The sequence below is a fragment of the Somniosus microcephalus genome, chromosome 4 (assembly GCF_052327205.1).
Source record: "Somniosus microcephalus isolate GS21.2 chromosome 4, FLI_Smic_1.0, whole genome shotgun sequence".
Taxonomy (NCBI): domain Eukaryota; kingdom Metazoa; phylum Chordata; class Chondrichthyes; order Squaliformes; family Somniosidae; genus Somniosus; species Somniosus microcephalus.
The window spans coordinates 218,960,741-219,104,919 of record NC_140990.1 but is presented as its reverse complement, the minus strand read 5'-3'; the positions used below and the strand labels follow the sequence as shown (position 1 = coordinate 219,104,919).

The following is a 144,179-nucleotide window of genomic DNA, read 5'->3' as shown; positions in this document are numbered from 1 at the left end:
GCGGTGTGGGGTTTAAGTGGTCCTGTAGGATTTCTACTATGCTTTCAAAATTCTTGATTACCGGCTTCTCTGGGGTTATTAGATAAGAACATAAGAACATAAGAAATAGGAGCAGGAGTAGGCCAATCGGCCCCTCGAGTCTGCTCCACCATTCAATAAGATCATGGCTGATCTGATCCTAACCTCAATTCTTCTATCACTCTCCATCCACCCGAACCCATGTGATCTCCCGGGAGAGGCGAAAAACCAGATAAAAGACCCAATGGCCAATTTGGGAGAAAAAAATCTGGGAAATTCCTCTCTGACCCATCTAGGCGATCGAAATTCTTCCAGGAGATCACTCTGTCCCTATATTTTCTACAGTACTTACCTTCTGTAAAGGCGATCTCCACCCCAGCCAGGAACAGGAATAAAACCATCTCCTGAAATCTAACACAGAATTAGAACACAGTAGGAGCAGAACCAGGTTACACGGCCCCTGGGCCCACTCCACTACCCACAGGGCCATGACCGATCCGAACCTAGACTCATGTCCAATTTCCTGCCCGCTCCCCGTAACCCTTAATTCCCTTTACTTCTAGGAAACTATCTATTTCTGTTTTAAATTTATTTAATGATGTAGCTTCCACAGTTTTCTGGGGCAGCAAATTCCACAAAACTACCACCCTTTGAGTGAAGAAGTTTCTCCTCATCTCAGTTTTGAAAGAGCAGCCCCTTATTCTAAGATTATGCCCCCTAGTTCTAGTTTCACCCATCATTGGGAACATCCTCACCGCATCCACCCGATCAAGCCCCTTCATAATCTTAAATGTTTCAATAAGATCGCATCTCATTCTTCTGAACTCCAATGAGTAGAGTCCCAATCTACTCAACCTCTCCTCATATGACCACCCCCTCATCCCCGGGATTAACCGAGTGAACCTTCTTTGTACTGACTCGAGAGCAAGTATGTCTTTTCTTAAGTATGGACACCAAAACTGTATGCAGTATTCCAGGTGCGGTCTCACCAATACCTCTCTGTTTTTATATTTCATCCCCCTAGCAATAAAAGCCAACATTCCATTGGCCTTCTTGATCACTTGCTGCACCTGCATACTAACTTTTTGAGTTTCGTGCACCAGGACCCCCAGATCCCTTTGTACTACAGTACTTTCCAGTTTCTTGCCATTAAGGTAATAACTTGCTCTATGATTTTTCCTGCCAAAGTGCATAACCTCATACTTTCCAGTATTGCATTCCATCTGCCAAATCTCTGCCCACTTACTTAGCCTGTCTATGTCCCTTTGCAGGTTTTTTATGTCTTCCTCACTCACTACTTTCCATCCCATCTTTGTATCATCTGCAAACTTTGATATGTTTCACTCGGTCCCCTCCTCCAAATCGTTAATATAGATTGTAAAGAGTTGGGGACCCAGCACTGACCCCTGCGGAACACCACTAGTTACTGGTTGCCAATCTGAGAACGAACCATTTATCCCAACTCTCTGCTTTCTGCTAGAGAGCCAATCCTCCACCCACGCCAGAATATTACCCCCAATCCTGTGATTTTTTATCTTGAGCAATAATCTTTTGTGTGGCACCTTGTCAAATGCCTTTTGGAAGTCTAAATACACTACATCCACTGGTTCCCCTTTATCCACCCTGTATGTTACTTCCTCAAACAACTCAAGCAAATTTGTCAAACATGACTTCCCCTTCATGAAACCATGCTGAGTTTGTCCTATTAAATTATGTTTATCCAAATGTCCCGTTACTGTCTCCTTAATAATGGACTCTAACATTTTACCAATCACAGATGTTAGGCTAACAGGTCTATAATTTCCAGCCTTCTACCTACTACCCTTTTTAAATAAGGGTGTTACATTAGCAGTTTTCCAATCTGCCGGGACCTTTGCTGAGTCCAGGGAGTTTTGGAAAATTATTACCAATGCATCCACAATCCCTACCGCCACTTCCCTCAAGACCCTAGGATGCAAGCCATCAGGTCCAGGGGATTTATCCGCCTTGAGTCCCATTATTTTACCAAGTACCACTTCCTAAGTGATTTTAACCGTATTTAGCTCCCCCCCCCCCCTAGAGTCCCCTGTTTGTCCAGTGTTGGGATATTCTTAGTGTCCTCTACTGTAATGACTGATACAAAATAATTGTTCAGCGTTTTTGCCACCTCCATGTTTCCCAGCATTAATTTCCCGGTCTCATCCTCTAAGGGACCAACATTTACTTTAGCCACCCTTTTTCTTTTTATATAACTATAGAAACTTTTGCTGTCTGTTTTTATATTTTTTGCTAATTTACTTTCATAATCTATCTTCCCTTTGTTAATCAATCTTTTAGTTATTTTTTGCTGTCTTTTAAAGACTTCCCAATCTTCCATCCTCCCACTAGATTTGGCTACCTTATATGCCCTTGTTTTTAGTCGGATACTATCCTTAATTACTTTACTCAGCCACGGGTGGCTATCTTTTCTTTTACACCCTTTTTTCCTCAGTGGAATATATTTTTTTGGAAGTTGTATAATAACTCCTTAAATGTACACCACTGATCATGTACCGTCTTACCCTTTAATCTATTTTCCCAGTCCACTCTAATCAATTCCGCTCTCATACCTTCATAGTCGCCTTTATTCAAGCTCAGCATGCTTGTTTGAGATCCAACCTTCTCACCCTCTAATTGAATATGGAATTCAACCATGTTATGGTCACTCATTCCAAGGGGATCCTTTACTAGGACATTTTAAATTAATCCTGTCTCATTACACAGGACCAAATCTACGGTTGCTTGCCCCCTGGTCGGTTCAGTTACATACTGCTCAAGAAACCCATCCCTAATACACTCAATGAACTCATCCTCAAGGCTGCTGTGCCCAATTTGATTTGTCCAGTTAATATGATAATTAAAATCCCCCATAATTATTGCTGTTCCCTTATTACAAGCCTCAACTATTTCCTGATTAATGCTCCGTCCAACATTTCGCAGTAACCCATAAGTTTTTGCACCCATGGAATTTAACAGAACCAGTGCTTTATTAGCATCTGGCACTTCATTCGCCCTGCAGTACACCTCAATACGTTCCACATATGTCGCCCAATCTTCGACTTCATTGTCGAATGTAGAGATACTGCCACTCTTCGGCATCCTTGGGTGTGAGTTAACTGTCAAAAATGGCACCTCCCGCGCTTCCCCTTCTTCTCCACTGGCAAAAAATGGCGTCTCCCACGCTTTCCTTCCTTCCCGCGCTCGCCCTTCTTCTCCGCTGCGGCTTCTAAAAATGGCATCTCCCGCGCCCTTCCTTCTTCTCCGCGGTTCAATGGCATCTCCCGCGCTTCCCTTTCTTCGCCCCGCGGACCCTGTTCAGCCCGTGAGCCCTGGCTGTGCTCTGCGCATTCTTCTTTTTATATTTTTCGACACCGCTCAGTCTAGAACCCGGCTGTTTCTTTACCCTCTCTCTCTCCGGTTTGTTTTCTGTTTCTCGATGCCGCTCGGTGTTGAACCCCCGGCTGCGCCCTGCGCTCTTCACCCTCTGTCTTACCCCGTCGACGCTGCTTGGCTTTCTCTCCGCCGTCGGTCGGTTCCAGCCGCCGCTGCTCGGGAAGGGTCTATGCTGGACCTGTCGTCGGTCTCTTGCTGCTCATCGTGGCTGGGGAGCCAAGCCCGGCTCTCCACAGCCTCCCCTGCGAAGTTCAATCTCTGCCTGATGGCTGGGCGGTTGCTCGTGGTCGACGCCCGTGTTCCTGGCCTCGACTATTTTATTTTTTTTATGTTGCAGGTAGATTCGAATCGACACTCATCGCCACTGTTGGATCCGTGAATCAGAGGATATGCTGTTATTAAATAATCACACGGATGCTGTACATTAACAATAAACAGGTCTTTACTGGAGGAGGGTAGTCGCAAGACTGGGGGTACAGAGGCATGCGCGAAGCTTATATACCGGTGTGGTCACTGCCGGTACTACAGTATACAGGAGCTGTAAAAGTAGTTCTGACTTAAAGGCACATACACTACAGAAAGAGTAAAGGAAGGGGAAATCGCGAAACACCGATATGTGTATAGCCTCCATCCTGGTCATCTCCAATGGTGTGTGTCCTCCCTCTGCCAATGATATCCTTCATTGGAGTCAAAGTTTGCAACCTCCTGTTCTTGAAATTTCCCACCGATACTATGCTAGTTTCTCCTGCAAGGAGAATGGAAGCGACTTAATGTGTGCCTTGCTCTGACTTGGCATTTAAATGCATGCACTTCCCACCAGTGGTCACTGAGCAGCAGCAACAGTGCCTAATTCTTCCCTCCCTGGAGTTCTGAAGCCAATTGCACTGCCAAACAGCTAACTTAGCACAGTCTAGGGATCAAACCTAGGACTTTCCTGATCTGTATGGCTGAGTTCCGCAATAGCCAATATCTGTGCCTCTTGAGCCATCAGGGGACCCCTCCCTCGTCAGTTTCATGAGACAACTGTTCTATGAACAATGCGAGTATGTGGAGAATGTACAAACATTGCCTTTTAAATAATAGTTCCATAGAAAAGGAACGACCTTGTACACACTGGGCTTGAAAGTTGGGCCGCTTGCGCCGGCCGATAAGGCCGGTTTGGATGAAAAAATGGTGGCCACCTTGCTTCGGACCACTCCCGGCGGGGCCCACGGTGTCCGCCATTTTGAGGAGGTTGGTAGCACTGCCGTTGCCTACGCTCGCTCCAGATATGAAAATTAGTCAGATCGTGACATCATTCAGTGTAAAACGCTGATTTGACACACAACCTGCCATTTTCGACGTCGCCACTCCATTCAACACCGTCTCCAAATCACCAACAGCTGAACATGCGTTCAGCAGCAGGAAGGACCCCCACCAGCGCTCTTTAATGGGATCAACAACAATTTGCAACTGACTTGCTTTTTCATTTCTACTGGCTCTGTGGAAGTTTGTGCAACTGTTTGGAGCTTTCTGCAGTTATTTAAAGTTGGTGAGGTGACAGGGAGTAGTGCTGCAAGTGGAGAACACCTTGCTTCTGATTTAAAGGGTTCAGCTCACACCACTTGCTACCAGTCATGGGGTTCTACTTGCAGTCCTCCTCGCACTTAAGTATGACAGGGAGATGGAGTAGAGGCAGCGAAGAAGAGGACAAGATGCTCGCAGAGGGAGGAGGCAGAGGGTCAGGAGGGCCCTCAGCAGGAGGCCTTACCCACCTACGGTCTTCCGAGAGCATTTCTCCTACCTGCAAGCAACAGTGTATTAGGAGGCGCCGCTTCACCAAGCAGGTGGTCACAGAACTCTGCCACATCTTGGAACCAGACCTGTAGCCTCAGAGCAGGTTGACGACGGTGCTGCCAGTGGCCCTCAAGGTCAACGTGGCCCTCAATTTTTTCACCACTGGATCCTTTGGCCGGAATTTTCTGGCGTCCATGCGGGTGCGATTGGAGGCGGGTCAGGAGGGAAATTTGGAAAACTTTAGGGCGGGTGAGGAACCCGCCGTTATCCCACCCCCACACGCCTTTCCCTTGGGTGTGTTTGCCAGTGCAGCAGCAACCCAAATGGCAGAGGCGGCCAAGGTAATTTAGATCATTATGAGGTGCTTGTCAGACCCTTAATCCTCTTTTAAACACTACCTTTCAAATTTCACTGGATGATCACAGGAATCACGCAGCTTGGGAACCTGAGGTGGAAGGTGAGTGTCCATTGATCCACCTCATTAGTGCACAGCATGAGAAGTACAATAAAAAGTCCCGCCTGACAGCTGGTCACTTTCCTAAGGCAGATGCAGTTGCTGACTGCATTGTCATCACAGATTTAGCTTTCTGGAGGTTGCAAGGGGGAAAATTTCAGTTGGCTTGTGCCTCCTGTTAGCGCCCTAAGAGGGTGCTAATGAGGCGCAAAGCAACTAGCGCCCGGGCATAGCATTGTTTGCGCCGCTCGCGAAATTGACGAAAGTTTTTGCGGCGGCGCAAAAGTTTATCGCCCCGATCTCCTGCGCTCGCAGATCGTGATGTCAGTCAAGTCTGTAATGCCCTGGTGGCACCCCGGACTGGATATTGAGTGGTGCCCCCCCCTTTCCGCCTGGCGCAAGCAACGACAGGGAGACTGAAACGTTTCCCAGTTGGTGACGGGCTGGGGGGGGCGCTATTTAAAGGTGGTCCCTTCCTGGCTTTTTCTGTGGTAGGCATTTTTGAACCGGTCATTCTGACAGAGAGATTCTGAGAGAGAGATAGAGAGACTTCTGCATAGAGTCAATGCCATGTGAAATAGTTTTGGCTACTGAGCATCACTTTGCAGGTACTTTTGGATTTGACCTTCATTACTTCAATTGCCAAGAGACGATGGGGGCTGCACTGATTCGGGGTATCATCCTGCACCTGCAGAATCAGAGGCAACAGAGATGCAGAGAGAGAATGGCAATCATGGCCAGACAGAGGAGGGCCAACAGGCCTCTGTACAGGAGACCTTACCCTCCCAGGGTATTCCGGGAACAATTCTCCTACATTAATTTGTCTGAGGAGCAGTGTTTGCGCAGGCTGCGCTTCAGCAAGGAGGTGGTCACTGAGCTCTGCCACCTGCTGCAGCCAGATCTGCAGCCTCTACTGAGGACCAGGACGTCTCTGTCGGTGGCTGTGAAGGTCACAGTGGCTCTGAACTTTTATGCCACCGGCTCATTTCAAGCAGCTACTGGGGACATCGCCAATATCTCCCAGTTTGCAGTCCATTGCTGTATCCGTCAGGTCACAAATGCCCTCTATAAAAGGAGATGCCAGTACATCTCTTTCCCGATGACCCGGGCCAAACAGCATGAATGCGCATTGGGCTTTGCGATGATAGCGGGCTTCCCCATGGTGCAGGGCGCCATTGACTGCACGCATGTGGCATTGCGGGCACCGCATGAGAATGCAGAGATTTTCCTGTGCAGAGGCCTGTTGGCCCTCCTCTGTCTGAACTGCGGTACAATGAGAGCCATCTCACCACCAGGAACATCGTTGAGCAGACGAACGACGTGCTCAAGCAATGGTTCCGCTGTCTGGACCACTCAGGAGGAGCCCTGCAGTACCCGCCTGTCTCCCTCTTCATAGTTGTGTGCTGCATAACCTGGCAATCCTCAGGACCCAGCCAATGCCACCAGGCCTTGGAGCACTACCGGAGGGGAGGTAGTAGAAGAGGAAGAGGATGATCAGCAGCAGCAGCAAGGCGGGAGGGAGGCCCACAATGTTGAAACTGCAAGGGCTGTCCGTTAATGACTGATAACAAGCCACTTCTAGGCCCTACTGAGGAAATGGCTTCTGGCATGGAGAACAACATGAATGAAAGCAACCCACAACCCCAAAGCCGGCCAAGGCAGCAATGAGTCCAAAGGCCAAACCTGTACATTTTTAATATAAAAACTTTTTTATTTTACAAACTCTGTGTGTGTCATTTCTTCATGACAAACGAATAGAAAAAAACACAAAAATTCATTCATTAACATTACTGGTTCTCACAACCTGGAGATAATATCCAAAACACGAAATAAAAGTTTGAACACGAACCTCGGCCTTTAATAAAAAATTGACCAACATTTCGTCACACCTCCTACTTTTTGCCCTTCGAGGGTGATCTCCTTCCCTTGCGCACTTCCCCCTTCCCACCCTACTGCTCCTCCGTAATGGGACCCCAGTGGCTGCAGCAAGGCTGGTGGAAGGCTGCTGATTGTCAGAATCTGAGACTACAGATGCCCTTGAAGGACGGCCTCGACCAGCTCTGGGCCTGGAGGGCCCGGCTGCAGACTGCATCAAATCTGCATAGGCAGCAGCAGTCTGGGCTACAGGCGGTGGTAAGTGCAATGGGGAAGTGACAGTGGTTGCAGCAGGAATGCTGTCCTCTTGAGAGAGGACAGCAACTCCCTGCTCAACTGACACACTGGCACTCCCACGGGGCAGCACATCAGCATCCGGAGCAATCTGCTGGAGCACAGATTGCTGGCCTGCTACGGCGCGGTGAGAGCCCCGGGGAAATGTGTCTGAACCAGTGACAATGGCAGCAGTCAATGCTTGCGTGGCCTCAATCTGAGTCTGCATGAGAGCAGTCTGAGGTTGGATCACAGCAGCAAGTGACTGAATTGCAGCATTAAGCATTAGCGTGGCATCCGCCTGTGCTACCGCGAAGTGCTCCACACTCCTTGCCAGCGCAACAATGCAATCAGGCACCCTTCTCACTGCACCCATGAGCTCAGTGTGCATGTCCACCGCCTGGGTGTTCATTTCAGCGATGAGCCGCTCCTCCTCTGTGTCCAGTGCAGCCGGACTCGCTGGCCTACTCTCCCTCTGGGGAGAAGAACCCCGAGCTTCCCTAGCCACATCGCGTTGTTGTAGCCCGCTGGGTCCCGGAGCTTCACCCTCATCAGACCCTTCCCCCCGTTCCCCTCCAGGGAAGATGTGGTCCCAGTGTGGGCATGGGCTTCCTCGGGAGAGGGTGGCGCTGATGCTCCGGTTTCTTCTTCCTCCTCGCCTGCGACTTCGCTCCCACTAGCAGCTTCAGGGCCCATCTCCTCAGCTGGTGAATCACCATCTGAAAGCAGGGAGGTACAAGAGTGGCTTTAGCGTAAGGACAGGGTGGCAGTAAGGGAAGAAGGAGTGCAGCGATTTAGTAAGTTGGATTGAAAGTGTCAAAGGCTGGTGTTGTGAGGGACAAATGGAATGAGAGAGGAGAGAAAGCTGATGACCTTACCACTGCTGTCCCGAACGGGGTCGGCCTCTCCAGGGGTGATGGGACTGATCACCTGGCTTGCCACAATCCTGCGGACGTGCTCCTCAAGATCGCTGAGGGGTTGCAGCTGAGGCCGTCCTCCACCCGTCCGTTGCTGCTGTCTCCTGTTATGAGATAGCTTGGCCTGCAAGAAAAAGGATGGCGTCTGAGTAAATATACAGCCATGGTCTTGCCTGATATGCCTCACATAATTGAATAGTCCTTAATGTATGCAGCCATGGTCTTGCCTGATGTGCCTGCCATAGTTGAATAGCCCTTACTGTATGCAAGGTGTGGAATGTGCATGTGTGTTTCATGAGAGGGCCATAGGTGTTGGATGAGTGTCGGGCATTGGGGTATTAAGACCCGCTGGCCATAGAGTAAGGTTGAAATGGAGGGATGGAGAGGTATTGAAAAAAAGCCACTCACCCTGACGTTCCGAGTGAGGTTGTTGAACTTTTTGCGACATTGAGTATGGATCCTGGGCACCATGCTCCTGGAGGAGATGCTCTGAGCCACCTCCCTCCAAACTCTTCTGTAGCCGCACTGCAAAGGCCTCCTGCCACCCTCAGGGTAGAGTATAGATCTTCTGCGCTCCACTGCACCAACCAGAGCCTCCAAGGCCCACTCGCTGAAGCGCTGAGCTCGTTCTCTCACCCTCACCATAGTCCTTGGCTGGAAAATGTAATCACAGGTCTCTCCAGGCCGAGATTCAAGGCTCCAATGAGCAGGGTGTGGCTGGAGTGCAAGATCGAGCCTCCCCTTTAAGAACTGGCCGGCGCCAGTGTGTCTGTTTTCCATCACTAACTGACATCACCTGCGCTGCGCCCGCCCTCTGAGTTAGCGCCTCGCTCCTCGGCCTTTGCGCCTTAAGACAGGTGTGCAGCACCTGATTTAGCACTCCAATCACCTCCAGGGGCAATTGAAGTCAAGTTTGCAGTCGGAGGTGATAATTAGCGCCAGGCGCTAAACTTTGCGCCCGGCCAATAACTGCATCCCAAATGGGGCGATACCGAATTTCTGCCCCCAAGTCTTTTCAAGCTGGGATCCACTGTCACCTCATTGGTACCACCTATCACACCATTAACAGATTGCTTCTGTCCTCTACTTGACCTGCCATCTATTACATCAGCATGGGTGCCGTTTATACTGTCTCACCTTGGCCCTCAGAATCGGACCACAATGAGCCCCAAAACCAACAGCACCAGGCACAGCAGCGTCACCAACAACAACACCACCAATCTTCTCCTCAACAACCTGATGCTGCACAGGACAGAGGGCATCAGTGCAGGGCTGCACCGCGCCAGAGACAATGGCCCAGAACTTGGTGTCGGGGGCTTGCCGCGCGTGCAAGCCCCCGATGTGCGCTCACCCTGCGCGCCGACATCTGAAATCTGGCCCGCAGTGGATTTCCTGTCAGTGGCCAGGTTCTGATGTCGGCACGCTGTGCTAACCTGACCCAGCGGCGTAGTTAGTGCGATGTGTCGGCTGGGATCAGGTGAGCAATGTTCAGCCAATCAGGGGAGGGGAAACTTCATTCATAAGTTTGAGAGTAAGAACTGTCAAACTCATGAGAAGTACTGCACCCCAAAACACTACTTAAACTTTAAATAACATTTTAAAAAACATCCCAATCATTAAATTAAGTATAAATAAGTTTTAAAAAATAATTTAAACAATAATTTTTTTTTTTGAAAAAAATAAATTTTTAATAAAAAGGGCCTAAAACTAAACTTACCTTATTGTAGATTCTTTAAAATAATAAACCTGTGGAAAAAAAAATTCTAAATTGCACTAAAACACCACTTACCAGTAAAAATAAATACTTACGTGTGCTTTTTACAAGCGTAAAGACCGGAGGCCTCTACACATGCGCAAATCCCCCAAAACAGAGGAAATCCAAGACGCACGCGCTGCCCCCTACAGCGCACGCGCTAGCCTCTTCACCTCTTGGGTGAGAGGACAGGAAATGCCGGTTTTCAGCACATGCGCTGTGCATGCTGAAAACCGGCATTTCCTCCGGCCGGACGCGTGAGTACCCCTTCCGTACTCACACGTTTGGGGAGGAATTTCTGCCCCAATACCTCCTGCACAGGATATACAGGCAGAGAATGAGCTTCTTCAACATGACAGAGCAGCACTGTCAAAGGAGGCTCAGGCTATCACGCCAGGTCATCGCAGACATTTGCCCATTGCTGGAGCAAGACCTGCAGCCCAGAGGAGCGGGTGGACACGCCTTACCAGTGGCTGTCAAAGTCACCAGTGCCCTCAACCTCTTTGCTTCAGGGTCCTTCTCGGGATCAGCAGCAGACATCAAAGTCATCTCCCAGTCGGCCGCACACACTTGCATCATGCAGGTCACCGATGCCCACTTTGCAAAGTCACACAATTACATCCACTTCTCCACGGATGAAGCAAGTACAACCGCGTGTGCAGTTGGCTTTGCAAATATGGCAGGTTTCACAAGGGTGCAGGGCGTTGTAGACTGCACACATGTGGCCATTAGGGCACCCCATCACAACCCAGCTGTATTTGTCAACCACAAGGGCTTCCACTCCCTTAATGTCCAGCTGGTGCGTAACCATAGGAAGAACATTATGCATGTTTGTGCCAAGATCCCTGGCAGTTGCCATGACTCGTTCATCCGGCAGCAGCCTACTGTGCCTCAGAGCAGCGGTGTCAAAGGAGGCTCAGGCTATCACACCAGGTCATCGCAGGCATTTGCCCATTGCTGGAGCAAGACCTGCAGCCCAGAGGAGCGGGTGGGTGGACACGCCTTACCAGTGGCTGTCAAAGTCACCAGTGCCCTCAACCTCTTCGCCTCAGGCTCCTTCCAGGGATGTGCAGCAGACATTTGCGGCATCTCGCAGTCGGCCGCCCACAGATGCATTGCACAGGTCACTGTTGCCCTGTTTGACAATTATATCAACATTGCCACTGATGACACCAGTGTTACTGAGCAGGCGCTTGGCTTTGCTACTCTGGCTGACTTCCCACGGGCGGAGGGCATCATCAACTGCACACATGTGACTATCAGGGCACCCCATCATCAGCCAGGAGTCTTTGTCAACTGCAAGGGCTTCCACTCCCTCAAAGTGCAGCTCATCTGCAACAATAGGAAGATCATCATGCATATGTGTGACAAATTCCCAGGCAACTGCCATGATTCTTTCATCCTGCGCCAGTTTAGCCTCCCTCAGCTCTTCGCTCCTCCAAACAGAAACTTCCAGCTGGCTGCTTGGAGACAAGACACCCTTGAGAAGGTCAAGTACTGAGGCTGAGGAAAGATATAATGAAAGCCACATTTCCAACGGATGTGTCATAGAGCAGACAACAGTCATGCTGAAAATGCTCTTCAGATGCCTTGACTGATCTGGAGGAGCCCTTCAGTATGCACTAGCCAGGGTCTCCAGAATCATCGTGATCTGCTGTGCCCTGCACAACATAGTGCAGCAGCAAGGATTAGCACTGCATAAGGAACAAGGCTCTGAGCGCACAGCCTCTTCAGAAGAGGAGGAGGAGGCGCATCAGCTGGGTGATGAGGAGGAGAAACAGGAGGAACCTGTAATCCAGATCCCACCAGCATCCGAGCATATTGCTGCCTAGGAGGCCAGGGATGGCCTCATCATGGCCAGATTTACTTAGCTTCAGGCATTACACCAATATGGCTGCCATATGCTGCGCTAGGCTCCCAGCACCCCACAGCAACACCATAAAGCATCCCTACAATGACCAGGCCATTCCTTTCACACTGACCACCATTCACTTCAACTCACTAAGCCAGTTCCAAATTTGCACACAAATTTGTCCATGACTGGAAAGTGGTGAAAATAATAATTTTTATCTGTGACATCACGGTAACAGAAACTTTACAGAAACATTTATTAAAACACACGAGTGGCTACTCTGTGCATCTACTTGTGTTTCACTTTCTCTTACACGTGCTTCTACGCGGTGCTACCCCTGTGAATTCAGCAGAGGTGGAGGCAGCCTGCTCACTTCCCTGTTGCGACTGCATAGACACTTTTGGCGGACGTCCTCTGGGTTTTGGAGCCTGTGATAGCCCCGCCAAACTCTGCACCTCCTGCGACTGTGCAGGGGCAGATTCAGACATCGTGATCTGAGGAGCCATCTGGGGCTCTGTCTGGGGGAGGGGCAATGGGGGAGAAGTGTGAGCGCCTTGAGAGGAGACCCACTTCCATGTCCTCTCTCACCGTCATCCCTCTCATGGGCCACCAGCACTTCCCTGCTAGCAAGGAGCTGGGGAGCACCTTCCTGCACAGCAGTGGGGCCAAGAGGACCCACGTCTACATTGCCATCCTTCCTAGACAGAAGGCCTATGAGCGTCTGCCATCTATTCTCCATAGATAGCCATCTATTCTCCATAGAGCCCATGTGCTCCTGTGAGTTGCACATTAGCTGCTCCATGCAGGTGGCCATCACATCCATGGAAGAGTCTACAACTGCCATTGCCTGTGACATGGTAGTGCTCATGTTGGAGATGGTCTCTTCCATTCTCTGCACATTTGCAGACATCGCTGTCGCAAAACCTGTCAAAGTCTCCTGCACTTCTTGCTGCATCTCCAGGATCGCCCTCTTTCTGGATGGACCCTGAGGCTTAGCCTCTACTTGCAGCTGAGCAAAGCTAGGAGCGTCCTGCGCCCTCCGGCGAGGAGTCTCCACTACTGTCCCATCTACTCTTACTCACTTGTGAGTTGTGAGACGCCAGGTGACAACACTACTCCATCTTGCATGGCACCCACCGAGATGTGTCTCTCTGCACTGATGCTGGGTGCGCTTCTGTCTGATGACGGTGTGCCCTCAGGGGCTGGAGGCTCCTCTGAGGCGTTGTCTTCCTCTTCCTCCTGGGCAGTGGTGGGGAGGGGGGTGCTCTTGATGGACCTGTGGGAGGGTAAAGAGAAGAGTTAGATATGTCATATGAAGAATGGGTACAGATACCATTATGCACTTGATGAACATTCACTGGCTGCTGACATCAGTCCCCATATGAGTGACAATTGTATGCCACGTGGTTGTATGAGATGTAATTCTGTCACCAGGTTGCTGAGATGTCCCCCTCTCTCCATCTCCCACCTCCAGCTGCTCTGCAAATCCTGACACTTCCAAGGCAACCTCCTCTGCTGCTGTTAAGGTAGCCAATGATGGAGGGTCACCTCTGGTTTTCTCCCTCTCCCTCTTATTGTGGGCTCTCTTTTCCTGCAAGGAGGGAAAGAAGAGAAGCTCTTAAAGGGCTAAAGTTCCCCATAAGAGGGAAAGTTGTGGTGGCGCCAGAAAAGTGGACTAATTTGTGGCCAATTCTGAGCACCACACTTTAGGAAGGATGTTGAGGCCTTAGAGACGGTGCTGAGGGGATTTACTAGAATAGTACCAGGGATAAGGGACTTCAGCTAGGTGGAGAGACTGGAGAAACTGGGGTTGCTCTCCTTAGAGAAGGTTAAGAGGAGATTTGATAAAGGTATTCAGAATCATGAATGGTTTTGATAGGGTAAATATGGAGAAACTGTTTTCAGTGGCAGAAGGGTTGGTAACCAGAGGAGACAGATTTAAGGTAGTTGGCAAAAGAACCAGAGGGATGATGCAGAGAATTTTTTTCATGCAACGAGTTGTTATGATCTGGAATGCACTACCTGAAAGGGTAATGGAAGCAAAGCCAATAATAACTTTCAAAAGAAAATTGGATAATTATTTGAAGGGGAAAAACTTGCAGGGCCATGGGGATAAAACAGGGGATTGGGACTAATGGATAGCTCTTTCAAAGAGCTGGCACAGGTGCGATGGGCCGAATGGTGTCCTTCTGTGCTGTATCATTCTATGATTCTAATGGCACCATAGAGACAAGTAGGTAATACATGTATTTGCCCTTGATTGCAAAGAATTGGAGTCCTGGTGCAGGAGCTGAATCAAAAGAGGGTAGTCCTATTTAGGACTGAACACCACCCTTTAATGAAAGTACAGGTGCCAGCTGTATAGAGGGATTCACCACGCGAGTCAGCTCAGTCATCCAGCAACCAAGTATCTTATTGCAAATGAGGAAGGAGTGTTCTGCTGTCAAGAGCAAGATGAATGTGAGTGAGATTCTCACTTTGTACACTTTTTTTTGTGGGGCATTGAGCATGGCACACACCTACATTGGGAACTCCCATACTTCTGGGAGGTATCAGTTGAAGCTTTGTGCACAACCATTGATGTTTTGCACACACTCTTTCATTGTCCCTAAGCTGCATGGCATTCCTTTTCTTTGAAGGTGTAGGTGGCAGCTGAGGAACACAAAGATGCTATGGCATCCAGCTCGAGGTGCTCCCCAGCTGTTTGGGGTTTCTCAGTGAGTTCAATGGCCACAGAAGCAAAGGAGAGCCATGTTCTCCTAAAAGCTATCCATCTAGTGTTTCTCTTCCTAATATGGGCACAGTGGATTGATGAACCATGAAGGCATCCTGGATTTAACCACTGATGCACAAGATATTTTTGTCGTGAATATTAATTGAGTGCAAACCCTTTCTCTTCATAAAGGCCATGGAGTCAATACAATGATTTTTAATGCCCACATGAGTTCCATGCACGACTCTGCACTCGAGCGAACCCTGCTATGCAGTGACCGTTTTATATCCTGTCCAGCTGATGCCTCCTTTCCACTAAAAATGTAATGAAGGTAGCCCCCCTTGCAAGCACAGTACTTGCCACCTCCCTGATACATGTGTGCATTGCAGACTGCCTGTGTGGCCTATATCTCCTGGGGCGGTTTGGAAGGATGCAGTGGCATTGAAGCTTCATACTGTGGTAACCTTCATATCTATGGGACGATCCGTCCCTGGTCCACCATTTGCATGCAGATCATTGTGCAGCAGATGGCTTCGCCCTGTGGCAGTCTTTCTTGTGAAGTGGAGGTGGTGAAGACAGAACTCTGACATGTCCGGTAACAGGTATAGGGTTGCAGCAGGTGCGGCCAGCATGCCTCAGGGCTCATTGTACTTGCATTTGTTGAACACTCACAAACTTGAGTGTTCCTCATTTCAATTGTACAGGACTTTTGGAAGCACCCCCCCGCCAAAGAAATAGCCATGCTCATCTCTTCATCAGGCACGACATCAAATCTCACAAAAAACAAGAATGCTGAAGAAAAGTATTGGCAGATTCAAAATCCCAAAAGCGGAGGTCCACTCACCCAGTAGAACCAGCCAAAGAATGGAGCAAACTGCTGCCAAGCATTCCTGAAAATGGAAAATTATTTGAAGATGTTGTTGGAGTCGTTAGAAATCACCAGGCTCTGAGACTTTTGTTGCAGCAAAGGCAAAACGCGTGTTACTTTATTCACTCTCCATGAGGACGGAGGTTCTCAGCCTCATTGCAGGGCTATGACGTCATCACGCTACCGACGCATGACGTCATCATGCCACTGACGCTCTTAAAGGGACCCTGCCCCGATAACCCAACCAAGTACATACATATAACAACATTGGCTATACATAGTGAATTGTGTTTAGGTACATATAACCACATTGGCTATACATTGTGAATTGTGTCATTGTCCCTATGTGGTCTCCGCCACATACATCCCCCCAGAATTCACTAGCACTGGCAATGTCAGTCGCTGGGAGGGCCAGATCACACGGTCGGAACGGCTCCTCAATTCCGGGGCAGGGACCGGGGGGCTTATCGGAGGGACCTCGGGCGCTCGGTGGTGGACTGAGGGTGCAGAAACTGGAGGTCGGCCCCGCCTCGGGGGCTGTGCCAACTCAACAGGTCGGTCTAGATCCAGGTGAGCCGGCTTAAGACGGTCCACGGAAATGCAGTCCGGCTTACCGCCGACATCCACTACGAAGGTCTTGTCCCCGGTTTCCAGGACGCGGAATGGTCCATCATAGGGTGGCTGAAGAGGTCCCCGGTGGGCGTCGTGGAGGATGAAAACGTACTCTGCCGCACGAAGGTTGAGCGGAACGTGGCACTGCGGGAGGCCGTGCTGCGACGTGGGCACCGGCGTGAAAACCTTGGCGTTGTCCAGAAGGTCGGACCGCTGACGGGCTGCGGACCAAGGTTCCGTTGCGTTGGGGAGGAAATCCCCGGGAACCCGCAGCGGCTGTCCATAGGCGAGCTCGGCGGACGAGGACTGGAGGTCCTCCTTGGGGGTGGTCCTGAGTCCCAGCATGACCCACGGGAGTCTGTCGATCCAACTGTCGTCCCAGAGGCTGGCCTGGAGCGTGGCCTTCATGGAGCGATGAAACCATTTGCACAGTCCGTTAGGCTGAGAGTGGTATGCTGTGGTGCGGTGGAGTCTCAACCCGAGGCCTCGGGCGACAGCGTTCCAGAGCTCCGACGTGAACTGGGGACCCGGTCAGAGGAAATGTCAGATGGGGCACCGAACCAGGCGACCCAAGTGCTGATGAACGCCCGAGCCACATCGGCGGACGTCGTTGAAGACAGCGGGACGGCTTCCGGCAATCGGGTGGTTCTGTCGACCATTGTGAGGAGGTGGGTGAACCTGCAGGAGGGCGGCAGGGGCCCCACCAGGTCCACGTTAACATGGTTGATCCGCCTCTCGGGCACCGCGAAAGGCGCCAACGGGGCCTTAGTATGGCAATGCACTTTTGAGCATTGGCATACCACGCAGGTGCTGGCCCAGTCGCGAACGTCCTTCCTGAGCCCGTGCCAGACGAGCTGAGCCACCACCAGCTTCTGTGACGGCTTCCTGCCCGGGTGGGAAAGATTATGGATGGCGTCGAAAAATTGCCGTCTCCACCCGTCAGGCACGACGGGACATGGCTGCCCAACAGAGACGTCGCACAGGAGTGTGGTGCCGGCATCGTCGAATGCGACATCTGCTAGTTGAAGGCCTGTGACCGCCGTCCTGTAGGCCTGGACATCCGGGTCGGAGGCCTGGTCGGCCGCCATGCGGTTCTGGTCGATGCTGAGGTGTACGGCGCTGGCGACGGCTCGGGAGAGACAGTCAGCGACGGGGTTGTCTTTCCCAGCCACATGCTGGATGTCCGTTGTAAGCTCTGAGATGAAGGCCAGATGGCGTTGCTAATGGGCCAACCACGGCTCGGAAGCTTTGGCCATGGTGAAGGTCAACGGTTTGTGGTCCACGAACGCTGTGAACGGGCGAGCCTCCAGTAGGAAACGGAAGTGTCGGACAGCGAGGTAGAGGCCGAGAAGCTCGCGATCGAAGGTGCTGTACTTCCGCTCGTTGGGGCGGAGCTGCCGGCTGAAGAAGGCGAGCGGCTGCCAGGTGCCGTTGACCCACTGTTCGTGGACAGCACCGACTGAGGCGTCGGTGGTGAGAGCGATCGGCGCATCAGGTAACGGATGCGCCAGCATGGTCGCGTTAGAACATAAGAACATAAGAACATAAGAAGTAGGAGCAGGAGTAGGCCATACGGCCCCTCGGGCCTGCTCCGCCATTCAATAGGATCATGGCTGATCCAAACGTAGACTCACATCCACTTCCCTGCCCTCTCCCCATAACCCCGTATTCCCTTATCAGCTAGGAAACTGTCTATCTCTGTTTTAAATTTATTTAATGTCGCAGCTTCCACAACTCTCTGAGATAGCAAATTCCATAGATTTACTATTCTCTGAGTGAAGAAGTTTCTCCTCATCTCAGTTTTGAAAGGGTAGCCCCTTATTATAAGATTATGCCCCCTAGTTCTAGTCTCACCCATCAGTGGAAAAATCCTCACCGCATCCACCCGATCAAGCCCCCTCACAATGTTACATGTTTCGATAAGGTCGCCTCTCATTCTTCTCAATTCCAATGAGTAGAGGCCCAACCTACTCAACCTTTCCTCATAAGTCAACCCTCTCATCTTCGGAATCAACCAAGTGAACCTTCTCTGAACTGCCTCGAGAGCAAGTATATCTTTTCTTAAATATGGAAACCAAAACTGTACGCAGTATTCCAGGTGTGGCCTCACCAGTACCCTGTATAACTGCAGCAAGTCTTCCCTGCTTTTATACTCCATCCCCCTTGCAATAAAAGCCAAGATTCCATTGGCCTTCCTGATCACCTGCTGTACCTGCATACTAACCTTCTGTGTTTCATGCACCAGGACCCCCAGATCCCTTTGTACTGTAACACTTTGCAGTTTCTCTCCATTTAGATAATAACTTGCTCTTTGATTTTTTCTGCCAAAGTGCATAACCTCACACTTTCCAACATTATATTCCATCTGCCAAATTTTTGCCCACTCACTCAGCCTGTCTATGTCCTTTTGCAGGTTTTTTATGTCCTCCTCACTCACTGCTTTCCCTTCTATCTTTGTATCGTCGGCAAACTTGGATACGTTGCACTCGGTCCCTTCCTCCAAATCATTAATATAGATTGTAAAGAGTTAGGGTCCCAGCGCTGACCCCTGTGGAACACCACTAGTTACTGATTGCCAACCCGAGAATGAACCATTTATCCCAACTCTCTGTTTTCTGTTAGATAGCCAATCTTCCACCCATGCCAGTATATTGCCCCCAATCCCATGATTTTTTATCTTGTGCAGTAATCATTTGTGTGGCACCTTGTCAAATGCCTTTTGGAAGTCCAAATACACCACATCCACTGGTTCCCCTTTATCCACCCTGTTTGTTACGTCCTCAAAGAATTCGAGCAAATTTGTCAAACATGACTTCCCCTTCGTAAAACCATGCTGACTCTGTCCAATTAAATTATGCTTATCCAAATGTCCTGTTACTGCTTCCTTAATAATGGACTCCAACATTTTACCAACCACAAATGTTAGGCTAGCTGGTCTATAGTTTCCAGCCTTTTGCCTGCCTCCCTTTTTAAATAAGGGCATTACATTCGCAGTTTTCCAAACTGCTGGGACCTTTCCTGAATCCAGGGAGTTTTGGAAAATTACCACCAATGCATCCACAATCCCTACCGCTACTTCTCTCAAGACCCTAGGATGTAAGCCATCAGGTCCAGGGGGTTTATCCGCCTTTAGTCCCATTATCTTACCGAGTACCACCTCCTTAGTGATTTTAATCGTGTTTAGCTCCTCCCCCACTATAGCCCCCTGTTTGTCCAGTGTTGGGATATTTTTAGTGTCCTCTACTGTAAAGACTGATACAAAATATTTGTTCAGCGTTTCTGCCATCTCCATGTTCCCCACCACTAATTTCCCAGTCTCGTCCTCTAAGGGACCAACATTCACTTTAGCCACCCTTTTTCTTTTTATATATCTGTAGAAACTCTTGCTATCTGTTTTTATATTTTTTGCTAGTTTACTTTCATAATCTATCTTCCCTTTCTTAATTAATCTTTTAGTTATTCTTTGCTGGCTTTTAAATTCTTCCCAATCTTCTATCCTCCCACTAGATTTGGCTACTTTATATGCCCTTGTTTTCAGTCGGATACTATCCTTTATTACTTTACTTAGCCACGGGTGGCTGTCTTTTCTTTTATGCCCCTTTTGTCCTCACTGGAATATATTTTTCTTGAAAGTTGTGAAATATCTCCTTGAATGTACACCACTGCTCATGTACCATCTTACACTTTAATCTATTTTCCCAATCCACTTTAGTCAACTCTGCACTCATACCTTCATAGTCTCCTTTATTTAAGCTCAGTACGCTGGTTTGAGATCCAACTCTCTCACCCTCCAACTAAATTTGGAATTCAACCATGTTATGGTCACTCATTCCAAGGGGATCCTTTACTAGGACATTTTTTATTAATCCTGTCTCATTACACAGGACCAGATCTAAGATTGCCTGCCCCCTGGTTGGTTCAGTTACATACTGCTCAAGGAACCTGTCCCTAATGCACTCCATGAACTCTTCCTCAAGGCTGCCCTGCCCAATTTGATTTGTGCAGTCAATATGAAAGTTAAAATCCCCCATGATTATAGCTGTTCCCTTATTACAAGCCCCAACTATTTCCTGATTTATACTCCGACCAACAGGGTTGCAACTGCTGGAGGCCTATAGACTACGCCCACTAGTGACTTTTTCCCCTTATTATTCCTTATCTCCACCCAAACTGTTTCACTATCCTGATCCTTTGACCCAATATCATTTCTCACTATTGCAGTGATTCCATCCTTTATTAACATAGTTAGCCAAGGCCCTTTTCGTGTCCGTGAAAGAATTGGCCATCTCCTCGGACCAGTCGATGGCGAGCTTGTCGGGCTTGCCTTTGAGGGCCTCGTAAAGGGGCTGCATAAGCTGGGCTGCTCGGGGGACGAAGCGATGGTAAAAGTTCATCATGCCCAAAAACTCCTGCAGGGCCTTCATGGTGAGGGTTCGTGGGAAGTCCATCATGGCCTCCATTTTCGATGGCAGTGGCATCGCCCTGTCCTTCGTGATGCGGTGCAGGAGAAAGTCGATCGAGGACAGCCTGAACTGGCACTTGGCCGGGTTGACGATTAGGCCATGCTGGCTGAGGCATTGGAAGAGAGTCCGAAGGTGCGACACATGCTCTGTCCTGGAGGCGCTGGCGATGAGGATGTCATCCAGGTATACGAACAGGAATGTCAGGTCCTGTAACATGGTGTCCATTAGGCGTTGAAAAGCCTGGGCAGCGTTTTTGAGGTCGAATGGTATGCAGAGGAATTCGAACAGCCCGAATGGGGTGATCACCGCGGCTTTCGGGACGTCCTGCAGCCGGAAAGTGACCTGGTGGTAACCCCGGATGAGGTCCACTTTCGAGAATACCACTTTCCTGGCCAGGCGGGTGGAAAAGTCCTTGATGTGTGGAATCGGGTAGCGGTCGGGGGTCGTAGCGTCGTTGAGGCGCCGGTAATCGCTGCACGGGTGCCACCCGCTGCTTGGTTTTGGAGCGATGTGGAGTGGCGAGGCCCATGGACTGTTTGACCGGCGAATGATGCCGAGGCGCTCCATGGTGTCGAACTCGGCTTTAGCGATGGCGAGTTTCCCCGGGTCGAGGCGCCAAGCGCAGGCATAGACAGGCGGGCCGGTGATTGAGATGTGGTGTTCTACCCCATGTTTGGTGGCGGCAGACGAGAACGTGGGCTTCATGATGTCCGGGAACTCGGCGAGGAGGCGGGTAAACTCGTCGCAGGCCGAGAGTGCGCTGGACAACTTCGTCGTGCTGGACCCGCTGAGGGAACACGGGAGCGAGCTGAAAGTCTCATCGTTGATGAGACGTCGGTTCGTGACGTCCACCAAAAGGCCATTGGCGCAGAGGAAGTCAGCGCCGAGAAGGGGGGTGGACACTTTTGCCGTGACAAAGTCCCAGGTGAACCGCTGCCCGCCAAAACAAAGCGCCACGCTCCGTTTCCCGAAGGTGCGGATGGAACTGCCGTTGGCGGCTTTGAGGACGGGGCCGTGGTTCCCCCCTTGGATGTCTATGGTTGACGCGGGCAGGACGCTCACCTGAGCACCCGTGTCGCAAAGAAAATGACGTCCGGAGTCGGTGTCCGTGATAAATAACAAACTGCCTGAACGGCCGACAGCCATAGCAGCCGACGAGTGGTCTTTCGTTTGTTTCGACGCGGGAAAACTGCACGGGGGCCAGCACTTCCTGGCTTTGGGGCTGAACTGCGCGTGGTAGAAGCAGAGGCTTGGGGGCTGCCGCCGTTGGGCTGTATCGGTGGGGGCAGGGCTCCGCGTGGCCGTGCAGTACTGTTGCCCGGCGGAGATAAATTTGTCGGCCTCCTTGGCCAGGTCGCGGAAATCGGTAATGGAAGAGTTGGCTAAAGCCGACTGTACCTGACCTGGCAGCTGTTGAAGGAACAGTTCCTTGAAGAGGAACCATGGCCTGTGTGTGCCCAGGAGGGCCAGCATGTGGTCCATCAGCTCCAAGGGCTTGGAATCGCCAAGCCCGGGTAGAGATAGAAGCCGGCGTGCGCACTCGGCTTCGGTGAGTCCAAAAAAATTTTAAGAGGTGCGTTTTCAGCGTTTCGAATTTGTTGAGCTCCGGTGGGTTCTCGAGCAGGCTCACGACTCTGGCCGCGGTGGAGCTGCTGAGAGCAGAGACAACGTAGTAGTACCTCGTGTCGTCCGCGGTGATGTCCCGAAGTGCAAATTGAGCCTCGGCCTGGGCGAACCAAGTGACAGCCTGTCGTTCCCAAAACTCGGGTAATTTGATGGAAACGGCGTTCGTCACCATTTCGGATGCGGTCTTTGGAATTGTCCAAAAGAGCAGCGGGGTCACCAATGTTGGAGTCGCTAGAAATCAACAGGCTCTGAGACTTCTGTTGCAACAAAGGCAAAACCGTGTTACTTTATTCACTCTGCATGAGGACTGAGGATCTCAGCCTCGTTGCAGGGCTATGACGTCATCACGCTACCGACGCATGACGTCATCACGCTACCAATGCTCTTAAAGGGACCCTGCCCCGATAACCCAACCAAGTACATACATATAACAACATTGGCTATACATAGAGAATTGTGTTTAGGTACATATATCCACATTGGCTATACATTGTGAATTGTGTTATTGTCCCTATGTGGTCTCCGCCACAATGTAATGTATTAAAATAAACTTACCTTCTCCCTTTAAGAAGGCTTACCAAGCAGGTCGTGCTAATTTCAGTTGTATTCCACCCACATTTTATGGACAAGGGCACCTCTATGGGCAGTGTAATGTATTATGTAATGTATATATACCTTAAGGGAGAGAACTACATTTTACACCTCCTGTATACTGTAGTACCGGCAGTGACCACACCTGTATATAAACCCTGAGTAGTCACAGAATCACAGAATCCCCACAGTGCAGATCGAGGCCATTTCGGCCCATCGAGCCTGCACCGACACATATCCCACCCTATCCCCGTAACCCCACGTATTTAATCCCCTAACACTAAGGGTCAATTTATCATAGCCAAATCAACCTAACCTGCACATCTTTGGACTGTGGGAGGAAACCGGAGCACCCGGAGGAAACCCACGCAGACACAGGGAGAATGTGCAAACTCCACACAGACAGTCGCCCGAGGCCAGATTTGAACCCGGGTCCCTGGCGCTGTGAGGCAACAGTGCTAACCACTATGCCACCGTGATCTGTATGGTTAGTTCTAGAGTAACCCTCATTCAGTAAACACCTATTGAATCATTCCCTGCAGTCTGTTGTCTGATTATTGAAGGACACAACATTAAGATACACGGATATAACATTTGCGACGACGCAGATTCGAACCTACCTGCAACTCTGCATCACCTCCCAGGGATTCACTCCTGGAGAACAGTGGAAGGAGGTCGAGTCCAGAAGCATGGGCGTCGACCACGGGCAACCGCCTAGTCATCCAGCGGAGATTTGAGCATCGCAGGGGGGGCTGTCGAGAGCCAGGCTTGGCTTTCCAGTCACGGTGGTCCAGCAAAACGGGCTGGCAACAGGTACTGCGCAGACCCTTCCCGGACAGCGGCGGCTAGAGCCTGACCGAGCGGCACAGAAAAAGGCCGAGCAGCGTCGACGGGGGAGAGAGAGAGGGCAGAGCGCACAGGGCGCAGCCGCTGTTCAGGACCGAGCGGCGTCAACGGGGGAGAGAGGCAAGAGAGAGCAGAGCGCAGCTGGTGTTCAAGGGCCGAGCAGCATCAACGGGGGAGAGAGGCGCGCAGGAAAATGCGAGGCGCTGCCATTGCCACGAGGACCGCAGAGAGCGGCATTGGCAGCAGCGCGGGAGACGCCATTTTAAGCTGAAGCGGGGAAGAAAGGAAAGCGCGGGAGACGCCATTTTAAGCCGCAGCGGGGAAGAATGGAAAGCGCGGGAGACGCCATTTTAAGCCAGTCTAACCACACCCAAAAATGCCGAAGAGTGGCAGTATCACAGTGTTCGACAATGAAGTCGAAGATTGGACGACATATGTCGAATGCATAGAAGTATACTGCAAGGTGAATGAAGTGCCAGATGACAAGAAAGCGCTGGTATTGTTGAATTCAATGGGTGAAAAAATGTATGGCTTACTACGAAACCTAGTAACCCCAGAGAAGCCAGTAGAAAAGGATTTTGAAAACATAGTGTCAATCCGACAGGACCACTTAAACCCCACACCACTGCTGATAGCAGAAAGATTTAAGTTTCACAAAAGGAACCAGCATAAAGATGAAAGTAATGCTGAGTATTTAACGGAACTGCGCAAGCTATCGAAACACTGCCAGTTTGGAACGGGACTAGCAGATTCTTTAAGGGACAAGTTTGTGTGTGGGCTTCAAAGTGAAGGAACCCAGAAACGGCTTCTATCAGAAAAGGATCTTACACTGGACAAGGCTTTCAGCATTACAGTATCACACGAAGCAGCAGCACGGGGCGCTGCAGAGATACAACGGAGACCGCAAGAATATGGCACAAAGGAAATGTCATATGGAACAGTGAAGTGCTATCGCTGCGGCAGAACAACACATGACCATAATGATTGCTGGTTCAAGGACAAAGTCTGCAGACAGTATGGAAAAGTAGGACACATTGCAAGAGTCTGCAGGTCGGGAAAGAAAACCAGCAGCAAGAAATCGCCACAGGAGAAGTACAAGAAGGTACATAAGGTGACGGAGAGTAGTTCAGACGAACAGCAAAGTGATACAGACTCTGGAAGCAAGGAGCTGGGTTGTCTGAAACTACATAATGTGATCAAAATGGAGGATCACCAAACTATCTGGGTCACGCTCAAGATAGCAGGAGTCCAAGTGAAAATGGAATTGGACACAGGGTCAGCCCTAACAGTCACAAACCGAAGGGAGTACGAGCGGCTATTCTCACATATACCCTTGAGAGATACAAAGATTGTCTTGAAGACGTACACGGGGCAAAAAGTCTACCCCAAAGGAAAAATAAGGGTGAACGTTATATATAACGGCAAGGAAACACCAAAAATGGACCTATATGTATTGCCAGATGGAGGACCACCACTACTAGGACGTGAATGGATCAGGAAGGTAAAGCTAGATTGGCATTCCATACAAGCACTGACTGTAGATGCCAAAAAGGATGACGACGTCACACCTGGATGACTGTCAAAAATGCTAACTGACGCACAAGAAGTGTTCCAGCAGGGACTCGGAACACTAAAAGGCATAACAGCGACGATCAAAATAGAGGAAAATGCAAGCCCAAAATTTTTTAAGGCCAGGCCGGTACCCTTATGCGATCCGCCCAGCCGTCGAAGCAGAGCTGGAAGGTTTGGAACATTCAGGAGTACTGTCCAAAGTGGACTGGAGCGAGTGGGCTACACCCATCGTTCCTGTAATGAAGAGGTCATTGAGTAATACGCCTGGGGAACCAAAGAAGGTTCGCATCTGTGGGGACTTTAAGGTGACAGTGAACCCAGTCCTTCACACAGTACAATATCTGCTTCTGCGGATTGAAGATATTTTTGCCTCGCTATCTGGAGGGAAACGCTTCACTAAGATTGATCTGGCCCAGGCATACCTGCAAATGGAGGTAGAAGAAGCCTCGAAATAGTACCTAACGATCAACACTCATAAAGGTCTCTACCAATACAACCGGCTGGTGTTCGGGGTAGCATCAGCTCCGGCTATTTGGCAAAGGGCAATGGAACAAGTCCTGCAAGGGATTCCAGGGACCCAGTGTTATTTGGACGACATCCTGGTCACGGGCGAAAATGACAGTGATCACCTCGCCAACCTGGAGCAGGTGCTCATTAGATTGAAGGAATATGGGCTCCGAGCTAATCGCCACGAATGCGAGTTTTTCCAGAAGCAGATCTCTTATTGTGGCCACGTTATTGATAAAGAGAGGTTACATAAGTCCCCTGAAAAGATTGAGGCAGTAGTCAAGGCTCCAGCACCGGAAAATGTGTCACAACTGAGGTCGTTCCTCGGGCTGGTGAACTACTATCATAAGTTCTTGCCGAATTTGTCTACCGTACTACACCCACTGAACACCCTACTGCAAACGGGGGTACCATGGAAGTGGAGTGACGAATGTAAATGAGCTTTCCAGAACAGCAAAACATTGATCACATCAAAAGAGGTGTTGGCTCATTTCAACCCAGCACTACCAATTCGGTTGGCGTGTGATGCATCACCCTATGGCATTGGAGCGGTGCTGTCGCACAAATTCCCGGACGGCTCGGAGAGGCCAGTATGCAGTATTCCAGGTGCGGTCTCACCAATACCTTGTACAACTGAAGCAATACCTCCCTATTTTTATATTCTATCCCCCTAGCAGTGAAAGCCAACATTCCATTGGCCTTCTTAATCATTTGCTGCACCTGCATACTAACCTTTAGAGTTTCGTGCACCAGGACCCCCTGATCCCTTTGTACTTCAGTACTTTCCAGTTTCTTGCCATTAAGATAATAACTTGCTCTACGATTTTTCCTGCCAAAGTGCATAACCTCACACTTTCCAGTATTGTATTCCATCTGCCAAATCTCTGCCCACTTACTTAGCTTGTCTATGTCCCCTTGCAGGTTTTTTATGTCCTCCTCACTCACTACTTTCCCTCCCATCTTAGTATCATCTGCAAACTTTGATATGTTACACTCGGTCCCCTCCTCCAAATCGTTAATATAGATTGTAAAGAGTTGGGACCCAGCACTGACCCCTGCGGAACACCACTACTTACTGATTGCCAGTCTGAGAATGAACCATTTATCCCAACTCTCTGCCTTCTGTTAGATAGCCAATCCTCTATCCATGCCAGAATATTACCCCCAATCCCGTGACTTTTTATCTTAAGCAATAATCTTTTGTGTGGCACCTTGTCAAATGCCTTTTGGAAGTCTAAATACACTATGTCCACTGGTTCCCCTTTATCCACCCTATATGTTACTTCCTCAAAGAACTCCAGCAAATTTGTCAAACATGACTTCCCTTCATAAAACCATGCTGACTTTGTCCTATTAAATTATGATTATCCAAATGTCCAGTTACTGTCTCCTTAATAATGGACTCCAAAATTTTACCTACCACAGATGTTAGGCTAACCGGTCTATAGTTTTCCAGCCTTCTGTCTACTGCCCTTTTTAAATAAGGGTGTTACATTAGCAGTTTTCCAGTCTGCCGGGACCATTGCCGAGTCCAGGGAGTTTTGGAAAATTATTACCAATGCATCCACAATCCCTACCGTCACTTCCCTCAAGATCCTAGGATGTAAGCCATCAGGTCCAGGTGATTTATCCGCCTTGAGTCCCATTATTTTACCGAGTACCACTTCCTTAGTGATTTTGATCGTGTTTAGCTCCTCCCCCCCTTTAGCCCCCTGTTTAGCCATTGCGTCTCAGTCACTAACCTCAGCCGAGCGTCACTACGCCCAGATTGACAGGGAGGCCCTCAGCCTAGTGTGGGGAGTGAAAAGGTTCAATCACTATCTGCACGGGCAGAAGTTCACCTTGCTGACTGACCACCAACCACTTATCTCCATCTTTAATCCAAAGAAGGGCATTCCAGTGATGACTGCGCAACGGCTACAAAGATGGTCCCTTTTTCTAGGGGCGCACCAATATGATATCGAGTATAAGGGCACGAAACAGCATGGAAATGCTGATGGGCTATCATGCCTGCCACTGCCTACTGTGGAGGAAGCACCAGCAGTGGATCCTGTCGAAATATTTCATTCGACTATAATTGAATGCTTGCCAGTAACTAACGCTGGTATAGAGAAGGAGACCCGAAATGACCCGACACTGTCTCGGATATATGATTTGATGGTGAAGGGATGGCCAGCACATGGCGACTCACTGTTGCCAGCATTCTCATCCAGAAGAGAACAGCTGTCAGTATGCCAGGGGACCTTGATGTGTGGATCCCGAGTGGTAATTCCACCCAAGTAAAGGGAGAGAGTGCTCAATGAGCTTCACGAAGGTCATCTGGGAGGGGTGAAAATGAAAAGCCTTGCTAGGGCTTATGTGTGGTGGCCAGGGATCAATCAGCATATCGAGGACCTGACAAAGAGCTGCTCAGGATGCCAGAAGGTCCAAAATGCACCACCACATGCCCCTCTACACCCATGGGAGTGGCCCTCATCTCCCTGGCAACGGGTGCATATTGATTTTGCTGGTCCATTCATGGACTCAATGTTTTTAATAGCCGTGGATGCGTACTCGAAATGGCCTGAGGTGATCAAAATGTCCTCCACCACCACGGAGAAAACTATTGCAGTCCTACGGACCATTTTTGCCAGGAACGGCTTGCCAGAGCAGATTTGCTCTGATAACAGACCACAGTTTGTGTCTGAAGAGTTTCGAAGATTTATGAAAAGGAATGGGGTAAGGCATTACGCATCCGCCCTGTATCATCCAGCCACAAATGGATTGGCTGAGAGGTTCGTACAAACCTTTAAAAAAGCAGTAAAGGCCATGTGCGATGACGACATTCCACTGCAGCATAAGGTGGACAATTTCCTGTTAGCCTACAGAAATGCGACACATGCAGTCACCAACCAGGCCCCGGCCATGATGTTCTTTAACCGAAGGTTGAGATCTTGTCTGGATTTGCTCAGACCAAATGTACAAAGAGATGTTGAGAGTAAGCAATTCCTGCACATCAATGAGAAGCCGACAAGGAGCTTCAATGTAGGGCAACCAGTCTTGGCCCGCGACTACCGAACAGAGAAATGGCAACCAGGAACGATATGCACACTGCAGGGGCCACTAATGTACACAGTGGATGTTGGGGAGAACATTATGAGATGCCATGCTGACCAGATCCTAGAGTCACAGGAACGAGTGAACCCCATGTCTCGGCCATACGTAACCTGGTGAGGAACCCGACGTACAGGTCGCATCTACCTCAGAAACAATAGCATTGGAAGCTGATGAATCAACTGACGACAGGGTGCTAGAATCGCCTCCGCACCAAGAGCGAGACACTCGGGAAAGGCGTTATCCAGAAAGAATCAGGAAGCCTCCCCAGAGACTGAATATATGAATGGACTATTTTCATATAACATTGTATATTAAAAATATTAATTGTTAAATGAGTATTATGGTACTGTTAATCTAAAAGGGGAGGAATTGTAATGTATGTAATGTATATATACCTTAAGGGAGATAACTACTTTTTACAGCTCCTGTATACTGTAGTACCGGCAGTGACCACACCTGTATATAAACCCTGAGTAGTGATCTGTATAGTTAGTTCTAGAGTAACCCTCATTCAGTAAACACCTGTTGAATCGTTCCCTGCAGTCTGTTGTCTGATTATTGAAGGACACAACATTAAGATACACGGATATAGCAGGCAGCACCACTCCCAATGGCACAAATATCCAGCTGAGATCCATCTGGACCTACTTTCTAGATGTTATTGAGCCCCACACATGCCTGAAGTGTGAATGCTTCCCAAAATTGGATGCACTAGGACTCAGGCACATGACGTTCTGGGTCTGAGTTTTCAACCCACACTGGCTGAGTACTGGGCTCCATTGGCAGTCTGGACATTTACAAAATCAAGGTTTACATGTAGCAGGCTTTAATGATCCCTGACTTAGAAGTATATTGCCAATCCTTCATCGTCGCTGGGTCAAAATCCTAGAACTCCCTCCCTAACAGCATTGTGTGAGTGCCTTCACCTCACGGACTGCAGTGGTTCAAGAAGGCAGCTCACCGCCGCCTTCTTAAAGGCAATTAGGGATGGGCAATAAATGCTGACCTTGCCAGTGATGCCCACATCCCATAAACGATTAAAAAAAGAGAACAGAAGCATCCATATTTTATTCCAACAAAGATTAAGTAAGTACACATTAACTGCAATAACTCCTCTCAGGGGAAGCGTTACTGTTCAATTCATGTTTAGCCTCAAAGCTTCTATCCCTTATGATTCTTTTTCTGAAAATGCTTCATTTTTATTTATTAAAGTCCATTCTGACCTAATCTGTCACCTTCAAGCTGCCTTGTTTCTGAAAAAATCAATTAAAAAACATATTCTAATGTTTGTTTATAATCTGCAGTAAGTTTAATTTGCATGATAGATAATTCAGAAAAAGCAGTGAATTTTTGGCAGACTTACAGTACTTGGCATTAGTGAATTATGCTGCTTATTTTCCTGCTTATGTGTATGTTAATCAAAGGGAAGGATGTCACTGCTGAGAAATTTTCCACTTTTCCACCCAATGTCACCTTAATTATTTCTGGATCAGTTGTGGCATGGCTTAGATTCAAAATAAATCTGCTTCTCCAATGCCCAATAGCTGGGGAAGATTTCCTCGTATAATATATATATTTATGTGTATATATTATATATATATGATGGGCCGTATTTTGCGACCCCCACGGGTGCATACGAGGTGCGTACGCGCCCGTTGGTGCCGCGCAAGTTCCAGGTTTAGGCATGCGAAGCGCATGCGCTGAAACCCGGCACTTGCGATCTATCAAGAAAGTTCTTGACAGATCTTCCACATCCCCGGGAGATGGGCCTCTGTGGGTGGAGAGTTGCGCTATTTGCACAACTTCTGCCCACTGAAAGCCTGTCAAATTCTTACACCTGGTAAAAGCAGGTGTAAGGCCTGTTCTTAGCAGCATAAGAGTTTTAAAAAATAGAAAAATACATTTTATCACTCATTTATAAATTAAAAATAATCTTCAAAAAACTAAGTTTATTTTTAGCTCTGTAAAAACATTTAATTTTTTTTCAAAAAATTAAATTTTTGTTTAAAATATTTAATTAAATGGCATTTTAATTAATGCTAAATATGTGATTTAAAAAAATATATATTTCATGCGCTGGTACATTTTTTAAGTGACCCCCATTCATACTTTTGACAGTTCCGTATGTACAGAACTGTCAAAAGTATGAATGGGGATTCCCTTCTTTTATTGGTTGGGCTGGCACACATGATCCCAGGAGCGCCTACGAACTGCTTGCACCCCTGGTATATCTGGGCCTCTGCCTGCGAGGACCCAGAGAAGCCCAGGATCGCAAGCCTCCGTACCTCCCGGGCCACCAGGTACTTTCGTAGACATTTTGCAGGTCGGAGGCCTCCGATCGCAAATGTTGGCCCAATATATATGTTATATATATGTATGTGTATGTAAATAGAGAATGAGTACATGATTTGGTTATATACATAATATATTATAGTGCATATATATATTAATAATAGATTATATATGTAACCAAATCATATATGCCTTCTCTTTGTAAGCAGATTTATAATTTTGTTGTTACACATTGTGCCATGAGCCCCAACCTCAATAAGCTTCCCCCAACACATTCCCTCAATATCTCCATTTACCACACCAACTATCCTGATAATCATTTTGACAGATATTGTTCAAGTATTGCTGAATTATGAGTGATAACAGGTAGACTCATATCCACTAGGAATGAGGTTGAGATAACCCAGACTCACTCAGGTTTACTGAATGAAATAAGCAGGTTTATTTATTTTTGTTAGGCTATCAAGAGGTGTAACGTAATGCTGGGTTTTTGGCCCAACATAAGTGGGGTGATCTAACTGCTGCTTCTTGGAACAGCCTAGCCTAATCTGAAAAACCAGCCCTTGTGAAACGGGTGGCAACATTGCAAACAATTGTTAGGCAGCACAATACACTTTGAATGACCTTTGTGTGACAATGTTAAAATAATTTCCTAATATTAATTAGGTTTATTTCTGGGGCAGATTTAATGAGAGATTCTATTTAAAACAGAATCTCTGTCAGAGCAGGAGATTAAAGCTATCCTGATTCTTTTGTATAATGAAGCAGTCCATATGTATGACCTAGAAACATGGTTACTTTGTTATTGTGAAGTGTTATCATTAGTGTTTAAACTAATAGATGATGACAGGATTTGGACTGGCGCCTGGAATTGGAAAATCATGCTGATCATGGAGCCTGTGCATCTTATATTGATATGTCACCTCCCAGTTCAATTAATATTGGAACAATTAGAGGCTTTATTTTATTCGTTCCTGGGATGTGGGCGTCGCTGGCAGGGCCAGCATTTATTGCCCACCCCTAGTCGCCCTTGAGAAGGTGGTGGTGAGCTGCCATCTTGAACCGCTGCAGTCATAACAGAATGTGAAATTTCTACTGCAAATGCAATGAGGTGGCACATTTTGCAGCAGCACGCAGAACGAATGAGTGTAGGAACTGTTGCCAAGACAATTGCTAAGAGGGGCAAAGAGAATATATGAGGATAGATTAACGGGTAACTGAAAGGAATCCAGAAGTCTTTTGTAAAGATATAAATAAAAAGGGCAGTCAAAGGAAACATGGAGCCGATTAGAGACCAAAAATGAGAATTTCTTGTGGAGGCTAAGGTACTAAATGAGTATTTTGCATCTGTCTTCACTGAATAAGAGGAAGCTGCCAATGTCACAGTAAAGAAGAAGGTAGAAAAGAAATTGAATAGGATAAAAATAGATAAAGAGGATGTACTTAAAAGGTTGGCAGCGCTCACTCAAAGTAGAAAAATCACCCGGTCCAGAAAGAATGCAGCCTAGGTTACTGAGGAAAGTAAGGGTGGAAGTTGTGGAGGCTCTGGCCACAATCTTCCAAATTTCCTCAGATATGGGAGTGGTGCCAGAGAACTGGAGGAATGCAAATTTTACCCCCTGTTCAACAAAGGGGAGAGGGATAGACCCGGCAACTGAAGGCCAGTCAGCCTAACATCAGTGTTGGGAAACTTTGAGAGACAATAATCCGGGACAAAATGAATTGGCACTTGGAAAAATATGGGTTAATAAATGAAAGCCAGCACGGATTTGTTACAGGCAAATCATATTTGATTAACTTGATTGAGTTCTTTGATGAAGTAATAGAGAGAGTTGATATTTTTTTATTTATGGGATGTGGGCGTCGCTGGCAAGGCCAGCATTTATTACCTGTCCCTAATTGCCCTTGAGAAGGTGGTGGTGAACCGCCTTCCTGAACAGCTGCATTCAGTGAGCTGAAGGTACTCCCACAATACTGTTAGGGAGGGAGTTCCAGGATTTTGACCCAGCGACGATGAAGAAGTAGCGATGTATTCCCAAGTCAGGATGGTGTATGACTTGGAGGGGAACTTGCAGGTGATGGTGTTCCCATGCACCTGCTGCCCTTGTCCTTGTAGGTGGTAAAGGTCGCGGGTTTGTGAGGTGCTGTCGAAGAAGCCTTGGCAAGTTGCTGCAGTGCATCTTGTAGATGGTACACACTGCAGCCATGGTACGCTGGTGGTGGAGGGAGTGAATGTTTATGGTGGTGCATGGGGTGCCGATCAAGCGGGCTGCTTTGTCCTGAATGGTGTCGAGCTTCTTGAGTGTTGTTGGAGCTGCACTCATCCAGGCAGGTGGAGAGTATTCCATCACACTCCTGACTTGTGCCTTGTAAATGGTGGAAAGGCTTTGGGGAGTCAGGAGGTGATACACTCACCACAGAATACCCAGCCCCAGACCTGCTCTTGTAGCCACAGTATTTATGTGGCTGGTCCAGTTAAGTTTCTGGTCAATGTTGACCCCCAGGATGTTGATGATTGGGGATTCGCCAATGGTAATTCCGTTGAATGTCAAGGGGCGATGGTTAGATTCTCGCTTGGTCCAAACATGGACAAAACTGCTGAATTCCAGACATAAGGTGAGAGTGACTGCCATTGACATCAAGGCAGCATTTGATGGGGTGTGGCATCAAGGAGCCCTGAATATTGTTTGGGCCTTGCTGTATGCGGCATGTACTGCTTTATTATCTGCGGAGTTGCGAATGGAACTGAACACTGCAATCTTCAGCGAACATTCTCACGTCTGACCTTATGATGGAGGGAAGGTCATTGATGAAACAGCTGAAGATGATCGAGCCAGGGACACTGCCCTGAGGAACTCCGGTAGCGATGTCCTGGGGCTGAGGTGATTGGTCTCCAACAGCCACAACCATCTTCCTTTGTGCTAGTTATGACTCCAGCCAATTGACTTCAATTTTACTAGGGCTCCTTGATGCCACACTCGGTCAAATGCTACCTTGATGTCAAGGGCAGTCACTCTCACCTTACCTCTGGAATTCAGCTCATTTGTCCATGTTTGGACCAAGAAAGAACGAAACACTTGCATTTTTGGAGCGCCTTTCACGACCACCAGATTTCCCAAAGTGCTTTACAGCCAATTAAGTACTTTTTGAAGTGTAGTCACTGTTGTAATGTAGGAAATGCGGCAGCCAATTTGCGCACAGGAAGCTCCCACAAACATCAATGTGATAATGACCAAATAACCTGTTTTAGTGATGCTGGTTGAGGAATAAATATTGGCCAGGACAAGGCTGTAATGAGGTCTGGAGCCTGGCAGAACCCAAATTGAGCATCGGTGAGCAGGGTATTGGTGAGTAAGTGCCGCTTGATAGCACTATCGTGACACCTTGCATCACTATGCTGATGCTTAAGAGTAGACTGATGGGCAGTAATTGACAAGGGTTGTATGGTTGAGGGGCCTTTAAGAAGGATGTCAAGGGCGCAGAAGAGATTTACTAGAATGGTCCCAGGGATGAAAGACTTCAGTTATGTGGAGAGACTGGACGACATTTAGGCTTGGGCTGATAGTGGCAAGTAACATTGGCGCCACACAAGTGCTAGGCAATGACTATCTCAACAAGCGAGAGTCATCACCATGCAAGTTCCCCTCCAAGTTACACACCATCCTGACTTGGAAATATATTGCTGTTCCTTCATCGCCGCTGGGTCAAAATCCTGGAACTCACTCCCTAACAGCAATATGAGAGTACCTTCACCACACGGACTGCAGTGGTTCAAGAAGGTGGCTCACCACCACCTTCTCAAAGGCAATTAGGGATGGGCAATAAATGCTGGTGACGCCTGCATCCAAGGACGAATAAAAAATAAAGTGCCTGAGAGAGAGAGGGAAAATAGTCAACAACAACAGGAGAGTCCAGATGAACAATTATTTTGGTGGCAAAAAGGATAGCCTTGATCTTCCAATTGATTGTGCCCAAAAATAGGCATACCTTGTTGGAAAAAGGGATGGAGATCAGTAATTCTCGGTCTTTGCCCAATTAGTGCATCATATGCATTTCCTGTTCTGGTTTTGCTGAGCACAGGAAGATCCTACATCCTACCTGAAATAGGCAGGAACTCAGTTTTTTTATGCTGATGCAGTCCTGGTCGCATCATCAGTTAGATGTTCACTATTCCCACCCATGTGACAAGTGAACCTTTGCATTTGACATTCATCGCTTGTTTATTTTGTAATGTGTTCTGAATGGCTGGGGTGGTTACATTTTTTTAAAACGTTACATGTATCTGAAAGACATCACAGAATTAGAAGAACATAGAGGAGGGCAATCCTCCTGGAAGACTGTACCACCATTCAAGAAGGGAGCAACAGTCTGGAAGTAAAGTCCTGAATTTAGACATTAGATATAAACAAGAATTGTTTGATAACTGTATTGCAGAGATGTGTAGTGAAGAAGAAGGACATAAAAAGATGTTTTTCATCACACTTGGCTGATTTCCATGTTTGATTGAGGTAGAGAGAGAGCACACACACACTAGAGGGAGGAAAGGTAATATAGAAACACAATGCAGTGTATCCATTAGAACCGTCCAAATTCAGAACAGAAGTGCCTAATCCCCCTGTGACATCCACATAGCACCCAAAGTGAATATTACCCCTGTGAAATCCAGTTAGATTCCTTTCACTGATATTCAGAAGCCTTTTAAGCTAATGATTCATATTGCCCTCGTGAAGAAACTGAAAGCTGTGTGAGTACATTGCTGAATCTTAAATGTTTTCTATGATGTGTACTCCAGATGCACAATTCATATAAGGGTACACAGAGCATAAGTAGCCCCACCTTTATTGAAAATTAGCCATTCTATTCATTATCTCCTTAATGATGTATTGAATGACATTATAAGGGGCTGTACAAGGCATTCAGAAAGAATTTTGGCATTGCATATCAGATGATGTATTGTTGGAGTACTTATCTAGGGATCAAATGTGTTCCAATCATCACCTTGAACAAATGGTGAAATAGTGATTATGATGGTGAAGATTTAAATGAATAAGGTGGGGGAGGACCAAATGAAGGAGCAGTTAAGAATAAAAAGGAGAATGCAGAAAGACAAAGGAAAGCAAATTCTCTAAATGGGTACTCAGAGTGAGGAGCAGTGAAAGGAAATAAAGTTACAAAGAGATCTAAAGATGGAGACACACGGGGCTAAAAATTCAGAGTGCAGGTAGAAAAGACCATTAAAAGGCAAATGGGATCCATGTTTTATATAGAACGACATTGAATATGAAGGTAAGAGAGTTATGTTGAATTTGTACAAGACATTGGTTAAACTACAGTTGGTGAATTGCATGAAGTTCTGGGCACTTCATTATGGGAATCATATTAAAGCCATCGAAAGGTTCAAGAGGAACCCCAAAGATATTGATTGAAAAGGGGCATTTTTTCAAAATGGTGATTCATGCATATGCTTATATGATCCATCCTTCAAAATTATTTATAATACGCCAGAATATGTACGGCCTTAATATTTTCATGGAGAAATATCTAAAATAATAGTATTTTTTCATTAGTAATGAAGTTCCTTTCCATCGTGTATTGCGACGAGCATAGTTGTTCATTGAGGGAGTGCTACAGTAAAGCTGCTTCAATTAAACCCCCAAATTCATGATGTATTTTTTCAAATTCTGATAGCCAAGGAAGACTGGCAGCACATTTGGCTACCGCACTGTCTTCTTGTCTCTGGGTTCAAATCCACGCCAAGCCTGAACTCCAGCCCAGGTTCTTCTATCTGCTGGCTGTCACAGTCCGAAGCGAAATCAGTTTGGTTAATCTCGGTCCAGTGAATATCAATCCACAGCACGACGCTACCGACAAATTGCATTAAAGAGGCAATCTTGTTCTGGAAGGCTGTCGTGTGAAGTGGCAGAAATTGAACTTGGTGTAGTTGGGGATACTTTTCTCAGCTTGATTTGGATCAAAGTCGAAGGAGATTAATACTCCCTCTGGCATACATAAATATGCCAGTTTTCAATTCTTATTTTGTAATACATTATGCTTTTAATCACCCGGTGTCATAGATTCCAAAAAATTGTCGTATTAGATCATTTATATATCATATTTGCAGCTGAAAAAAAAAATCCATTATGTTGATGTTACTGTATTTTTTTGTAAATCAGCTATTTGTAATGTACCTGATGTGAATTGTTGGTTAAGTGCTACAGTAATTGATTTTCAACTTTCAATTCAAGGTCCTGGGAGTCAGCAATCTATACTTTAATGCAATTTTCTTACAACAAATTTTAATTATTTAGCAATTGCACAAAAACAGTGCACTACTCTGTCCTTTGCTCCACCACTGGCAGCCGTGCCTTCAGCTGCCTAGGCCCTAAGCTCTGGAATTCCCTCCCTAAACCTCTCCACTTCTCTATCTCTCTCTCCTCTTTTAAGTCGCTCCTTAAAACCTACCTCTTTGACCGAGCTTTTGGTTATCTGTCCTAATAGCTTTTTATGTGGCTCAGTGTCAAATTTTGATCTGATTATGCTACTGTGAAGCACCTTGGGACATTTTACTACGTTAAAGGTGCTATATAAATGCAAATTGTTGTTGTGGTGGATAGAGGAGTATTATGGACGTGCTGATATCCTGAGAGAAAGCTTCACCTTCCATGACCATATCTGTCCCGATTCTATTTGGATTCTCCATGCCACCGTACCCTCTGATCTGCAGCTGCACAGACCTGGTGTATTTAATTACATTGCAGAAGTCTCTTCTTTCTGTTGAGTCTGTGTCCCAGTTATGCTTATTTATAAATCACTGGACACAGACAACAAGAATAACTTTAACAGGTCTTTACTATTCAGAGGTCAGGGCTGATCTGCCCAGCAAATCACTACACAACGTTTATATACCAGTGTGGTCACCACCGGTATTACAGTACACAGCAGCCAAGAGAAAGTAGTACGGGCTAGATTTCCAGTTGCTTGCGCCAGCAGTTAGCGCCTTAAGAGAAGTGATTTTCGGGCGCTATGCGTGTAGCGCCTGGGCGCAGCGCAGTTTGCGCCCCGCCCCAAATTAAGTTGCCTGTTAGCGCCAGCGCAAAGTTTAGCGGCCGCCCGGATGCTGCTGCTGCTTCTTCCTGCCGCCTCCTGCCGCCTTCCTCCTCCTCCTTCCTCCCTCCCAGGTGTTGCGCTCTGCACCGCCGGCTTAGCACCTAAAGATAGTAGTGGAACGCCTCTTTCAGCACTCCACCAACCTCTTAGGGCGAAGCCACTGAATTTCCAGCAACAGGGCACTACTTTGGGGCGGGCGCTAAGGTTAGCGCCCCAAAACTGCCTATACTGAAAATCTAGCCCTACATCTCTTAAGGTAGTTCTCTTAAGGTGGAACAGGTTACATACACCACAATCCTCCCTTTTTAGCTTAACAGTGTATATCCCCATTTAACATAACATATATATACACAACTTCATGCAAAACAGTTCAAAGATTCAGTCTCTGAGGAGGCCTCCTGATCCGAGTTGGATAACGCCTTTCAGGGGTCTCTGATTCTCATTGCTGGGGTGACTCATCTAGTTGATCTCTTATGGATTGGACATCATCATCAGGTACATTCACTTCTGAGGTAGATGCTTCAGGTTCACTAACTTCTTCCACGGTTGTCTCTGCCGTAACCCTGGGTTCGACCCTTGTTCTCGATTCTACCAGTTGGTCAGCATGACATCATATTACATTTTCACCAATATCTACCGTGTACATCAGGGGTCCTTGTCTGGCCCAAATTGTTCCAGATTGCCATTTCGCATTTTTATAGTCCCGGGCTAACACTGGTTGTCCTATTTCAAAACTCTGAGTGGTTTTGTTATTTATATGCTGGAACTGTTTGTTTTAGACTTCCCTCCGCACATTTGGTTTTAACAAGTCCAACCTGGACCGCAACCTCCTGTTATAGAACATCATGGCAGGACTTTGGTTTGTCACTGCATGAGTGGCGTTTTGATATGCCAGTAGGAAATTGTCCACCTTGTGTTGTAGTGGAATCTGATCTTCGCTCATGGCCTTTATTGCTTTTTTGAACGTTTGTGCAAATCTCTCGGCCAACCCGTTTGTAGCCGGATGATATGGGGCAGAGGTATAATGTTTCACCCCATTCTTCTTCATGAATTTCTGGAATTCTTCTGACACGAACTGCGGTCCATTGTCTGAACATATTTGTTCTGGCAATCCATTTCTTGCAAATATCGTTCTTAGCACCGCGATCGTCTTTTCCGAGGTAGTGGTAGTCATCTTAATCACTTCTGGCCATTTAGAATGTGCGTCCACCGCAATTAAAAACATGGAGTCCATGAATGGACCAGCAAAGTCAATATGTACACGTTGCCATGGGGTTGAAGGCCATTCCCATGGATGCAACGGTGCAATCGGAGGTGCATTTTGCACTTTTTGGCACCCTGAGCAGCTTTTCGTCAGCTCCTCTATCTGTTGGTCGATACCCAGCCACCACACATAAGCCCTAGCAAGGCTTTTCATCTTGACTCCCCCCAGATGACCTTCATGCAGTTCCTTTAGAACTCTCTCTCTTACCTTAGGGGGAATAATCACCCTTGTTCCATACATCAATGTTCCTTGACAGACGGACAGCTGTTCTCGTCTTGCTGAGAATGCCGGTAACAGTGGATCACCATGTGCTGGCCATCCCTTCACTGTCAATTCGTAGACCCGGGACAGTGTCGGGTCGTTCCTGGTTTCTCTTTCAATACTTGCATTGGTGACTGGTAAACATTCGATGATGGTCGAGTGAAATAACTCAACAGGGTCAACCGTCGGTGCCTCCTCCGCTGTAGGTAGTGGCAGGCGCGACAGCCCATCAGCATTACCATGCTGCTTTGTACCTTTGAATTCAATCTGATATTGATGTGCCCCTAGGAAAAGGGACCATCTCTGGAGCCTCTGTGCTGTCATCACCAAAACACCCTTCTTAGGGTTAAAAATGGATACCAACGGCTGGTGGTCTGTCAGTAGCGTAAACTTTTGGCCCTGCACGTAGTGATTAAACTTCTTTACTCCCCACACAAGGCTGAGAGCCTCCCTATCTATCTGAGCATAGTTGCGCTCAGCGGAGGTCAATGATCTGGATGCGAACGCGACTGGCCTCTCCAAGCCATTTGGCAACTTGTGTGAGAGTACTGCCCCAATACCATATGGAGAAGCATCACAAGCCAAACGAATAGGCAGCGTTGGGTTGAAGTGAGCCAACACTTCCTCTGAGGTGATCAATGCCTTGCTTTTGCGAAAGGCCCTCTTACAGTCCTCGCTCCACTTCCATGGTACTCCCTTCTGCAAAAGAGCGTTCAGCGGGTGCAGCACCGTGGATAAATTTGGCAGAAACTTATGGTAATAGTTAATCAACCCTAGGAACGACCTCAACTGGGATACATTATCTGGAGCGGGAGCCTTCACAACAGCTTCGATCTTGTCAGGAGACTTATGAAGCCCCTCCTGGTCAATGAAATGACCACAGTACGAGATCCACTTCTGAAAGAACTCACATTTCTGGCGATTAACTCGAAGTCCATATTCTTTCAATCTGGTGAGCACCAGTTCCAAATTTGCAAGGTGTTCCTCATCATCATCTCCTGTAATCAGAATATCGTCCAGGTAACATTGTGTGCCTGGAATTCCCTGTAATACCTGCTCCATGGCCCTCTGCCAAATTGCTGGAGCCGATGCCACTCCAAAAACCAGTCTATTATACTGATACAAGCCTCTATGCGTGTTGATCGAGAGATACTGGCGTGACTCTTCCTCAACTTCCATCTGTAAGTACGCCTGCGCCAGGTCTATCTTGGTGAAGTGTTTCCCGCCAGACAACGAAGCGAAGATATCCTCAATCCGCGGAAGCGGATATTGCACCGTGTGAAGCAACGGATTAACAGTGATCTTGAAATCTCCACAGATGCGAACCTTCCCCGGTTCCCCCGGCTTGTTGCTCGATGAACGCTTCATGACGGGAACAATGGGCGTGGCCCACTCACTCCAGTCTACCTTAGACAGTACTCCTGAACATTCTAGCCCTTCCAGCTCAGCTTCCACAGCAGGTCGTATCGCATAAGGTACCGGTCTGGCTTTGAAAAATTTCGGGTTTGCATGTTCTTCAACCTTGATGTTTGCCATAATTCCTCTCAGTGTTCCCACTCCCTGTTGGAACACCTCTTTAGCATCGTCCAATATTCTGGATATTCGTTTAGGTTTGACATCTTTTGTACCGGAATCTACCGTTAGTGCTTTTAAGGAATGCCAGTCCATATTTATTCTCCTGATCCACTCCCGTCCCAGTAGTGGTGGACCTCCCTCAGGTAGCACATATAAGTCCATTCCTCGGCTTTCTTTGCCCTTGTGGACCACCTTTACCTTTATCTTTCCGATGGGGTATACTCTTTGCCCCGTGTATGTTTTCAATACAATCTCCGTATCCCGTAGGGGAATATGTGAGAATAACCTTTTGTAGTCTTGCTTATTCATGACCGTCAATGCCGATCCAGTGTCCAATTCCATCTTCACTTGGACTCCTGCTATCTGAAGTGTGACCCAGATAGTTTGGAGGTCTGCTTCATTACCCACATTGTGTACTCTTAGACTACCCAGTTCATTACTGCTGGAGTCTGAATCTGACTTCTGTTCATCCGAACTGTTCTCTGTCACCTTGTGTACCTTTCTGCACTTTTCCTGCGGTGACTTTTTGTTGCCGGTCTTCTTTCCTGACCGGCATACTTTAGCTATGTGACCAAGCCTGCCACATTTTCTGCATTCCTGATTTTTGAACCAGCACTGGTTCTGATCATGCGTTGTCTTTCCACAATGATAACACTTTACTGCACCCAAGGTCATTTGATTGGTGCTGAGTTCCAATGACCTTAGCTGCATTTCCGCAGTGCCTCTCACTGCGGCTTCGTGCGATGCTGCAATAGTGACAGCTTTATCAAGCGTAAGATCATTCTCCTCTAGCAGTCGCTTTTGTGTTCCTTCTTTTAACAATCCACACAAATTTATCTCTCAGCGCATCTGCTAGTCCTGTTCCAAACTGACAGTACTTTGATAGCTTACGCAGTTCAATTAAGAATTCAGCGTTGCTTTCTTCTTTCAGCTGCGTTCTTCTGTAAAATTTAAATCGTTCCGCTATCAGCAGCAGCGTGGGGTTTAAATGATTTTTCAGGACAGTAACAATATTCGCGAAAGTCTGATCCGCCGGTTTATCTGGTGATACAAGGTGCTTCAATAGCCTGTACATCTTCGCACCCATTGAGTTTAATAAGGTTAGTGCTTTCTTATCATCTGGTACCTCATTTGCTTTACAATAAACTTCCATGCGTTCTACATACGTGGCCCAATCTTCGACATCGCTATCAAAAGCATTGATGTTACCATGTTTAGGCATCCTTGCAAGTTTCTTTAAATTTTCTTTTTCCCAAAATGGCGGCTTCCCGCGCTTGTCTTCTTCCCCGCCTACTAAAATGGCGGCTTCCCGCACTTGGCGGTTTTTCCCGTGCTCGTCTTCTTCCCCCGCCGACTACAATGGCGGCTTCCCGCGTTTGCCTTCTTCCCCCCCGCTGGCTGCAATGGCGATTGCCGTGCTGTTGCCGTTCTCGCCTCCCCAGCGGTTCTCAATTCCCCGACGCTGCTTTTTGCTCCCCCGCGGTTCCCGTGGGCATTCACGCTTCCCCTGCTGTTGCGCCTCTCAGCCCCGCTTGCAGGCCGGTCCTGTACACTGGCTGCGGTTGAGTTCTCCGCGGTTCTCGTGGCCTTAACGCTGCCCCAGTCGCTGCGCCTCTCGGCCCCGATTGCAGCCCGGCCCTTTTCACCGGCCGCGGTCGAGTTCTCCACCCTTTTTCCTCCGTTTTCCCTCCCCTACTCCACAGCCAACTTTCTGCTCGTGTCGCTGATCGGCTTACCCACCACTGTGGTAGAAGGGATGATCACTGCCTGTCGCTGATGGAGGGCTTCATGGTCAGAATTTTTTTTCTTTTTTTTTTTCCGGGTTCTCGATGCCTCCCGTGCGATGTGGAGCTCAGCAGGATGATGAGGACGGATGCCTCTTCTCGACGCCCGTTCTGAGGACGAAGCTGCCTTGGATGTAAAACTGCCACAGGGTAAGATCGGACTCGTCGCCACTGTTGAGTCTGTGTGTCCCAGTTATGCTTATTATAAATCACTGGACACAGACAACAAGAATAACTTTAACAGGTCTTTACTATTTGGAGGTCAGGGCTAAACTGCCCAGCAAATCACTACACAATGTTTATATACCGGTGTGGTCACCACCGGTATTACAGTATACAGCAGCCAAGAGAAAGTAGTACATCTCTTAAGGTAGTTCTCTTAAGGTGGAACAGGTTACATACACCACACTTTCCTCCTAACTCATTTGGGCACGCTCATCAGTAACCATACCCAGTGATGTGGTGATAGGCCATACAAAGGCCTGGATGACAGCTGTCTGAGCTGTCAATACAGCCTCTCTCTCTGGCAGCAGGTTGCATTGCAAATGGCCTTGCAATTATCATTCTACCCAATGATCTCTGCAGTTCTGCAAGCCAACCATCAGTGCCCGACTCATGGACTTCTCCATACATCTTGCCATTGTTTGGAAGCTTCTGGGTAAATCCACCAATGATCTGTCTGTCTGTCTGTCTCTTTCTTTCTTTCTTCTCTGAAAAGCTGGACTGCTGTGGTCTGGTCTCTTGACCAGCTGGGAAGGGAGGTGACCTCCCCTCTAGCGAGAGGCATCCTGCTCCTTTTCTTCCAATTGCTTCTGCTCCACACCACTTGTACTGCTGTCCTGCTGTAAGTCTAAACTGACTAGGGTTATTTATCTGAGATGGTGAGTGCATAAGATAAGTGCAATGACGAGCTGCTAGGCATGCTGCTACTGACACTAGCTAATACTTCTCACGGGGCTGTTTTCACACAAGTGCCAGGAAGGGCCAATCCTGGAAGCCTGCAAAGACACAAAAAGAACAATGTTACAAAAGCGAACTTAGAATGGTTGTACTAAGGTGGCATAGGCAAGCATTTCACATGGTTCTACTGTTCCTGGAGCAGTTGGGTGAGAGTCCTTCTGACAGGATGTTATATTGTAGTGTTCAGGAAGGAGCCTTGTGATACTAACCTCTCACTGGTTCTAGCCTTCCTGCTTCTCCATCTGCCGCAAGCTCCAGGATTTGGTATTCTTGTATAGAGATGGTCCGCTTGTCAAAGGGCGGGTGGGGGTGAGATCCCTTATGGAAGCTTCCAATTCTCCCATTGCAAGTGCTGCTTTCTCCTATAAGAAATTAAACAGGGATGAGGTTTATTACAAAGTGAGAAGTGACAGTTACAAAGCCCATGCTTGGTAAGAGAGAGAAATGTATCATGCAGATATACCGGCATTCAAGATTGGAAGCTTTTAGCAGTGGTCATACTATGGGAAATAGCAGTGGTCAAAGTTGGAGAGAAGAGGGGAGGCTTTTAGAACCCGTGCAAAACAAATGCAATACAGATTGTGAGAGACAGAATGCATTGAGGAGCTCACAGCAATCATCTTTTCTTTGCTGAAAATAATAGCCAGGCAGTGCTCTACCTTGCTTCATCTGATGAGGTCAGTGAACTTCTTTTGACACTGTATCAATGTGCGTGGGACAGTACTGCCAGAGTTCAGTTGCTCAGCAATTTGCTTCAACACATTGGGGGTGAAGTTCACCTTGGGTGGTAGCACACAGCAGGTGCTAGTGAATCAGCAGCCTGTTTTACACTGGGAAAGAAAAGTGGGCTGCCGACTTGCTACCGACCGTTTTGAGCTACCGCCCAAGCCACAGTTTCATTCCTATTGTGTCCAGTGGTTTGTCAGACTTTTTTCCCCAAGGTAGGGTATAGGACTGCCCAACTTACCACAGCCCGCAGCAGCACTTCCGTGCTCAATTCATCAGAATGTGGTGCCCCTTGCCTTCCTCTTGCTGATGACATCCTATCATTCCAGAGGAGCAGATAAACATTATCACGAATCGTGAAAACGTGAGAAACAGCAAGAGCACATACACTCCAGGGGAAACTTCAGTCAAGGATACATTTAAACCATTTTATAGAAAACCTTCAGGCAGCTTTAATTTTGAAGACTCTTAAACCATTGGGAGCAGCCAAAACAGTCACTTGCCTTTTTCCAAGCACCTCAGGGACAGTAAACAACGATTCTGCAGCACTTCCTTCAATTAGCGTCCTGTTGCTCCTTGCCCGTCTAACCAGCCTTTGAGACCTGATCTGTGCCTAACTTCCTGTCAGCTGGGGGGGGAGGGGTTCTGCTTCAGTTGTGCATTTCCACATGCCCCCTAAGTCTGTCCCCATTATGTTAATGAGGGCCACCAATAATAATTCCCTTCTCCGCATGCAATGCATTTCTGGTGTGTTGCTCTCCTGTTGCCCTGATACATTGTACGCCCAGGAAAATTTACTCTAATTGCTTGAGCACCATTGTAATGGAACTTAGCTCCTATGAGTATCAGCACTGTAAATTAATTCAAAAAAAGTTAAGTGCTAACAATTTTACCACACTTGGTGATTAAAGCATAAGTTCTTTTTCAAGTACCCTTTCCAGAAATTGTTCATTTTAGATTGATATGGCATTGAGATTTTTCTTGCTGGAGAATATAAAAAAGCTTTGCTGCAAAATTCTCATGGTGGAGAATCCCAGAGTCTATCCTGGAACACAAACATCTCTGTTCCACTTTAAAGACATCTACCATGAGCTTCAGGCATGATTATTATTTGAAATATGGATTAGTGAGAAGTGCCGCTTCTTTCATTTATAATGGATTGTTCTATTGTTCTTTCATGTTAAACAGTTCAGCTACTTATTCAAAGACTCCGAGCAAAACAGAAATAATCCCAGATCGGAGAGGCACAATATTTGAAAGCAATACTTTGCCAGTCATTTTAAATGGATGAGACGATGAAACAATCAATTGTGCGGGTAAATGATCCAGAAAATAATGATAAAGTCATGAAAATCTGTTGCTGCAGTGAACATATTCATTTGTAAAATACGAAAAAAATATCTTGTTTATACCATCACTTTTGAAAACGAATTTACATTCAAGTAACGGGAAGCAACTTCAAAGTGAGTTGACAATCTCCTGCCAGTAAATTGCCTGGGAAGTAAGTAATTGCATTGGAATAAATATTAGGATACTGCTGTAAAGGAAACTTCATTATATTTCTATTTTATAGAAACAAAACGGAAAACTAAATTAAAGATATCTTAAAAATCTTTAACATTTTTCTTGATAATGGATAATTTGATCAATAACTGCGTATGCTGTTTGTGTGAAGTCGTGGGCAGGAATCTTTACCTTGGAGTTGGGTTGTGTGCGTGCAGACCGCGTAGCAGGTTGGGAACCCGAAGATGTGAACACTGCGCGTTTAACTCAATGGCCCCAATTAAAAGAGTCATGAGCGTTTCCCGACCCAATTAAATGGAGCGGGTCTGATGACTCACCAATTACTTGTTTTCAGAGCGGATATTTAAAGCAGCCTTGCACACATCCCATTTGAAGGTTGATGTAGGAGTGTAGAAGGTGGTTTCCAGAGGTCAAAATAATGGAATAAGACTGACACTCTGAGTCATGGAGACAAGACAGAGGGCAGCGCCAAGATTTGCTGGAAGTGCTGGTGCAGGCAGTACGAGCATGCAGGGAGGTCCTCTTCCCTGGTGATTGACAAAAATGACCACCCAAAGAGATAAAAAGGGCATGGCTAGAGATCGCAGAGGAGGTCAGTAGCAGAGATGGTCTGAGGAGGACGTGGATCCAGTGCCAGAAAAGATTCAATGATCTAATAAGGTTAGGAAAGGTGAGTGCAATGCCACACTCCCCTATATCCTGAAGTGCCTGTCACCCCAACCCCATCACTCTGCCTTCCCAAGACTACTCCTGCACATCACTCCTCACACCAATCTAACTTGCAGGTCCACCCATCCCTCTTTGTCTATGCACCAACTCACATCCCCATCTGACTAACCACCACTGACACTCCCCCTCATCCTAATCCAATCATAGCAAGTAACACCACAGAAGCAGGCCATTTGGCAATGTCACACCACTCCCTCAGTCACCCTCTACAGGGGTAGCCCATTCCATTCCTTATACTCATTCCATCACTCTCACTCAAAGTTCTCTTCTTTGCCTCCTTGCAGGAGAAGAGAGCCCACAACAATAGGGAGAGACCGAGATCTGGAGATAGCCCTCCAGTCTTCAGTAATTTGGCACCAGCAGAGGAGCACGCCCTCGAAATCTCTGGAGTTGCAGAGCTGCTGGTGGTGGGAGATGGAGAGAGGGGGACCTCCCAGCAACCTGGTGACAGAATTAAATATCTAACAGCCACATGGCATACAACAGTCACTCATATGGTGACTGATGTCAGCATCCAGTGAAACGTCATCATGTGTATAATGGTAACGTTACCCATTCTTATCATAACACTTCTAATTCATCTCTTTACTCTAGCACAGGTCCATCAAGTGCCCCCCTCCGCCCCCCCCCCCCCGCCCCACTGTCCAGCTGGAGGAGGAAGACATCTCCTCAGAGGAAGCTCCATTCTCTGAGGGTGCACAGTCAACAGACCCAGGTGCACACAGCACCAACGCAGATACACACACCTCGGTGGCTCCTGTGCGAGATAGAGTAGTGTTGTCACCTGGTGTCTCACAGATCACAAGTGAGCAAGAGCAGATGGTGAAAACGGGACAGCAGTGGAGAGTCCTCGTCGGAGGGCGCAGGATGCTCCAAGCTCTGCTCAGCTGCACGCAGATGCTGAACCTCAGAGGCCATCCAGGAAGAGGGTGATCTTGGAGGAGCAGCAACAATTGCATGAGGCTCTGGCAGCTTTTCCAGCCGTGATGTCTGCAAATGTACAGAAAGTGGATGAGTCCATCTTCAACATGAGCACCACCATGTCGCAGGTGATGGCGACGATGTGCTGTTCCATGGAAAGGATGGCCACCTGCATGGAGCAGCTAATGCACCAGTCCAACGAGAACAGGCTTGCTGTGAACAACAGATGGCAGACACTCATTGACCTCATCTCAAGGGGGGATGTGTATTAAATCCGTGTGTTAATGGAGACACGGAATGCAGTTGTTGGTTTAACAAGTCTTTACTGAATGGAGACAATCTGGAAACTGAAACTACAGAAGCCTGCTAGGGCCTTTTATACAGGGGTGGTCACTGCCGGTACTGCAGTCTGAGACCAGTTATTCCCTTAAAGGGACATACACAACAATTCCTCCCCTTTTAGATAAACAGTACATAACATTCATTTAACAGCTAAATAATAACTAATTACAATTACGGTTGCTAGATACATTAGTTGAAGTTAAGCAATTATAAGTTCAGTCTTTGAGGAGGCTTCCTGATTCTGTCAGGATAACGCCTCTTTGGGATATCAGGTTCTTCTGGCAAGGTTGAGTCGGGATCAATGTCGTTGTTTGGTTCGTCTGCTTCCAATATCACCAATTCTGCGGTAGATGCAATTGGTACTTCGGTTTCATCGCCAGGTGTATCAGATCATGGTGTGGAGTTGAGGTTTTCTAGTGAGTCTAGAATCTGGTCAGCATGGCGTCTTACAATGCTCTCTCCAACGTCCACGGTATACATTAGAGGTCCTTGCCGTGTACAGATCATTCCTGGCTGCCATTTCTCTGTGCGGTAGTCCCGGGCCAAAACTGGTTGACCTATCTTAAAACTCCTGGTCGGCCTTTCATTCATATTCTGAAACTGTCTGTTCTCCACATCTCTTCTGACGTTTGGCTTAACCAAATCCAAGCAGCATCGTAGTCTTCGATTGAAGAACATCATGGCTGGAGTTTGGTTGGTAACCGCATGTGTCGCATTCCGGTAGGCAAACAAGAAGTTATCCACCTTGTGTTGTAGGGGTATATCTTCATTACACATTGCCTTGATAGCCTTCTTGAATGTTTGAACAAACCTCTCGGCCAATCCATTCGTGGCTGGATGATATGGGGCGGATGTGTAATGCTTAACACCATTGTTCTTTAAGAATCTCCGGAACTCTTCAGACACAAACTGTGGTCCATTGTCAGAGCAAATCTGTTCAGGCAGCCCATTCCTGGCGAATATGGTTCGTAAGACTGTGATAGTTTTTTCTGTGGTGGTCGAGGACATTTTTATTACCTCTGGCCACTTTGAATGTGCATCCACCGCAATTAAAAACATCGAGTCCATAAAGGGACCAGCAAAATCAATGTGTACCCTTTGCCATGGAGATGAGGGCCACTCCCATGAATGTAGAGGGGCTTGTGGTGGGGCGTTTTGGACCTTCTGGCATCCTGTACAGCTCTTGGTCATCTCTTCAATTTCTCTATCGATTCCCGGCCACCACACAAACGCTCTGGCTAAGTTCTTCATTTTTACCCCTCCCAGATGACCCTCATGAAGCTCATTGAGCACTCTATCCTTCAATTTGGGTGGAATTACTACTCTGGATCCACACATCAATGTTCCTCTGCACACTGACAGCTGTTCTCTTCTCGGCGAGAATGCTGGCAGCAGTGCTTCGCCATGTGCTGGCCATCCCTTCACCGTTAAATCATAGACCCAGGAGAGTGTCGGGTCATTTCGTGTTTCCTTTTCTATGTTTGCATTCGTCACAGGGAGACATTCGACAATAGTCGAGTGGAATAACTCCACTGGATCCACTGCCAGTTCTTCTTCCACCATCGGCAACGGTAGGCGTGACAATCCATCAGCATTCCCATGCTGTTTAGTTCCTTTGTACTCGATGTCATATTGGTGTGCCCCCAAGAAAAGGGACCACCTCTGTAGCCGTTGTGCCGTCATTATCGGTACGCCCTTCTGAGGGTTGAAAATGGAGACGAGAGGTTGATGATCAGTTAGTAGAGTAAATTTCTGACCGTGCAGGTAGTGATTGAACTTCTTCACCCTCCACACCAGGCTGAGGGCCTCTCTGTCAATCTGGGCGTAGTTACGCTCGGCTGAAGTTAACGAGCGTGACGCAAAAGCTATCGGCCTCTCAGAACCATCAAGGAATTTATGTGACAGTACCGCCCCAATGCCGTAGGGAGACGCATCACACGCCAGTCTTATCGGTAGTGATGGGTTGTAGTGAGCCAATACTTCTCTTGAAGTGATTAGGTCCTTACTCTTCTGAAAGGCCCGCTTATATTCATCACTCCATTTCCATGCTACTCCCGTTCGTAGTAGGGCATTCAGTGGATGCAGAATTGTGGACAAATTCGGCAAAAACTTATGGTAGTAATTCACGAATCCAAGGAATGACCTCAGTTGCGACACATTTTCAGGCGCTGGAGCCTTAACTACCGCTTCAATTTTGTCAGGGGACTTATGCAACCCCTCTTCGTCAATCACGTGGCCACAATGCGATATTTGTTTCTTAAAAAACTCGCACTTGGGGCGATTGGCTCGTAGCCCATGTTCACATAGTCTAGTGAGCACCTGCTCTAGGTTGGCAAGGTGTTCACTGTCATCTTCACCTGTCACTAGGATGTCGTCCAAGTAACACTGAGTCCTCGGAATCCCTTGCAGGACTTGTTCCATTGCTCTTTGCCATATCGCCGGAGCTGATGCTACCCCGAATACCAGTTGATTATACTGGTAAAGACATTTGTGAGTGTTTATCGTGAGATACTTCCTAGAGGATTCTTCAACCTCCATCTGCAAATATGCTTGTGCTAGGTCAATTTTTGTAAAACGCTTCCCTCCAGATAGTGAGGCGAAGATATCTTCTATCCTTGGAAGAGGATATTGTACTGTGTGAAGGACTGGATTCACTGTCACCTTGAAGTCCCCACAGACGCGAACCTTCCTTGGCTCCTCAGACTTATTGTTTAACGTTTTCTTCATGACAGGAACGATGGGTGTCGCCCACTCGCTCCAGTCTACCTTAGATAACACGCTTGCATTCTCCAGATTCTCCAGCTTTGCCTCGACGGCTGGGCGAATTGCATATGGTACCGGTCTTGCTTTGAAAAACTTGGGAATTGCATTCTCCTCTATTTTTATTGAGGCGGTTGCGCCTTTAAGAGTGCCCAGTTCTTGTTGAAATACCTCTTTGGCGTCAGCTAAGATTGTTGACAATCGTCCAGGAGTGACGTCGTCATCCTTTTTACCAGCCACCGTCAGTGCCTGAATGGAGTGCCAGTCTAAACTTATCTTTCTGATCCATTCACGTCCCAATAACGGTGGTCCACCATCTTGCAGAATGTAGAGATACAATTTCCGTATTTTCTTGCTGTTGTATTCGACAGGCACCCTTATTTTTCCTCTGGGGTATACTTTTTGCCCCGTATACGTCCTCAAGACAATGGATGTCTCTCTCAAGGGTATGTGTGAGAATAGCCGCTCGTAGTCTCGTCGATTCATGACGGTTAGAACTGATCCTGTATCCAATTCCATTTTGACTTGGGACCCTGCTATCGTGAGGGTGACCCAAATGGTTCGGTGATCCTCTTTTGCGATTACGTTGTGAAGTTTGAGACAGCTTAGTCTCTTGTTCCCGGATTCACTATCGCTCATCTGGTCTTCGGAACTACTGTCCGTCATCTTTTGTACTTTCCTGTACGGTTCCTTAGTAGCCTTTTTATTGTCGTTGGTCTTCTTCTCAGACCTGCAAACTCATGCAATGCGTCCCATCTTTCCGCATTGCCTGCATATTTTGTCCTTGGACCAGCAGTCCTTCTGGTCATGGTTTGTTCTGCTGCAACGATAACATTTTGCAAATCCCCGTGTCATTTCGTGGGTGCTGTATTCCTGTGGCTTTTGTTGTATTTCCACAGCTCCCCTTGCTGCTGCTTCGTACGATACTGCCACGCTGAAAGCCTTATCTAGCGTCAGCTCTTTCTCTGAGAGTAACCTCTTCTGGGTTCCTTCACTCAGGAGTCCACAGACAAAATTGTCCCGTAAGGTATCTGCCAGTCCTGCTCCGAACTGGCAGTGCTTTGATAGCTTGCATAGTTCCGTAAGGTAATCAGCATTGCTCTCATTTTTATGCTGATTTCTCCTGTGGAATTTAAATCTTTCTGCTATCAGCAGCGGTGTAGGATTTAGGTGTTCCTGCAGGATAGCAACAGTTTTGTTAAAACTCTTTGCCTTCGGTTGGCAGGTGGCCCATGAGAGGGATGATGGTGAGAGGGGACATGGATGTGGGGGCTCTTTGCAAAGCACTCACACTTCTCCCCTGCCTCTACACTTGCTTAAAAACCTGTTCCATCTCCAGCTTTTTCCAGTTCTGACGAAGAGTCATCGACCTGAAACGTTAACTCTGTTTCTCTCTCCACAGATGCTGCCTGACCTGCTGAGTATTTCCAACATTTTCTGTTTTTATTTCCCACTTCTCCCCTGTTGCTTCCTCTCAGTCAGAGCCCGACATGCTTCCTCAGATCCCGATGGCCGAGTCTTCCCCTACACAGTTGCAGGAGGAGTAGTCTTTGGCAGGGCCCTCACAAGCTCCAAAACCCAGAGAACATCCGCCAAAAATGTCTAAGCAGTTGCAGCAGGGAAGTGAGCAGCCTGCCTCTACCTCTGCTGAAGCCATAGGGGTTGCACCTCGTAGAAGCAGGCAGAAAAGTAAAAAGCCACAATCCTAGATGCACATGGGTGTATGAAAAAATGTTAGTGCTAAGTTTCAGTTCTACTTACGATGCTCATAAATGTATTTCTTTGCACCACTTTCCGGTCTTGTCCATTTTTGCCTGCTACCTGGGAAGTGGCCTTGTCACTTGGAGTGACTGGTGAGAAATTACTTAACCTTGAGTTATGGGGGTTTGGGTGAGAGGAATGGCTTAGTCATTGTAGGGCTGCTTTGTGGTGTTGTTGCTGGGAAGGGAAGTTAGTACAACATGTGGCAGCCATATGGGTGCACTGGAGCAAGTTAAGAAAATCTGGCCATTATGAGGCCATCCTGGGCAGCAATGTGCACTGCTGCTGATGCGATCTCCACCTCAGGTCCCTCCTTCTCATCTTCCACCTGTTACTCCTCCTCTGAAGAGACTATGCGCTCTGCGCCTTGCTCCTCCTGCAGCTCCAATCCTCACTGCTGTGCTATATTGTGCAGCATGTAGCATACGACAATCATTCTGGAGACCCTGGCTGGTGCATACTGAAGGGCTCCTCCAGATCTGTCAAGGCATCTGAAGCACATATTCATCATGCTGATCGCTTGCTCTATGACACATCTGGTGAACATGTAGCTTTCATTATAATGCTCCTCAACCTCATTACTTGGCCTCTTCAAGGGTGTCATCAGCCACCTCTTTAGTGGATAGCCCTTGTCTCCAAGCAGCCAGCCGGTAAGTCTGTTTGGAGGTGCAAAGAGCTGAGGGAGGGTGGACTGACATGGCATGAAAGAGTCATGACAGCTGCCAGGGAATCTGGCACACACTTGCATGATGATTTTTTTTATGGTTTCAGACGAGCTGCACATTGAGGGAGTGGAAATACTTGCAGTTCACAAGCTCTACTGGCTGATGTGGGGGTGCCTTGATGGCCACATGTGTGCAGTCGATGATGCCCTGCACCTGTGGGAAGCCAGCCAGAGCCACAAAGCCAAGCGCCCACTCAGGCACACTGGCTTCATCAGTGGCAAAGTTGATGTAATTGGCTGACTTGTGAAACATGGCATCAGTCACCTGGGTGATGCATCTGTGGGCAGCCAACTGTGATACCCTGCAAATGTCTGCTGTAGATCCATAGAAGGAGCCTGAGATGAAGAAGTTGAGGGTGGTGGTGATTTCGACAGCCACTGGTAAGGCATGCCCACCAGGTCCTCTGGGCGGCATGTCTTGTTCCAGCAATCTACAAATGTCGGCGATGGCCTGACACGATTGCCTGAGCCTCCTGAAGCACAGCTGCCCAGTCATGTCCAGGAAGCTCATCCTCTGCCTATATACTGTGTTGGGTGTATCGCCTCCGGTGCGGTGCAGTCCTGTGCTGACCCCCTTGCTCCTGTGCAGCATCAGGCCGTTGAAGAGAAGGCTTCTGGTGTGATTGCTGCTGCTGTTGGTGTTGTTGCTGCTGCTTCTGGTGTGGTTGTTGGTGCTGGGACCCATCTTGGTCCAATTCTGAGATCCAAGGTGAGACAGCATAAGCGGTGTCCATGCTGACCTAATAGATACCAGGTAGAGAACAGAGGCTCAATCCTCCAATGTACTGAGAGTGACTAGCAATGTGGTGAGAGTGGCTTCCGAGATTGCAGAAATGACCTGCAAACCCCTGACAGCTAAATCTCTGCACAAAATGGAGTCAGCAAGAGCTTTTCCATTTGCCGAGGAAGCAGGTGTAATGTATGAGTATTTATGTGTTTTTTCCAGCTGTCACTTAATGGACTCGCACAATGGCCACTGAGCTTTCATCTCCCCTTCACAAGCGAGGTCCCCGAGGTGCGTGAATCCCGTGCTCAAGAAGTTCAAGAAAACCTGATGTGAAAAAGCCTCTTAAGTGTCTCTCAAAAAGCATTTAAACACTTCAGTGAGGTTACCCGCCTCTCCCGAGTGCGTCCGTGGCGCTCTGGGAAAGGTGCCCGAGTTAAATGCGGAAGTCGGTGAGATGACAGCGGGTTCCCGATGTGCTGGCAGTTCCTGCGATTTTTGCTGCTGATTGGCCCCCAAACCCGCACGCTCAGCACTGGGAAAATTCCGGCCGTTCTCTCTAGATTTCAATGATGACAACCTGTTATGGAAGGTGGCACCTGATATAGAGAGAGCACAGGGGGTAATTTTAACCTCCAGGACCGAGTGGTTTGAGGGCTGTCGGGTTCTCAAAATTCCCACATTCCCCAAAAGCAATGGATAAAGGGACCCTGTATGGACAAGTTGTTAAAAAGGGGTGCCCAAAATGGCTTCTGCAACCTCGTGACCAAAAGTACAGGATTTTAAAAGCAAGGCCCTGCAGAAAAGGCAGGCACTTTTTCAAACCTGAAATGAAACTTAAAATGCATGAATCTGTGAAGAGACTTTGTGGAGCCAGACAGCTAAAGCAAACACAGACTATGCATTAATTCACCTTGAAACAGATCAAGTTAGAATGGGCCTAAATCGAGGCCATTAGGTTGCTGCATATTTAATCAGTAACAGCTCACAGGTAGCTGCCAAGTCAGGAAACCCGATTAAATTTCATAAATAACAAACAGCCAGGACATTGAAGCCATAAAACACGGGGACAACCATTCCAGAAGTCGTTAAAGTAAATGGCTGTAATAATTTTAAACGAGCCCGCAAAAAGTTAGACAAAGGACTGACCTGATTTGGCGCACAGATAAGGAATGAAGAATTGGGTACAATTGTAGGCCCATCGGTAGTGATCCTCGCTTAGCTCTCTTGCTCTGGCCGCTTATCGTTTGGCTTTTGGCCTGCTGCCTCTCGTTCTCATGCCCTGGCCTCGTAGCAGGCTCTCTTCTCGCTCCCCGCGCCCCTCAACACCAAGGACGCCCATTACTACACCGAGGGCCCAACGCGGGAGGAGAACGAGACCTGAGTTCAAAACCACACAGGACACACAGGCCACAAATGGACAGACGAGACGAGACGAAGAATATGGTAAACCGATAAAGGCAGAGAAGGGCAGCGGAAAGACGCGTTGGCGGACAAACGCCTAGTTATAAGCTGGCGTTTGGTGAATAAGTTGGTGTTACATGCATGGACAGTAAAACTCCAATTTAAGAATAAGCTGGCGTTCAAAGAATGGGTAGCAAAATCAAGACAAACGGCTTAGTTTTAAGCTGGCATTTGTTACATGGACAGTAATAGCCCAGTTGAAGAATAAGCTGGTGTTCGAAGCTTGGGTAGGAAAATCATTAAACGGTAAAGACCGCCAACCGACACCCCCCCTCAACCGCAGCAATACCATCGGCCACTGCCCGAAGAAGAAGAAGGCCCATCGCGACGAAGTACTTGATGAAGACGTTGAGGGAAGAAAAGGAGGGTGCTTCGCACAAACAACTTCAGCGCCGCGCCCTGTGACCGCGTGACAACGAGATACCCCAAAGGACAGAAAGAGCGAACCTCAAAACTCCACCAGCTAAAGCAACAGGTTTTGAATTGGTGAGCATGAATTCCTGGCCCCTCAGTTTAATCTAGTTAGGTACAGGGGGTGGGAATAAGGATAAGGGGATTTTTAATGCATTTGTTTCTCTCGATGTGCCGTGTGTTCCCCATTCCCATATAAGTGTATTAACTGTTTATGCCTGTAATTATACCAGTAATTCTCAGTAGTATTGTGTTTTATTCAGCCTTTTAATAAAATTTTGGTTTTCTTGCACCAAACCACTTGTCTACTCGATTTTCTGTATCGCCGCCTGTACCTAAGTTCGGTGTCTAGAACCCAGGGGTGTGGGAGCGATTCGAACCGCTCAGAGACAGTCAGAGGCGAAGCTGACTGGGCACACGCCACGCCACCCCCTAAAGACAGGTAGTTAGTTAAAATAATTGATTGTTCAATCGTGAACCCAACCCAGGTTTAACAGAGGCGGGTTTGAATTTCTACGAGTCACCTACTCGCTGATGGCAGGACTTTAATTAGTACACGTGGGTGAGCTTGTTATCACAGCATTTAAAGTTCTTACGAGATGTTAATGAGGTCTTTTTACATTGAATTTTACGTCGCTTTAAATTTAACGTCTCCAGCTCGGGAATCCCGTGGCTCGAGAATCCTGCCAGTGGAACGGAGGTGAGATTGAGCCGCAGTTCAGGTGGATATTTAAAAATGTGATTGCCCCATCTGAATAAAACCTCACTTATTACAGTGGTGTCTCAGTTCCCTCTGGCAAATGTTTGGCAGAGAGCTCTTATGTTAATACAGCTTTTTATAAACTTTGGAGGCTTTCAAACTGACAACATCAAAATCGGAGGCGTGTTGGATGTGTTTGACAGCACATCAGAAGCGGAAGACCATCAGCATTCTTGGCAGCGACGACGTGCAGTGGTTGGATCAGCACATGCACAGGAGAGTGGTGTACAGGAGAGGTGCACGCAGGAGAGAGGTGCGCAGGAGGGAGGTGCGCAGGAGGGAGGTGCGCAGGAGGGAGGAGCGCAGGAGGGAGGTGCGCAGGAGGGAGGTGCGCAGGAGGGAGGTGCGCAGGAGAGAGGTGCGCAGGAGGGAGGTACGCAGGAGGGAGGTGCGCAGGAGGGAGGTGCACAGGAGAGAGGTGTACTGGAGGGAGGTGCACAGGAGAGGGGCTGAGGTCACAGGAGGCAGTACCCTCGTCATTGGGTTTACATCAAAGGCTTATCTTCCTTGACCTCTCGGAAGAGCAGTGCTTCTGCAGGGGGAGGTTGCCACGCCAGGTAGAGGCAGACACCTGCAGCCTCCTAGAAGAAGACCTGCTACCTGCTGGAACTGGCAGCCACACATTGCCAGTGGCTGTGAAAGTTACCACTGCCTTCAATTTTTTTGCCTTTGGTTCTTTCCAGGGCGTTACCTGAGACATTGAGCGTCTTGCAATCCGCTGCACATAAATGCATAAAGCAGATGATGGATGGGTTGTTTGCCATGGCTGGGAATTATGTAAATTTCCCCGTGATGACAATAGCCAGAATAGGCAGGCACTCGGATCTGAGAATTAAAGGGGCCATGCACACTGAAACAATACAAATTAAAATGAAGTGAAACAATGCAGTTTTCAGTTCTGTCTGCTTTTAAAAAAATATTTATCATTAAAAAGAAGTCCAAAACGTGAATATTATGCTCTTAAAGCTGAATTCCCTTCCTAACCTCAAAAAATGGTAAAAGTGCCTCAGCACTAAGACAAAGAGCTCAGCAAGCCAGGGAAGGAGCACCCAGGGCCTCACACTCAGCACTCCATCTTTATGAAGGGGGTCAACACTGCAAGAGAGGTTCTCTACCCATAGGGACCAGGAGACCCTCCAGACAGAATGACGTGGGACCAGATCACCGAGGCAGTCACTGGCAGCAGTGTCGCCCCCACCACCTGGCTCCAGTGCCCAAAGAAGCTTCATGACGGCAGACCACTGGCCAGGGTCAGTGAATACAGCTTCAAAAGCCGTCTCCTACCAACTGCACCACTAGCCTCACACACTGCTCAATGCACGACCCCCAATCACTCACCTATCAACAACCTGCACCAATGATGAGGCACATCTCCCATTCCTAGCCTCACCTCACCTCCTTAGGAGGAGACGGTGCTGGTCATTCTTAGCAGAAGCATGGCTGTGCCCTTGGCCAGCAACGGGGGTGAAAGGATACAAGATGCAGGTATCCTCGTACGTTAACCTCTTTCTGGCATGCACCTCTTGCTTTCCCGCCCTCCCCTCACCACAACTCAGCACGGGCCTGGCGGGCCGAATGGCCTTCTTCCGTGTTGTAACCATTCTATGATTCTATAATTCTCTGAACTCCACCCTTGTGCCTTCCTCATTTCACACACCCAAGAAATGCAGCCTGCCCAGCCAGTGGGTGACCAAGAAGAGGGAGAGGAGAGTGAAGAAGAACAAGAACAGGGGACGATTGATTTGACACTCCCAACCACCAGCTCCTCAAGGTCAAATAGCAAAGACATCTGTGGTGTCCCCCACTGAAAGTCAGCAGCCTTCCACCAGCCATGCTGCAGCCACTGGGGTGGCACTGTGTGATATCAGTAGGATAGGCAAAGGCACACACAAGACAGTCACTAAGAGAATGCTTGATGTCACAGTGGATGGATAGATAGATGTGCTTGATGTCACAGTGGATGGATAGATGTGTAAAGTTGGATTGGAAAGTTTGCTTTGTGGGGGCTTTTATTTCAGCATCATGGACAAGAGGACATTGTGATGGTTAGTAACAGAGGGAATGTAAGGTGTGGCAAAAATGTTGAAAGGGGAATTGGGGTTGCAGTCATTGGGACTGCTGGTGGATCATTCCATCCCTGATATCCTGGCCACAAGGGGCTGTCTGGGATGAATCCTTCCATCTGATTCCTCCTCTTCTGCAGCTTCCTCCTCTTGTGTCGTCCCTCTGCAAGCGGATGCTGTAAATGTGAAATGACAGCATAAAATGTTGGAAATACTCAGGTAGTCCAGCAGCATCTCGACCTGAGACGTTAACTCTGTTTTTCTCTCCACGGATGTTGCATGACCTGCTGAGTATTCGCAGCATGTTCTGTCTTCTCAGAGGCCTTTATTTACCATCTGAGCCCTTACAAGCATCCAGCAGCACTCCCTACACACTTAAAAACTTTTCACATCTATTGCAACAAACCACCACTTCAATAAAATAAAGTCCAAAAATGTTAAATCCAAGCTTACCTGAAAGATGTGTGTGTCCCTTTAAGAGGTGCAGTCATCGCCACTGTCAGCCTGCTTAGGACCCAGAGCTGAATTTAGCGTTAGGGTCGAAGTTCACGCCTGTGCTGTTAAGTCAGCTTTGCACACTGATTTACGTCACAATGCCGCCATTTTGTTCGGGATGGTGCTGCCAGTTACTGACAGTGCAAAGGTAAAGACGTAAACATCGTCCGCCGCGGGACCCACCAGCAGCTGGTGAAAGTGCGGCAGCCGCCGTTTTAGCACCATTTATTGCCACTACGTAATGGCGCTATGGCCACATATTTCTAGCCCAAGAAATGAAATCCTGCAGTCAGCTCTCATCACCAGCACCAACCACACCCCCACACCCCTAACTTTGCACTAAACAGTCCTTCAACCACTCATCCACCCATTGCACATACGCCCAATGAGTCCCGGCATGTATTGACATTCATCATGGAACAAGGGAAAGGGCGAGTGTCCCTTAGGACACGATAATGTGCAAGATGTGGAGGTGGTGCAAATCAATACATTTTATGTGGTGTTATAAAAAAAAGAAACTTAACAACATAACATTTTGTCAAACATCCATGTGCATACCCTTGTTGAATTATAATTTCTTTAATTTACACTTCCTACCGCTTCTTTTTTTTAAATTCATTGATGGGATGTGGGCGTCGCTGGCTAGGCCTGCATTTAGTGCCCATCCCTAATTGCCCTTGAGAAGTTGGTGGTGAGCCGCCTTCTTGAACCGCTGCAGTCCATATGGTGTAGATACACCCACAATGCTGTTAGGAAGGGAGTTCCAGGATTTTGGCCCAGCGACAGTGAAGGAACAGCGATACAGGTCCAAGTCAGGATGGTGTGTGGCTTGGAGGGGAACTTGTAGGTGGTGATGTTCCCATGCGTCTGCTGCCCTTGTCCTTCTAAGTGGTAGAGGTCACGGGTTTGGAAGGTGCTGTTGAAGGAGCTTTGGCGAGTTGCTGCAGTGCATCTTGTAGTTGGTACACACTGCAGCCACAGTGCGCCGGTGGTGGAGGGAGTGAATGTTGAAGGTGGTGGATGGAGTGCCAATCAAGCGGGCTGCTTTATCCTGAATGGTGTCGAGCTTCTTGGGTGTTGTTGGAGCTGCACTCATCCAGGCAAGTGGAGAGTATTCCATCACACTCCTGACTTGTGCCTTGTAGATGGTGGAAAGGCTTTGGGGAGTCAGGAGGCGAGACACTCGCCACAGAATTCCCAGCCTCTGGCCTGCTCTTGTAGCCACAGTATTTATATGGCTGGTCCAGTTCAGTTTCTGATCAATGGTAACCCCAGGATGCTGATAGTGGGGGATTCAGTGATGGTAATGCCATTGAATGTCAAGGGGAGATGGTTAGAGTTTCACTTGTTGGAGATGATCATTGCCTGGCACTTGTGTGGTGTGAATGTTACTTGCCACTTGTCAGCCCAAGTCTGAATGTTGTCCAGGTCTTGCTGCATATGGACACTGTAATAATAATAAATAACTTCCGGATGAAGTTATGTGCACATCACTTCCTGTGAACTGTGAACTCTGTGCATACATCACTTCCTGTGCATATGTCACTTCCTGTGTTTGGACTAGTATAAATACTGAACTGCTCAGTATGGTAAAAGGGCTTCTCCTAGAGGCATGGTGAAGACCGCTCTTGTATATAGTATAATTATAAGTTGCTTGAAGCTTACTTTAAAGTTCCTTGATGTGTGAGACTCCTTTTTACATCAATTTAAGCAACTTAGTATTTACACTCACAAATACTAGACCTTCGGACAAACTCGGAGTTAAGGATCCAGGGAACCACCCATCATGGAAAACATCCTTAAACCTACTCGTCTGGACTTGGACCCAAACGCACCAGCAGCTGGCAGGGTATGGAAGCATTGGTACCGTACTTTTGAGAATTTTCTTGATGAATGTAAAGCGAATGCTTCTACTAAACTGAGGATACTTATCAACTATGTGACCCCAACAGTGTTTGAATATGTTGATGAATGGGATAATTACGATGAGGTGATCCGGGCGCTTAAAAAACTATATGCCAAGACCGCAAATGAGGTCTATGCTAGACATCTACTGGCCACAGCCCGACAAGGGCCAGGGGAATCGATTAACGAATTCCTTCAAGAACATCGCAGGCTCAGCACAGATTGTAACTTTCAGGCAGCCTCGGCTGAGCTGTACCGCGAAGAAATGATTCGTGATGCTTTCATCTGTGGGATTGCCTCTCCATTTATATGCCAGCGTCTACTAGAAAGTAAAACACTTGAGCTACAAAAGGCTTTTGACCTGGCTTGTTCTCTGGATTTGGCAAAGAAAAATGCAGACCTCTATCAGCTTCCCAGATCTCGATCTGCTGCTGTAACTGCAACCAGACGATTCAAGTGGCCTCAGGTGAACCCTATCATGGAGGAATCTAATCCTGATGATAATTCTGATGAAGAAGAGGAGGATGACCCCACTGTAGCAGCCTCTTGGCAATCTAAGAAGGAATGCTTCTTTTGTGGGGATTCTTTTCACCCTAGGAAATTCTGCCCTGCTCGCAATGCGATCTGCAGTCATTGCGATAAAAAGGGACACTTTGCAAAAGTTTGCCAATCAAGAGCCTCTATGAGGGCCTATCCAGCTAAGGCCTACCGAACTGCCCCAATTAGGGCCTATCAAGATGCTCCGACTAGGACCTATCAAGCTTCCTCTCGAGCTCTCTCCCGAAGAAGCACACCTAGAGTTTCAGCCACTCTCTGTGCAACCACACCAATTACAGCTGCTTGCCCACAGAACCTGTTTCATGCAGCTACAAAAGTTTCAATTAATGGGCATACCTTAGATGCCTTAATTGACTCAGGAAGTACTGATAGTTTCATTAGAGAACAGATTGTTGCGAAATTGAAACTACATATCTTCCCATCGGACCAGGCAATTGCGATGGCTCAGTCATCACTTAATACCAGAATCTCCGGCTTTTGTATTATTGATATGACACTTAATGGTCGCATGTATCCCTCCACCCGACTTTCGGTGCTCAAGGACTTATGTAGTGATCTCATCTTAGGGCTGGATTTTCAAAAACAGCATAAGAAACTCACCATTGAGTTCGGCGGATCCAAACCTGGACTTACTATTTCTAATATATTGTCTAAATTACCATTTTGTGCATTATCAGCAGCTTCACTTGATGAACCCTCATTATTTGCCAGTATTCCTCCTCGATGCAAACCAATAATAACGAAATCGCGGCGCTTTAGTCAGGAAGACCAATCTTTTATTGAGGCTGAAATCTCTCGACTTTTAGCAGAGGATATCATCGAACCATGTTCGTCGCCCTGGCGGGCTCAAGTCGTCATCGTCAAGAACCCTCTAAAACCTCACAAACAACGACTATGCATTGATTATTCGCAAACCATCAATCAATATACTGACTTGGACGCCTACCCATTGCCACGCATTGATGATATGGTTAATAAACTGGCCGAATACAAAGTGTTCTCAACTTACGATTTAAAAAGTGCCCATCATCAGGTACCCTTGAAGGTCTCAGATAAGCAGTACACGGCCTTTGAGGCTAATGGACGGCTGTACCAATTTCGTCGCCTCCCATTCGGGGTTATTAATGGAGTGGCTGTCTTCCAACGGGCAATGGATGGCCTGGTTAAGCAGGAAAACTTAAGGGACACTTTTCCCTATCTTGATAACATTACTATTGCAGGTCACGATCAACAGGAACACGACGCCAACCTCCAAAAATTTCGGGATGCCCTCCATCACCGTAACTTAACTTTGAATGAATCTAAATCTGTTGAGTCGCAACCGACCATCAACATCCTTGGCTACTGCGTAGGCAATGGTATCATTAAGCCAGACCCAGAAAGACTTCGCCCGCTCCAAGAGCTCCCGTCACCTAAGAATCCGGCTTCTTTATGTCGGGCTCTCGGTCTGTTTGCATACTACGCTAAATGGATTCCTCATTTTTCATACAAAATCCAACCTTTGCTGCATGCTAGATCATTTCCATTGGAAACAACGGCTGTTGCAGCCTTTAACCTTCTCAAAAAACAGTTGGAGAAAGCGGCTCTTCACTCCATCGATGAGAATCTCCCTTTCGTAGTCGAATGTGATGCCTCGGAGGTGGCGATCTCGGCTACTCTAAATCAGGAAGGTCGTCCTGTAGCATTTATGTCCAGGACCTTACAAGGTGCCGAGCTACATTATCCCCCGGTTGAGAAGGAAGCCACAGCCATCATAGAGGCGGTACGGAAGTGGAACCATTTCCTAGCTCGCCAGCACTTTACATTAATCACGGACCAGCGATCAGTCGCCTTCATGCTCGATAATCGAAAACGAACCAAAATTAAGAATAATAAAATACAGCTTTGGAGGATGGAACTGGCCTCTTTTGGTTACACCATTCACTATCGACCTGGCAAGGAGAATGTGGCCCCGGATACCCTCACACGAGCATTCTGCTCCACTATGTCATCCTCTACTCTCATGGATGTCCATAATGGAGTGTGTCATCCTGGCGTTACGCGCATGCTACATTTCGTACGATCACGGAATCTCCTTTTTCTAGTGGAGATGTAAAGAAAATGTGCTCAGAATGCTGGCTTTGTGCAGAATTAAAACCTCAGTTCTTCCACCCCTCAGATGGTATGCTCATACACGCAACCCAACCGATGCAACGACTTAGCATCGATTTTAAGGGACCAGTGCCCTCTTCAACTCGGAACACATATTTGCTCACCATGATTGATGAATATTCACGTTTTCCGTTTGCCTTCCCCTGCTCCAATATGCTGGCGTCCACAGTAATCTGCTGCCTTGAGCAGGTATTTTCTCTCTGTGGCATGGCGGCTTACATTCACTCGGATCGGGGTCCATCCTTTATGTCAAGGGAACTCAAGGATTACCTCTCAGAACGGGGAATTGCTACAAGCAAAACGACGCCATATCATCTCATCGGAAATGGGCAGGTAGAGAGGTATAACGGTATCATCTGGAATTCCGTACATCTTGCTTTAAGATCTCGGGGCCTACCAAACCAGCAAGGGAAGCAGTGCTTCCGGATGCATTGCACTCTATACGGTCCCTTCTTTCTACAGCCACAAATACTACACCTCATGAGCGGTTCTTTGGATTCCAGTGTCGCTCATCTTATGGGACATCCCTCCAGTCATGGCTAACTACTCCTGGACCTGTACTACTCCGAAGATATATTCGGACGTCTAAAAATGACCCTCTCGTAGACGAAGTCGAACTAACCGATGCCAACCCCACCTATGCATACATATGATATCCCGATGGCCGAGAATCTACCGTTATCATTACGGGATCTGGCTCCCTGCCCACCAGGACCTAGTGGGACATCGAGTGATGGTATTTTACCAGGAGCCTCTTGGAACCTACCGGGTACCCCTCTCCAGGATCCTGATCTGACACCAACTAGCTTGGTGCCGGTAGAATCCCATACTCAAAGTTGCGACCCTCCCAGTACCGCGCACCAAAGTACTGATCCACCACAGACCAGCTCTGCACCTCCCTCTGAACAGAGACAGACCAACTCTGCACCTATTGGGGCTCGTACACGAAGCCATGATCTCCCCGACCCTTCACAGGGTAATCCAGGCCACACAGACTCTGGCCAATGGCCAACAGCATGTAAGCGGACCATTGACCCTCTACGACGGGAACCCAAACGGGTGTGACTCTTCCTCATTCGGTGGCTGCGGAATAAAAGGAAGACCACAGCCTTCTAATCTCGCAGGAGGGAAGAATGTAATAATAATAAATAACTTCCGGATGAAGTTATGTGCACATCACTTCCTGTGAACTGTGAACTCTGTGCATACATCACTTCCTGTGCATACGTCACTTCCTGTGTTTAGAGTCATAGAGTCATAGAGTTTTACAGCACAGAAAGAGGCCCTTCGGCCCATCGTGTCTGCGCCGCCCATCCATCCCTGTCCAGTCTAATCCCATTTTCCAGCATTTGGTCCATAGCCTTGTATGCAATGGCATTTCAAGTGCTCATCCAAATGCTTCTTGAATGTTGTGAGGGTTCCTGCCTCCACCACCCTTTCAGGCATTGAGTTCCACATTCCAACCACCCTCTGGGTGAAAAAGTTCCTCCTCAAATCCCCTCTAAATCTCCTGCCCCTTACCCTGAATCTATGCCCCCTTGTTATTGACCCCCCCACTAAGGGGAAAAGTTCCTCTTTATCTACCCTATCTATGCCCCTCATTATTTTGTACACCTCAATCAGGTCCCCCCTCAGCCTTCTCTGCTCCAAGGAAAACAACTCCAGCCTGTCCAGCCTCTCTTCATAGCTGAGGCGCTCCATCCCAGGTAACATCCTGGTGAATCTTCTCTGCACCCTCTCCAAAGCAATCACATCCTTCCCATAGTGAGGCGACCAGAACTGCACACAGTACTCCAGCTGTGGCCTCACCAGCGTTTTGTACAGCTCCATCATAACCTCCCTGCTCTTATATTCTATGCCTCGGCTAATGAAGGCAAGTATCCCATATGCCTTTTTAACCACCTTATCTACCTGCTCCGCTGCCTTCAGGGATCTATGTACATGTACACCAAGGTCCCTCTGACCCTCTGTACTTCCTAGGGTCCTACCACTCATTGTGTATTCCCTTGCCTTATTTGTCCGTCCAAAATGCATCACCTCGCACTTTTCAGGGTTAAATTCCATTTGCCACTTTTCCGCCCATCTGACCAACCCGTTTATATCGTCCTGTAGCCGGAGGCTTTCCTCCTCGCAATTTACCACCCCACCAATTTTCGTGTCATCTGCGAACTTACTGATCATACCTTTTACATTCTCATCCAAATCATTTATGTAGATCACAAACAATAAGGGACCCAGCACCGATCCCTGAGGTACCCCACTGGACACAGGCTTCCAGTCACAAAAGCAACCTTCGACCATCACCCTCTGCCTCCTGCCACTCAGCCAGTTTAGGATCCAACGCGCCAAGGCACCCTGGATCCCATGGGCTCTTACCTTCTTGACCAGTCTCCTATGCGGGACTTTGTCAAAAGCTTTACTGAAGTCCATGTAAACCACATCCACAGCATTTCCCTCATCCACCCCACTAGTCACCCCCTCGAAAAATTCGATCAGATTTGTTAGACATGATTTACCCTTGACAAAGCCATGCTGACTATCCCCGATTAATCCTTGCCTCTCCAAGTGGAGATTAATTTTGTCCCTCAGAATTTTTTCCAATAATTTCCCCACCACAGATGTTAGACTCACTGGCCTGTAATTCCCTGGTTTATCCCTGCTACCCTTCTTGAATAATGGTACTACGTTAGCTGTTCTCCAGTCCTCTGGTACATCCCCTGTGGCCAGAGAGGTTCTGAAAATTAGTGTCAGAGCCCCTGCAATCTCCTCCCTTGCCTCCCACAGCAGCCTGGGATACATCTCGTCCGGGCCTGGGGATTTATCCACTTTTTGGCCCGCTAAAACCGCTAGCACCTCCTCCCTCTCGATGCTAATATGTTCGAGTATGTCACAGTCCCCTTGCCCGATTTCTATGTCTGCATCGTCTTTCTCCATAGTGAACACAGATGCAAAAAATTCATTTAAAACCCCGCCTACATCCTCTGGCTCTACACACAGATTGCCACTTTGGTCCCTAATGGGCCCTACCCTTTCCCTGGTTATCCTCTTGCCCTTAATATACTTATAAAACATCTTAGGATTTTCCTTTATTTTGCTCGCCAGTGTTATTTCATGGCCCCTCCTCGCCCTCCTAATTTCTTTTTTATGTATGCCCCTGCACTTTTTATACTCCTCTAGGGCTTCTTCTGTCTTTAGTCTTTTGTAACTGCCAAAAGCCCCCCTTTTATTTCTAATGCATTTTTGTATATCCCTTGTCATCCAAGGTTCCCTTTGCTTGTTGGTCCCACCCTTGACCTTTACAGGAACATGTTGGCGTTGTACTCTCTCTATTTCCCTTCTGAAAGTCTCCCACTGTTTTGATGTGGATTTTCCTATAAGCAGCTGCTCCCAGTCCACTTTGGCCAGATCCTGCCTTATCATATTAAAATCGGCCTTCCCCCAATTTAGAACCCTTATTTCCGGGCCGTCTTTGTCTTTTTCCATGACCACCTTAAATCTCACCGAATTATGGTCACTGTCACCAAAATGCTCTCCTACTGACACTTCCACCACTTGCCCGGCTACATTCCCCAGAATTAGGTCCAGTATCGCCCCCTCTCTTGTAGGACTTTCTACATGTTGGCTCAAAAAGCTCTCCTGGATGCACTTTAAGAATTCTGCACCCTCTAAGCCTTTCACACTCTGACTGTCCCAATTTATATTGGGGAAGTTGAAATCCCCCACTATTATTACCCTATTATTTTCGCACTTCTCTGAGATTTGCCTACATACCTGTTCCTCTATCTCCCCCTGACTGTTTGGGGGCCTTTTGTACACTCCCAGCAAAGTGCTTGCCCCCTTTTTGTTTTTAAGTTCTACCCATATGGCCTCATTAGAGGAACCCGCTAATATATCATCCCTCCTTACAGCAGTAATTGACTCCTTAATTAATATTGCAACACCCCCTCCCCTTTTACACCCCCCTCTGTCTCGCCTGAAGATTCTATACCCCGGAATATTGAGCTGCCAGTCCTGACCCTCCCTCAACCATGTCTCCGTGATAGCAACAATATCGTACTCCCATATGTTCAACAACAACTTCAGTTCATCCACCTTATTTGCAAGACTCCTTGCATTAAAATAAATGCCTTCCAGCCCTGCCATATTCTCTTTTGCCTTCACATATTTGCCCTGCCTTCCCAGCTGACTTGTTTTTCCCTCTGTATTTGGCTGTAAATCACCCCCTACTATAGCTGCACTCTGTACCCCAACCCCCTGCCAAGTTAGTTTAAACCCTCCCCAGCAGTGCTAGCAAACCTCCCCGCAAGGATATTGGTTCCCCCCTGGTTCAGGTGTAAACCGTCCGACTTGTACAAGTCCCACCTTTCCCAGAAGCAGACCCAGTGATCCAGGAAACTAAAGCCCTCCCCCCTGCACCATCCCTTTAGCCACGCATTCATCTGTTCTATCTTCCTATTCCTATACTTACTAGCACGTGGCACCGGGAGTAATCCAGAGATTACAACCTTTGAGGTCCTGCTCCTTAATCCTTCACCTAGCTCCATAAATTCTTGCTGCAGGACCTCATCCCTCCTTTTACCTATGTCGTTGGTACCAATGTGGACCACGACCACTGGCTGTTCTCCCTCCCCCTCCAGAATGCCCTGCAGCCGCTCAGTGACATCCTTGACCCTGGCACCAGGGAGGCAACAAACCATCCTGGATTCACGTCTACGGCCACAGAAACGCCTATCTGTTCCCCTTACTATAGAATCCCCTACCACTATTGCTCTCCCACTCTTTTTCCCCCCTTCCTGGGCAGCAGGAGCACCCCCAGTGCCAGGAAGTTGGCCGCTGCTGCCTTCCCCTGGTGAGTCATCCCCCTCAACAGTATCCAAAGCGGTATACTTGTTTGAAAGGGGGATGTCCGCAGGGGTTCCCTGCACTACCTGCCTGCCTTTGTTGCTCCGCCTGATGGTCACCCCCTGTGCTGCCCTACCCTGAGGCGTGCACAACTCGCTAAACGTGTTATCCACGAGCCTTTCAGCATCGCGCATGCTCCAAAATTCATCCACCCGCAGCTCGAGCGCCGCAATGCGGTCTACAAGTAGCTGCAGCTGGATGCATTTCCCGCACACATGGTCATCAGGGACACTGGCAGCATCCCTGACTTCCCACATAGAGCAGGAGGAGCAGAGCACGGGTCTGAACTCTCCTGCCATGACTTACCCCTTTAATTACTTTAAAAATTTGTTCAATACCCCAGTTACAGGTATGCTCTAGGGCGCTTTATTTACCAACTATCCCCACTACACCACAGAAATTTAACACCACAGAATTTAAGCTTGTATTGAAAAAAGAGAAATACTCACCAACCAATCACCTACCTGCTCCCTGGTGACGTCACACACTGATTACTTTTTACCTCTCTCCCCGCTGCTAAGTTGGTATGCCTCGCCTCTCTCCGGTTTTTATACCGGTCTCACCACACTGCTCCCGACTGGTCTCGGGCCTCGCTGGTCGCCGGGTTTTCTCCCGAGCTCCTCCTCGCTGCTCCCGCTGGTCCCGACTGGTCTCGGGCCTCGCCTCTCTCCGGTTTTTATACCGGTCTCACCACACTGCTCCCGACTGGTCTCGGGCCTCGCTGGTCGCCGGGTTTTCTCCCGAGCTCCTCCTCGCTGCTCCCGCTGGTCCCGACTGGTCTCGGGCCTCGCCTCTCTCCGGTTTTTATACCGGTCTCACCACACTGCTCCCGACTGGTCTCGGGCCTCGCTGGTCGCCGGGTTTTCTCCCGAGCTCCTCCTCGCTTCTTGGACTAGTATAAATACTGAACTGCTCAGTATGGTAAAAGGGCTTCTCCTAGAGGCATGGTGAAGACCGCTCTTGTATATAGTATAATTATAAGTTGCTTAAAGCTTACTTTAAAGTTCCTTGATGTGTGAGGCTCCTTTTTACATCAGACACGGACTGCATCAGTATCTGACGAGTCTCGAATGGTGCTGAACAGTGTGCAATCATCAGCGAACATCCCCACTTCTGACCTTATGATGGAGGGAAGGTCATTGATGAAACAGCTGAAGATGGTTGGGCCTAGGACACTGCCCTGAGGAACTCCTGCAGTGATGTCATGTGATTGAGATGAATGACCTCCAACAACCACAGCCAACTTCCTTTGTGCTAGGTATGATTCCAACCAATGGAGAGTTTTCCCCTTGATTCCCATTGACTTCTGTTTTGCTAGGGCTCCTTGATGTCGCACTCGATCAAATGCTGCCTTGATGTCAAGGGCAGTCACTCTCACCTCACCTCGAGTTCAGCTCTTTTGTCCATGTTTGGACCAAGGCTGTAATGAGGTCAGGAGCTGAGTGGCCCTGGCAGAACCCAAACTGGGCGTCAGTTAGCTGGTTATTGCTGAGTAAGTGCCGCTTGATAGCACTGTGGACGACACCTTCCATCACTTTGCTGATGATTGAGAGTAGACTGATGGGACGGTAATTGGCTGGGTCAGATTTGTCCTGCTTTTTGTAGACAGGACATACTTGGGCAATTTTCCACATTACCGGGTAGATGCCAGTGTTGTAGCTGTACTGGAACAGCTTGGCTAGGGGCGCAGCTAGTTCTGGAGCACAAGTCTTCAGTACTATTGCCGGAATGTTGTCAGGGCCCATAGCCTTTGCAGTATCCAGTGTCTTCAGCCGTTTCTTGACATCACGTGGAGTGAATTGAATGGGCTGAAGACTGGCATCTGTGATGCTGGGGACCTCAGGAGGAGGCCAAGATGGATCATCCACTCGTCACTTCTGGCTGAAGATAATTGCAAACGCTTCAGCCTTGTCTTTTGCACTCACGTGCTGGGCTCCACCATCATTGAGGATGGGGATATTTTTGGAGCCTCCTCCTCCTGTTAACTGTTTAATTGTCCACCACCACTCACGACTGGATGTGGCAGGACTGCAGAGCTTTGATTTGATCCGATGGTTGTGAGATCGCTTAGCTCTGTGTGGTGTATCTCATGTGGCTTCAGTTTTTGACCTATGCCCTCTGTGTTTTGAAGCCCGAGGACCCCGCCAAATACTGCTCCACCTGCACCTGTGCAGGGGCTGACTGGGCCACCGGGAGATGAGGCAGCATGTCACTTAAGGCCATGGATAAGGTATTTGTCATCCTGTTTAAGGCAGCAGACATCTGCTACATGGTCATGGCCTGAATGAACTCATCTGAGAGCCGTGCTTGAGGCTCCATGGAGGCAGCCACTCTCTCTCCATGGCAGACATTCTCGCAAATCCTTCTGCCACCAATCCACCAGTGATCGAGTTGGACTCCACCATCCTCTTCGCTATTGTGGTGAGTGTGTGTGGCACATCTGTCACTCCCTGGCTAAGTTACTGTTGCACCTCTAACATTCTCCTTCTTAATGATAGGTCAGCCTCGGTGTCCAGCTGATCAGAGCTTGGAGAGGATTGCGCCCCCCGACGCGGACTCTCCACAGCTGTCTCTGCCACCAGTGTCTGCTCGTGCTCACCAGGTGTATAACTATCTAAGTATCTACGCTGGTGCATGGCTGGAAGTCCTGTGATGGTGCAGCCTTAGAAGAAATGAGCTCCTCTGAGGAATCATCCTCATGGATATCCTATGCCACTTGCTGTATGCGTGAAGGTCCTAGAAGACAAAAAAAGGGATATGATTTCGTCCTGGCAAAGTAACATTCTTGAGAAGATTGGGTTGTCATGTTTCAGTCATTGATGAAGTAAAGTCAGCATGTATGTTAGAGATATTTTTTAATCTGTCACCCAGCATCTGTGAGTTCCTAGTCTCTCCATACCTAATTGACAGGGATGCAGATGTGCCACTTATATTCAGGGCCTCCTCCTCTGCATCTGTGAGCTGGATGATTTGTGGATCCCCATCTCCAGTCCTCTCCTTTGTGTTATGTGCTCTCTTCTCCTATAATGAGCATAAAACAGACCAGTGAGTGAAGGTCAGGTATTCACCTGATGGATGCAGTGCATTCGGTGAGGGTGGCTAAGAGACAGATGCACCACATTGCATAATGATTGGGGTGAGTGGCAATGATGGATGGATACATGGGGAGGTGATGAAGTGCATAGAAAATGAAGGCTGGGTGTTGCTGGAAGTTGAGTGGGTGTGAGGAGCGATGTGATGGAGTATGCTTAGCAAGGCAGAGTGAAAGTGGGAGGGGGCTTAAACCACAGGATGTAGCTGAATCACCAAATGTACTCACTCTTCCTGACCTGTTTAGGTCATTAAATCACTTCCTGCTCTGCATCCATGACTGGGGCCCAACTCTCCTGCTGCTCACCACCTCATCCAACACCAACATGCCTTCTTGGTAACTGCAGCAGGTTTCTTCCTCCCATTGCTGGAGAAAGTATGTCCCTCCTGCTCCAGACTGCAACCAGCAGTAATTCCAGCGATGCATCATTGAATCTGAGTGCTGGCCTTGCTCTATGCACAACATCCATCGTGAATACATCCTGGCTGCTCCAATTTCCATTTACACATTGTCCCTTTCAATAGAGCTGAGATCGCATCATGTGGTTGCGCGTCACGCCCGCTGCACAGCTTGGAGACACAAAACCCAGAAGTCAAAATTAATTGTTTCAATACAGCCGTGATCACAGATTCCAACCCGCTGTGTGGACTTCTAGGTTCCTCACACGTAATTCCACCTCTTCGCTCGGAAGCTGCCTTCAGATTAATATTGGGCCCAATAACTCTTTCCTGCATAGTATGTGCATGAAATACCATATAAATACTGTGTGGGTGTTCAATGTATGGCTTACTGGTCATTATCTGGCTCACAAAGCACCGTGCTGGTTGCTTTCCGTTTGTGCACTGTGCATAAAACTTGTTTCCACTGTTGGCTTCAATCGTTTAAGGTTTCATGGGCAGCAGGATTAGAAAAGACTGCTACCTCATTGGTGGATTTAGATCAATGGGGGAATAGCCTTTTTCCAGCAGTTAGGGAGCAGCCTTTACCAATCCTTCAGGGATGCTCACAATGGTGGAACCAACAATAGAAGGCGGGCAATATTTTGCCTCTCATACTTTATCTGTTGAATCTATCTGCACAGCAGTCACAATGGAAGAAAGGCTGCTGAGACTCCAGCAGAGGTACCTGCACAAGATAGGGGACTAATCCATCATTGTCAATCCTTAGAGGAAGGAGGACAGAACCCACCCCAATATATTGGCAACACTGCGTTGTTTGTGGGCCTGGAGTAGACGGCAGATCTCGGAAACTTTCAGTGACAGAAAGGATTCCTTCACTGGGATCAGTTGAGCAAATGGCACAGAAATTCACATGCTTGTCAGAATACCTGTTATGGATTCCAGAATACGCAATATAAAAAGAATACAAAAAGTACAACAAACCCTTGGGCCATCTGTAACAAGCTCCCAATGTTAGTATTAGAAGAAACACCAACTTCAGAGAAAGAATGGTGATGGAGATCACAGAGGATGTTATGATTGCAGAGGTAGAAGCAGTGATTGGAGTGGATTGGACGGTGGTGATCACAGATGTGGAGGTAGAGTCACAGCAGTGAAGAGTGCGCAAGTGCGGTGGGCACCATTGGAGGAGACCAGACCGAGCAGTGTGGACAGAATTGCGGTAGACCAAACTGCACAGTGTGGGGCACCGAACCACAGACCTGGGGAGTAGACGTGGTCCAGCCGCAGAGAACAGCAGATGGCAGCAGAGCAGGTCAAGAAGTGCAGAGCAGTTAAAGCCAGGATACAAGAGAACGAGGAGCACCAGACAGCCAGAAAGGTAAGCCAGAACCAGGCAAGCCAGACAATTTCATGTGTGTGAAATCTGAATTTTTGTGAAAGTGGCATGGCATTGAAATTTTGTATATAGGTGGGTTTGTAACAGTTGGACAAGATCCTGCAAATCCATTGGCAGGATAGATGCACCAACATCAGTGTTCTCGCTCAGGCCAACATCCCCAGCATCGAAGCTTTGACCACGCTCGATGAGCTCCGATGGATGGGACACATAGTCTGCATGCCCGATACGAGACTCCCAAAACAAGCGCTCTACTCAGAGCTCCGACACGGCAAGAGAGCCCCAGGTGGGCAGAGGAAACGCTTCAAGGACACCCTCAAAGCCTCCTTGAAAAAGTGTAACATCCCCACCGACACCTGGGAATCCCTGGCCCAAGACCGTACAAAGTGGAGGAGAAGCATCCAGGAAGGCGCCAAACACCTCGAGTCTCTTCGCTGGGAGCAAGCGGAAGCCAAGCGCAAACAGCGGAAGGAGCACATGTCAACCCAAGCACCCCACCCACCCGCCCCTCCAACCACCGTCTGCCCCACCTATGACAGAGACTGTAGGTCTTGCATTGGACTCATCAGTCACCTGAGAACTCATTTTTAGTGTGGAAGCAAGTCATCCTCGGTTCTGAAGTACTGCCTAAGAAGAGAAGAAGAGTTGTTTTTTTTTTTTTTTAATGGGCATTTTTTGAATTTTTTTCATTCATGACAGTGGCGACATGCCACCACTGGACATAATCCACTCACGGCGGCACGGACAGTTTAAGCAGATGCCCCCAGCCGGGGGCCCTTTCCTCCAGCAACTTGTTTCCTGCAGGGACAGGCTGCCGGGAGCACTTCCTGTCTAGGGAGCATTTAAGTGGATGCGCGGGCTTTTCCAGTTTCTCTTTGCCATGAGGTAGAATAAAAGCAGTTGTGTTTTACTAGCTCTGGTCTCGACTCCCACGTTTGCCGCGGTATCTCAACACTGGTGACCCCGACGCTCAGGACGAATCCTAAGCTAGCATGGCGGATACAAACGCAGCCACGGTTAAACTACCGGACTTTTGGGAGAACCTGGCCGAAGCCTGGTTTGTTCAAGCTGAGTCCAGATTCCAGCTGAAACACATTACAGTCGATGCCACAAAGTACGACTACCTCGTCTCCTCTCTCACCTATGCCACAGTCCCCAAGGTTTGGGCAGCGCTGCAGGATCCACCACCGGAAGGCAAGTACGAACATCTGAAGGCTGTGCTCCTTAAAAAAATTTCAAACGTCCTCTTACCAGCGCAACTGCCAACTCCTTGACCTCCCCGGCCTGGGTGACGCTTCACCCTCGGATCTGCTTTCCCACATGCTGTCCCTCTCGGACGACAAAATCACCGGCGCCCTCTTTCGCACGCTTTTCATTCGGCAGCTCCCCGCCAGCATCCGCCCGCTCATTGTGGAGTCTGGCTCCACGGACCTGAATGACAAAGCCGAAAAGGCCGACCGGCTGCTCTCTGCACAGTCCGCTCGCGACGTCGCGCCCGACCTCACGGCAACGACCACGCGGTCTTCCCGGCCCACTAGGCCCGACTGCCCTACCACTCCGGGTCACTGCTACTACCACACCCGTTTTGGCACTAGGGCCCAACGCTGCACACCACCGTGTACTTTCAAACCCCCCCCCCGCACCGGCCGCGGGGCAAAAGGGGCCTCTACTGTACGTCAGACGACAGAACCAAACGCCGATTTCTGTGCAACAAAGGGGCCCAGCACAGCATCACCCCCGCCTCCGCCCTCGAAATCCAACGCGGCACACGGGGTATCACGCTGGCCGCAGCCAATGGCTCTGACATCCGCACATATGGCACCCGCATGGTCACGCTCGACCTCGCGGGCCGCCGCTACCGCTGGGAGTTCCTCACAGCCAAGGTCCTCTGCTCACTCATCGGCGCCGACTTCCTACGCGCCCACGGCCTCCTTGTCGACATTCCGAGGCACTGCCTCGTCGACATCAACACTATGGCCCCCATCCCCGGCGCATTCACCCCGGCCCGTTCGGCTGGCCTGACAACCTACTGCCTCGCCAGAGCCACGGACGACTACTCGGCACTCCTAGCCGAGTTTCCCGCCCTCACTAACCCGACCTTTTCGGCCAAAGCTGCCAAACACGGTGTGAAGCACTATATCCCCACCACCGGCCCCCCAGTTTCTGCCCACGCCCGCAGACTCAACCCGGCCAAGCTGGAAATCGCGCGGGCCGAGTTCACCACCATGGAACAACTCGGCATCATCCGCCGCTCCAGCAGCCCTTGGGCCTCGCCCCTCCACATCGCCCCCAAGCCCGGCGGAGGCTGGCACCCTTGCGGGGACTACCGCCGCCTCAACGACGCCACCACCCCCGACCGATACCCGGTGCCACACATCCAGGACTTCTCGGCCCGACTGGCCGGACGAACCGTCTTTTCCAAGGTCGACCTGGTGCGCGGTTACCACCAAGTCCCCGTACACCCCGCGGACATCCCCAAAACGGCCGTCATCACCCCATTCGGCCTGTTCGAGTTCCTGAGGATGCCCTTCGGCCTCAAGAATGCAGCCCAGGCTTTCCAGCGCCTTATGGACTCAGTCCTCCGGGACCTGAACTTCCTATTCGTCTATCTAGACGACATTCTCGTGGCCAGCTCCTCCAAACAGGAACACCTCGAACACCTTCGCATCCTGTTCGGGCGCCTAGCCCAACACGGGCTCATCCTCAGCCCGGAAAAGTGCCAATTCGGCCTAACCGAGATCGATTTTCTCGGTCACCACATCACCCCTGCTGGGGCCGTCCCCCTGCCCAACAAGGTGCAGGCCGTCCAGCAATTCCCCCGCCCCACAACCATCAAGGGCCTCCAGGAGTTCCTCGGGATGGTGAACTTCTACAACAGGTTCATCCCCAGAGCTGCAGCCCTCATGAAGCCCCTATACGACTCCCTCCGAGGTAAATCCGGCAAGATGGACGTAGCCTGGACCACTGACACGTCAGCCGCCTTCGACGCCACCAAAAATGCCCTCGCCGACGCCACCCTGCTCGCGCACCCGAGGGCCGATGCCCGGGTCGCGCTCACCACCGACGCCTCCGACCACGCGGTCGGCGCCGTGTTTGAGCAGTGGGTCAATGGCGCGTGGCAGCCACTTGCCTTCTACAGCCGCCAACTGCGCCCCCCGGAGGTCAAATACTGCACTTTCGACCACGAGCTTCTCGTGCTCCACCTGTCGGTCCACCATTTCAGGTTCCTCCTGGAAGGCCGCCCCTTCACCGCGTACGTGGACCACAAGCCGCTCACATACGCGATGGCCAAGCACACCGAACCCTGGTCCGCTAGGCAGCAATGCCAGCTCGCGGCCGTGTCCGAGTTTACTACGGACATCCAGCACGTCTCCGGTAGAGACAACGTTGTCGCCGACTGCCTTTCCCGTCCCGCCATCTGCGCGAATCACCTCGCGGTCGACTACGCGCAACTAGCAGCGGCCCAGCTCACGGACCCAGACCTCCTCTCGGCAGCTGCCTGCCAGGGCTACGCCTAACCAAGGTTGCGCACAGGCCCGAAGCCACGGCAGTCACTTGCGACGTCTCACTCGGCCAACCCAGGCCGGTCGTCCCGGCAACCTGGCGCCGCCGCATCTTCGACGCGCTCCACGGGCTCTCCCACCCGGGTTCCCGCGCATCCGTCAAACTCCTCTCCCAGCGCTTCGTCTGGCGCGGCCTCAGCAAAGATGTTCGGACTTGGGCCACCTCCCGCCTCGCCTGCCAACGGGCTAAGGTACAACTGCACACAAAAGCACCCCTGGGAGACTTCGAGGTACCCAGCCGTCGCTTCGACCACGTACACGTCGACATCGCCGGTCCTCTGCCGCCATCGCAAGGCCAAACTTATCTCCTCATGATGGTCGACCGCTACACACGCTGGCCTGAGGCAGTGCTGCTGACCTCCACCACCACAGCTGACATCGCCAGGGCGCTCGTTAACACCTGGGTTGTGAGGTTCAGCGTACCGGCCGACATAACCTCTGACAGAAGCGCCCAGTTCACCTCCGAACTTTGGACGGCCACAGCACGCAACCTCGGGGTGACGCTCCACCGAACCACGGCGTACCACCCCCAGGCCAACGGGCTTTGTGAACGCTTCCACAGGTCACTCAAGGCCTCACTCTGCGCCGGCCTGCAGGACAGTACCTGGACGGACCGCCTACCATGGGTGCTACTAGGCCTACGCACCGCAGTCAAGGAAGACCTCCAGTCCTCGGCAGCGGAGTTAGTCTACGGACAACCGCTGCGCGTCCCAGGCGAATTCCTTCCGGAGGCTACCACGCCTTGGTCGGCCGAACAGCAGCGGCTCAACTCTTTCTCCTCCGCTCAGCAGTTCGCCCCACTTCCGGTCAACCGACACGGCGAACTCGCACCTCACGTCCGGCCAAATTTACAGCAGGCGCGCTTCGTCTTCGTGCGACACGACGCGCACCGCGGGCCCCTGCGACCCCCGTACGAGGCACTACAAACCGGGGACAAGGTCTTCAAGCTGCGACTCGGCGACAGGGTCGACACAGTCTCCATCGACCGGCTCAAACCAGCACACACAGAACCAGGGGAACAGGTCCCCGTGGCACGGCCTCCAACTAGAGGCCGTCCCGCCAGCAAGCCTGCACAGCCGGCGGCGAACCGCCCGGCCCCACTAACTAGACCGGCGACCACTCAGCCGCTGCGGCAGAACCATCAGACCACCGTCACGACTTGTCCACTCCTCCTAAGCGGATTCTGGGGGGAGCTCTGTGGCGACACATCACCACTGGACATAATCCGCTCACGGCGGCACGGACAGTTTAAGCAGACGCCCCCAGCCGGGGGCCCTTTCCTCCAGCAACTTGTTTCCCGCAGGAACAGGCTGCCGGGAGCACTTCCTGTCTGGGGAGTATTTAAATGGATGTGCGGGCTTTTCTAGTTTCTCTTTGCCATGAGGTAGAATAAAAGCAGTTGTGTTTTACTAGCTCTGGTCTCGACTCCCACGTTTGCCACGGTATCTCAACAACATTAGGAAACAAAGAACTGACAAAGGAATTTCATACAAATACATGAAGTACTTGTATGATAATTTCATGGCCTAACTATTTATTCTGAGACCCTATCAAAACTGCAATAAGTATGACAATAATAATACATTTATATTCATACATTATTAAATCCACATTAAAAAAGTCATTAAGATACAATCTTGATTGCCGCAATGTAACTTTGTCCAAGGGACACTATTTTGTTTGTTCATTAACACACAAATTAGAACCGTACTAACTTGCAAAACATATTTCATGCAATATATTTGTAGATTACTTCAATAAAAGTTTTATGCATTTGTTTATGGATAAATTTCCAATTAAATGCAATTTCTTTATAATGCAATCAAACCCATTTATATGTAATGTGAATACTGTATATGCAAATGTGCTTATATGCAGGTTTGCTGAATGCCTCAGTTATCAGTCATTCATTTCAATTATATTCTAATTTGTTGAAATGCAAGTGTCTTTATGCAAATTCAAAATACTTCCAAAGGGAAAAAAGGTTAGATTAGTGTGTAATCGTTGGATAATGTCTGTTTTATGTGCAAGTTAACTAGTTCCGATGAACTGTATGTGACTGAAAACATAGCTTTGGCAACGAATAGCTCTATTCCTTACTTAACTTTGACTGTAGAAATAAAAGATTATAAAAATATTAACAATTATGAGACACTGATAATCATTCAACAATTTAAGATTTTTAATAATATGATTTAATATTTTAAGTCAAACTTTTAAACTTGTTATACTATCTTATTTGTTTATATGCATTTTCAGATATATGCAGGAGTTTTTCTAGTGCCAAGCATATCAAAGGGTTTTGCTGCACAATTTTTTCATTGGTAACTGTACTTATGCCTTTAATGTGTTGTATACAGTCCAGTGAAAAACAGCAGGTTATTTAATGGAACAGCCAGAACTTTTACTTACACTTTCCCACCTCCCACCCAGTCAAATGTTTGTTGGTTATACTGGTGGAGAAATGCAGGTTTTACTACAGGTCACAAACATAACATTTTTATAACATCACAAAGCTAGTTTAAAACTTTGAGCCGTGATCTTATCTAGATAGGAACTGGTAGACTGTCACAGTTAATATGGGAGATCCAATCCATTGGGGTATCTGGAATATTTTTCATGTATTGGTAATATTTAGAATGTATTGCATTAAAATGATATCCAAAGCAGTCTTTTCAACCTAATCAGTGTGGCTGTATTGTGTGCAAATATTGTATTGTGGCAATAAGACCTAATCCTGCACAGAATAGCCCTGGCTAGTTCGGCCACAGGAGGTAAGGCCAAATCCAACTAGGTTTGCCAACCCTCCAAGATTGCCCTGGAGTCTTCAGGAATTGAAGATTAATCTCCAAGACACTGCTAAGAGCAACCAGGGAGAAAAATCATAGGGGCATTTAAAAAAAAAAAATTCTTTCAACACTTTTTTGTTAATTATAAAAATGTTGGTGATAGGAAAGAAAGGCTCAGGAAAGAAAGGCTCAATCAAGAGTCATACAATTGGGTAAGAAGATTCCGTTTGCTTTTCAATTGGCACGGGAAGGCATTGTGCTGTGAGGATGGATGTGTTGGTCGACCAATGGCAGAAGCATGGGGGCAGGGCAGTTAGAGGGAGAAGGTCATGTAATGAACCCTCCAGGAACAAATCCAGCCAGAGTTGGATACCCCAGATCCAATGCCTTGACCATTCATAACTTGTCGCTCCAAAACCGCAGCCAGGATCTGATGTTGTCATGTAGCTCGAGTAGTTCCTCAGGCATACAGGATGGACATGGCATCAGGCAGTGTTCAAGTGTGTGTCCAGGCTCTCCACATTCACATCAGGAGCTGTTTCTCAGCCTCCACTTGGTCTTTTCTACCCCAATGTTTTAGGTCAGAGGTCAGTGCCTGAAGGGAGTGGTTCTGAACCCTGTTAATCTCTCATTGCAACAAACTATGGGAGAGCGCAAATCTGACAACCACCTGCCCCCCCACCCCCCCACCCCCCCGCACCACCGCCCCCCCGCCCCCACCTAGACCGACTTGACCATGAAACTCCAACCTACGAAGGTCGCTGACTGCTGTTGCAGGCTTTTCAATCAGACCACAGGTAGTCTAATCCCCCTCACCCCCCACCCATGTGAATCACCGGACCAGGGAGGAGGAATACATTCGAAGTGAATATTAAAAATGGTAATTATGAAAGATGAAAGTTTTAAAGGTGGCAAATATAAAAATTGCTATTTTAATTATAGGACCGCAATGGGATACGTTTTGCTCATAATAAACTTTCCTTGATAATTAGTTTAGAATCACATAATTTAATTTTTAAATTGAATACGTGACTTGTCAATCTAGATATGTGCATTGTTATTTTGTTATATATTGCATTTGTATCTTAAAGGGGCTTTAAATACATCTAAGATCTATGGTTCCAGCATCTATTTAAACCTTTAGGGGGAAAAAATTGGGTTGATTTGTGCCTCTCGTTAGCGACCCCGGGAGGCACAAACCCCTAGTGCCCAGGCACGGCACCGCTAACGCCTCCCGCGAAATTTAGCGGGAGGTTAGCGGCGGCGGTAGTGCCCCACGGCACTGACGTCATCGCCGTGCGCAGCGCCCCGCCCGCAAACTTGCGTTGCGCCCCCTGACCTATCACTGGACGATATGTCCGACAGGGTCAGGGTGGCGCTTTTGCAGCCGCAGTGGCGCTAGTCAAAAGGGGCAGGTGTCGGGTGGCCATTTTTTGAGGGCCTACTGCCAGCACTTGCCCCTTCCTCTTTTTTCTTTGGGGTGTCGGCTGCAATCGCTCAGCCCGGCACTCCTCGAGTGCTGGGTTGTTTTCACAGCACCCCGCTCCCCGGTGGTCCAGCAGGGCCCCGGTGTGCGCAGCGCTAGGCCCCTCCCCTTTAATCGTAGCACTGCGATATTCAGTTGTAGCACTTCCAGTAATGTTCCACCTCCTGCTGGGCGCTACAACTGAATTTCAGGTGGAGGGGCGCTAACTTTTTGGGGGCACTAATCAACGTTAGTGCCCCAAAAAGGGGCGACAATCGAATTTTTCCCCCTTAATCTCCTGGAACTATGTAAAAGGCCAGCAACAAATTGAAAGGACCCCAGATCATTTTAAACTTAGAATGCTACAAATAAAGATCACCCTATCTGAACCTGTAATAACACATACAAAATGTTGGAAAATTTTATGTGTTTATATGCACCTTATTTTCTTCACACCTTCTCTTGAACCACCCTGACTAGAACCAAAGCAAAGTTATGTACTTGGTTTAGCATCTCATCCGGAGGATGACAATTCCAACAATGCAGCACCCACTCAGTAATGCTCTGAAGCGTCAGACTAGATGATGTACTCAAGTCTGTATTGAGGCTTGAACCCACAACCTGCTGCCTCAGAGGTGTATCACTGAGCCAGGTTGACAGAGTAGCCAGAAAACTGACTAGTGTGGAGAAAATGGCTATTTGAACAAAATTGATCACAATGTTAAAGTTCTAAACAGCTTAAAGACAATCACAACAACAACAACAGCTTGCATTTATATAGCACCTTTAACATAGTAAAACATCCCAAAGCGCTTCACAGGAGCGTAATCAAACAAAATTTGACACCAAGCCATATAACATATTAGGACAGGTGACCAAAAGCTTGGTCAAAGAGGTAGGTTTTAAGGAGCGTCTTAAAGGGGGAGAGAAAGGCAAAGAGGAGGAGAGGTTCAGGGAAGGAAGTCCAGAGCTTAGAGCCTAGGCAGCTAAAGGCACAGCCACCAATGGTGGAATGATAAAAAGCAGGGATGCACAAGGGGCAAGAATTGGAGGAAGGCAGAGATCGCGGAGGGTTGTAGGGCTGGAGGATAATAATAACAAAAATTATTTGTGACTCCAGAATTCAAAATAACTAGAATTACCCACCATCTATTCAGTGTGGAAAGAGGATGTCTGTAACAATGTAGAACAGCACAGCTGAATTCTATTAATGACACTGCCTAAATTAAATCTTTTACATTACAGCACTGACAGAGTGCAGACACAAAACTGAATGTGATGGTACCATGTACACCAGTAATGGAATGAAATGGGCTTTTATACAAACCTACATCTTCCTTTAGCAAAATTAAAATCTAGGCTGGCACTGGTACTCGACATTTATCAGGTAATTGATACTCTAGGGAAAAAGAAAATGCTGCCACTAACTAGCAGTCTTGTTACATTGGCAATAGTATGTTTTACTGACAGGCATAAGCAATAGGTCTATATAAACTGGAAGCTCTTCAATTGTTGTTATTCAAAAGTCAATAGTAGGGAGCTTCCAGGGAAACTTGGACCATAGGCTGAATGGTCTTATCCAAACCACCGCATTACCTTCCCTCTCTTCCCGATTGCAAAAAATACAAAAAGACCATTTAAAATTGGCTTTATCCTCAATGTAATAGCCTTTATTTAAAGAATTTTTATAAATCCTTGGGGTAGAAATTGCGGTCGGAGGCATACCTCTGGAGTTTGCCATCGACCTGCGAAACAAATCCAAAACTACCTCCAGGCACCCAGGCTGCAGAAAGTTCCGGTCTTGGGCCTCCAGGCGTACGCCTGTGTAAAGGCCCACGGATCTCAGGCGGGTCGGAAGCGTCCCTGGGATCATGTGGGCCCGGCTCTCCAATCACAGAGGAGGATTCCATTGCAGTCATTTATGAAGGGAATCCCCTAATAATATGCAATGGAATCCCCAAATGTTTAACTTAAGGCTTATATATACCCTTATACTGATGAAAGCAGACCCTACACCTGCCTTTACCAACCGTAAGAGTTTTGTGGGCAATTGCTGGGCAGTCGTTGGGCAAATAGCCCAACTCTGCACCAGCAATACAGTGTTTCCAGTCAGTTCGGATGATCACGCATGCGGAAACCCGGAAGTTGCGGGGCCTTTAAAATGGATTACGGAGACCGCAATTTCCAGCCAAATTTAAAATTAATATATCGCTCCTGACCAATCAGTAACAAGGTTAAAAGCCATGATAATTGAGCAGAGAACACCATTTGTAATTGTACTTGGCCTGATGTATCTCTTTAAAGGATCCACCAAGAAGCACAATATGCCTATGAGTGACAATCAGCTGAAAGAATGCGCTCAGGAGAAGGGGAATGTTTTCAAGAGCTAAATGGTTACAGATCATTTCACGAATGTTAACATGGGCTTTGTTGTGGCCAGAACTTCGGGTCCCCACAGGTGAGTACGCGTTGGGTACTCATGCGTAGGCCCAACGAAAGTGCCGGTTTCGTGCATGCGCAGGAAACCGGAACTTCCGTTCCCTTAAAGGAAGGGGTTCACTGGTCGAACGCGTGCGCCGGAGAGGCAGTGTGTACGCCTGGAACTTCCGGTTTTATTTGCAGGTTTCTCCGGGAGGGTAAGTCTCCAGGAGTTACACTTTTAAAAAGCAGTCGCAAGGCCTGCTTTTAACAAGGTAAGTGGTGAATTAAGTTAAATTAAAACATTTTTCCACAGGTTTATTATGTTTAAATACTTTAAAGAAAGGTAAGTTTATTTTTAGCCCCGTTAGAAACTGTAATTAATTTTTTCAAAAATTTAAATTATTGTTTAAAATAGTTATTTTATGTAATTTATAGTTATTTTAAAAATGTGATTTTTGAAAATGTATTTGAAGTTTTAGTGATGTTTTGGGGCTAAATTGTATTCATAGATTTGACAGCTCTTCCTGTCAAATCTATGAATACAGATTCCCTGCTACCATTGGCTCTCCATAGCCCACGTGATCCCAGGGGACACTTTGAACTAACTGCACCCCTGGGATATGCAAGCACTGCGTGCCGGCAGTTGGAGCAGGCCCAGGATCGGAATCCCACGCAGGCCCACAGCACATCGCTGGCGCGCTAGGTAAGTGCAGGTTGGAGGCTCGCACCCGCGGGGAGCCTCCGACCCGAACTTCTGGGCCAATATAGACATTTAACAAGTCCATTCGCCAAAAGATCCCCAATTTGGAGCTGGTTAATGTGATACTGGATATTACAACAACATGTCTTCTCAAAAATAGGATCCAGTAAAATAAGAGGCATGGATGACTAGTTCACCTCCCTGTACCAATGTGAAACATATTCTAGCATTTATTATTGCCATTATTAGACAGACTTTTTCCTGTAATTAAAACACAAAAATAAATATTATTGTAAGTGTTAAGGCTTCTAATGCACCAAGTGGTCTCTGATGTTACAAACAACCAATGTGGCACCACTTTGAATGTCCCTTCATTCATTTCACGAATGTTAACATGGGCTTTGTTGTGGGCCAATACCAGCTACCTCATCCAAAATGGCTGAGATATTGAAATAATCTTCCTACCGATGATTCATAACAAATTTATGACTTTTGTTTGAAAGGATGCGGTTGTTCAGTCTCCCAAATACCTACCAGTTACCGTGAACTGCTCTGTGAGCCCCTCACAGTTGTAGAATACAGGAAAGGAACTTGAGAAGGTAACGCATGCATGGAAATGCACACGTCCAGCTAATGTAAAATAACAACAGAAAATGCTGGAAAAACTCAGCAGGCCAGGCAACATCCGTGGAGAGAAATTAGAGTGACGTTTCGGGTCTAACCTTTTTTCAAACTGGAAAGGAAATAAAATAGATCGAAGGCAGGGCTGCGATAGAATAGAAGAAGTAAAAGAAGTAAAAGAGACATTAAGAGGTATTCAAAACCAGACAAGATGGTAATAGGACAGTGGAGACAAAAGACGGCAAGATTAGGTGTGAAGTGTACTGGCAGGATGGGAGACAGCTGCCGTGTGGGAGAGAGAAATGGAAAGGGGGGTGGGGAGAAAGGGAAGGTCCAAAACAAAGGGGTGGGAAAAAAAAGTAAAAAAAGTAATAGGGGCCGAGGTTATGATCTGAAATTGTTGAACTCAATATTGAGTCCGGAAGGCTGCAAAGTGCCTAATCGGAAGATGAGGTGCTGTTCCTCGAGTTTACGTTGAGCTTTCGTGGAACAATGCAAGAGGCCAAGGACGGTGAGGTCAGAGTGGGAATGGAGCGGTGAATTAAAATGTCCGAAATAACAACAGAAAATGCTATCGTTCCAGCTAATGTAAGTTTGATCTCAGTGAGCACAAGGTTGTCGACATAGCAAAGCACCTGAAATGTTGGAGAGCTACATATTTTCTCCTGCACACGTATAATTTTCTGCTGTAAGCAAAGAGAAATGAAAGCAAAGAAGTAGTATTTTTTTTACCATTATTGCATCAAACAGTCTCGTAGATGAGAGCACAAACCGGAGTAGCAGAGCAGGTAGTGCTCACTCGGGAGAAGAATTATCAGAAGGGCTCCCGCTAGGAAGAAGCACATCTCCTGTCCACCAATCACAAAGCATGTTGTGCAGAGCAGCCTATGTTGCCAGCTGAAGTAGGAAAGAGCGTGGAGTTGGTAGACATCAAAGAAGAACATACAAGAAACAGCAAATATAAATTTTAAAGGTCTACAAACCATCATTATTGCCGTGCACCGGAACCACTGATTTTGTGTTGTTCGTGCTCTGGCATTTAAAGTAGCCATTTTAAGTGAACAGATGTGACAGTCCTCATTATTCATGATTGATGATGATGTTAGAGAGTTTGCCTGGTTATTGCCATTAGAATGAATATTGGAGTATTTCACGTAGATTCTGTTCTGAAAGTTGAAAGTAAATATTAAAAATAATGGCCTAGAAATTCAGTATAGCCACTTTTGGGGCGGTAAAGTCGGGCGGGCGCTAAAGTTTGCGCCCGCCGGAAAGTGGAGGCCACTTCGTCAATATTCAGTAGCTTTGGCGAGCGCTAAAACTGGCGTTGCACCCCTCTCTTTAGGCGCTAAGCCGACGGTGCAGAGTGATACCGCCGAGGCCGGGCGCAGCGCAGGTGCGGTCATGTTTTGATTGACAGCAGACACCCTGACGCCGGCCAGCTCTTAAAAGGGGGAAGGGTCGACTTGGTCTGCTGCCACGCCCTGGATACTGCAGCCCTCCAGCTAGGCCTAAACACTGCTGCTGGAGAGAAATAGCGCCAGCAACGATGCAGAGGGCCCGTGAGCGAGCGCAGCGCTTCTCTGCCCATGATTTGAAGGTGATGCTTAGGGGTTTGGAGAAGAGAAGAGATATCTTGTGTCCAGACAGTGGCAAGGCGGCTCCCAAGAGGCTGTACAGGAGAGCCTGGAGGGAAATCGCCCAGAGGGTCACAGCCAACAGCGATGTCCCCAGGACTGCTGACCAATGCCGGAAGAAGTTTAACGACCTCACTCGGTTGGTCAGGGTGAGTACCCTTTCCAGTGTCCTCCTCATCCTTGCATGTGCACCTCACATTATGGGCAAAGGGACCTCAAAGGCCTAATGGCCAGCCCTCCTCCAGCAGCTATGGCACTGGCATGCTCATCAATAGCACTTTCTGCACTTTACACACTGGCCAAGCTATTCCACCATGGGAGGCAGTGCACACACCAACAGGGCACCACACTGGCCAAGCTATTCCACCATGGGAGGCAGTGCACACACCAACAGGGCACCACACTGTACTTAGAGGCCGTCCTTTCTCTTGCAGGCCAAGCTGGCGCAGAATCTGAAGAGCCGGACTGTCACCGGGGGAGGCCGTTCCCAGTTCCAGGAGCTCAGTGACCTGGAGGAGCGCGTGGCTCGACTCATGCGTGCCCGGGTGATTGGCCCCGTTGCTATTGGAGATGCCGACCCTGTGCTGGGCCCCAATGGTAAGGACATGACCGTTTGGACCTCTCTCGGTCCCCTTGCGCTTCAGATCTACATCCTTTGCCACTGTCCGACCAATGTGCAGAATGCCACCACTCATGCCTCCCTCACTGACGCCCTGTCCTCACTCTAAAGCTACTCTTGTGCCTTCCTGCTTTCAGCTGGTGAGGAGGAGGTCCCTGAAGCTGCGAGTGTCAGTCCCTCGGAAGAGGAGGACGACGAGGAGCAAGAGGAAGGCGGCACATCGGGGGAACCCTCATCCGCGCCAGGGGATGGCAATGGAGGGGACACGTCTTGCCTGGAGGAGAGCCAGGGGGAAGTGTTGCAGGGGGGTGTAGCTCCTGTGCCCAGTGGCGTCCAGCCACGCGGGAAGGGTCGGCCAGCACGGCTGCCTTCTCCCCAGAGGGGGGGGGGGGGGAAGTGTTGCAGGGGAGGGCAGTTGCTGGGCCCAGTGGCGTCCAGCCACGCGGGAAGGGTCGGCCAGCTCGGCGGCCTTCTCCCCAGCGGGAGAGTCCGGCCTCCAGTCCGGAGACGGTCCTCGCCCAGGAGGTGCGCCTCCTTGATCAAATGTCCGCAGACTCGGAGCGTCGCCACACCGAGTTCATGGGGGTTGTGGCACAGTTGCCTCAGGCCATTGAGTCCCTGGCTCATAGTGTGGCCAATTTCGGGGACTCACAGGCCAGGGGTTTCGAACAACTCGTGGCAGCACAGGCCAGGGGTGTTGAACAATTCGGGGCATCACAGGACGCGAGTCGGGCAGAATTCAAGGCATCACAGGACGCGAGTCGAGAGTTCATGAGTGGTGCCGTGCAGACACTGGCTGGTCTGATGCGGGCACAGACCAGGGCAGTACGGGCACTCACTTCTGCCGCACTCGCTGTGTCACGGACGCATCGCCAGGGCACCCGCCGCGCTGCTGCAGCACAGCGGTCTGTCCTTCACCAGATTGCTGCGCTTGCTGCAGTGCCAGCCCGGCCGACTGCCAGTGTCTCTGGCGACCAGCGAGCGCCTGGCATCAGCCAGCTTGCCCCCATTGCTCCAGCCGCCACTGCCACTCCCCCAGCAAAGCTGCGACGAGCTGCTGGAAAGACTGATGCTGGCCAGCCACAGCTGCAGCAGTCAGCAGCCGGCCCCTCCAGGGCCGGACCTCGTCTAGGCCGACCCCCAAGGGCATCTGCCGTCACGCATTGTGCCCCTCAGGAGCCTTCCCCCAGCCTTGCAACACCCACAGGGCCCAGGTTGAGGCGGAGCAGCAGGTCGGCCAGGGGCCGGAGAAGCCTGCACAAGGACTCGCCCTCTCGGCACACAAAGTAGAGTGTGTTGCCAAATATTTTTTTTATACGGGGGTGTTTGTGTTCTCTAGGGGGGGGGGGGGGGGGGGGGGGGGGGGGTTTATTTTGGTAAGGCCGAAGATGAAGGCCAATTGGATGGACAAGTTTTGTTATTCCTCCCCAGGTTGTGGGAGTGAGATATGTTTTTGACTGTTTTTTGGGGGTCTTGTCTGTTTTTGTGTTTCATGTGGGAAGGGCCTTGAGTTTGTTAAATAAAGCTTTTTATTTATTCAGATTGTCCATGTGTGATGTTTCAAGTGGTTGTTGCGTTAACCGGCTGAGGGCTTGCGGAGCGGCTGCATTCAGGTGCGTTCATTGCCACAAGCCATTCCCTGACAGGGGGCCTAGAAGTGTCTTTCAATAAGCCGCCGACGGACGGCCCTTGGACCTTGTGGCTCCCTCCTGGGCTGGTACTCCTCCTCCTCCTCCTCCTCATGGTCCTCCTGAGGTGGTGGTTCAACGTGAGGTGGCAGTGCCGGAGTCCTGCGGATAGCCAGGTTGTGCAGCATGCAGCAAACGACGACGAACTGGGAGACTCTATCCGGCGAATACTGTAGAGAGTCGCCAGAACGATCCAGGCAGCGGAACCGTTGCTTGAGGACGCCAATCGTTTGCTCTATGATGTTCCTTGTGGCTTGATGGCTTTCGTTGTATGCCTCCTCAGCAGGGGTCCTGGGCGCGCGGAGCGGGGTCATGAGCCATGTACACAAAGGGTAGCCCTTGTCCCCGATAAGCCATCCTCTTGGGGAAGGCTGTGCCTGGAACATGTCAGCCACAGTAGTCTGGCGCAGGATAAATGCATCGTGGCTGCTTCCTGGAAAGCGGGCATTGACAGCTAGGATGCGCTGCCTGTGGTCACACACCAGCTGTACATTGAGGGAATGGTAGCCCTTCCGGTTGTGGTAATCCTCGGCATTGTCGATAGGTGCCCGCATAGCCACATGCGTGCAGTCAATGGCGCCCTGCACCATGGGGAAGTCGGCGATCCTCGCAAATCCGACTGCACGCTGCTCCTGCCTCTCTAGGGTCATGGGGAAGGAGATGAATTGGTGTCTCCTTGCGAAAAGGGCATCTGTGACCTGCCGGATGCAGCGATGCACGGCGAACTGGGAGATGTTCGCTATGTCCCCAGCAGCGGCTTGGAAGGAGCCGCTTGCATAAAAGTTCAGAGCCGCCGTGACCTTCACTTCCACCGACAGAGACGTCCTGCACATCAGCTGTGGACGCAGATCTCTGAAGCAGCTGGCAGATCTCTGCAACCACCTCCCTTCTGAAGCGCAGCCTCTTAACACAATGCGCGGCAGTCATGGTGAGATAGGACACCTGCTGGCGGTATTCCCTGAGTGGGTAAGGCCTACGTTGCCGACGCCTGATGGCCCCTCTGCGTCTAGGCATGGCTGCCCCTCTCACACAGCGTCTGCGAGCTCTTCGCACATAATGCTGGAACTGAGGGTTGCAACCCCATGCAGCCCCCATAATATACTTGCAAACAGTGAAATCACAATGAGTCAAATTTCCAAGCTCTGGCCAGAAGCCAAAAATACCTCTCCTATGTTGTCCCAAATCAGTAAGGTCTGTTCCTTGGTCTCTGTCCAGAAATCCAAAGCACTAAAGTCATTGCAGCAAAATGGCTGGCCTTTATAGTTCAGTGTAAGTGCCCTTTAATTAGCACTCCCCGAGGCCCGCAGGGCCTCTGCTGCGTTCCACTTCACAGTTCTTAACAGCGCCACGCCCACATTGGGCGGGCGCCACTGAAGTTCCGGTTTGGGGCGCACAAACAGCGTTGCACGACGAAATGACGTCATAAGCTGAGCGCGCGCAAACACTTTGTGCCGGCGCTAACTGTCAACTGAAGTTGGGCGTAGGCGCAGATCGGTCTGCGCCCGGGCGCTAAGTGCCTAGCGCTCGAAATCTACCCCTCTTATGGCGCTAACGGCTGTCTAACGCAACTGAATTTCTAGGCCAATTTCTTTTAATTGCAATTTGTCTGAAAGTAGCCAATTGACGTCTGATCTGACAGCAGACACTACCTTCAGAAGAGTTATGTAGCAATTAAATAGCTGATATAAATTCAACAAGCATTGGTTAACAAAAAAACCCAAAGCTAAAAAAAAAAACTTAGTTTCAAAGGTGGATTTGGGACAGTGAACAGAGTAATATGGGTTCCATTGCTTTAGAGGTCTCTCCAGGCCAAGATTCAAAGCTGCAATGAGTAGGGTGTGGCTGGCCAGCAAGATGGCCCCTCCCCTTTATGAACTGGATGGCGCCAGTCTGTCTGGCTTCCATGATAACTGACATCACCTAAGCTTCAGTAGCGTTCCGAGGTAGCGCCTCGCTCCCCGATGTTTGCGCCTTGAGAGGTGTGTAGCGCCTGATTTTGCGCTCAAATCACCTCCAGGGGCAATAGAGGCGAATTCTGCAGTCGGAGGCAATAATTAGCGCCGGGCGCTAAACTTTGCGCCCATCCGATATTAGCGCCCCAAAATGGGTGATACCCAATTTTTCCCCTATAAGTTGCTAGTCCATGTGCTTGCTTTACTAGGCCAGAGTGAACTGAGCATGCTCATACTAAACCATGTGATAATACATTACACTGCTTCCCCTTTTAAAAAAATGTACATATTCCCCTCTCAAATACAACAAAACTATGGTCCCACTTTTCCCAGTATTACATCTACCACATAACAAAAACTCCTGGCTTTTTTCTTTTAAATGAACTACAAATCCAGTTTAATAGCAGGTTTGCGGAGCCTTCCTGATCTCCTCACAAAAGGTTATGGTGTTGAACCAATTTTCAGGCTGTTTTGTTTTGATTCCAAACTCAATAGGTACCACCACTCTGTTTCCCCACCTGATACAACCTTGCTCACAAGACAATTCAGTACGACTGTTATGGAATGGTTTTAACTCTGTCGAGACACGAATCAGTCCATCCATTCAAAGTGTTTTCATACATTCCTTTCAGTACTGAGTCCTTTTGAGTCTCATCTGCAATCTAAGCTGCATTCATGGAAAAGTTTTTGTCAACTGCACCTGGCGTGAAAACCTCACCTTCACGAGTCCTCATGTGGCAACCTCTACAAGGCATCTGCGATTGCGTTTTTCTTTGGAGTGCGATATTCAATCATGTAGTCATATTGTGACAACACAATCTTAATGCAGCCATTGCAGGGATGGCAGATTTGTGACCCAATATTTCTAGTAACAGTTTGTAATCGGTTATCAGGGTAAACTTTCTGCCAATCAGGAACTGTTAGAATTTCTTGATTCCAAACACTATGGAGAGTGCTTCCTTTTCAATTTGCAGTTTCTTTCGCTCTTTGTGAGGCTTTGTGATGCGAACGCAATTGGTTTCTCTTGGCCATCATCCATTACATGGCTTAAGACAGCTCCCACACTAACTAGAAGCATCACACGGTAACTTAAGCTCACGCTCGGTCAGTGCACAAGTAGAGTATTGCTAGAGAGACTTCTCTTACAAGTGTCATAAGTTTCCTGTTGTACTTTTGTCCACTTCAACTGAACATCCTTCTTAAGGAGCTCATGCAATGGAGCTAACATGGTCGCTAACTCAGGTAATAAATGTTCGTAGTACTGGACTGTTCCAAGTAAAGATCTTAACTCAGACACGTTCTGTGGCTTTGGAGCATTGACTTAACTGGTTACAAGCCATTTGCATCAACTTTCAGACCAAGGTACACAACCTTGGGCTGCACAAAAGCACATTTGCTCCTTTTCAATTTGACTAAATGGGAATTCAACCTTGGCAGTACTAAATCTAACACTTCTAGATTTTCTTCCTCGCTGCTTGTTGGGATCAGCACATCATCTTGATTGCATAAGCAATTTGGAACTCCTTGCAAAATCTTATCCATCGTAGTCTGGAAGATTTTGGGGGAGGACTTTACACCATACGACAGCTTGGTGTATGAGTAAATTGGGCCTTCACTCTGGAGTTTAGAAGAATGAGAAGTGATCTCATTGAAACATACAAGATTCTTAGGGGGATTAAAAGGGTAGATGCTGAGAGGTTGTTTCCCCTGGCTGGAGAGTCTAGAACTAGGGGACATAGTCTTAGTATAAGAGGTCCCTTGTGTGTGTTGATAGTGAGATACCGTTGACTCACTGTCAACATTCAGCTGAGCATAAGCATGAAGACAATGCCTTCAAACCACAAATCCTTCGCTTTCCCTGGCGCGAGTAGGATTAGAAATGTTCCATCGACATCTGGCCCGATCTCTGTTAGAAAAATTGCTTTTTTACGTTCACGAATTACTTTACTTTGAGCTTGAATACTCTCATCAGCACCTTCGGTCGCAATAATGGGCCAGTAATTCCGGTCCCAACGCATGAGTACGGACGGGTACTCACGCGTGGGCCTGTTGGAAGTGCCGGATTTCAGCATGCACAGCGCATGCGCGGGAAACCGGCATTTCCTCCAAGGGGTTCAGAGGTCCAACGCGTGCACACTGGACTCTGCACGCACGCGTTGAACTTCCTTCTTTTTGACAGGTTTGCCCGTGTGTAAGGGCCTGAACTTTTTAAGACATATAAAAAGGAGGCGTAAGGACTTGATTCTTTAAGGTAAGTGGTCTATTATTTAAAATTATAACTTTTTTCCCCACAGCTTTATTGTTTTTAAGGACTTTACAGTAAGGTAAGTTTATTTTTAGACCCGATTTCTTAAAAAATTATTTTTTTCAAAAATTTGATTAATTGTTTAAAATAGTTTTTTAAGGTTATTTATAGTTTATTTAATTATTGGGATGTTTTTTAAAATTTTATTTAAAGTTAAACTAGTCTTTTGGGCACCCGTACTTTTCATGAGTTTGACAGTTCTTACTATCAAACTCATGAATGAAGTTTCCCCTCCCCTGATTGGCTGCACAGTGCCCACCTGATCCCAGCCGGCACATCGAACTAACTACACCGCTGGATCAGGTAAGCACAGCGCGCCGACATCTGAACCGGGCCAGTGACAGGAATTCCAAGCAGGCCCAGGCTTCAGATGTCGGCACGCCGGGTGAGTGCACATCGGGGGCTTGCACGCGCGGCAAGCCCCCGAACCTAATTTCTGGGCCAATGTTAAAAAACATCTTCATCCACTCAACGTAAGAGTTGAATAGTTCGCAAGCTTGGTCATACATGCCAAGGCTTCTGATGAATCCTGTAGGCACGGCCATGATTGGCCCGATCCTGTCGAACACTGACTCAGCACGCTACCTGTGTATCTTAAACTTGTCCACTCGAAGGTTGAACACTGTCCTTCCATGATCCCTAAAAATGGCTTTGGGATCCCATCCTTGTCGCCAAAAATGTAATATATGTGGGTAGAACAAATGAAGGACAGAGACACGATGAGATGCTAGCCCATGTGCTTGCTTTACTAGGCCAGAGCAAACTGAGCATGCTCAAACTAAACTATGTTACACACCAAACCATATGATAATACATTACACGCCCGATCCCCATATCCCTTTATTTCCCTAGAGTCCAAAAATCTATCTATCTCAGCTTGAATGTACTCAATGACTCAGCATCCACAGCCCTTTGGAATTTTCTATCCCAAAGAGTCACAACCTTCTGAGTGAAGATATTCCTCCTCATCTCAGTCTTAAACGGCCTATCCCTTATCCTAAGACTGTGAACCCATGTTCTAGACTCACCAGCCAGGGGAAACAACCTCTCAGCATCTACTCTGTTAATCCCCCTAAGAATCTTATATGTTTCAATGAGATCACTTCTTATTCTTCTAAACTCCAGAGTTTAGGCCCAATTTACTCAATCTCTCCTCATCAGCAAACTTGGATACATTGCATTAGGTCCTTTCATCCAAGTCATTAATATAGATTGTGAATAGCTGAGGTCCAAGCACTGATCCTTGCGGCACCGCAATAGTACCAGCCTGCCAACTGTAAAATGACCCGTTTATTCCCTACTCTGTTTTCTGTCTAATCCTCTATCCATGCTAATATATTGCCCAACCCCTTATCTTACATAGCAACCTTTTATGTGGCAACTTATCAAATGTCTTTTGGAAATTCAAATATACTACATCCATTCATTCCCCTATATCTAGGGGGAAAAATTCAGTGTCGCCCTGTTTGGGGTGTGATTATCGGCCGTGCGCAAAGTTTAGCACCTGGCGCTAATTATCACCTCCAACTGCAAAATTGGCTTTTATCGCCCCCGGAGTTAATTGGAGCACTAAATCAGGCGCTACACACCTCTCAAGGCGCAAAGGCCGAGGAGCGAGGCGTTACCTCGGAGCGCTAGCAAAGCTCATGTGATGTCAGTCAGCAATGGAACACAGACACAATGGCGCCAGCCAGTTCTTAAAGGGGAGGGTTGATCCTGCTCTCCATCCACATCCTGCTCGTTGCAGCCTTGAATCTCGGCTTGGAGAGACCTGTACATCAAATCTGCTGGAAAGAACAATGGAGAGACCCAGGGAAAAAGAGCTCAGAGTGCAGCCCCCACAGTCTCTTCTAAATCGATACAATGAAGGGCAAATCAAAATGAACCTGCAAAGTGCTGCTCAGTACCCAAAACTCCTTCACACAGCATTGAATCTCTCCAGAAGTCTCTCTCTATGCGTGGTGCAAAAATGTCACCAACAAAAAAATGCAGGACGTGGTCACCTTTAAATAGCGCTCCCCCAGTCCCTTCCTGACTGCAAAACGCTCCCTTCAACCTGTCATTGCTAGCGGCAGGCGGTAAGGCAGGGGACGCCACTCAATATCCAGTCCGGGGCGCTACCAGGGCGTTGCACACTCGACTGACGTCACGATCTGCCGGCGCAGGAGATCGTGGCGGTAGTGTTTAGCGCCGCCGCAAAATGTCTAGTTAATTTCGTGAGCAGCGCAAACATCGCCGCGCATGGGCGCTAGTTGCTTTGCGCCCCATTAGCGCCCTCTTAAGGCACTAACAGGAGGTGCAAACCAACTGACTTTTCCCCCCTGCACTGCTAGTTACATCCTCAAAAAACTCTAATAAATTTGTTAAACACAATTTCCCTTTCCTAAAACCATGTTGACTCTACCTAATCATATTATGATTTTCTAAGTGCACTGTTACCACTTCCTTAACAATGGATTCCTGCATTTTCCCGATGACTGATGTCAGGCTAACTGGCCTGTAGTCCCCCGTTTTCTCTTTCCCTCCTTTCTTGAATAGCGGGGTTACATTTGCTACCTTCCAATCTGATGGGACAGACCTAGAATCAGGAATTTTGGAAGATCACAACCAATGCATCCACTATCTCTGCAGCCACCTCTTTTAGAACCCTAGGATTTAGGCCATCAGGTCCAGGGGATTTGTTGGTTTTTAGTCCCATTAGTTTCTCAAGTACTTTTTCTCCACTGATATTATTTACTCATATTAGCCCTTTGGTTCACCATTATTTTTAGCATGCTTTTTGTTTCTTCTACTGTGAACACAGACAAAATATTTGTTTAAAGTATCTGCCATTTCCTCATTCCCCATTATAATTTCACCTGTCTCAGCCTCTAAGGGACCAATGCTTACTTTTGCTACTCTCTTCCTTTTTACATACTTGTAGAAGCTTTTACAATCTGTTTTTATATTTCTTGCTAGTTTACTCATTCTATTTTCTCCCTTTTTTCAATTTTTTGGTCATCCTTTGCTGGTTTCTAAGGCTCTCCCAATCCCTAGGCTTATTATTATTCTTTGCCACACTATAAGCCTCTTCTTTTAATCTAATACTATCCTTAACTTCTTTAGTTAGCCACTTTTCCCATGGATTTATTACTTCTCAATGGAATGTATATTGGTTGAGAATTTTGGAATATTTCTTTAAATGTTTGCCATTGCTTATCTGCTGTTGTACCTTTTAATCTAATTTCCCAATCTTCCTTAGCTAACTCACCCCTCATACCTATGTAATTGGTTTCATTTAAGTTTAAAGACTCGTTTCTGACTGCAGTATTTCACTCAAACTCAATGTGAAATTTTATCATATTATGATCACTTTTCCCAAGAGGAGCCTTTACTATAACATTACTAATTAATTTGTGTGTTACTTTGCTAGCAAATTGATCTTTTCAGTACCTTAGATGTTTGGTCTTTTGTTTTACTCAGCTCTGCTCAAAGTATTGCTTAGCACTCTAGATATGGATTCCACAACAGGATTACCTCTATTGTGCTATGAAGAGGAGGATGAGGAGATGTAAGAGACTAGAAGAGAGGTTCTGAGAGTCAGAATACACAGAAATAGTCTCTTCCCTATGTGCTTACACCCATTCACCAATTCTACAGACAATGAAGGGTCTCAGCTGTGATTCACTGGTATCATTCCCACCTCTGAGTCAGAAGGTTGCAGGTTCAAGTCCCACTCCAGAGACTTGAATACTGAGGAAGTGCTGCACTATCAGAAATGCCATCTTTTGGATGAGACGTGAAACCGAGGCCCTATCTGCCTGCTCAGATGGACGTAAAAATCCCTTGACGCTATTCCAAAGCAGAGCAGGGAAGTTTTCCTGGTGTCCTGGCCAACATTTATCCCTCAACCAACACCTAAATAACAGATTATCTGGTCATGTATCTCATTGCTGTTTATGGGACCTTGCTGTGTGCAAATTGCCATGTTTCCTACATTACAGAAGTGACTACACTTCAAAAGTACTTAATTGGCTTGAAGTGTTTTGGAACATCCTGAGGTCTTGAGACACAATAGTCTGTTGGCCCTTTCAAGTCTTTCAAAATGCAAGTCTTTCTTTGGACTTTTCTGGCTGTCAGTGCCTCAGAAGGCTGTTGCACGCACTGGAGGTTAGTAGGAAAATATATTAACAGCTGGCTGATGACCTGCAGCCCATTTCTACTAGGAAACCAGCGTAATCTGGACCAAAGTCATCACTGCCTTTAATTTCTTTGTGATTCTTCTAGGCAGCATCAAGGTAACTTTTGCCACAAATGTCAGGCAGCCTCTCACCATTGCATCAAGAAGGTTGCTGTTTATTCAGAAGGGCTGTGCAATTCATATCCTTCTCAATGAAAGGAGCCAAACAGAGCTATCCAGTTCTACAGATTGTCAAGTGTTCCCGCAGGGGCAAGGAGCAATTGATGGAATACATGTGCAAGCCCCATATGACAATCCCCTCAATCTTATGAATAGGAAAGGCTTTCATTTTATTAATGTCCAATTAGTGTGTGATGCCAATTACCTTATCCTGTATATCAATACCAGGTACCCAGGAAACTGCCATTATATTTATAGCCATGCAACAATTCACCATGCCAACCCTCAGAACTCATATGTACCTGATCAGGGCCATCTCCTGCAATCATGGCAGATGCCTCAAGTAAGGCTTCTGCAGATGGATGGAACAACAGGTACAATGAGGCTCATATCACTGCATAAAGTGTTACAGATTAGACTATGTTGCTGGGAATTTCCCAGGGAATTCTTCCAATTGACTGCTGTAACTTTGGTGCATGATCAGCAGAAACCCTGGACACATCCAGAAGCAAGTTTTCTTGTGATCTGTCAAAGGTACAGTGGCTGATTGGAAGAATCCCATAGGGAGTTCCCTGTGTAAGAATTCTCAAGTTCTGTTTTTGATGTCAAACAATCTTACTCTTCTGGCCCTGACTTCTGTTAAAGAGACCTCCAGGGATGCATTGGAGAATCTGGGGACGCTTCCAATTGCTGATCCCCCAACCCCCTGCTGCCCGCCCCCCCCAAACAGGCTGCTGTTTCAGCCATTTTTGCAAAAAAATTATGCTGCCATTTGGAATACAAACAAGGGAGAGAAACATTAGAGCAGGTAGGTAAGAGAAACAGCATAGCTAGCGGCTGGGAGGCAAAGCAGCAAATTTTGAATTAGCCCAACATCATGGCCACCTTTTGAGCTGGATCTCGTTTCCTTGGATATTAATTCAGAAATGGCCTGTTTTAGTGTAGATTGTGGAAATGGAAGCTGAATTAAGTGCTTTTTAGAGTAGGAAAGACACAAGGAGAAAATAAATATTTCAATATTAATTTTGTAAATACTGTTTTACATCTAAACTCTTCAGTCCTCTTCCTCAGTGTATAACAGGGTAATTATGGTTCACTTTATTTTTATTAGTAATGCTAGGCAATAAGATGCCACATGATTAGTAATTACTATTTCATTTAAGAATGCATACCACACTCTCTTTTTAGTTAGATTTGGGTCTGATTTCAGTTACAATCATGCCTGAGCATTACATACCTTCACCAAAAATATATATAACAAGTATTTTTTCTCGGTCAGTCAGGTATTATATCTGGAAATTCATCACCATGTTTAAATTCTCTAATTCGAGTTACTGAGACATCTACGCCAGCCTATAAGGTTTGGTTTGCTCAAAATGAAGTGTGCACTCTTTGCCTGTAGGGATGCATCCCTGTTACCCAATCCAGAGAGCTTAGGTGCAACCTGGTAGTAGCAGAGCTTAGGGACCTCCATGTATGCACAGCAATACTTTAACCAGTTTAACCAGCTAAAATGCCCAGATTACTAGAGTAGATCACTCGGTATGCTTCCTGCTGCTACAGCTAGGATGACCCTATCCATTAGGGCTTTGGTCTACAGGATTATCTGGAGCCAAGTGGGAAAAATCCCAGTCCCCAGTGTAAGATCTACCTCTGCAGGTATCATTAGTGAACCAGACTAGTTGGTCAATCAACAGCATCCTGGACTACTGCAGAACTGTCCGGCTCAGGTATGAGATCACTGAGTGTGTCAGAGGGTTGTCTTGGTTCTGAACTTCCATTGCCAGGTGTCTTATCTTTGAACCACCTTGAATACAAAGAAACCTGCCTACCTGCCCTGCCCAAAGAGGATAGTCACTAGTTGGAAATTAGATAATTCCCTACACACTTAAAAAAAAGTTTAACATCTATTACAGCAAGCAAATACTTGAATAAAATCAAAAAACCCAGTCCAAAAGCTTAAATCCAAACATACCTGAAAGATGGTGTGGAGATGCCGGTGTTGCACTGGGGTGGACAAATGTAAGAAGTCACACAACACCAGGTTATAGTCCAACAGCTTTATTTGAAATCACAAGCTTTTGGGGCGCTGCTCCTTCATCAGGTGAAGTGGAGAAATGCATAAAGACACAACTTATATAGTCAAAGAATAATGTCAGATGTTTACAGGTAATCTTTCTAACTGCCATTTATCACACCTCGGCAGAGAGATAATCACAGCAATCAAAGGTGTGAATGGTGTCCAAACAGGTCAGTCAGGAAAACATTACATCAAAGAACAATGAGGTGGGGTCACAAGGGGTCAAATGTTGCAGATGCTGGGGTCTGTATGAAACACAAAAAAAGACAAAAAACATTTTTTTTGCTGGAAATCACAGCAGGGCCGGCCGCATCTGTGTAGAGAACAAGCCAACGACGACTCAAGTCTGGATGACCCTACATCAGGTGGGGTTACATGTAGCGTGACATGAACCCAAGATCCCGGTTGAGGCCGTCATCATGGGTGCGGAACTTGGCTATCAGTTTCTGCGCGACGATTTTGTGTTGCCGTGTGTCTCGAAGGCCGCTTTGGAGAATGCTTACCCGAAGATTGGAGGCTGAATGTCCTTGACTGCTGAAGTGTTCCCCAACTGGGAGGGAACACTCCTGCCTGGCGATTGTTGCACAGTGTCCGTTCATCCGTTGTCGCAGTGTCTGCATGGTCTCGCCGATGTACCATGCTCCGGGGCATCCTTTCCTGCAACATATGAGGTAGACAACGTTGGCCGTCGTCCAGTACTTCCCCGGAGTGGAGAAACTATGCCATGTTCATCGCAGCCTTCAACATGTCATCGATGACGAACACCTCGCTAAGGCCATCCCCACGCCGCCACTACTCGCCTTCAAACAGCCGCCTAACCTCAAACAGACCATCGTTCGCAGCAAATTACCCAGCTTTCAGGAGAACAGTAACCACAACACCACACAACCCTGCCACAGCAACCTCTGCAAGACATGCCAGATCATCAACACAGATACCATCATCACACATGAGGACACCACCCACCATGTACATGGTACATACTCATGTGACTCGGCCAACGTTGTCTACCTCATACTGTAGTGTCCGAGTATCAATAATACACGGACTGCAGAAGAACAATAACAACAGGTATTTACTGAACAGAGGGTACTCTTTTATTTGGACCCAAAAAAAAACAATTCGACTGTAAATAAACAAAAGTTCAACTAAAGCTTAACAAATCAAATTAAAATTTGGTTTTCCATGTTGATGATGCACTCCAGTCCCCGCGGCGCCCACCGGTCGCGGAAATACTCAAGCGCACCGGCGGACACCGCGTGCTCCATCTCCAGGGCCACCCGGGCGCGAACATGGCCGCGGAAGAGATGCAGGCAATCCGGCTGGACGACCCCCTCGACCGCCCGCTGCCTGGACCAATTGATGGCTCTTTTAGCCAGGCCCAGGAGCAGGCCCACAAGGAGGTCCTCCAACCTGTCCGCTCCCCTCCGCACCGGGTGACCGTAGATCAAGAGCGTGGGACCGAAGTGCAACCAAAAATCGAGGAGCAGCCCCTTCAAGTAGTGAAAGAGGGGCTGCAACCTCTTACAATCCATATAAACGTGAAACACGGACTCCTCCAGGCCGCAAAAAATGCAGGCGGCCTGGGAGTCCGTGAACCGACTTAAAACCTTATTGCACGGGACCGCTCCATGCAACACCCTCCAGGCCAAGTCCCCGATGGAACAAGGGAGGACTCCCGCATAGAGAGCCCTCCATTGGGGACCTCCGCTACCGCCGGTCGGCAAAACGCCACGCCAAGGCGTGTCCGGACGGTAGACGAAGATGGCAAAGTGGAGAGTGTGCAGGAGCAGCCCGTACAGGAAACCCCTCCGCGCGGAATGAAAAGGCACGGAGGGTATTTCCTCGAGACGGCTCAAGTTGTGAGGCGCCGGTTCCCGAGGGGAGTTTCGGGGCCGGGCGCAGATGAGGAACTCCGTCCGAACGGGGGTAAGCTCGGACGGGATCGCCCCACGTGCTTGAGCCGCCTCGATACACCTAGTGGAGTCAGGGCCCAGTGCCGCTTTTACCGATTCGATGGTTTCGACCGCGAGCCGGACGTTGGCCCAGGACAGGCGCCGCGCCAGCTCCTCCGGCGCCATCCAGCCCGCTCCTCCGCCATCGAGCAGGTCCCCGACTCTGGTCACCTTGCCAGCCACAGCCCTACCCTCCGCCAGCCGCCCGAACCCGTGTTCATGGAGGTGCGGATTCCTGAGCAGCGGCTCCCGAAGGAGAGCCGCCGCTCCTGACGGGGGAGAGCTCCACCTGGAAGCGACGTAGTTCCAAACCCATAGTAGTTCCTGGTAGAAGACAGGCAGCTCCCGCAGGCTGGCACGCCTGCTGCCCACTTTCGCAAACAGGAGCTGCGTGTCGTAATTGAGGCCATGCAGCTGGCGGAAGAAAAACGTCGCCAGCGCACACCATCTCGGAGGATTCTCGACGTACAGGTATCTCTGCAGCGTCTGAAGACGGAAAGTCGCAGCCTGGGTGCGAAGGCACACCAGCGCCTGACCGCCCTCCCTAAGCGAGAGACACAGAACCGCGGCAGAGACCCAGTGCTTCCTTTTGTCCCAGAAGAAGTCGATGAGCTTCTTCTGAATCTTGGCGACAAACGCAGGGGGAGGGATCAAAGTGACCAACCGGTACCACAACATGGCGGCCACCAGCTGGTTTATGACCAGCGCTCGAGCCCTGTAGGACAACACTCGGAGCAGTCCTGTCCAGCGTCCTAGGCGAGCGGTGACTTTGGCCTCCAGCTCTTGCCAGTTCGCCGGCCAAGCGTCCTCGGCAGGGCTAAGGTAGACTCCCAAATAGAGGAGGTGCGTGGTGCTCCAGGTGAAAGGTCTGAACTCCTCCGGCAGGGAGTCCACCCGCCACTGACCCACCAGGAGTCCGGAACATTTCTCCCAGTTGATCTTGGCGGAGGATGCGTCCGAGTAAATCTGCTGGCATTCCCGCATCCTCCGCAAGTCAGCGGGATCCGTGACCGTGAGGAGCACGTCATCGGCGTAAGCCGAGAGGACCACCTCCACGCCCGGCCCTTGCAGAGCCAGTCCCGTCAACCTCTTCCGCAAGAGGCGCAGGAAAGGCTCCACGCAAATGGCATATAACTGACCGGACATGGGGCATCCCTGACGCACCCCCCTCCTGAAGCGAAGGGGCGCCGTCAAGGACCCGTTAACTTTAATCAGACACTCCGCGGCGGCGTACAGAAGTCGGATCCGGGCGACGAAATGCGTCCCGAACCCGAATGCGCGCAGAGTCCCGAAGAGATACTCGTGATCCACCCTGTCGAACGCCTTCTCCTGATCCAGGGAAAGGAAGGCGACCGACAGACCAGCCCTCTGGGAGTGGTGGACCAGGTCCCGGACCAGATGGATGTTATCGTGGAAGGTCCGGCCCGGGACCGTGTAGGACTGGTCGGGGTGGATCATGTGGGCCAGCACGGTGCCAAGGCGAGCAGACATGGCCCTGGCAAAGATTTTATAGTCCGTGCTGAGGAGGGAGACCGGGCGCCAGTTCTTGAGGCGGAGATCGCCCTTCTTAGGCAGCAGGACAATGACCGCCCTGCGCCAAGAGAGGGGCATCTCCCCGGTCGCCAAACTTTCCCCCAGGACCCGCGCGTAGTCGCCCCCCAAGACGTCCCAGAACGCCCTGTGGAACTCCACGGTCAGCCCGTCCAGCCCCGGGGACTTTCCCCTAGAGAGCTGGCGGAGGGCGCCGGTCAGCTCCGCCAGACTTAGCGGAGCGTCCAATTTTTCGGCGCCCTCCGGGCCAACCTTCGTCAGGTCCTCCCACAAAACTCTGCGCGCATCCTCGCTGGACGGATCCGGAGAGAACAGAGCCCCGTAATAGGCGCGGGTCTCCGCGCTGATTCCCTCCGGATCCGAGACCAGAGATCCGTCGTCGGCCAGCAGCCCCAAGAGCTGCTTACGGACCCCCCCGTCTTTTTTCCAGCGAGTAGAAGAAGGGGGAGCCGCGGTCCAGGTCCCGCAGGAGCTGGATCCGCGACCTCACGTACGCGCCTCGGGACCCGACGAGCTGCAGGTCCTTCAGCGCGCCCTTCTTCTCTTCGTACACCTTCCGCAGGGCCGGGTCCTCGACGACCTGACCGAGACGGGACTCCAGGTCGAGCACCTCCTTCTCCAACCGCCCGACCCGGGCCTCCCGCCTCTTGGTCGACCCCTTCGCGTACTCCTGACAGAAGAGACGGATGTGAGCCTTGCCCACATCCCACCATAGCCTCAAGGAGCGGAAGCCCCCCTGCTTCCTTCTCCAGTCGGCCCAGAATCGACGAAACGAATCCCGGAACCGTGCATCCTCCAGCAGCAGGTTGTTAAAATGCCAGTACACGGACCCCCCCCGCGCGCGCAGCGGAGCGAGCTCCACCCACACCAGGTGGTGGTCCGTGCACGGCACCGGCCGCATGGAAGCTGCCGGAACGCAGGAAACGAACGCCCGGGAAATGTAGAGGCGGTCGATTCTGGACCTTCCTCCCCCAGACCTCACGCTAGTGAAGGCGCTGGAGTCGGGGTGGAGATTTCGCCAGACGTCCACCAAGTCGAAGGACCCAACCAGGTCCCTCAACTTCTCCATTGCCGCCGGGCTTCGCGGGGGACCCGAACGGTCCCTCGCCTCGAGGGTGCAGTTAAAATCCCCCCCGAGGATGACGCACTCGCCCACGTCGATGGAGCCCAAGAGAGCGGACACTTCTTCGAAGAAGCGCACTTGCTGCGCACTGGTCTGAGGGGCGTACACGTTCACTAAATGGAGCGGCACGCCCCCCAGGCGAACAGTGACATGGAGCAAGCGGCCCGGCACGTGCTCCTTGACCCCCAAGATCTCCGGCTGAAAATGTGGGGCCAGCAAGATAGCCACCCCGCTGGAATTGTTGGAGAGGTGACTCATGCTGACCCCTCCTTGCCACTCCAGGAGCCACGTGGCTTCGTCTCCCGGAACGGTGTGGGTTTCTTGCAGGAAGCACACCGCATACTTCCCGTCCCGAAGGACCGAGAAGTTATTGAATCTGCGGCGCGCCTCCCTGCTGCCGTTGATGTTGAGGCTGGCTATGGTTATCTTCATGTCAGAAGCATAGTGCAACCTCTACCTACACCTAACGGGGCGAGGAAGCGCAGCCGCTGGTCTGCCGCCACTTCCTCAGCAGCCCAGTGAGAAACGTTGTGAGCCGACGCAGCTCGAGCGGGTTCACACCCTCGTCCGCGCCCAAGATCTTAACGGCGGCGCGGACGGAATCGATGAGCAGCGCCAGCTCCGACCACCTGTCGAGGGCCAGCCGGACCTTATTGCGCTGACCCAGGCACGTGGCCATAAAATCCCGGAGTTCCCTTACGGAAATGAGGGGAGACTTGGCAAGGGGCACGAGGTCATCCATCGCCACGTCGGCGCTGGAGTCCGAATCGTCCTCCGTGCCCATCACCGAGTCCCCATCCTCCTCCAGGGGGTCGTCACCAGCGGCCGACCCGTCCGCCGCGCAGTGCGAAGCGAACGACTCGGCCGCGCCAGCCAGCCCCGCCTCCGCCCGGATCCCACCCCCAGGATCGGCGGCAGAGGATTTCTCCCTGGGCTCCTCTAGGGGTGCCGGGCCAGAAGACGGCGGCGGTTCAGAGCTCCCCTCCGCCTCAGACGCCGGAAAAACCGGGGAGAGAACAATTTCCAGCTCCTCCAGTACGTCCGGCACCAGAGACGCAGCCAGGGGGCCATCCTCCTCCCCGCCACCAACCTCCGACCCAGCGGACGGGGGGTTTTGAATTAAAAGCTCTACCAGGACGAGCATCCCCTGGGAGACGTCCGGGTCGCATTGGGCGAGCTCATTATCCTCGAGCTCGCCCGACCCAGCCCCCAGGCTGCCCGACCCGGCGAGGGGTAACGACACCGATAAAAGGTCAACTTCAATTACTGCCGCGGGTTGTTCCGCAACCCCCCCCACGGGCAGGGTCTCATCCCCATCCCCGGGAGGCACGTGCTGGACAGACACATCTGCCTCAGCCTCCCGAGGGACAGGCGACCCCTGCCGATCGCTGGTGATGACGACAGCGCTGGGGGGGCGCAGTACCCGCGGCGGGCGACGACTCCCCCTGCTCGGAGGAACCTTCCTCCTCCCGGTCCTCCTCCTCATCCAGGGGGTCGCGCCTTCTTTTTAGCACGGAGGGAGCGAGGGAGACCTCCATGTCTGCAAAGGCCTCCTCCTCGACTCCCTCCGGCGGAGCAGGTTTGTCGGGTTCCTCGGGCCCGAGCCCGGCCGCAGGTATTGGCATTACCGCTGCGGCAGTTGCGGCCACAGGCTCGGGCACGGGGCCCCTCCCGCTCACATCTGCCCTGATCAACTCCGCGAGGAGCGCGGGTGTAAGGGGCTCAAGGGGCAAGGGCTCACCATCCACGGGGGGACCTGCCCTAAGGTGCTTCTTTTTTCCCCGCGCCTTCTTTCCGGCCGGACACGCTCCCTCCCCCCCGCCGGAGGCCTTGGTGGCATCGGCCCCCGACGTCAACCGCGCATCAGACGTACTTGACGCGCGGGCAGATCCGGGGGGGAAGGGCGGCGGCGGCGGCGCCAGCCTCGGCCGCACGAGATGATCCGGCGGCCTTGGAGGCAGGGCAGTTCCTCCTGATGTGCCCCACCTCCCTGCAGGCATGGCACCTCACACCGTCCGACGTCCAAAAGGCGCTGTAGGCGGTCCCCTCGTGGAGGACGACGAACGCCCCTTCAGTGTCCTCCTCCCGCGCCAGCTGGATAAACAGCTGGCGCCGGAAGGAGAAGACGTGGCGAAGGCTGGCCTCCCGGAAGCCGAGCGGGATGGGCGTGATCCCCGACCTCACCTCCCCAAGTTGTCGCAAATGGGGAAGGAGGAGCTCACTAGGAACATAGGGCGGGACGTTGGAAATAATGATCCTCTGCGCGGTGGCCTCGAGAGGATCCACCGGCAGGAAGGTCCCGCCCACGGTGAGCCCCTTGGCGACAGCCAGGGACACCGCCCGCTCCGACCCCAGGAAGAACACAGCCTTCCCATACATTTTCGAGGCCGCGACGATGGCTGAGGGGCTGACAACCCCAGCCATGGCCTTGACGCAGGCCTCGATGGTCATAGTGGGGTGAGTGTAGCTCTTCACCCCAAGCTTTTTTGTTATTAATCGAAAAGGTGACGGGGCAGCAGGAACAGCGGGAGCAGCTGTGGCTGTGGCTACCACTCTCGCATAGGTCCCGGCTGGCCCCGCCACCGGCGAAGATGCAGTCGCCATTCTGGGGTGCTTTTTTTAAGGGCTACACTCACCCCAAGTCACAGGCCTGAAGGTGTTAATGGCCTCGGTGTATATATATATTTTTTTGTCCTCTATTGAGCAGAGGGAGCTGTTTTTTTTGAGAAGACGTCTTCACCTGGAAAAGCTGTAGAAGCCCAGGCTTAGTCCTGCAACAGGTCTTAACGATGTAATTAAATTAAATTAAGGACTTCACCTTGGGCAGCTCCAAGCTCTCCCAGGGCAGGCAATAGAAGGGATGCTAATTAGTGGTGTGTGTGGCCTAGCTTTTAACAAGAGCACACACACACACACACACACTACACCCCTTGATGATCCGGCCTTGCTTCTTCTTTTCTCCCCCCACCTAAAATACAAAGTCTTGGGAGAGTGCCCCAAATAACACCCACCTGTAGATGTTCCGGATGAAGTTTTCTTCCCTCCTTTCAAGCAGTTGGTTTCTCTCCCCTCTCTCCCTCTCCTGAAGTGGAGGCCAATTTGGGGAGGCAGTGATAGAAAGGCCTCTCCCCTGGTTGATGTTGATGTAGGCCTCCTTTCTCCTTCTCCTCCTCTGTCCTCTCTCTCCAGGCACCTCAGTTGATGTAATGATGGTGGAGTTGGTGGTGGTGGTCCAACGTTCTCCTCCTCTTCCTGGTCAGGGGACCACCACTTTAATCCACTCTCCAAAGTCTGGCTGCTCCCTCTGCTCGTGCTTGCAGCTGAACAGAGGGTAACTTAAGACTGAAATACAGAAGCCTGCTATGGCTTTATATACAGGTGTGGTCACTGCCGGTACTGCAGTATAAAATCAGTTCTTCTCTTAAAGGTACATACACAACACATATGTTGCAGGAAAGGATGCCCCGGAGCATGGTACATCGGCGAGACCATGCAGACACTGCGACAACAGATGAACGGACACCGCACAACAATCGCCAGGCAGGAGTGTTCCCTCCCAGTCGGGGAACACTTCAGCAGTAAAGGACATTCAGCCTCCGATCTTTGGGTAAGCATTCTCCAAGGCGGCCTTCGAGACACATGAGGAAATCTACATGATATAAGGGGTTAATTTCAAGTGCTTGCTGGGTAAAAGTTTTCAGACTTGACACAGGTAAAGAGTCGATGTGTAACTAGAGCTATTGCACGAACCTGGATTACAGCCAAGAACAGATGTCTGCCCACCTAATAAGAATGTAGAAGTGAAACAATGGGTTCCGTTTGATTTACCCAGTGACCTGATAACATGCGACCGTAAGCAAACCTAGCCTCCCAATACATGATTAAGATTAAAGAGGACCTCCGGTTACACGATTCATGCCCTGTTATAGATTAACGGTTGACTTATGTGTCCAGGATCCTTCTGTCAATATGTCATACGACCTGATGATTAATCTAAAATGTATCCTGATAGAGGAACAAAGGAATGTCAATCAAACTTGTTTGTTACACTGTATAAATATGGAACGCTTACGCTGTATCATTGGAATAGTAGCCTCACCCCTTGAGTAGAGGTGCTGATTCCCCTTGCAAGGGAAATAAAAGGCCTGTCCGTCTGACGAATCCAAGAGTGTATTGAGTCATTACCCAGAGCTAAGAAAAAAGGCACTTCTACAATTTGGAGGTTCCACCGAGATGGCTTGCTGTACCAATTGGTGAGTTAACAGGCGCCGAGTACGTTGCTCGGTTAGGAAAAATCCCATCGGCCGAAGGTGGTGTTTTGCCACATTTTTTGGGACTTTTCCTGCCAGAAGCATAGCTGCGCATAGTCTGTTTATTCCATTGGACAGTACTGCCATCGGGTAATTGACTCACAAGGTTTGGAGGATAAACTGCTGTTGTGACTGCTTCCCTTTCAGAAACGGAACAGAGGATCAGCCATGAGGCGCTGACGCCCCGCGAACAGGATCGTGCAGAAAAGGACTGTATAAAAGGTACCAGAGAGAGAAGGTTAAGTCAGGAATTTGATTAACTAAGGAGCTAGCGATTTACTGGAAATTGAACTAGCAAGGTTCCATAAAGGGAGTAGGGTAGAAGGAGAGAGAGTGGGTGAAGTTAGTTGGGACAAATTGAAGGCCCTTTTTGCTAAAAAATTTGGCTAAATGGAGTAAGGTAGAGGGAAGAAGAGTGGGCGATTGTCTGAAACAGTGTCAATGTTTAATGTTTATGAGAGTGAGTATTTAACTACTTGTTATTATCAATCAACTTTGTCCAGTAAGGCTGCATAGGTTGGGGATTTAGTAACACTTTGGTTGTTGTTTAACAAGTGTATTGTTTATTGTTTATTGTCATATGTATTAATGTTTAGTCGTGTCTGATTTGTAGAGGCGTCCCACGCAGATCATAGAGTGTTACGGAATTGTTGTATGTTTTAACTAAAATATTTAAGCTGAAAAAAAAAACTGCAGAAGGGGTTGGAAAAGACCCAAGCCGGGGAAGTGAGTCCCGCGGCGGAATGTATGGTTGAGAAAATAGTGATGTCTTTTACATGATCCACTAAGCTATTGTGGATTCAGTATTTTCCCCAGTTAGAAATACCTTCCACGAGGGTTGAGAACCCTCGAGTTTTAAAGCATAAGGATATGTCTTAATGTGTTGTAAATATTTTTTTAAAAAACCTTGCTGCAGTCAGTTGACTAAATTCAGTCGGGAAGTGCTGAGTTTCAGTCGCCTAGCCTCAGGCCGGTTATTAAGAGGGCAAATGCCCCATGTGAAGGCCGGGACCATAAAGTAGGCGCCGAAACTCTAAAGGCACTCGGAGTGACAAATGGTCAAGGACTTTGTGACACTGATTTGAAGTAAAGACCAAGAAGATTGGATGTGACTGTAATTTTGATACGTATGTATAGTTTATTAATCTGATCTGTAGGGGCGTACAACGCAGATCACGGATTGTCACGGGAGTTTAGATTGTTTTAAGTGAACCATTTAAGCTGCTAAAATGGGTGCTAGCACCAGTAAGCCACCCGAGAAAGGCACGCCAGCAGCCTTTATGTTAAAGAACTGTGGTCAATCATCCATTGATCACCTACCAAATTGGTCCAAATGGACTGTAAATAAGACTAGACCCTTTCCCTCAGATGGTTCATTTAACATAGAAAGAATTACTTGCCTCGAGGAATGTTTAACGGACAAGAGAGAAATAGAGAACAGCCAAATAAAAAGACTGCCTCTATGTTTGTTGAGTCAGAAAAAAAAATTACCCCGAAGAAATACCTTTCTCCTCTATTATGGTAGGATAACAAGGTAACTATAGAAGGATGAATAGAGGGGAATATAGAGGAAGACGTGGTAGAGTAAGAAGGTATGGACGATCTGGTCATTGTTACAATTGCGGACAACCCGGACATTGGGCAAACCAATGCCCTGCGAAAAATCGTCAGAACCAAACCTCCAATAATGGACCTCCGTTAGAGAATAAAGGTCCTAATTTCACTGTCCATAACCCTTTTTCGGACCAGTCAGGAGGTTACCCTACAAACGGACAGGGATTTAGAAGAAATAGAGATCAGAATTACTGACTGACACCAGCAGCCCCAGACCACCAAATGCCCGTTGTTTCTTTAAATTCACGCAGCGAACCTGAAATTAAAATGCAAATAGCTGGGAGACCTATGTCATTTTAGTAGATACAGGAGCAACCTTTTCGGTGTTAGGGAAAGGATATTCTGAAGGAATGCCTATTAATGGGAAAAAGACCCCGATAGCTGGATTGGCTGGAATACTACAACGCTTGAATCAATCGACTCCCCTCACAGTAAAAGTAGAAGAATTTGAGGAAGAACACTCCTTTCTGTTATCAGGAGATGTCTCTATGAATTTATGTGGAAGAGACTTGCTGTGCAAAATGAATGCTACAATCACTTGCTCCCCATCAGGAGTAATGGTAGAAATCCAAGTAGATAAGGCATATGCGTACCCGGTAACAGAAATAAAACACCCTGGCCTAGAAATTCGCTATCGCCGTGCCAGGTCTTCAGCGCCCGAAAGTTAGCGCACGCCTGGATTCCCGTAGCGCCCGCCTGAAATTCAGTTGCAGCGCCCCAAGACGGAGGCGGGCGCTATTGCAGGGTTTGGCCGCCTCCGCTTGGGGCGCTGAAAGTCAATTTCAGGCGTCCAGCTGCCGCAGCGCCACCCGATGCGGTGCGGCAGGCTGGGGTACTGCAGGCCTCCTCCTTCTCTTAAGGAGGAGCTGCCTGCAGCCGTGAGATCGCCGCTGGATTCCCCCCGGCAAATGAGCCCGGCACCACGGAGAAGTGCCGGGCTCGCGGGGGTCAGAGACCAATGCCGCAGGGGGGGTGGTGTGGGAGTCCAGGGAGGAAGGAGCAGCCAAGCGGCCGCTGGGAAAGCGGCCGGCCGCACCTCCACCTTTACGCCCCGGCCTCTCGGAGCTGCAAGGCCCCGTTTTACAAACGCTCTTTGCGCCCGCTATGGGAGAGGCGGCGGCAACTGAATTTGGGCGTCAGGCCGGCATCGCGTTGGAACCGGGGTGCTGCGCACACTGATGACGTCATCGGTGCCGGCGCAGCACTACCGGCTAATGCCACCATTTGCGCTACACTGAATTCCAGGCTACCAACAGCGCCGGCGCTAAAGACCTCTTTAGGCGCTAAGTGGGCGCTAACACCACTGAATTTCTAGGCCCCTGTTCTTTACGCATGGGAAATTGCCGACCCAAGTTTGAGTCCCAAACTTATCAGTCTGTTAGGAGCGTGGGGATTCGTTACAAGCTCCATAAAACAATACCAGAAATCCCTGAAACTAGGGAAATGGCATTCAAAATTGCACTGCACGGCCTGCTATGAAAAAACAGGACAAGATTATCAGCCGTTTTTAAATTTAAAATACCTCCTAACTATTAGACTGCACAGCCCTATAAAAAGTTACAATTAATCCAGCTGCACAATTAATCCAGCTGCACCATTACCCAAAAGGTCACAGTATCCATTGTCAGAGAAAGCAGAAAAAGGAATTGAGCCAGTGATGGAATCATTGTTAAAACAGGGAGTTAACGCCGGATAGAATAAAGGTCGTTTGCAACACATCGTTGCCAAAAACTAAAAGAGAAATGAAGCATTTTCTAGGAATGACTGGCTATTGTAGACAATGGATATTGAACTATTCAGAAATAACCAGACCACTATTGGACATGAGCATGACAAATTTGGAAAATTCGCGGTTACCTGACTTCCTTGGGAACCCAGATTAAAAATGCACAAGAAGTGCAAAATCTTTTACTAGCTATTCAGAGACGTAAACAGATTGCAATTATTAAGTGCCAAGCGCACACGGGGCATGTGGACAAGGTTGCGCTTGGAAACGCTGCTGCAGATAGCGCTGCTAAGTCAGTAGCTATATCAAGTACTGAACGACAAGTTTCAGCCTTCCCTGTTAGGGAAAAGCCAGAGATACTGCAGCCCCCGTCCTTAGATGATGTGCTGACCCATCAAGATAGGGCCAGTTCTGATGAAGTAAAGGAATGGGTTGTTAATCATTGTTTTAAAAAACACTGACGGCTTATGGGTTCATCATGACGGCCGCATGGTGGCACCCAAATCATTACTATCACCAATTGCCCGATGTGTTCATAAATTCACCCATGCGGGCAAAGGGGGGATGGCAGACTATATCCTCAAGACCTGGTATGCACCAGGAATCTCAAAGTTGGCAAAACAAATATGTGAAAATTGTACTATCTGCCAGACCATGAATGCAGGGAAAATAAAGAAGGTACAGCCCGCATCCCACCCAAACCCCATGGGCCCTTTTGTACACTTGCAAATGGATTTTATTGAACTACCTGTGTGTATGAGCTTTAAATATGTATTAGTTATTGTTGATATGTTTTCAAGATGGATTGAAGCGTTTCCTTGTAGAAAGAGTGACGCCACTACTGTTGCTAAATGTTTATTGAAGGACATTGTACCTCGCTTTGGGATACCAGCAAAACTGTCAAGTGACAATGGGTCCCATTTTACAGGAACATTGATTAAGGAACTATGCAAAGCCTTACAGATTAACCAGCACCTCCATTGCAGTTATCATCCACAGTCGGCTGGACTAGTGGAAAGATATAACGGGATGCTGAAAAACAAGCTTGCAAAACTGTGTAAAGAAACTGGACTTAAATGGGTTGATTTGTTACCCATAGCTTTAATGACAATGCAGTCTGCTACCAACAGAACTACAGGATTGTCGCCTCACGAGATCGTCATGGGAAGACCACAAAGATTGCCCTTTTCGGCACCTTTAACGGCTAAACAAATGGACATTCATAAAATGGAGGAAGATATGTTGAGTTATTGCATTGCACTAACCAAATGCATTTCTAGTTTCCATCAACAGGTGAAGGAAGCCCAGGTCGATCCCGCTGAAGGAAAGTGCCATACTTTCGAGCCAGGAGAGAACGTCTACATAAAAATCTTCAAGTGAAAGAATGGCCTTCAACCCAGATTTGAGGGACCCTTCCAAGTACTCCTGACCACAAACACCGCTGTAAAAGTAAAGGAGCGACCAACATGGATACATGCGTCCCATTGTAAGAAGGCATCAGTTGAAGACGATACACTGCCAAGATGAACTGGATTTGGACTCTAATAAGACTGTTCCCTTTGTTAACGATAATTGAAACTGCCATATTGATTTACCCAGATCCCCTGAAGGGCAAACCATGCATAGAAGAATGTGTACTTTTAAACAGTGATTTCTTTTATATTATATTATATGCTATAACGAGACTATGAAGGTTCAGCTTCAGGATCACACTATGCAGGTACCTCCGTATCAACCCCTGAGTCTTAGGATTAGGCAGAATAAGATAGTAGAAGAAGATAGTGGACAGAAGCTTGATAAGCTGTGGGTTATATGCCCCGATACTGTGTCACCAAGTGAAAGAATTGCGAATGAAGGAGTTATCTGTAGTGGTAATCCAAAGGGAGGACTGGTCCTGATGGCCAGGCCAATGTTTTGTAACAATCCAGTTACAGAGCCCTTTATTTCAACATTAGCCACTCAGAAAAGAAAACTTAATAAGACAGATCCAGAACAACTAGATGATGAGTGGAAGGGAGCAAGATATAACCTAATGAAATTCGAAGGATGGTTTCATCCCCAATATGATAATCGAAGGAATCCAGAGAGTCTATTAGTGACGTCAACGGGAACCGTAAATAAAACAAAAGGAGAAGTCTGTCTGGTAAACGACAATGGAGAAGGATTGATGGTTGGATGGAGTGAGTGCAAATGTAACTACACTTTGACTAAAACTACTACTAAACCACCGGGTGCAGTCAAATGGCCCTATTGGGGACGGTGGAACCTGTCCACAGTACAAAATTTGACTAGTAAAAAAATCTGGAAAGGAGAACAAGGAATAGGAATGATGCACCAGATATGGAACAAATTTGAAGCCTATAATAACACCTATTTCATCTGTGGGCATAGAGCATACCCTTGGTTACCACAAAATTGGACTGGGTCAGGTTACTTGGGATATGTAGTGCCCTATGTACATCATATTTCATCTTTGGATAGCCACCCTGGGACACCAGCAAAACGAGCCATTACAGAAACTGAAAGGTTCTTTGCTATAGCATTTCCCTGGTATGGAACAGAGAAGCTAGCAAGAGAACCTATAAACATGGCAGCAGTGTTGGAACAAATAGCCAATGATACTGCTGATGCTCTTAGTGATGTAAACGCAGAAATGGTGGCTTTGCGCACTGTTGCTTTACAAAACCGCATGGCTCTGGACTATTTGTTGGCAAAAGAAGGGGGCACATGTGCAATCATAAAAACCGAATGTTGCACCTATATTCCAGATAGCTCAGAAAATATCACCAACCTGGTCCATAAAGGAGGCCGTAAAGAAACTACGTCAACCTGAACAGTGGTCCATGTGGGATTGGATTTCAGGATGGGGAGGAGCATTAGGAAAGCAAATTTTGGAAGTCTTAATTGCAATTGTGATGATTATAATTTTAATTAGTTTATTGATTGGTTGTTTAAAATTATTGTGTACAAAAGTCCTTTCCTCATTAACATCAACTCCCCCAGTACCCATGATGTCTGAATATGAGGATATTAAGGGTGAAACCTTTGATGTGGAATTTCTTAAACTTAGCAAAATAGATTGTCCTTAGACTGGACAAAAGGGGGGAATGAGGAAATCTACATGATATAAGGGGTTAATTTCAAGTGCTTGCTGGGTAAAAGTTTTCAGACTTGACACAGGTAAAAAGAGTCGATGTGTAACTAGAGCTATTGCACGAACCTGGATTACAGCCAAGAACAGATGTCTGCCCACCTAATAAGAATGTAGAAGTGAAACAATGGGTTCCATTTGATTTACCCAGTGACCTGATAACTTGCGACCGTAAGCAAACCTAGCCTCCCAATACATGATTAAGATTAAAGAGGACCTCCGGTTACACGATTCATGCCCTGTTATAGATTAACGGTTGACTTATGTGTCCAGGATCCTTCTGTCAATATGTCATACGACCTGATGATTAATCTAAAATGTATCCTGATAGAGGAACAAAGGAATGTCAATCAAACTTGTTTGTTACACTGTATAAATATGGAATGCTTACGCTGTATCATTGGAATAGTAGCCTCACCCCTTGAGTAGAGGTGCTGATTCCCCTTGCAAGAGAAATAAAAGGCCTGTCCGTCTGACGAATCCAAGAGTGTATTGAGTCATTACCCAGAGCTAAGAAAAAAGGCACTTCTACACACACGGCAACGCAAAATCGTCGAGCAGAAACTGATAGCCAAGTTCCGCACCCATGAGGACGGCCTCAACCGGGATCTTGGGTTCATGTCATGCTATATGTAACCCCACCTGACGTAGGGTCATCCAGACTCGAGTCATCATTGGCTTGTTCTCTACACAGATGCAGCTGGACCTGCTGGGATTTCCAGCAAAAAAAATGTTTTTTGTCTGTTTTTTTGTTTTTCATACAGACCCCACATCTGCAACATTTAACCCCTTGTGACCCCACCTCATTGTTCTTTGATGTAATGTTTTCCTGACTGACCTGTTTGGACACCATTCACACCTGTGATTATCTCTCTGCCGAGGTGTGATAAATGGCAGTTAGAAAGATTACCTGTAAACATCTGACATTATTCTTTGACTATATAAGCTGTGTCTTTATGCATTTCTCCACTTCACCTGATGAAGGAGCAGCGCTCCGAAAGCTTGTGATTTCAAATAAAGCTGTTGGACTATAACCTGGTGTTGTGTGACTTCTTACATTTACCTGAAAGATGTGTGTGTCCCTGCTTGCACACCAGGTCCACCTGGTTAGTTCCCACTTTGGTAGCAAAAATAGAAAAGCAGAGTATTTTTTACATGGTGAGAAATTGGGAAATGTTGGTGCTCAGAGGGACCTGAGTGTCCTTGTACACAAATCACTGAAAGTTAACATACGGGTACAGCAAGCAATTAGGAAAGCAAATGGTATGTTGACCTTTATTACAAGAGGATTTGAGTATGAGTAAAGACACCTTACTGCAATTAAATAGGGCCCTGGTGAGACCACTCCTGGAGTATTGTGTACAGTTTTGGTCTCCTTACCTAAGGAAGGATATACTTGCCATAGAGGGAGTGCAGCGAAGGTTCATTAGACTGATTCCTGGGATGGAGTGATTATCCTATGAGGAGAGATTGAGTAGACTAGGCCTATATCCTCTAGAGTTTAGAAGAGTGAGAGGTGATCTCATTGAAACATACACATTTTTTACAGGGCTTGACAGGGTAGATGCAGGGAGGATGTTTCCCCTGGCTGGAGAGTCTAGAACCAGGGGTCACAGTCTCAGAATAAGGGGTTGGCCATTTAGGACTGAGATGAGGAGGAATTTCCTCAGAGGGTGGTGAATCTTTGGAATTCTCTACCCCAGAGGGCTATAGAGGCTCAGTCATTGAGTATATTCAAGATAGAGATCGATAGATTTTTGAATATTAAGGAAATCAAGGGAGGTGGGGATAGTGAAGGAAAGTGGAGATGAGGTAGAAGATCAGCCATGATCTTATTGAATGGCAGAGCAGGCTCGAAGGGCCAAATGGCCTACTCCGGCTCCTATTTCTTATGTACCTGGCATGCTTAGGACCCAGTGCTGAATTCAGCTCTGGAATCGAAGCTCGGAGTGGTGACATTAATTCGGCATTGCACGCCGATTGACGTCACCTCGCCGCCATTTTTTTCCCAGGGCGCTGCCAGTTACCGGCAGCATAAAGGGATAGAGGAAAATGGTGGCTGCCACAGGACCCGCCACCAGTTGGCAAAAGGGCAGCAGCCACCATTTTTTCACCATTTCATGGCGCTATGCAATGGCGTAGATGAATTTCTTGCGCTTTGTCTCTAATAATAGATTCTAGTAACTTCCCCACAATTGACATTAGACTAAAAGGCCTACAATTTTCTGGTTTATCTCTCTTCCCTTCTTAAATTGTAAAGCGCTCCTTGGTAGTTTTTGGGCTGACTAGGGTCTACCTTCTTGTGGATTAAAAACCACAGGTGCACTCAAACACCAAGGCAGGGTGTGCCTCAATCAGTAACCTCTGCACAAACCTCAGAACAGTAGCTCAAAGATGAATTGGCGATTCCTGTTACCCCCCCTCCCCCTTTTCACCTAGAGCAGCTTTTAGAAATGTGGCTGCCTTTGCCCTCCATATTAGCATTAAGTAGCAGTGCAGTACAGAATCCCTTCCTCTAATGAACTGCTTCACTGAGGCCTTCTATCTGTGCACTACACCCCACTGGGTTTTCTAGTTTCCATGCAGATGGGTCTTTACAATGGCCTGTTGGCTCAGTATAATACTCTCCCCAAATCCTAAGGCTACTCACAAGTTCATTGATGAGCACCAGAATTGTTAGTCATTGGCACTATGACCATGACTTACAGAATTAGCCAAAAGAAACACAATTTGGGATCTTTTTCTTTTTAATGTAATTGTGAAGCCTTGTGGATTAGTGAAACCCACTGACTCACTTCAACTTCCAATAATCCCGGTGGCCTCACAACATGCCATATCATTATCTATCTTTGCAGCAGCACTTAATTGCACTGATGTGGCTTCAAGTAATGCTTCAAAGGCTCTCTGTCCTTGTCAGTAGAACCCAGCTTCTTTGGACAACCAGAAATGACAATCAAGTGTTGCTTTATCTGAACATTTAATTGCTAGGCTTTAGGGAAGTTGTTCCCCTCTTGAGCAACCATGAACTCTGAGCTACTGCACACATCCAGATATGATGACTGACTGATGAGTTTATAATTATCATTAGCTGCGTGGAAGAGTAGCAGTAACAGAAAGCTCAATGGCTCTATTAATTTCAATTCATGTGGTGACTAGCCAAGAAAAATTGCACAGGTAACATTTATTTAACGTTGTAACTCCCTCACATTAAGGGTTGGCTTGGCTCTCAATTTGAACAACATTCAGAATTAACTCCTATGGGCCTAAAATTATTTTTTGTGATATCAGCAGATGAACAACAAATGCAGTCCTATGAGACTCCTCTGTCCACTATTTTAACAGAGGCATTAACCCATTTAAAGCAAACAAGTTAACACCTCTGTTAAAATAATGGATAGAGGAATGTTATATGAATGCATTAACTGCTCATGCGCTAATATCACAAACAGTAATTACTAAGCTGTGTCCTCCACATAGAGGGAATATGAATTGGCATTAAATACACGACTAACATAATAATAATTTCAGGAAGGGGGAGAAAAAGCTGATTACCAGCAAAATCTGCTAGTATGTTGATGCCAAGTGGAAAATACAATCCACATCCCAATGATATTCTGCATTATAACACTTTTACAGTTGTCAGCATAAGTCACAGTTTAATCCACACATTTGCTTCTGCCAATTTATCATGTACTTTGGCCATTTATTTCTTTGTACACAAATCTGCCTGGTTGGAGTGGGGGAGGGTGAAGAATAAGTAGCAGCTAAGAGAAAGGAAGAAAATTGGAGAGACAAACAGACAGAGGATGTGTGCGGAAGCAGCAAATAACTACAGGACCACTCTATAATACTGCATTGTAAATGGGGTGATTAATATGCAGCTACAAAACAATAATATGCCTAAAACATCAACTATAAAGTGTGACTTATACACTAGATATTATGGTTTATATATCAATTAAAAAATACCCAGTCGGTGTATAGCCACATTAATGCTTGACCTCAAATGATTACCCTGGTGATATTTACAAAGATTCCACTTAACTGCTCATCTTTTTCCTGTTCATTTCCATGCTTTGGCCCAATGTCAAATGGCAAACAAATATGCAACCTTAATTAAAGAAGACAAATTCATTGATATTGAACCATTTATTTTTATTTTTTGTTAAAATTTCTAGATCCAAAGGTGAAAATACTGTATTGAACTGTTCTCAGCTTCATTCAGTGAAGATGGTTATTATTTCTAATAGACTGAGGTTCACTAAGAATATTCATCTGATTTTTTTTAAATGAATGAATTCTGTCAAGATTTCATTAGTGGAAGATTTTAACATTGTTTTTAAATCATTGTTAGATGTACTAAATGATTCATTGCTCTTACAGATGGCTTTTATTTGCAAACATGTATTCTGAAGCAGAACTTGGGGTATAACAATGATCTAGCAGCATAAGTACAGGTCTAGTTTTCGCTTCATTTCCTCATCTTGGGCGGGGGGCAGTAAGGGGAACAACAAGGAAAGCAGGTCTGAGCCCTTCTTCCTCCTAAGACCTTGCTTTATCCTTGCACAATACTGGAGAACAGCAATGAATAAGGAATGTAGGAGTACTTTTAAATGTCATTGGGGCTTTTAATTTGTTTCAATGATTAATCTTATATACCGGTTAGATTTATTTTTGGCATATACAAATGAAAAGCGTAATCTTGAAACTGGTGACTTTATTTGCTGGTTATTTGCAACTTGATCAGCTCCTAAGACACAGGCCTAGAGTTTCTTATCATAACAGCAGTGGCAACCCATTTAAAATGAATGGGTTACCACTGGCATTATAACAGGAAACCTAGGCCAGTGATATGGTTTGGACTTCTAAAGCACTGTTTTCTCTTTCAATGGTCCTGCAGGGATTTCCATGACAGACCTTTTCACTCAAACAGCAAGTACAATTTTTATGGGCTCTGCCCTCACAAAGACTGATACAGCTCAGGTCTAACAATTATCCTAACTGCATGTTGGAATTAATGTGGGATTCCCAGTGTATCGTCAGTCAATTCAGGAAATGGGTTTACTGCACACAGGACCAGGCTGGTGCAGGCTGAAATTACTGTAATATTTATTCTCCAAACTAGACAAAAAAATGAAAGTACCAAGGCTTACATTCACTACAAGGTGCATACATAAATGTTTGTGAAATAACCCACAGAGAATTCATTGCCCTTTTCACAGGTACAATTTGTAGAACAGCTTTTCGATGGAGAAATTAGGACAAACATTCATTCTGCTCGACAAAGATTCTGGGTCAACTGTCACAGACAAAGTTCCCTCCTTCCACTTGGCATTTTCAGTCTGCTACACAATTCTTTGGGAATGATTCCCTTTCTCCAAAAGATGGGCCAGATGAACTTTCCATTTAAGTACCAGTGATAATTCTTTTTCCATCAGAAAAAAATCTCCAGTTTATAAATTCAGATTATTTTGGAATCAGGATTGCAGATCACAGGGTAATACTATTTTGACTTACAGCAATAAAGCATCTACTAATTTTTTTAAATTCATTCTTGGGATGTGGACATCACTGGCAAGGCCAGCATTTATTACCCATCCCTAATTGCCCTTGAGAAGGTGGTGGTGAGCTGCCTCCTTGAACCGCTGCAGTCTGTGTGGTGAAGGTACTCCCACAGTGCTGTTAGGGAGGGAGTTCCAGGATTTTAACCCAGTGACGATGAAGGAACAGTGATATATTTCCAAGTCAGGATGGTGTGTGACTTGAAGGGGAACTTGCAGGTAGTGGTGCCTGCTGCCCTCATCCTTCTATGTGGTAGAGGTCACGGGTTTGGGAGGTGCTGTCGAAGAAATGTGAAGTCAAATGCAATGTTGCAAAATATTCACTTATAAATGCTGACATAATACTACACCAGGGATCTTGGTTAGTTTGCTCAGCTGTGACAGTCAACTGTCACATGCGCTCCTCCATTTGCTTGCACACCATGTATAAGTTCACAATTCACACCATCATCTTAAGTAAATATCAAATTAAAGCATTCTTACTGACTAGCATTGGGTCAGAGATTTTGTGACAAAGATTTATAGTCAAGCTTCCAATTTGACTGGCTATTCCGGCATAACAATAGAAACATTTGTATTTTGTCATATAAAGCATAAAAAAGACTGTTCATAAATGGTTCACCAAATAGGATATTAACAATCACAAGTACAAGCTGTTATACACAAATGCTCACCTATCTGTTGTGTGGTTTTGAACAGAAAAATGAAACAGAGTATAGAGTATAAATAGGTTTGTCTATAATGACCACCCTTAAGACCGACTTGAAGTGGTCTTGGTTGCTGGTCTTCTAAAAATCATTCATTCAGTGCTAGGATATTGGCAGTCTTTATAGCCCAGGGATTCACTATACAGCAACAATGTATTGTACCTCTTGTTTCCATAGGCGCTGCTTACCTCAGAGCTCAAAACATGATAGAGTTATGAAGGACCAATTACTTTCGATAAAGAGTTCTGAAGGACCAATTACTTTCGATAAAGAGTTCTGAAGGACCAATTACTTTCGATAAAAGAGTTTTGAAGGACCAATTACTTTTAAATTGGCCTACACAATAGGTCCAATTAGTTTTAATATGATACAAGTTTTAAATAGTTTCAATTTGGATATTAACATTAATTTGATGTCATTGTAATATGCACTGTTTATAAAGAAGCTAGAATGGAAGAAATAATTTGCCCCAACTAGAGCTTCGGTGTATTTATTAGAGTATCAGCACCTCTTATATTAGATCTTTACTGCTATACAAGTTATTTTGAAGATATTAGGCCATCAAGATGACAGAAGCAAATCACAAGTTTAATATCAATTTAATTGGGAATTATGTCAACCAACAGAGCACTAAAGTGCATGAATTTAAGTTGCAGTGTTGCCCATGTGGCATGACAGATTCTAATAGCAGAATAAAGCCACGGCGGGTTATTTTGGTGAAAGTGTGAAAACAGGCACTAAGTGGGTGTTGTACTAATATTACACGCCTGTTAGAAAGTCTGGTTTTAGCACATAATTTTGGGGCTAATTGCTGGTTATCATGATTTGAATTTGCCTGGAGGTGCCAAAACAGACACCTGCAGGTTTAGCACCCAAGCACTGATTAGAAGCAATTTTCCTGGAGCATTATATGTAGCCTCCACGCACCCACTTCCACTGATGGTGTGGAGTGGGCTAGCTGACACAGAACAGCACCTTTCAGGGTGGCTCAGGGACCAAGAGAGAGGGTGTACAGGTTCTCAGACACGGCACTGAGAGGTCCTAGTGGAGGAGGTCCAGAGGAGGAGGGATGTCCTGTACCCACAGGGGGGAAGGAGTCCACCTCGCCCTCCTGTACCTACTTCCTGCAACAGCTGGTGCTGTTCTGCCTGGCCTCATGTCCTCCTCCCATTGCTCCTCCAGACCAAGGTGGACCCCTAGCAAGAGGCCCATGACCATGCACTCCCTTTCTCCTGGTGACTCCTATAAGGTGGGTAGCACAGCACTCACTCTCTTTAGGTGAAGTCCTCAGAGAATTTCCAGAATAAATGTTGATAGAGTGTTGGTGAAGTCTTGGCAAAGTGTCCCAGAAAGTCTCCCGATGTGTCTCAAAAGTCCTCTTCCAACGCAGTCTATCTTCAACAGCAAGTGAACAGTGAAAGCTGAGCATGGCTTTAAGTAGCGCTCGAAATCCTCAGCAATGACTTGTTTACTTCTCTTCAGCTGGTCGCTGTTAGGAGAGGTCGTTAATTGAAGCCCGACCCACCAAAATATTGTAAAGTGTCTTTAATGAGTGCTAGCAGGTAATTTAATATTCAATCAGCCCCTTAACGATCCTCTGGGCAGCCGTTCCTATTGCACGCTTCAACTCCTTTACCAAGATGGCGTCTTGCGCTAAACCAGCATTGCCGGTCAAGACCCCAAATTGGACACTTCGGAGGCCCTTAAGCATCTAAAGTATCCGGGGAAAGCCACCCCTACAATGTTTAAATGACCGTAACTAAAAGCTGATTGACTGTGTGGACAGATTGCACTGCCAGAGAGCACAAATTGAATAGAAGTGCGAAAAGGCTATAATTTTATCAATTGTGCTTATAAGATATGAATGGGCAATCCTCGGCACTGGTCAAAAAGCTCCTTTTCTCTTTTCTAAATATTCTGAGTCACACACAATTGCAGCCATGTGTTGAAAAACAATTTCCATTCTGGACACAGCTGGTTATCGTTCTAAATTATAATGATATACTAATAGCTTGACAACAGATCTGCTCCACCTTTTCTGACAATTTGTTGGCTACACACACAAAGAATGGCCACAGGGACTTTTCATCATTTTTAGATATTCTTTTCCTGACTCTGAAATGATTGCAGTGTGCTTCTAAACATTTGTCCTAGTAGTTGAAGAAATTAATTGGATAAAACATTTACATTTGAAAGCTGTACACCACTTATCTGATTGACTGATAAATCAGGAACAGCACCTCATCTTTCTATTAGGCACTTTACAGCCTTCTGGACTCAACAATGAGTTCAACAATTTCAGATCATAACCTCTGCCCCTATTTTTTTCAGGCAGCAGTTGCTGATGATTCTGCCATCCCCATTTGTAACATTTAATCTCTCCTGCCTTCCACCCTATCACAGACCGTCCTTTTTGTCCTTTCCTCCCCTTCCCTGCCTCTGCACCTGCTTAAAATCTGTTACATCTCTAACTTTTGTCCAGTTCTGACGAAGGGTCACAGACTTGAAACGTTAACTCTGCTTCTCTCTCCACGGATGCTGCTTGACCTGCTGAGTGTTTCCAACATTTTCTCTTGTTATTTCAGATTTCCAGCATCTGCAGTGTTTTGCTATTGTGTTGTGTGACTGATAAATCGTTTGTGCCTCTTACCCTTTTCTACATGTATAGTTATTTCTTATATAGTGCATCAAGTTCTCTGCTGAATTAATATCATTCTTTTAGTACAACATTAGAATAACAATGCAGTCAGTTATCCACAAACTCTTCTGATAAGTAGCATCTGATCTGACTGTATATTTTATCATTGTTAAATATGCAAAAGGAGTGATATAATTAGCCACAATTCCCCATGGGCAAAGGAGCAAGGAGGGAGGGGGGAAATCAGGCAGCATTGCCACTCCTGATCATTATTGAGTGTTCTCTGTGAAAAGTGCTTTTGGAGTTGGGTGATTTATACTTATGCTGGGCAATACATTATTCTCATAAGCATCTGTACTCTTGGAGCCAATAGTAAACTGGATCCTATGTATTAATATCTCACGAGTGATTTGCTGAGGGCAAGATAGGGAAGAATGATGGAAATTGTAATATATGGTGATACTGAGCTAAAAGAGATGCAAAAGCAATTATTTGGCTTTCTATTTAAATCTGTTTTCTGACTGCTTGGTGTGTGGTTCTAAGTTATGCAGACCAGAAGGCCCCAGGTTCAATCTCGTGTCTACAGCTACTATTGGAGTAGGGAAAAATCAGCCAAAGCCCCTGTTTCTAATTGCTATCGAGTGATACCTGCTGGAAAATACTGGTGTATGGACTGGGGTTGTGAACAGGATTGGGTTTGACTGTGATGTCTTCCTCAGCAGAATAGTTTGGCAACACTGATTGTGTGAGCTTATAAATGACAAAGGTCAGTTTGGTGTTGCACCGTAAGGCTACTGGCATGTGTAGGGCTTTACTCCAGAAGAGCCAGTGACTTGGGGAAATGGGGGGTGCGGGCAGGAGGGGAACTTGTTCTATAAATGGACCTCATTCAGTTTATTAAGGTATTCCAACTCAACCATAGTCAGCAGCATTTCTGCACGTTATATCTTGTACAGTATAACACTGAAAGGATGACAGTAAATGAAATAGAACATATCTGCCTGGAATGAATTATGGGTTCATTTAGACATGCTCTTGCAACTCATCGACATCAATGGAATATCAAATTGAATTATATTCCTTAAGTCATTCCTACATATTATTTTTATGCCATACTAATTATGTTTTGCAAATGTGCAAATTGTGCCATGGGACTGGAGAATATCTGCTGTAATGCCTTTGTTGAAGAAGGGAGAGAAGGATAAACTGGGTAACTATAGACGGGTTAGTTTAAAATCAACTGTAGGAAAACTCTTAGACTACATAATCTATATATATAAAACAGTATGTCTCTCTGTCTCTCTGTCTGTCTCTCTGTCTGTCTCTCTGTCTGTCCGGCTCTATAATCAAAAGTTATAGAGCGTACCTACACATGTGTTATATCAAAAGAAAGCTTATCATTAGGGGACTCTCATAGGTGTATTTACTTTTTGGGCAGACAAAAATTGTGCCGACGGTATCCAAAAAATGTTCAAAATTCCGCTCATTATCCGCTCATTAGCATCGAGTGAAGTGAAGGTTCATTGCGTGGACGGGCGGGCCATCCTAGAGTCGAGTGACGTGACAATTGGCCAATCCTACAGTTCAGTGACCTGACGGTTGACCAATCAGTGCGTGTGTGGGCGGGCCTAATGCTTCTGAGTTGAGGTGAGTGGCCGCCATCTTGATTCCAAACTCTTCATTTCTTTTTCCCACTTTCTGCATGTTTCTTTTCAAATCTAGATTTCCAGCAAAAAAAAAAGTTGCTTTTAAAACACAAATTGTTTTTTAAAAAAGTTAATTGATTTGTAAATCTTTTCTCGAACCTCTATAATTTTCCTACCTTTCACCGTTATTGCAGGCAGGCCTTGAAGCCTGGGCCTCTGTTGCCCAGCCACGCCCAAGCTACGCACCTCCTGTCCCACTCAACAAGCGGCCCGCGATCGCCACCATCTTTCTAAAGGCTGGCAGCGCGGGACTGAGGCGAGCGTAGCCATCGCCGCCATCTTAGTAAAGGCAGGCGGGGTGGGAGTCAGCGGTCAGCGCGCGCGTCAACTTCGGCCTTGAGCTCGAGCAAATCGGCGGTCTTGAAGCCGGCTCGGGCAGGGGGCGGGGCAAGGGAGGGCGGGAAGGGGGGGAAGGGTTACCCCGGCAACCAGGCCCAGTCCTCTTTCACAGCCTCAAGCCAGCTCACGCCCGTTCCCGGGGCTTGGCTCCAGCGCAGACCCAGCCGCAATCGGCAGTCTTGAAGCCGGCTCGGGAGGGCGGGGCTCAAGAGGGTGGAGAGTGGGGCTCGGGAGGGCAGGGGGCAGGGCTCGGAAAGGGGGGAAGTGTTACCCTGGCAACCAGGCCCGGCCGTCTCTCTCAGCCTCAAGCCGGCTCACGCCCGTTCCCCGGGCTTGGCTCCATTTGCGGCCGCGGGCCACTCACCCTCTCTATCTCCTTCCCTCTGTCTCTCTCTCCTCCCCCCATCCCCTCTCCCTCCCCCCTCTCCCCCCCTCCCCCCTTCCCTCTCTCTCCCCTCCCCCATCCCCTCTCTCTCCCCCCGCCTCTCTCTCCCCCCTGCCTCACCCTCTCTCTCTCCCCCTCCCTCCCCCTCTCTCTCTCCCCCCTCCCTCCCCCCTCCCTTCCCCTCTCTCTCTCCCCCCTCCCTCCCCCCTTTCTCTCCCCCCTCCCTCCCCCTCTCTCTCTCCCCCTTCCCTCCCCCTCTCTCTCTCCCCTCGTTCCCCCTCTCTCTCCCCCTCCCTCCTCCTCTCTCTCTCCCCCTCTCTCTTTCTCCCCTCCCTCCCCTCTCTCCCCCTCCCTCCCCCTCTCTCCCCCTCTCTCTCTGCCCCCTCCCTCCACCCTCTCCCTACCCCCTCCCTCCCCCTCTCTCCCCGCCCCCTCCCTCCCCTCTCTCCCCGCCCCCTCCCTCACCCTATCTTCCCCTCTCTCTCTCCCCCCTCCCTCCCTCCCCCTCCCTCCCTTCCTCCCCCTCCCCTCTCTCTCTGCCCCCTCCCTCCCCCTCTCTCTCTCCCCCTTTCTCTCTCTCCCCCTCTCTCTCTCTCCCCCAGTCTCTGTCTCTCTCTCTCTCTCCCAGTCTCTCTCTCTCTCTCTCCCCCAGTCTCTCTCGCTCTCTCCCCCCAGTCTCTCTCTCTCTCCCCCCAGTCTCTCTCCCCCAGTCTCTCTCTCTCTCTCTCCCCCAGTCTCTCTCTCTCTCTCTCTCCCCCAGTCTCTCTCACTCTCTCTCCCCCCAGTCTCTCTCTTGTAGTGTATGTACCTTTAAGAGGAACTATGTTTTTGAAGGCCCTGTATACTGTAGTACCAGTAGTGACCACTCGGGTATATAAGCTTGTGTCGTGACTTGTGTAGTTCGTTCACCTCCAGACTTTGTTCAGTAAACACTTGTTAAATCAACTCCTGCATTCCATGTCTCCATTAACACACGGATCTAACAGTGGCGACGAGTTAGAAACGAACTTACCTGCAATTCGGCAACACCTCAAGGAGATCGATTCCTCAGACGAAGGTCGAAGCCAGAAGCAAGAAAAAAAAAACTGTGGTTTCACCAGCTAAACGGGCTGGTGGCAGGTAGTGCACTAATCCTTCCTGGGCTGCGGCGGGCTAGAGCTCAATCGGGTGGCTCTGCAACGGGGCCGGGCAGCGAGTCGGGAAGCAGAAGCAAAGAGAGAGAGAGGGTGGAGCACTCAGGGCGCGGCCGGTGCTGCAAAGCAGGTCGGCGTTCGGACCGAGCAGAGGGAGTGGAAAGTGCCAGAGGGTTCGCTCTACAACGGGAACGGTTCTCCAAGTAACGGAGAAACTATTGAAGCAAAATATTAAAAAAAAATTGAAATACCGCGAAAAGCTGCAGGTCGCAACGGGAACCGCGGAGAACAGCGTTGGCAGCAGCGGCAGCGGCGGGAAAGCGCGGGAGGCGCCATCTTAACTCGGCGGGGAAGAAAGAAAAGCGCGGGAGGTGCCATTTTGATCCATCGGGGATGGAGGAAAAGCGCGGGAAGCGTCATTTTAGATTTTCAAGATGCCGAAGATTGGCAATATTACTGCTTTCGATAGTGATATAGAAGATTGGACCACATATGTGGAAAGAGTGGAGGTATATTGCAAGGTGAATGAAGTAGCAGATGATAAAAAGGCATCGGTACTTCTAAATCTGATGGGCGCAAGGACATACGGGCTGTTACGAAACTTGATCACTCCAGCCAAACCGATGGACAAGAATTTTAAGGAGATTGTTGATACCTTACAGGAGCACTTAAACCCAACACCGCTGCTGATAGCGGAACGATTCAAATTCTTCAGGAGGAATCAGCACAAGAATGAAAGTAACGCTGATTACCTCACCGAATTACGAAAGCTGTCAAAGCACTGCCAATTCGGGGCAGGACTGGCAGATTCTCTACGAGACAAATTCGTCTGCGGTCTCCTAAGCGAAGGAACACAGAAAAGACTGCTTTCTGAGAAAGATTTGACACTGGACACGGCTTTCAGTGTGGCTGTATCATACAAAGCAGCAGCAAGAGGAGCTGCAGAGATACAGCAAAAGCCACAGGACATCGGCACCCATGAAATGAGACGGGGTTTCGAGAGATGTTATCGCTGCGGCAGATCCACCCATGACCAGAAGGACTGCTGGTTCAAGGACAAAGCATGCAGGCAATGTGGAAAAATGGGACACATTGCACGTGTATGCAGATCTGGAAAGAAATCCGCTGACAGTAAAAAGGTCAATAAGGAAAAGTACAGAAAGGTACAAATGATGATGGACAGTAGCTCCGAAGACCAGAAGAGCGATAGCGACTCCGGAAACAAGAGACTAAGCTGTCTCAAATTACATAATGTAATTGCCAAAGAAGATTACCAGACCATTTGGGTTACCCTCACGATAGCGGGGCCCCCAGTCAAAATGGAGCTAGATACAGGATCAGCTCTGTCCGGCATGAGTCGATGGGATTACGAGTGGCTATTTCCGCATATACCTTTGAAAGACACATCCATTCTCTTGAAGACATATACGGGGCAGAAAGTATACCCCAGAGGGAAAATAAGGGTGCCTGTTGTATACCACGGCAAGGAAAAACAGAAGTTGTATTTATACGTTCTGCAAGATGGTGGTCCACCGTTGTTGGGACGTGAATGGATCAGAAAGATACGTTTAGACTGGCACTCCATTCAGGCACTGACGGTGACCAGTAAGAAAAAAAATGATGATGACGTCATACCTGGACGATTAAAAGAAATCTTGGCTAACGCCAAAGAAGTGTTTCAACAGGAACTAGGAACCCTGAAAGGCGCCACCGCCTCAATAAAAGTGGAAGATGCGGCAATTCCCAAGTTTTTTAAGGCAAGGCCGGTGCCATACGCAATTCGTCCAGCCGTCGAGGCAGAGCTGGAGAATTTGGAAAAAGCAGGCGTGTTATCCAAGGTAGATTGGAGCGAGTGGGCAACACCCACCATCCCGGTCATGAAGAAAACGTTGAATAATGATAAATCTGAAGAACAGAGAAAAGTTCGCATCTGTGGGGACTTCAAGGTGACTGTAAACCCGGTTCTTCACATGGTACAGTATCCTCTTCCGAGGATAGAAGATATTTTTGCCTCACTATCCGGAGGGAAACGTTTCACCAAAATTGACTTAGCACAGGCATATCTACAGATGGAGGTTGAGGAGGCCTCTAAAAAGTATCTCACGATAAACACACACAAAGGCCTGTACCAGTACAATCGACTGGTTTTCGGAGTGGCATCAGCTCCGGCTATCTGACAAAGAGCTATGGAGCAAGTCCTGCAAGGGATTCCGGGGACTCAATGTTACCTAGACGACATCCTTGTAACAGGATAAAACGACAACGAGCACCTTGCCAACTTGTAACAGGTGCTCACGAGGATGAGAGAACGGGGCCTACGAGCAAATCGCCCCAAGTGCGAATTTTTCCAGAAACAAATATCATATTGTGGCCATGTCATTAACGAAGAAGGGTTGCATAAGTCACCTGAAAAAATTGAAGCGGTCGTAAAGGCCCCAGCGCCTGAAAATGTCTCACAATTAAGGTCGTTCCTGGGATTAGTAAATTACTATCATAAATTTTTACCAAACTTGTTGACGGTTCTGCACCCTCTTAACGCACTACTACAAACGGGAGTAGTTTGGAAATGGAGCGAAGACTGTAAACGTGCCTTCCATAAATGCAAAGGCTTGATCACGTCCAGGGAAGTGTTGGCTCATTACAACCCATCACTGCCAATCAGACTGGCGTGCGATGCATCCCCTTACAGCGTGGGAGCAGTATTATCACATAGATTCCCTGATGGCTCGCAGCGGCCGATAGCTTTTGCGTCACACTCATTGAACTCACCTGAGCGTAACTATGCCCAGATCGACAGGGAGGCATTCAGCCTGGTGTGGGGGGTGAAGAAATTCAACCATTACCTACATGGACAAAAATTTACCTTGTTGACTGACCATCAACCCCTCGTCTCCATATTCAACCCTAAAAAGGGCGTTCCCATTATGACAGCGCAAAGGCTACAGAGGTGATCCCTTTTCCTAGGGGCACACCAATATGACATAGAATACAAAGGAACAAAACAGCATGGGAATGCTGACGGGTTATCGCACCTACCGTTGCCAACGGTGGAAGAGGCGCCTGCAGTGGACCCAGTGGAGATGTTCCACTCGACCATAGTGGAATGTCTACCGGTGACAAATTCTACCATTGAAAAAGAAACGCGAAATGACCTGACTCTCTCACGAGTCTACGATTTAACGGTGAAGGGATGGCCAGCACATGGCGAACCACTGTTGCCAGCATTCTTGCAAAGAAGAGAACAGCTGTCAGTGTGCCGAGGAACCTTGATGTGTGGATCCAGAGTGGTGATTCCACCCAAACGCCAGGATAAAGTGCTAAAGGAGCTTCACGAGGGGCATCTGGGTGGAGTGAAAATGAAGAATTTAGCCAGAGCGTTTGTGTGGTGGCCAGGTATTGATGGAGACATCGAAGAAATGACCAAGAGCTGTCTAGGATGCCAGAAGGTTCAAAACGCCCCACCACAAGCCCCTCTACATCCATGGGAGTGGCCCTCATCTCCATGGCAAAGGGTACATATCGACTTTGCTGGTCCATTTATGGACTCAATGTTCTTAATTGCGGTGGATGCACACTCCAAGTGGCCGGAGGTAATAAAGATGCCCTCCACCACCACGGAAAAAACCATCACAGTATTAAGGACCATATTCACCAGGAATGGGCTGCCTGAACAGATCTGTTCTGATAATGGACCGCAATTTGTATCCGAAGAATTCAGGAAGTTCTTAAAAAACAATGGGGTTAAGCACTACACATCCGCCCCATACCATCCCGCCACCAATGGATTGGCTGAAAGGTTTGTCCAGACCTTCAAGAAGGCCATAAAGGCGATGGGTAAGGAAGACATAAATCTACAACATAAGGTAGATAACTTCTTGTTTGCGTACAGGAATGCAACACATGTGGTTACAAACCAAACCCCCGCCATGATGTTTTTCAATAGAAGCCTAAGATGCCGGCTGGATTTGGTCAAGCCAAACGCCAGAAGGGATGTAGAGAACCGGCAATTTCAAAGCATGAATGAAAGGCCAACTAGAACCTTCCAGATAGGTCAACCAGTTTTGGCCCGGGACTACCATACCGAGAAATGGCAGCCTGGAACTATTTGCACACGACTAGGACCGCTGATGTATACCGTGGACATTGGAGAAAGCATAATAAGGCGCCATGCTGACCAGATCATAGAGTCATCCGAAAAAGGACAACCTACACCACAACTCTATATGCCTAGTGATGAAGCAGAGATACCCATTGTATCTACCTCCGATCCGGTGATACTGGAACCAGATAAACCCGACACTGGCATTGAAGCCGAATCGACCTTGCCAAAAGAACCTACTACACCACCGAGGCGTTATCCGGACCGAGTCAGGAAGCCTCCAGAGAGACTCAATTTGTAATTGATTAACTTAAGCAAATGTGTATATTATTGGTCTTGTAAAAATGTTATTTAATGATTACTTAAAATGTTATGTACTATTTATCTAAAAGGGGAGGAATTGTAGTGTATGTACCTTTTAAGAGGAACTATGTTTTTGAAGCCCCTGTCTACTGTAGTACCAGTAGTGACCACTCGGGTATATAAGCCTGTGTAGCGTCTTGTGTAGTTAGTTCACCTCCAGACTTTGTTCAGTAAACACTTGTTAAATCAACTCCTGCATTCCGTGTCTCCATTAACACATGGATCTAACATCTCTCTCCCCACCAGTCTCTCTCTCTCCCCCCAGTCTCTCTCTCTCTCTCTCTCTTCTTCCCCCCAGTCACTCTCTCTCTTCCCCGCAGTCGCTCTCTCTCTTCCCCCCGTCGCTCTCTCTCTTCCCCCCCAGTCGCTCTCTCTCTTCCCCCCAGTTGCTCTCTCTCTTCCCCCCCAGTCGCTCTCTCTCTTCCCCCCAGTCGCTCTCTCTCTTCCCCCCAGTCGCTCTCTCTCTTCCCCCCAGTCGCTCTCTCTCTCTCTTCCCCCCAGTCGCTCTCTCTCTCTCTTCCCCCCAGTCGCTCTCTCTCTCTCTTCCCCCCAGTCGCTTTCTCTCTCTCTTCCAACAACAACATGCCCTCAAAAAAGCCTCGGCACCGCCGGGCACTCCAGCTAGTTCAAGATAAAATGAATGAACATTTAGAAATGCATGGGTTCATCAAGGACAGCAAGCATGGATTTGTTAAAAGCAAGTTGTGCTTGACAAATTTAATAGAGCTTTTTGGTTAGATAAAGGGAATGTGGTGTATGTGGGTTTTCATAAGGTGTTCAATAAGTTGTCTCACAAGAGGCACATTAGAAAAACTGAGGTGTATGACATAAGAGGAAATGTAGCAGTATGGATAGCAAATTGGTTGACAGACAGGAAACAGAGTTAAGGTAAAAGGGTGTTGCTCATAGTGGAGAATGATTGGAGGTGGTGTAACCCAGGGCTCAACACTGGGTCCATTCTTGTTTTCAGTATAGATGATTTTGACTTGGTTATAAGGAACAGATCTCACATTTTGCTGATGGCACAAATGTACGAGGTTTGGCAAACAACGAGGAGGACCATAAGACAACATCTTGTACTTATATATTTAACATAGAAAAGCAACCCGAGGCAATTCACAGAAGCGTAATGAGGTAATATTTAAGATACTATGACTATTTCCACTGAAAGAAAAAATAGGCTCAGAGGAGGTTTAATAGAGATTTTTAAATGTATAAAGAGTTTTGATAGTGAATAAGGAAATACTATTTCATTAGAATGGGGGAACAGTAACAAAGGATCATTAGTTTTAAATTATTACTAAGAGCATGAAGAAAGATGGGGGGGAAGAGAGAGAGCGACGGGGGGAAGAGAGAGAGCGACTGCGGGGAAGAGAGAGAGTGACTGGGGGGAAGAAGAGAGAGAGAGAGAGACTGGGGGGAGAGAGAGAGACTGGTGGGGAGAGAGATGTTAGATCCATGTGTTAATGGTACACGGAATGCAGGAGTTGATTTAACAAGTGTTTACTGAACAAAGTCTGGAGGTGAACTAACTACACAAGACGCTACACAGGCTTTTGCAGCATGGAAAGTTTTGCACAGCGAGCTCTTGAGGCAGAATTTAATGGAAAATTGGATAAATATTTGAAGCAGATGAAATATAAGGTGATGGGGAGAGGGCGTGGTAGTGAAATTGTTTTGATTTGCTCTAGCAAAGAGCTGGCACAGACACGATCAGCTGAATGGCCTCCTTCTGCTCTGTGAATTTCGATGGTTCCAACTTTTGAAAAATAATGATGAAATTATTATTGTGGGCAGCTAACAGAGACACCAAGTTGCTGCATTTAACATGAAGCTCAAGGGTTTGCAGTCTCCTTTTGAGAAAATGCAAAAAAATTCCAACAGTGGATTTTATTGTTTGGAAAACACAATGGCCTAGAAATTGGATTGGGCCTGAATTGCAGCGCGACCTGGGTGCAACACACGCTCCATGCTCTAAAAGAGGCTGGTGGCAGGACCACGGGATGTTGGTTTGCTGTCCTCATTTATTTATTACAGGTGAGCTGCAGACACCAGTCGTGGACCCAGAGGCACCTTGGTAATCCCAGGAGGCAACATGGTCATACGGTCGTACGCAGAGCCTGGGGGCAGGCAAGCGGTGGCTGGCAGTGGCCTACAGATTTAATGTGCTCCACAATAAAGCAGGTAAAAAAACTGAAAACTTACCTTTAGTGAACATTGGTTTGGCTGACAAGGACCTGAAGAAACTGACCACAGCATGCACGGCACACCCACGTTCTGCGGGGATGCACAATCCAATTTTTAAAGAGGCCTCAAAATGGTGTAAGAGCCCCCTATTTGCATATGCAAAGCAAATAATGCCTTTTTCAGGCCTCCAGGACACATGCCTATGGAGGAGCCGATACCAATATGGTGGGTGGTGTGCTTCTAGCTTGGATTGAATGCACGCACTTCACCTGCCATATTGGACCCTTAGGTTCCAATTTTATATTTGTAAAATGGCCACAGCACAATCCAATTTCTAGTCCATAATCTTCTTACTCAATACAAAAGTGGTCAGCTGGAAATTTTTGGAGGGTCAGCGGTCGCGTTTGGAGGCGGGTCAGCTGGGGAAATTTTTTTTTGACTGTTGTCAAGCTACCTCATAGAAACATAGAAGATAGGAGCAGGAGTAGGCCATTCGGCCCCTCGGGCCTGCTCCGTCATTCAATTCGATCATGGCTGATCATCCAAAATTCAGCACCCGGTCCCTGCTTTCTCCCCATACCCCTTGATCCCTTTAGACTTGAGAAATATATCCAACTCCGTCTTGAATATATTTAAAGAATTGGCCTCTACTGCCTTCTGTGGTAGAGAATTCCACAGGTTCACCACTCTCTGGGTGAAGAAATTCCTCCTCATTTCTGTCCTAAATGGCTTACCCCTTATCCTTAGATTGTGACCGCTGGTTCTGGACTTCCCGACAATTGGGAACGTCCTTCCTGCATCTATTCTGTCCAGTCCTGTCAGAATTTTATAAGTTTCAATGAGATCCCCTCTCATTCTTCTAAACTCCAGCGAGTATAAGCACAATCGACCCAATCTCTCCTCATACGTCATTCCTGCCATCCCAGGTATCAGCCTGGTGAATCTTCGCTAAACTCCCTCCATGGCAAGAACATCCTTCCTCAGATAAGGCGACCAAAACTGCACACAATACTCAAGATGTGGTCTCATCAAGGCCCTGTACAACTGCAGCAAGACATCCTTGTTCCTGTACTTAAACCCTCTCACTACGAAGGCCAACATACCATTTGCCTTCTTAACCGCCTGCAGCACCTGCATGCTTACCTTCAGCGACTGGTGCACAAGGACACCCAGGTCTCATTGCATTTTCCCTTCTCCCAATCTATTGCCATCCAGATATTAAGCTGCCTTCCTGTTTTTGACACCAAAGTGGATAACCTCGCATTTATCCAAGTTATATTGCATCTGCCATGCTTCTGCCCACTCACCCAACCTGTCCAAATCATCCTGGAGTTTCTTGGCATCCTCCTCACAGCACACACACCCACCCAGCTTTGTGTCGTCTGCAAACTTGGAGATATTACATCTAGTTCCCTTGTCTTGATCATTAATATATATTGTGAATAGTTGAGGTCCAAGGACCGATCCCTGCGGTACCCCACTAGTCACTGCCTGCCACTTGGAAAAAGATCCGTTTATTCCAACAATTTGCTTTCCGTCTGCCAACCAGTTTTCTATCCAAGTCAATACCTTGCCCCCAATCCCATGTGCCTTAACTTTACACGCTAATCTCTTATGCGGGACCTTATCGAAAGCCTTTTGAAAGTCCAAATACACCACATCCACTGGTTCTCCCTTATCTATCCTACCAGTGACATCCTCAAAAAATTCCAGTAGATTAGTCAAGCACGATTTATCTTTTGTAAATCCATGTTGACTTTGTCCAATCCTGTCAGTTTTCCAAGTGCTCTGCTATTACATCTTTTATAATGGACTCTAGCATTTTCCCCACTATTGAGGTCAGGCTTACCGGTCTGTAATTCCCCATTTTCTCTGTACCACCTTATTTGAATAGTGGGGTAACATTGTCTACCCTGCAATCCATGGGTACTGTTCCAGATTCCATCGAATGTTGGAAGATGATCAGCAATGCATCTACTATTTCTAGGGCCACTTCCTTAAGTACACTAGGATGTAGATTATCAGGCCCTGGGGATTTATCAGCCTTCAATCCCGTCAATTTCCCTAACACCATTTCCCTACAAATACTGATTTCTTTCAGTTCCTCCCTTTCATCAGACCCTATGTTCCCCGACATCTCTGGGAGGTTATTTGTGTCCTCCTTTGTGAAGACAGAACCAAATTATGTATTTAATTGGTCCGCCATTTCTTTGTCCCCCATTATAAATTTCACTGATTCTGACTGCAAGGGACCTACGCTTGACTTCACCAATCTTCTTCTCTTCACATATCTATAAAAGCTTTTACAGTCAGTTTTTATGTTCCCTGCAAGCATACTCTCATATTCTATTTTCCCCTTCTTAATTAATCCCTTGGTCATCCTTTGTTGAATCCTAAACTGCTCCCAATCCTCAGGTTTACTGCTTTTTCTGGCCATGGTGTGGAGATGCTGGAGTTGGACTGGGGTGGACTTCTTACATTTTTCTGGCCAATTTATATGCCCTCTCCTTGGATCTTATGCTAGCCTTAATTTCCCTTGTTAGCCATGGTTGAGTCACCTTTTTTGTTTTATTTTTATGCCAAACTGGGATGAACAAATTCTGTAGTTCATCCATGCGGCCTTTAAATGTTTGCCATTGCCTATCCACCGTCAATCCTTTGAGTGACCTACCCCAATCAATCCTACCCAACTCGCGCCTCATACCTTCGTAGTTTCCTTTATTTAAATTCAGGACCCTTGCCTCTGAGTCAACCACTTCATTCTCCATCTTAATGAAGAATTCGATCATATTATGATTTCTCCGACCCAAGGGGCCTCGTACAACAAGATTGCTAATTAATCCTTTCTCGTTACATAATACCCAGTCTAAGATGGCCTGATCTCTGGTTGGTTTTTCGACATATTGGTCCAGGAAACCATCCCATAAACACTCCAGGAATTCCTCCTCCACAGTATTGTTACTAATTTGGTTAGCCCAATCTATATGTAGATTAAAGTCACCCATGATGACTGCTGTGCCCTTATTGCACGCTTCTCTAATTTCCCTTTTAATGCCATCCCCAAACTCCGCATTACTGTTTGGAGGTCTATATACCACTCCCACTAACGTTTTCTGCCCCTTTGTATTTCTCAGTTCTACCCATACAGATTCCACATCATCAGAGCTAATATCGTTCCTCACAATTGTGTTAATCCCTTCTTTAACCAGCAATGCTGTCCCACCTCCCTTTCCTTTTTGCCTATCTTTCCTGAATATTGAATACCCCTGGATGTTGAGTTCCCGGCCTTAGTCACCCTGGAGCCATGACTCCGTAATCCCAATTATATCATATCCATTTACATCTATTTGTGCAGCTACTTCATCTACCTTATTACGAATACACCTCGCATTAAGACACAAAGCCTTCAAGCTTGTTTTTTTAACACTCTTAGTCCTTTTATAAATATTATTTACTGTAGCCCTGTTTGAGTTACACACTTGATTTCTCTGCCTCTTTCCCCATGCCGCATGAACGCGCTATGGGCTTTGCGAGGATAGCGGCCTTCCCCATGGTGCAGGGTGCCATTGACTGCATACATGTGGCTTTGCATGCTCCGCATGAGAATGCAGAGGATTTCCGCAACTGAAAGGGGTTCCATTCCTTAAACATGCAGTTGATCTGTGACCACAGACAGCTGATACTTGCTTTCAATGCCTGCTATCCTGGCAGCAGTCATGATGCATACATCCTGTGCCAGACTACTGTGGCAGAACTTTTCCAGGCACCGCATCACCCAGGTGGTTGGCTTCTCGGGGACAAGGGATATCCACTGTGCACCTGGCTGATGACACCGCTCTGTACGCCCAACACCCCTGCTGAGCTGCAGTACAACGAGAGCCATCAAGCTACCAGGAACATTGTTGAGCACACAATCGGCATGCTCAAGCAATGGTTCCGCTGTCTGGACCATTCTGGAGGAGCCCTGCAGTACTCACCTGAGCGAGTCCCCCACTTCGTTGTTGTGTGCTGCATGCTGCATAACCTGGCAATCCTCAGGATTCAGCCAATGCCACCAGGCCTTGGAGCACCACCAGAGGAGGAGGAGGAGAGGAGAAGGAAGAGGAGGAGGATGATCATCAGCAGCACAAAGGCGGGAGGGTGGCCCACAATGTAGAAACTGGAAGGGCAGTCCGTCAATGGCTGATAACAAGCCGCTTCTATGCCCCTGCTGAGGAAATGGCTTCTGCTATTGAGAACATTATGAATGAAACCAACCTGCAACCCCTCAGCCGGCCAAGACAGCAATGATTGTAAAGACCAAACATGTACATTTTGAATACAAAAACTTATTTATTTTACAAAGTCTGTGTGTGTCATTTCTGCATGACAAACTAATAGAAAGAAACACAAAAAAACAGTCATTAACATAACTGGTTCTCACAGCCTGGAGATAATGTCCAAAACACTAAACAAAAGTTTGACCATGAACATCGGCCTTTAATAAAAAAATGAACAACATTTTGTCACACCTCCTACTTTTTGCCCTTCGAGGGTGATCTCCTTCCCTTGCGCACTTCCCCCCTTCCCACCCTACTGCTCTTCCGTAATGGGACCCCAGTGGCTGGAGCAAGGCTGGTGGAAGGCTGCTGATTGTCAGAACCTGAGACTGCAGATGCCCTTGAAGGACGGCCTCGACCAGCTCTGGGCCTGGAGGGCCCGGCTACAGACTGCACCGACTCTGCATGGGCGGCAGCAGTCTGTCCTACAGGCGGTGGCAAGTGCAGTGGAGAAGTGACAGTGGTGGCAGCAGGAATGCTGTCATCTTGAGAGAGGACAGCAGCTCCCTGCTCGACCGACACACTGGCACTCCCACGGGGCAGCACTTCAGCATCCGGAGCAATCTGCTGGAGCAGATTGCTGGCCTGCTGCAGCGCAGTGAGACCCCCAGGGAAATGTGTCCGAACCAGCGAGGATGGCAGCAGTCAGTGCTCGCGTGGCGTCAATCTGAGTCGGCATGAGAGCAGTCTGAGATGGGGTCATGGCAGCCAGTGACTGAATTGCAGCACTAAACATTTGCGTGGCATCCACCTGTGCTACAGCAAAGTGCTCCGCACTCCTTGCCAGTGATTCAATACATTTGGGCACCGTTCCCACTGCACCCATGAGCTCAGTGTGCATGTCCACCGCCTGGGTATTCATTTCAGCGATCAGCCACTCCTCCTCTGCGTCCAGTGAAGTCAGACTCGCTGGCATACTCTCCCTCCGGGGGAGAAGGCTCCCGAGCTTCTCTACCCCCATCGCGTTGCTGCAGCCCGCTGGGTCCTGGAGCTTCACCCTCATCAGACCCTTCCCCCCTGCTCCCCTCCAGGGATGGTGTGTTCCCAGTATGGGTATGGGCTTCCTCGGGAGAGGGTTATTATGTCCGTGTATAATTGAGACACGGAGTGCAGGAGTTGGTTATAACAGGTCTTTACTGAATGGAGGCAACCTGGAACTACTATGCAAATGTTACAACACAGGCTTATATACAGGGGTGGTCATTACTGGTACTGCAGTATACAGGGGCTGCAGAATATAGTTCCTTCTGTAAAGTACATACACTACAATTCCTCCCCTTTTAGCTAAACAGTACATAACATTCGATTAACAATGAAATAACATATTTACAATTACAGATGCGAAACACATTAGTTGTAGTTAAGCAATTATAAGTTAAGTCTTTGAGGAGGCTTCCTGATTCTGTCTGGATAACGCCTCTTTGGGGTATCAGGTTCTTCTGGCAAAGTTGAGTCGGGATCAATGTCGTTTGGTTCGTCTGCTTCCAATATCACCGATTCTGCGGTAGATGCAATTGGTACTTCGGTTTCATCGCCAGGTGTATCAGATCGTGGTGTGGAGTTGACGTTTCCCAGTGACTCTAGAATCTGGTCAGCATGGCATCTTACAATGCTCTCTCCAACATCCACGGTATACATTCGAGGTCCTTGCCGTGTACAGATCGTTCCTGGCTGCCATTTCTCTGTGCGGTAGTCCCGGGCCTAAACTGGTTGACCTATGTTAAAACTCCTGCTTGGCCTTTCATTCATATTCTGAAACTGCCTGTTCTCCACATCTCTTCTGATGTTTGGCTTAACCAAATCCAAGCGGCATCGTAGTCTTCGATTGAAGAACATCATGGCTGGAGTTTGGTTGGTAACCGCATGTGTCGCATTCCGGTAGGCAAACAAGAAGTTATCCACCTTGTGCTGTAGGGGTATATCTTCATTACACATTGCCTTGATAGCCTTCTTGAATGTTTGAACGAACCTCTCGGCCAATCCATTAGTGGCTGGATGATATGGGGCGGATGTGTAATGCTTAACACCATTGTTCTTTAAGAACCTCCGGAACTCTTCAGACACAAACTGTGGTCCATTGTCGGAGCAAATCTGTTCAGGCAGCCCATTCCTGGCGAATATGGTTCGTAAGACTGTGATAGTTTTTTCTGTGGTGGTTGAGGACATTTTTATTACCTCTGGCCACTTTGAATGTGCATCCACCGCAATTAAAAACATCGAGTCCATAAATGGACCAGCAAAATCAATGTGCACCCTTTGCCATGGAGATGAGGGCCACTCCCATGGATGTAGAGGGGCTTGTGGTGGGGCGTTTTGGAGCTTCTGGCATCCTGTACAGCTCTTGGTCATCTCTTCGATTTCTCTATCGATTCCCGGCCACCACACAAACACTCTGGCTAAGTTCTTAATTTTTACCCCTCCCAGATGACCCTCATGAAGCTCATTGAGCACTCTATCCTTCAATTTGGGTGGAATTACTACTCTGGATCCACACATCAAGGTTCCTCTGCACACTGACAGCTGTTCTCTTCTCGGTGAGAATGCTGGCAGCAGTGCTTCGCCATGTGCTGGCAATCCCTTCACCGTTAATTCATAGACCCAGGAGAGCGTCGGGTCATTTCGTGTTTCCTTTTCTATGTTTGCATTCGTCACAGGGAGACATTCGACTATGGTCGAGTGGAATATCTCCACTGGATCCACTGCAAGTTCTTCTTCCACCGTCGGCAACGGTAGGCGCGACAATCCATCAGCATTCACATGCTGTTTAGTTCCTTTGTACTCGATGTCATATTGGTGTGCCCCTAGGAAAAGGGACCACCTCTGTAGCCGTTGTGCTGTCATTATCGGTACACCCTTCTGAGGGTTGAAAATGGAGACAAGGGGTTGATGATCAGTACATAGAGTAAATTTCTGACCGTGCAGGTAGTGATAGAACTTCTTCACCCCCCACACCAGGCTGAGGGCCTCTCTGTCAATCTGGGCGTAGTTACGCTCGGCTGAAGTTAACGAGCGTGACGCAAAAGCTATCAGCCTCTCTGAACCATCAAGGAATTTATGTGACAGTACCGCCCCAATACCGTAGGGAGACGCATCACACGCCAGTCTAATCTGTAGTGATGGGTTGTAGTGAGCCAATACTTCTCTTGAAGTGATTAGGTCCTTACTCTTCTGAAAGGCCCGCTTACATTCATCGCTCCATTTCCATGCTACTCCCGTTTGTAGTAGGGCATTCAGTGGGTGCAGAATTGTGGACAAATTCGGCAAAAACTTATGGTAGTAATTCACCAATCCGAGGAATGACCTCAGTTGCGACACATTTTCAGGCGCTGGAGCCTTAACTACAGCTTCAATTTTGTCAGGGGACTTATGTAACCCCTCTTCATCAATCACGTGGCCACACTACGATATCTGCTTCTTAAAAAACTCGCACTTGGGGCGATTGGCCCGTAGCCCATGTTCACGTAGTCTAGTGAGCACCTGCTCTAGGTTGGCAAGGTGTTCACTGTCATCTTCACCTGTCACTAGGTTGTCGTCCAAGTAACACTGAGTCCCCGGAATTCCTTGCAGGACTTGTTCCATCGCTCTTTGCCATATCGCCGGAGCTGATGCTACTCCGAATACCAGTCGATTATACTGATAAAGACCTTTGTGAGTGTTTATCGTGAGATACTTCCTAGAGGATTCTTCAACCTCCATCTACAAATATGCTTGTGCTAGGTCAATTTTTGTAAAACGCTTCCCTCCAGATAGTGAGGCGAAGATATCTTCTATCCTTGGAAGAGGATATTGTACTGTGTGAAGGATTGGGTTCACTGTCACCTTGAAGTCCCCACAGATGCGAACCTTCCTTGGCTCCTCAGACTTATTGTTTAACGTTTTCTTCATGACAGGAATGATGGGTGTCGCCCACTTGCTCCAGTCTACCTTAGATAACATGCCTGCATTCTCCAGATTCTCCAGCTCTGCCTCGACGGCTGGGCGAATTGCATATGGTGCCGGTCTTGCTTTGAAAAACTTGGGAATTGCATTCTCTTCTATTTTTATCGAGGCGGTTACGCCTTTAAGAGTGCCCAGTTCTTGTTGAAATACCTCTTTGGCGTTAGCTAAGATTGTTGACAATCATCCAGGAGTGACAGCGTCATCCTTTTTACCAGCCACCGTCAGTGCCTGCATGGAGTGCCAGTCTAAACTTATCTTTCTGATCCATTCACATCCCAATAACGGTGGTCCACCATCTTGCAGTATGTACAGATACAATTTCTGTATTTCCTTGCCGTTGTATTCGACAGGCACCCTTATTTTTCCTCTGGGGTATACTTTTTGCCCCGTATACGTCTTCAAGACAATGGATGTCTCTTTCAAGTGTATGTGTGAGAATAACCGCTCGTAGTCTCGTCGATTCATGACGGTTAGAGCTGATCCTGTATCCAATTCCATTTTGACTTGGGACCCTGCTATCGTGAGGGTGACCCAAATGGTTCGGTGATCCTCTTTTGCAATTACGTTGTGAAGTTTGAGACAGCTTAGTCTCTTGTTCCCGGATTCACTATCGCTCATCTGGCCTTCGGAACTACTGTCCATCATCTTTTGTACTTTCCTGTATGGTTCCTTAGTAGCCTTTTTGTTGTCGTTGGTCTTCCTCCCAGACCTGCAAACTCGTGCAATGTGTCCCATCTTTCCGCATTGCCTGCATATTTTGTCCTTGGACTGGCAGTCCTTCTGGTCATGGGTTGTTCTGCCGCAGCGATAAAATTTTGCAAATCCCCGTGTCATTTTGTGGGTGCCGTATTCCTGTGGCTTTTGCTGTATTTCCGCAGCTCCCCTTGCTGCTGCTTCATACGATACTGCCACGCTGAAAGCCT

General features: G+C 48.0%; 2 long non-coding RNA genes across 2 annotated transcripts; both read right to left on the bottom strand.

The window, feature by feature from the left end:
• Positions 1 to 43,758: 43,758 nt before the first annotated feature.
• On the bottom strand, positions 43,759 to 46,940 carry LOC147120224 (uncharacterized). The gene is made up of 4 exons (XR_015077853.1): positions 46,888 to 46,940; positions 45,434 to 45,509; positions 44,676 to 44,828; positions 43,759 to 44,504 (listed from the first exon to the last, which is right to left on the bottom strand). It is a non-coding gene; the product is annotated as an uncharacterized LOC147120224 (long non-coding RNA).
• Positions 46,941 to 57,683: 10,743 nt separating this feature from the next.
• On the bottom strand, positions 57,684 to 123,576 carry LOC147120223 (uncharacterized). Its single transcript, XR_015077852.1, has 3 exons — positions 123,418 to 123,576; positions 119,926 to 119,991; positions 57,684 to 59,551 (listed from the first exon to the last, which is right to left on the bottom strand). It is a non-coding gene; the product is annotated as an uncharacterized LOC147120223 (long non-coding RNA).
• Positions 123,577 to 144,179: the final 20,603 nt, after the last annotated feature.